The 144,179-nt window shown below is 43.7% G+C and overlaps 2 protein-coding genes across 3 annotated transcripts; both read left to right on the forward strand.

Annotated features, from left to right (window-relative positions):
• Positions 1-7,263: 7,263 nt before the first annotated feature.
• Positions 7,264-55,632, forward strand: C3 (complement C3). Of its 2 annotated transcripts, XM_066617712.1 has the most exons (41): positions 7,276-7,346; positions 11,784-11,976; positions 12,316-12,478; positions 13,328-13,398; positions 15,433-15,518; positions 16,493-16,575; positions 16,762-16,852; positions 17,683-17,785; positions 17,873-17,993; positions 18,869-18,984; positions 19,153-19,299; positions 20,269-20,481; positions 21,155-21,349; positions 23,027-23,188; positions 23,303-23,429; positions 24,539-24,610; positions 25,372-25,572; positions 26,527-26,638; positions 27,050-27,135; positions 27,500-27,639; positions 29,960-30,172; positions 34,532-34,595; positions 34,976-35,062; positions 35,412-35,615; positions 37,049-37,124; positions 38,582-38,747; positions 41,085-41,180; positions 42,978-43,128; positions 44,169-44,332; positions 46,147-46,305; positions 47,684-47,824; positions 49,196-49,204; positions 49,265-49,311; positions 49,548-49,635; positions 50,650-50,739; positions 51,084-51,189; positions 51,595-51,684; positions 52,767-52,853; positions 53,212-53,295; positions 54,358-54,493; positions 55,374-55,632. In XM_066617712.1, exons 1-41 carry the CDS (start codon positions 7,276-7,278, stop codon positions 55,513-55,515), a joined length of 4,953 nt encoding a protein of 1,650 aa, XP_066473809.1. In that variant the 3' UTR covers positions 55,516-55,632. The 2 variants fall into 2 exon arrangements, with proteins under 2 accessions (XP_066473810.1, XP_066473809.1); XM_066617713.1 differs by lacking the exon at positions 49,196-49,204 and having other exon boundaries at positions 7,264-7,346; positions 47,684-47,834; positions 49,257-49,311.
• A 3,899-nt stretch (positions 55,633-59,531) lies between these two features.
• Positions 59,532-73,230, forward strand: TNFSF14 (TNF superfamily member 14). The gene is given in 5 exon segments (XM_066613356.1): positions 59,532-59,557; positions 59,559-59,868; positions 62,526-62,562; positions 71,004-71,045; positions 72,797-73,230. Coding segments are annotated over 5 exon segments (849 nt in total).
• Positions 73,231-144,179: the final 70,949 nt, after the last annotated feature.

The raw sequence follows: 144,179 nt of genomic DNA on the forward strand, positions 1-144,179 counted from the left end.
CCTTTCGCTCTGTCACCCCAAGCATCTGCAGATGGCATGATATCGACTGAGACAGGAAAACCAACAAGAAAGAATTGGAGAATACAAAGTTAAGCGCTCCTATTCATAAATGCTTCTATGACTGTTTGTGTGTGTGAGAAAGAAAGAGAGAAAGAACCTCTTTTCCCACGGTGATGCAGTGACTGTGTCAAGAAGAAGAAGCACAAGAAGTACAAGAAGTACAAGAAGAGAAGCAATTGTACTAAGGGGAAACTCCTTGTTCTTCCCTGCTGGTTGCTAGCCAAAGGGAGTGGAGTTTTAGATTATTACAAAATACCAGAGAAGAAACCTTTGATGTCTGGATAGAGCAATAAAGCAAGAGGAAAAAGTGCGCCTTGGAGAGACCAGGAGTTAAACTTCTTGGGCAATGGTTCTCAAACTGGTGGGTTCTGATCCACCCGCTTGTGTAAAGCTTCCTCGGGCAGCTACATGATCCCCAGGATTGTGTCGCTAAGAGTGGTGAAGGAGGGGTGCTTTTAGGAGGTTCAGGAGATGTGGCGAGCCACGCACAGCCCTCCTGCAGGGCTCTCCGATGCTTACAACATTCAAACAAAGCAATCAAAAAGCACTTCCTATTTCCAGGAACCAGGTGTTTTTCAATGTTACGTGGGTTTTCCCATATCTCCTGGACCTCGTGCTGGCCGTCTGTGAGTAAAAGCACCACACCTTAACTATTCTTAGTGACACGATCCTGGGGATCATGTTGCTGCCCTCCCCTACGAAGACTTACTTAGGGAGTAAATCTCCTAAATGTTCTCTTCTAGGGAATCAGATAATGCGTATTATTACCCATATATAAGTGAGATATGTAATTGTATATCGTAGCTGTGAGCAACTTAACATGGACACATCATCATGTAATTAGGAGGTGCAATGTGTAATTAGTAGGGCAGGAGGTATGGTCTGGAGCAGGGGTGTCCAAACTTTTTGGCAAGAGGACCATATCATCTCTCTGTGTTGGGGGCTGGGGAAAAAAAGAATTAATTTGCATTTAAAATTTGAATAAATTTACATAAGTTTATATTAATTAATATACTAGAGGTGGAACATATGAATGAATGAAGGTCTTGCAATAGCTCAAGGCCTATAAAAGGCATCACACAAGGCAAGGCCAGCCTTTTCTTTGCTGCCAATACTGCATCACAGATGTGAATCAGCAAGTAGTGGAGGGAGTCCTCATCAACGCAGCTAACCTGAGACCTCAGCTAACATGAGAGGTCAAACAGCATGAGGTCAAACAGCATGAGGTCCGTCATGCTGAGAGCAGTTGCATTGGGCCAGTGCGGGCTCCAGCAAATTCCTAGAGGGCCAGAGGCACATTGGGGTGTCCCTGAGGGCCACACTGGGAGTCCTTGAGGCCCGCAAGTGACCCTAGGTCTGGAAGTTGGGCACTCCTGGTCTGGAAGTTGAGCTGTCACCCTGTCTGAAAAGCTAGAATGATGGGATATTGGATGGGCGACCAGAAGCCACTGGCAAACTGTGAGCAATAGCAGAGGAGTCAGCTGGCAAGAAGGGATAACACCTTGAGAACCAGCTTAGGACATGATTTACAGTTGCCTGTGGAAGCTTGGAAAATGCAAGAGCTGTGTAACCAGAACCACAAGTGCATTATGAATGGAAACAGAAGACTTTGTAGAAACCCCATTTGAAAAAAATGGGGTTTATGGTCAGTCTGCCTATGTAAGTCACCTTGAGTCTATTAAAAAGGTGCTATAATCAATAAATAATAACAAAATAAACAATCACACATAGGGAAGATAAGGAAACAGGTACATGTGGCCCACCTGTACACAATGGAGGTTTGCATGAGATATGATTGATTACACATGTAGCGATGTGCATATGAGTAGCCCTGACATATGTGTAATCTATCCAGCATGCAAGCACATACTTCAGTAACATGATGTTACTTGGACAGCTTTCCTGCTTATAAAAAGTTCCAGGTGGTTTCCCCTAAATCGCAGTACTGTTGCTCGAATGTTCCTTTTAAAGGTTATTTTCGTTGCAAATTGTAGGAACCTGTTGTGCAGTGTTCCCTTTTCTCTCTCCAGCTCTAAACGAAAGCACAGGCCCTTTTAGCCATCAAAGGTCACTCTCTATCAATGAGCATTGCTTATCAGGATGCCAGTCACTATTGGCCATGAATATACTGAAAAAATATAAGCAATATTTTTTTCCCCATTACAGGAAGGGTCAGGAAGGAGAGGTGAATGCTCCCAGGCCATGAACCAGTTCCAGGAATGCTGCAGAGGGAGAGAGTTTACTGCAAACTTGTGCAAGCTACCCAAACAATGCCAGGGCCAGAGAAGTCTGCAGGCAGACCTTTCTGACCTTTCACAGGCCTGTGTTCCCATTTAGGGGACCAATCTTTAAAAATTGATCTGGATTTATTCACTGCTATGTTTAGGCCATCTGTGTACACAGATAGTTATCAGTCTGGTAGAGTTAAAATAAAAAAGGATTAGAAGTTGAAACAGCAGCACTTTGTGATATTGTACACGTGCAACACATGTGAACACGTGCAAAAATGTTGAACAGGGCTCATTGCTGACACTACATAACAAAGAAAAATAAATAAGGGAGAAGTGGGTAGGACAAGGTGGCAGAAAGGAGAGATGGGATTCAGTTGCATAGCTAGAGGAGGGTTACATCACTTAGTTTTTGCAGGCACCTGAATATGCTGTGCAAGTGGTCCCTACCCTTTGGAGCCATTCCAGGCAGTGAGAGCAAAATGGAGGCATCGCCTCTGTTCTCACCACCCACAATGGCTCTGAAGAGTCAACTGCATGGCATGTTCAGGCACCTGCAAATGGATTTGAAATGAAAGAGAGCTGGGACATTTATTGTCATTATTATTATTTCTCCTGACAAGCTGCTGGTTCTTTAGCTCGACTTGGCATTAATTATTAATTGGGCCCCACAAAGGGGCCCAGGACATCATAATATATTTGCAAATAATGTGTACTGAAATAATGTGTACAGTGGTTTTTTGGTTTTGACCTATAGTAAATTAGTTCATATGCTTTAATGTTCTGACGACGACGACGACGATGATGATGATGATGATGATGATGATGATGATGAAGTGGATTGTTATTAATTATAAACAATAATTATTATAATGCAGATCATATGCTTTCTTACTGTCTCTTTCTTGTGGTTTCCACAAGTATAGGACTGGGTTTACATGGATTTATTTACAGGGACCATGTGGAAGAAGGAGCTCATTCATTCAGGTAGTCCCTTAAAATGAAACTAGAAGCCCCACAGTTCCATGCTTGAGGAAACTGTAGGGATCATGCTAAGGAGATTTTAAATAAATAAATAAATAAATAAATAAATAAATAAATAATGCAGAGGCAGCAGTGGCAGACCCATAAGGTGGCATTCTTGGTTGTGCTGAACATGAGTCTACCTCATCCCTATCACCTCATTCAGGATTCAGGCGGGGAGCGTGCGGGGGGTGGAGGGAGGCAGGTCCGTGGAGCTCTGCTGCACAGGATCCAAGGTGTTTGTGGAGGATCCAAGACATTTGTGGAGGGCTCAGCGCCCTACACAAACGTCTTTATTTTACGTTGCTGGTCTGCTTACCTTACCCAGGAGAAGGGGACGAAAGTCCCTTTGTCCCGAGGCGCCTCCCGCGGTAGCCCAGGGCACACAGGATCTGGCACAGAGAATGGCTGCCGCCAGATCCTGCGTTCTTGAGCTCTCTTGTAATACTTTGGATCTTTCTATCTCTCACCACCCCAACACCCTGTAGTCATAGATCACTTCTCACTCCCAGAATTATGACACTTCTGTTCGGTAAGCCTTGCTGAATGTTTGGTCCAGAGTAAACATATAGGCATGTTGCAATTGATTGAATGTCTTTGGGACTCGTCCAGGCTTTATTTCTAGTGAAATGCCATTGCCAGGAAAACACACCTGTTACTGGAAACCAGCTGATAATCAGGAAATACTGATTAACCCTTGATATTCAGGAGTTGATGTAATTTGTAGACTGTTCTTTGACTGACATCCCTTTGCATTTTAGCTTTAAGGTTTATAACCCTTAGTGGGTTACCCATCCCACTTGTAACTTTTGCTGATGTGCTGGTGCCAGGCTCTTTTGGTTTCTAGGGTAGGTCCAGGAGCTGTCTCCCCCCCCCCATGGTATATTGCTCCAGGACTGACCCATCCACAAACCAGACCAACTGAAACCATAGCCTCAAGCAGCAGATTGGGAGGGGGGTGCCCATCTCTGTCCACCTACTTGCCTCTACTAGTTCTAAGCCCTTGATTGGAAGAGGGAAATGGTAATGTGGAGGGAAGGAAAGCATTGAGCATTGGAGAGCATTGGAGAGTTTGGAGGAGCAGAGGCCCTTATCCATTATTGGATAAGGGGGCAGCATTTGGCATGCCATATCGCAGGAGGTGTTGGCATTATCTCAGGGTCAGCCCTGGAGCAATATACCATGGGGGGGGGGGAGAGACAACTCCTGGACCTACCCTAGAAACCAAAAGAGCCTGGCACCAGCACATCAGCAAAAGTTGGGCCCTTCCCCTCCTCTCATGGCTCACCTCACTAAGAGCCAAGCACAGCAGCAGCAGTAGTCAGCATTCCTCTCCCATTGGCCAATACCTTTTTCCCAAAGGCCTCTGCTGTGGACAGTGAGCAAAGGAATTGCTGAGTGAATTGCCTATAAATTCAGTATAAGAAAATATGGTTGAATTCCAACTCTATATACAAGTTGTGAGGCAGCTGCCAAAAAATGCAGAGGTGGAGCTGGAGGAGAAGAAGGGGTCAGTCCAGCCACAGCAATCCTATTCCCTGATCACACTCCCTGATCACACACTATTTGGAAGAGGATCATCACCTCCCTCCATCTCCTGTACTCCTCCACGTGTTTGCCATCCAGGCAAAGAAGAAAGATTCAACTTGCTCAACAAAACATCATCCTATTTGAATAGATGACCCTGAATATGTGAGATAATGCCATCTTTACACAGAGTGATGTCCTAGAACAGTGGTTCTCAAACCTTTTTGGCGTTGGAGCCTTTTTTACTCCTCATATTGGAGAGCCCCGGAGTTCTAAGGAGCCTCCAAGGCCGGTCCTAGAAAAATTGCCTCTTTTTCTTACTAATGGTGTAGGAACAATTGGAATGAACCTCTTTTCTAAGTCCTGGTGGTAGGAGTGGATTGTGGGAGTAAATTGTGAGGCAGATTGTGGGAGTAGATTGGGAGCTGTGTCCCAGGCCTGGCTGAGCACACTCTGCCATCAGGGCCAGCCCATGTCCTCCTAGATTTTTCTCTGTAAACTGCTTTGTGAACGTTTCATTTAAAAGTGGTATATAAATAATAATAATAATAATAATAATAATAATAATAATAATAATAATAATGCCTGAAGTGGGGCTAGGCTATGCCAATCATTACATCTGCTATGCCTCTCCCTGCCCGCTGGATCTGAAAAAGAAGAAAAGAATGGAGGACTTGTGGAAGAGATTAATGGACTAGAGAGTCAGAGATGCTCTAGCCTGGGGTGTCAAAGTCATTTCACATCGTGAGCATTCATTGTTCTTGCTGAGGGACCAGGACATAATTAATCAGGAAGTGATATCATGACACAGATGATGGCCAGGAATTGTCACTTTGTTCTCACATAGTTTAGCTGCAAATCCTTAGCTCCTTAGCTTGCTCCTTGCTCCTTAGCTACAAATGACAGAAGAGAAAACGTGCAAATCTTGGTCATATTTTCAAGATATGGGAGAGCCTAATTATCTTGCAGACTACCCTTTCAGTCATGCTGCTTCTGCATCTCTCCATAGCTCAGTGGTGCTCTGCAAAGTAATGTCTCAGTAGAAGTAGTGCTGCTGAAAGGGAAGCCAGCATGATAACTGGGCTCTCCCACTGTGTTGGCAGCCTCTCTCAACCTTCTTGGTCTGCTCTTTCCCCCATAGTTTTCCTTGCTTTCTATGGCCTTCCACCCCCCCCCCCAAGGCTTGGCACAGAAGTGGTCCTGCTGAAGTGGTTCTCCCACTGGCCGAAGTGGCAGTGCTGGGAGAGCTCAATTATGGACCAGATAAAGGGCTTCTGCAAGGCCATATCTGACCCATGGGCCTTATGTTTGACACACCTAGTCTAGCCCACAAGACTTTTCTCCTCCACGCAAATCCAGGAATTGTCAAGTGGAAAAATGACGCAGGTAGGTGAGTGGGTGGAGGTGAGCACCCTTGCCTGAGGCAACTATCTCAGAGCCCAGTCCTGTGGTCTCCCTGCTGTGGACCACAGTCGTTCTGGGGCTCACAGCCGGGCTCCCACCAGTGCTGGCCCAATGCCGGCGGTCTCCCAATGACTGGCGGTCTCCCAGTGCTGGCCTAACAGCTTGGTGGTCTCCCGGACCGCTGGGCTGCAGAACGGGAGGTGGGGGCGTGGACAGGAGTGTGGGGGAGGTGTTCTGGGGAGGGGAGACGCAAGCGGCAGTGGGTGATAGGCATGTCAGGGGGGCGGGCGGTAGGCATGTCAGGGAGGAGAGAGTTGGATCCACAGAGCTGTGCTCCACAGGATCCAAGGTGCTCGTGCAGGGCTTGCGGCAGGGCTACACAAGCACCTTTTTTTAGCGCTCACCTTTGGTCTGCGCTAAAGGGAGTAGCGCCATTGCGGGGCTGCTTCCCTTACTCAGGGGAAGGGGACAAATGTCCCCTTCTCCAGAGGAGCCTCTTGTGGCAGGAGGTGCAGGATTCTGTGGCAGCCCTCCATGGAGTTGCTGAGCTTTGGTGCTGCAGGCAGTTCAGGACTGGGCTGTCAGTCAGCCTCATGGACAAGCCAGCACTGTCTCCTATGGTATGTATGCGTAGGTAAGGAGGCAGCTTACCTCCTTGTGCATCCTTTAGGGCAGCTTGTGCATCCTTTAGGTTCATGTTTTCAATTGGCACACCTCTCAAGTAAGGCAGATAAAACAGACCCAGATAATGTGATATGTGCAGATTGCACCACTGCTTAGCATTGATTATCAGGAGCAGACTAAGAAAAAAAACAAAAAATAAAAAAAAACTGCTTACTTGCTGCTTTAGAAAGAGAAATAAATCCTTGTGGTTTTGTACAGCATTGTTGGTTCTGCTAAAATGCCCAGGTTGCTCAAACTCCTCCCTATTTACTGATTAAACTCTGAGCTATTGCAAAAGGGCTTGGTTTAGTGGAGGCTCACAGGATAAATACTGGAGTCCCAGTTGTCCCACCTGGCCCTCTGGATCATCATGGAGGGGACTGCTCTCTACCTGGTGGCTGCCCTTCTGATTTGCTTTTCAGCTTCTTCTCAAAGCCAGCTGTAAGTACAAGACACTTTTTAGAAGGGTCACACCTGATCTTAGAACAGGGACATTCTCTGCTCACAAGCAACATTTGCTGCCTTCTCTTCTCTGATGTACTAAATATATCTTTCAACTATGCTCTTTAGAAATTGTTTTGGGCTGCTTCAACTGTAATTAATATTCCCAGAGACAAAAACATTTGGATGCCTGGGACAGAACATCCAAATGTCCACAAGGTGGTAAATTATTGTAATATATATTATTATATATATACAATAATATATTATTGTCATATAATAAACTTACAATTGGCTGCTCTTTGAAATTACTCTTCCGCCCGAAGCGGGTCACCTCACCCTGCTTAATGATGGATTTACAACTTCTCCATGATCTCCAACATCTCCAAGTAAGACTTTATACAAAAAAGGGTCGAAAGCAAGAGCAGACCAAGGGGGCCTTCTATCATTCTGCCAGCCTCTGGAAAGCTTTCAAGCAGCCCATGAAGGTAGCAGCCCGCACCAGTATCTGACTTTCTTTGACCAATCAAAAACTCTTTTGTCGCATTGAATCTTCTGAGATAAAAATCCAATTGTGAAATGTTAAAAAACTGTGAACCAATCTTAAATGTGACATGGATTCATGCTTGAAGAGCTATGCAGAAGTCTCTGTCTTTCTCCTCACAATTGCCTTTTCTTCTAAATCCTCAGTTACAGGCACTGTCATCTGTATAACAAACCTAAAAGAGTTTCATACCAGTTTCACTGTCATGGTTTCCCCCAAAGAATCTTGGGAATTATGATCTAATGAGGGTTCTGCAGATTCTCTGTCTGAGATCCCAAGCTCTCTGTCTGAGATCCCCACACACAAAGAATGACAGTTCCCAAGGACCACTGGGGAAAGGGAATGATTGTTAAATTTGTATAAGTCCATAGTGTACTAGACAATTATCTTTCAGTTCTGCTGATTTCAGTACTCTCTGTCCTGGAATCCCTGTTCCTGTCTTTACATGTTTTGATTTTTTAAAAGTCAGTAGAAAAAAGCTTTTTAAAAGGATAAATGGTGGAAGTTTCAATCAGGCTAGAAGGCGGAGAGTTAAAGCCCGCCCCCCCCATCCTTCCCCATGGCTTGGGCCACTTCACATGGCCCCCTCCCACTCTTGTTAAGAAAAGTGGGGGAACCAATTTCAAGGTCAAACACATGGTCAAACACATGCACATCTAGTTTGGCTCTTAGCACAACTTCGTTTCTTTGTGTGCTTGAATGCCTCTTTGTGGTGATTGTACTATCAGGTGCAAAAGTCTCACTTCAGCAATTTTCTACGAGTTAAAGTGGGATCGTCAAAAAGGACAAAACTTTTCTCAAGAATCTGCGGTTGAACTAGAATGCATCTAGTTTTGACGTGCATTTTTAAGATAGGGCTGGAAACAGGCTGAACAGCTTGGCAGCCTCCTAGCTCCTTTCCCTGTTCCCCGTGTCCAAACATTCCCAGCAGATTCGGTCATAACATAGAGAATGCAACCTGGCCCTTTCTGATTACAACAGCTAAAGTAAATTAAGACAACATTAATAAATACAGATAGTAAGGTTTGCTGGTTCCACCTGTCATGGCTGCTTACTCTACTTCTTTCCTTCTTGCCACACTGTGTCTAGGCTCTGTAACAGTAAGTGTCCAGTTTGATGTGTCACAGATCTTGTCAATCACAGACCTTGTCCTGGCAGGGCTCAAGTTTACAACTGGGGGTGTGTGGAAAACAACTGCGGGGGGTGCGGAAATGGGCACCACAGGATAGTAGTAGTTTAGTAGTTTGCCACTACCATAATTTTGAGGCTAATCATACTACCTTAAATTAAAAAAAAATCTTTTTCATTTAAAAATGGCACATGGGATACATACGCAGCACCAAAAGCATGGCAGGGAAAACTACTTAAAGCCTCCTAATTCTCTGCTTCAGTTTTGTCACATTTCACAGCCCCCCCCCACTAGCTATTTATCCAGGGATTTATATGCAACTTTTTTGTCTGCTTCAAGGCTCCTTAGGCAGCAACCATATTTAAAAGTAATACTGCAAGGAAATATGAAAATATACAACTAAAAACAAATGCCAATCTAAAAAAAACAAAAACACAAAAGTTTTATGTTCTGATGATGATGTTATAAACGAGGGCCTTCCAGTGTCTTGATTCTATGACAGAAAAGGCCCTAACACAGAATCTGAATCCTAAAATCAGGGCAAGCTGTGCAATTAAACTCTTGTTTAGTTAAACTCTTGTTTAATTAGATCCTTAACTTTACCTTCTAGAACTACCTTTTCAATCTCTTGAAGACCCACTGTTTCAAAGGACAATGTATTGTGACCCATGCACCTCCTTTAGCTTGCTGCCTCAGCTCAGGAGAGCCCTTCCTTGCATCTGCTCTCAGCCCCAGTGTTCTATTTTGCCCCCAAAAGAGGAGGGCAGAGAGGAGGGGGAGGGGGGAAGAGGAGGAAAGCCTTTTCTTTTGAACTCATGCAATGAAAAATACAGCAGGTGAGAGGCAAGCACAAGAAAAACTTGAAAAGAACCAGGCATTTGCATCTTTCTTTCTTGCAAGAGGAGGAGAGACCCACTCATACAAGAGGGTGCTTAATTTTGGGGGGTGGGGAGGTTGCCTCCCCACCAGAGTCCTTCAAAAAGCGCCCATCGTCATGTGAGGTGCCCAAGCATCCACTACCCACGCATGGAGCACACCCCCCCCCTCTCTCACACACACCCCCTCTCTCTCACACACACCCTACTCCATGGGGTGATCACACGCTGCAATGCACACCCAATGTTCAGGCTCCTGCAAAGGCAGCTTCTTCACAGGCCCGGCTGGTCCCCTCCTTGCCTCCAGCAAAGCCTTTCTCCCCTTCCCTAAAGAAGGGAAGAAGCTGAGAGCTGTGCAGAGGGGAGCTCTACCTCCGTCCTTCACTACCTCCCTTCCTCACTCTTCTAGCAGCCCAAACCTTGTGCTGAGAGCAAAGCTCTGCAAGACAGAGCGGAGAGCCCCAGGTTGTCTGTCTTGCACCTCCAGCAAGTAGGTAGCCCAAAGGGCAGCAGCTGCCTCAGGCTGTCTTCCTTCGCTGGTCTCAGGGTCAGCATCTCCTGACAGTGGACTGTTTTTGCTTTTCCCATTAAGAAATGCTGGAAATTCTGGCCTACCAGAATTCAGGTCTTGCCCCACAGTTTGATAAACAGTCCCTCCCTTCCATCTTTCCAGGCCTTAATGATTTCACCCATACTTTTCCCTGCACATTCCCCTGTCTCAGTGGTTCCCAAACTGAGAACTGTGGCTCCCTGGGGAGCTGTAGAAACCAGTTAGGGAATCTTTGTAGTTGGCGGAATCATTGCAGAAACACCTGCCACCCGATACAATGCATACAAATACATATCTAATGAGGAGAGTATCTCTAGTGTAGCCCTAATGCAACCAAAGGCCCAGTAGGTCAAGGGAACTGCCAGTCAAAAAAGGTTGGGAATCAGTGGCCTATCCCCATAGCTCAGTGTTCAAAAACACTCCACTTTGCACTCTGCTTTATTAAGCCAATTGTGTTCAGTAAGACTTAGGCTATAATCCGATTTTACTCACTGGAAACAAACACCTCTAACCATAGCTAATAGTTCAACCAGCTCCATAATATAATTAGACAACTTTAATTTTTTTTACACTATGACAACTGCTGCAGCCAGTGTACTAACTTGAAGTACAACTTGAAACTTGATGAGACTTCAGCAAAGTGGAATCATTGGTAACTCAGGCTGTGAATGTAGAGTGTAGAATGTTTCTATTTTTTTCTGGTATGGGTATGGGCCAGAGAGACACAGAAAACAGAACCTGTGATACCCAGATACCATAAGGTCCCTCCCTTTCAACTCTGCTTTAGCATTAATTTGGGATTATACTTGGCAGTGTTCAACATAGCACGTTCATATATCAGCTCAAATCACATGCACATAAACATCACATGCAAATAAAAGAGGGGAAGGTAAAATAAAATGCATTGTGAACTTTTCTTTGAATACATTGGAATAAATGCTAGTGTTCATGTTGCATAGGATTTAAGTCAAATGCCCTTGTTCATTAAATGCCCTTGTAAATTTTTAGTCCTTCTTCAGTTCACAGTATGGGTATCACAATGTCCCAGCCTGTGGGCCCTGGTCTCTGCCCCCTTAAGGGGTGGGGGCAGCAAAGCGGCAGCAACGTGATCTGGGCCAAGCCCCTGTAGTCCCCTGAGCTGGGGATCCTGGGTATCGTGCGGCTGTCTTCCCCCACCCCCGCTGCCTTGCTCTGCCCCCACAAGGACTTAAGAGCAGTTCAAACTCTGGACTTCTGGACTTTACCAAAGCAAGAGAGCCAGATGATGATGAGAGCCACATATGATGTGGCTGGCATATAAATCCAACAAATAAAGCACATGAATTTTTCTCATTTGCAGGTACTCCCTCATCACCCCTGATATACTGAGGGTAGAGAGTGAAGAGCAGGTTGTGGTTGAGGCTCATGGACTTAATGTTGCAACCGAGGTCACCATCAGTGTCCAAGACTTCCCACAGAGGAAGAACACTTTGTACTTGGTCAAAACTAACCTAAACCCTCAAAATAAAATGATGGCAGTCACTTCCATCAAGGTGAGTGTTAATGATGATTGTAGATGGTCCCAGTACGTGAGTGCAAAAATCATTTAGTCATTCTGAAACAGCATCTGAAAACAAAAACATGGTGGGGTAGGGGTAGAAAGAGGGAGAGAGAGCAAAATGTGAATGTGGCCAAGCCAGGAAAATGACAACTTAAGCCTGTCTACTCAGAAGTAAGCCCAACTGTGTTCAATTTGGGTTTACTCTCAGGAAACTATGTATCAGTCCTGGGGGCTGTCACCTCCTGAAGTATGCTGTAATTTCCATGCCACTATTTGTTACGCTAGTGGAAGCCAAGATAAATTAGTTATCGTCCATGCTCTTTCCATGTAGATTCCTGCAAAAGACTTGAAGAAGGATTCCAAGCAAAACCAGTATGTGTATGTCCAGGCTAGCTGTACACAATTCTCACTAGAGAAAATGGTTCTCGTCTCCTTTCACAGTGGCTACATCTTCATCCAGACAGATAAAACCATCTACACACCTGGAAGTGCAGGTAAAGCCACCTGCTTGGATTTTTCTCTGGGACCCCATTGAGCATGTGGAGTAAAGAGCTTGGGATTTATCCTTGACACCTCTATTTTTAGTCTTGTTCAAATGCCTCTCTGGGGTGAGATAACAATCACTTCCAGAAATTAAAATTGATTTGATAGAGGGATGTAGACACAGTCAGCCATAATGATATTATTGCCTTCAACTATCCTCAGAGTGACTGAATACTTTCAAGTTCAGATCCTGATAAAAAACAAAATAGATACTGTGCCTTGTAATAGTTGGTCACAGATCTGACTAGAGGGGAGGCAACTTGCATTTAATCTTGAGTGGTGCCCAGAACTTGATGAAAATTGTAGAAATTGTTGAATGTAAGAAACAGATCTATTTCACAGGATGTCCAACACAATGACATTTAATTTCCAAAGTCGAAATGGAGAATTGAGAAGTCAAATCTCTCCAGGATCTTAGATATGATTTAACTAAATACAACATGCACCACATACTAGGTGTTCTTAACAGGTTCCAGCAGATGGCAGCAAGCTTAACAGAGCTAAGGAGGCTCCTGGTGTAGGTTAACATTGATTGGCTTTAGTTTCTGGACAAAAGAAAAGATCCTTTCTCTGCTGGTTGTCTACTGCTTTCAGATATGAAGAGAATAAGGATGTTCTGAAACATGAGCTTGCCTGATCAAATTCTGTCTGTGTGCTGTTTGAAGTTAACGTCAATCAAAGAGGACAGCAGACACGTTTTTCTAAGTTGAAAGTTTCTGTCGATCGTTACAGGACGCCAGCACCTATCACTTTAACTCAAATTTTCTTACAAATAAATGATGCTCTTTTTCCCCCATCAGTGCGCTACCGTATCTTTGCTGTGGGTCATCACTTGGAGCCTTTGGATAAAACTGTGATTGTCGAATTTGAGGTGAGAGCTGTGGCAGCCAATGCTTGGTTAGTGAAATGACAAGGATAGATGTAGCCGAGGGCCCAATCCTATCCAATTTTCTAGTGCCAGTGCTGCTGTGCCAATGGAGTATGCACTGCTTCCTGTGCGGAGGTAATCACAGAGGCCTCCCCAAGGCCTGGGGACAATTGTTCCTTACCTTGAGGTGCTGGAAAGTTACCTTACCTTACTGGTGCTGGAAAGTTGGACCATGGACCTGTGATGATAGGTCCTTGGGGAGAAGGAATAATATCATTATTATATACCACTTTTCAACAAAAGTAGTTCACAATGCAGCTTAAATAGCTCAATAATAAATAAATGGTTCCCTGTCCCAAATCAGCTCATAATCTAACAAAAGAAAACATGGAAGAGAACACACCAGCAACTGGAAAAGACACCATCTGGAGATGGACAATTGCTAAATATAAATATAAGAGGACACTACTTTAAAAGATGCCTCTTTTCCCGTTAGCTTCTTTTCTTGCAGGCAGGGCAAGGAATTTTATCAGGGGGGTACAGTTTCTTTTGGGCCCCTTTCCAAAGGGGGGTGAAACAGAGCGGGGGCAGTGGTGGTGGTCGGCAGAACAGAGGCAAAACAGAGGAAAATGGCACCAGTCAGAATAGTCTTTGGAGCGCAGGTCTCCCCGTCTTCCCACTGCAGCTTGGGTTTACCTGCCTGCCCAACTTTGGCAGCTAGATACAGTAATACAGAAAACCAAAAACCAAAGTCTAAAATCTTTTAGATATAGAAAATCATTGCAGACTTAATAGTATCTATACATTAGTATCAATACAATACAATAGTACAGTATTGTACTGTACTGTACTTAATAGTATCAATTGTATCTATACAGTACATTAGTATCAATACAATAGTATTGTACTGTACTGTATTGCACAGTATTGTACTCACACTGGAATGGGCAATGTTCTGTGCATCAAAAGAAGCTGCTGACTTCTGCAGCAGCTGTGTCACTTACAATATATTGTAAGCAAATCCACAAGCCAGACTATCAGGTCAGTTTCCTTCCTATATGCATTCCTTCCTTCCTGTATGCATTCCTAGGCCTGGTGTGTATGGCTTGTCACGCATGTGCCCATAATAATGCCCCCAGCATCCCGTGTGGGCAGTGAGTCTGGGTGAGATTTGAAAATGTAAGGCTCCTTCGACTGCCTTTCTGACCCTGGGCCCAGATACAAATTACCCCCTTTACCCTGCCTACCCAGGGCTCCTGGGCCCTGCTTACAGGTGTCGTTCCCATATGCACAATTTAAAGCCTTGTGCCAGTCATACAGAGAAAGCTGTGTCAACCAATCCCACTCCTTAAGCTGCATCCCAGGATTTAAACCCTTCTTCCAAGACCTTGCAATGCAGAAGTAACTGGGGTAGGGTAAGGCTGGATGTTTGTTTTCTAGCTTACTGACATACAAGTATTCAATGGCTCTCAATTTATTATTCTTAGGTTCATGTAAGGATTGCATACACTGCAGTTCCAGTCCTCTGCAAAGAGTCCAAGGTGTTATAAAGGCAGTGCTATCATGTTTACATACAACTCTGTTACTTCATTATTCTGTAGGCTTTTCTAAATGCACATGGCTGACCTAGAGCCAAGTCTAAGATTTAGAGCCCAATCTTTTGCATGTCTACTCAGAAGAGAGCCATTGAGTTAACTGATATAGTATTATCCCTGGTAACCATGAATAGGATTGTTAGCCCAAATTAACTAGGATTGGCAAATGTCATGTTCAGCCAGAACTGATCTCACCTGATCTCTCGCTGATTTCATCCTGTCTAGGTTCTCAAGTTAAGCAAACTGAAAGGTGTTCATAATAGGAAACTATAGACACCTCCAGAACAAGTGGAAACCAGATCAGAAGGGATTTGAGCAATTTTATCCACAGTGCCCTGCAAGCTTGCTGCAGTGGACCTCTCAACATACTGAATAGTTTCCAGTCTTTCAACACCCAATAAAAACTTGTGAATGTGCTTTTTTTCTTTCTCTCTCTTTCTAGACCCCAGAAGGTGTTGTGGTCAGCCAGAATTCCATGCCTGCGAATGCACCAAACATCAGACCTTATAATCTGCCTGAGATTGTCAGGTAATTTACATGACAATGATACCTAATGATATCAGACGGCAAATCTTTTAAAAGCAGTCAATGTGTATGGGGTTCTCCATCCTACTACTGGTTTCCTACTACTCTCCATCCTACTCATCCTACTACCTGATTAAGGTAGGAGCATCCCAGGTTCCCACAAATTTATGGGCTACATTTGTATCTCTCTGCTTCTCTAACAGCCCAAGCCTATCCTATGCTGTAATGGGTGGGCCAGCAGACCTGCCGCATATCCAGAGTGGGTTTGGGGCTATCTGTCGCTCAGCCTGGGGCAATTTGCATTCATTCCCCATTGTGGGTCTACTTGAATCACCACCACCTAAAGAGGTGGCACAGATCTGAACATCCCAGTGCTATTCCCAGGCTGCCCATTGGCCTTTCTGCTGCCTGCCCTCTCCCCATGCTGGCTTGCCCCCTTTCTCCCCTCCCCCCTGCTCTCCCCAAGCCTCCATGCCGCCTGACTCTGCCAGCACGCACTTACTCCTGTGTGTTGCTGCAGAACCCATCCTGGCCTCCTCTTCTCACAGTGATGAAAAAAATGCTTTATGGCACTTTCGCTATACCTCTGAGCCAGTGCATGGCTTGGGCCCAGTTAGGCTTATTAGGCCCAGTTGGGCCCTAAGGGTGCAATCAGTGGCATAGCTAAGGGAGGCATCAAGCTTTAGGGGGCATCAGTGGCATCAAGCTTTAGGGGGCAACATGCTGAGCTTGACTAGTGACCAAAATTGTGAAAATCTTGGTATGTGTTTTTTTTTGCAATATTACTATCATGTTATATATCAGTGGAAAGGTAATTTAATGCAGAATGCTTTGCAACAAAACCGCACTGGAATATCTCTTGGTGTGTTGGCCCCAATATCTTTGGGCCCCATGCTGGGATTCATGTCTTGGGATTCATGTTGATTGCACATTTATTGTCATGAGCTGATTGATTTTCCTTCATTTTCCTTCTCTAGCCTGGGAACCTGGAAAATTGTGGCCAAGTATCAAGACTCCCCACAGAAGACTTTCACCACGCAATTTGATGTCAAGGAATATGGTAGGAATTACCAATAACTCCTTCCTCAGCACCATTCTTAGCTTCTCCCAGACCATCTCCCTTTCATTTCCTAACTGTATGTCACTTTTGTCTATCTGTGCTTTGCAAATGATGCCAACACTGGCGTTAACTATCATAGAAGCTTGCTATTCTTAAATTTGCCATGGATATTTTCTCTAATTCCAGTGTTGCCCAGCTTTGAAGTTATAATAGAACCATCAGAGAAGTTTTTTTACGTGGAGGATGACCAGGATTTCAGCGTGTCTATCACTGCACGGTGGGTATTCAGCTATAGGAAGGTCAAGGAGAGTTAATTTGACAACTTTTATCATTTGTATGAAATAAGTGTCCTGTATCTAGAAAAATATAATTAGAAACCTGATCCGTGCTGTCATCACAAAGAACACGTAACTTGTGATTACTTTTCAGAGGCTGAGATTCATCTTGGGTTCTGAGCATCAGGGTATGCTTTTAGCCAATTGGGATAATTTCGCCTAATTGGGCTGCCTTCCCACCTACTGCTGCTTCCAATTGGGTCACTTCAGAAGGAGCTCTTGCCCAGTGCTGCTTCCAGTTCACCTGAAATTGGTGCCATTGGTAGCAGTAAGCGCACCTCACTATTTCCCTGCCCTCACATGTCCTAGCACACATCTAGCACACGTCCTCTACACATCTCACTCCGGAGCAGGCTGCTGCAGATGGGGGCAGCAATGGATGTGAGTCAGCTGTGGGCTCAGTGTGCATTCCTCCCTCCCTCCAAATGACCTCCCAGGTGCCTATTCTGCACAAACACTAAAGGTACTGGAGTTCTATCCAGTTGCACAGATGTTTTTTCTTGGTTGGACTCCATTCAAGACATAAAAAATTAGTAGTAATATAATTCTTATATTAGATGTGATCTGAACTGGGAGAAAAGTGTCTGAAGCAATGGAGCCTCAGAGAGGTCAGGTGAGACAGAGAACAAGAGAGCAGCTTCTCACTCGCCCATGTGCCCAGTATATATTAAAGATATCAAATACGACCTCTAAGCTCCTGCTTTGTTTGAATAAACATGGCAGATGCCATCATGTCTAGTTTAGCCCTTGTAATTTCACTTTGGTATTTCAGGTTTCTCTATGGCAAGAAACTAGATGGGGTGGCCTTTGTTCTCTTTGGAGTAAAAATGGATGATGAGAAAAAGAGTATTCCAGATTCACTCACAAGGATTTTGGTAAGATGATCCAGGTATATATGTATGAACACTTGTGTATATTTGTGCATAAACACATCAGTTTGGTATCCTCCATTTCTTTTTCAGGTTGAAGATGGAGAAGGGGAAGCTATCCTAACAAGAGCCATGCTACGAAAGACATTTCCCAACCTTCAAGAACTTGTGGGTCACTCTCTCTATATCTCTGTGACAGTGATGACAGATTCTGGTAAGTAATTCAGATAAAATAACAAGCAGCCAATACAGTTGCCTAGTTCTGCATACATTACTGCTGCAAAACTTTTTGTTTTTCCAGCATTGAACTGGGGACAACTGGCATAGAACTGGCAACAGGGGACATCAGGACCAAATCCTGCTTTATGAGGGATGATGCCTGCAAAGGGCAAAAAAGTTGTACAGAAAGCGATGTCTCTGGCAACAGAACCTGCAGGCAGGGTACATTAAATTGGGATTAAATTACTGATCCACCGTCACTCACTCCAAACAAATAGCTTTTAATAGCTCTACAGAAGAATGCATCCCAAAGCTCTTGACAGATTCCCTGCATACTTATTCCTGGTAGTAAGACTTCATTGTGTAGGATTCCATTATTAGCCTGTAGAATTTTCTTACAGCCATAGATTTATCAGAAAAAAACTTCACACGATTATGATTCACGGACTATGGTATGTGAGAATATACTAAGCATTCCATTACTGGCTCTGCCATCCCATCAGGTCAGATCCTTCTCTCATAGCTAATTGATGAAGTTACCTGTAATCAGCACATATAGCAACCCTATGTTTATTCGGAAGCAAATCCTACTGTGTTCAGTGGGGCTTACGTCTTGGGTGCATTGCATTGCATCGGTTCTTTCTTCAAATATCTGCCTGTCTATTTGTAATAAGGTTAGACATTTTTCCTTTTTTAAAAGTAAAACTGGATTCACAAGAAAGGTTTCTGAGGAGAGGCTATTTGAAAACTATTTGTGTACTAGAATTGCTGAATTTGGAACAAATGGTTATAAATAGTTCAGGGAATTTCACCCTCTCTTCTCACTCCACTCAGTTTAATATTCTAGCACCCTCTTTCTTCCCTTTCCAGGCAGCGACATGGTGCTGACTGAGCGAAGTGGCATTGCCTTTGTGACCTCTCCCTATCAGATCCATTTCACGAGAACCCCCAAGTACTTCAAGCCTGGGATGCCCTATGAATTGATGGTAATAATCAATAGAACCTCTTTCCCTCTGTCATGGCTCATTCTCAGGCCCATTTATGATATGAACCCAGTAAATCACAGTGGAATCTTTTGTTCCACTGATGTTGCAAACAGATTGGGAGCAAAGGCTGTTGTCCGCATCCATTCTAATCCTTCTGAATTGCTTCAGGTATATGTCACCAACCCAGATGGCTCCCCAGCTGCTCATGTCCCTGTGGTGTCAGAACCAATCCAGGCTACTTCATCAACTCAGAATGACGGAACTGCCAAGTTGATCCTGAATACGCCCTCAGACAGTGACACTCTTAGAATCACAGTGAGTCACTCTAGGATAGCACTATTTTCTATTTTGATGTGGCTGACTTGTGAATGTTTAAGATCCACAGCTCTGTTAGAGTGCTTTATCATTTGCAAATAGAAGGTCCCAGTTTCAGTCCCCAGAATTTCTAGGTTAAAGGAGATCTTAAGGGGCGGCACTGGGAACACCTGTGTTACTGACACCCCTGGAGAGTAATTTGACACCCATTCAGAGTATACAACCTCTAGATGGAGCTAGATGGAGCGGTACACTGACTCAGTCTTGGGTAGCTTCATATTAAGGCTTCAGGCAGATGCACAACCAGAAGTTTTTGCACGCTAATTTTAATTACCAATACATTCTATTCCAGGTTTCTTTAGATAGGCAATTCACCAGTACTTGCACCCGTGCACAACTATACTTTGGCTATTATGCTGTTCATTACTGCTGTTAATACAGGATGCTGTTTTCTATGTCAGTTCCAAACATATGTTCCTGTGCTTAAATCCATCCATAATGTGAATCTTGGGCTTGAACAACTTCAGCCGAACTCTACCAGAAAGAGGGAACACATTGCCTTCCTTGAATCCAAAGAAGACCCACCATCTTTACTCACTTATGCACTGATGGAAGATGCAGGCATTGATGCAGGCATACAGAATACGGCCAGTGTTTGTGTGAAGCATGGTGGCTGGGGATGTAGTATATTAATAAACCTCTATTTTCTCACTCGTGCAATTCCTTATCTTTGAGGGAGGATGCACCCAAGGCCTGTGAATTCTCATTTGACAATGAGGTTCTCATTTTAGGTCAAATAAAAAGGAGCCTCATGAGAATAGTCAGTTCTCACATGTTGGACATACTGACATGTTCTCACATGTTAGACAAATGTCTCTCTCCTTTTAAAATTAGTGCTCAGTGTGGAGTTCTTGCTTAGTCACATGTGTTGAATATATATATACCTCTGGATTCATATGCCTTCTCTAGGTGAAAACCAACTATAACAGACTCTCAGAGAATCGCCAGGCCAAAAACAACATGGTGGCTACAGCCTACACAACCCAAGATGCATCTAAGAACTATCTCCATTTAGCTGTCACAGCGACAGAGCTCAAGGCTGGAGATAATTTACCAATCAATTTCCATGCAAAGAGCAACAACCAAGCTGTGCTGGACCAGATCAGTTACTTCACCTACATAGTAAGTGCCGTTGACTAGAACAAGCTGGAAATCTAAGGGACAAGTTTCTAGTTGATCTCCTGCTCTTCCCTTGCCCCCAGAACCACCCTCCCCCTGCCCCAGAATGCCTCCCTCCCATCTCGTCCCTCACCATCCCAGAGCCTTGCCATCAGCTGAGCTTGGCTGACATGGCTCCTCAGAAGATTCGGTATGGCCTCTTCGGACTGGCACACATCCCTACACAGGCTCAGCCGACTCTCGAGAAGGTGCAGACATTTGCAACCCTCCTGGGCCAGCGCAATGGACTTACGCCAGCCCAAGGGTGTCTCAGGATTGCACCCTTAATTGTGCATAAATAAATAGCATATGTTGAGAGCATTTATTTTTTGAGCATTTTATTGCTTTGTAGTAATTATGGCAATTTTATCAACCTAACTAATCCTTAAAAAAATAAAATTGAGTGCCTTTTGACATGCGTATCTGGTATCTAGGACCATTTAATTGTTTAAACTTTAAAGTTATAGTCATACAGTATAAAGAACTAGTGAGGTTGCTTGAGTGTACTTGAGTGTACTTGAGAAATTTAAGGAATGAGGGTAAAGAGAACAGTCATAAAAAGATGGTTCTTTCTCATGTGTGAAGCCTGCATTGGTCAAGCAATCCATTTTAATCTATGTCTCTTGCTCACCATCAGATCATGACTAAAGGGAAGATATTCAAGGCTGGGAGGCAGCTCAGGGCAGCTGGGCAGAATCTGGTGACCATGTCTCTGCCAATCACCCCAGATCTCATTCCTTCTTTCCGAATTTTGGCTTATTACCAAGTAGGAAACAATGAGATTGTGGCTGACTCTGTCTGGGTGGATGTGAAGGATACCTGCATGGGAAAGGTACGTCATTTCTGCAGCAAGGCATCCCTTCCCAAAGCTAAAGCATGCATACATTCAAAATCTGGCAAGCTTACCAAAAAAATGAGACTTTGCACCCACAAATTAGTTTCAGTTCTGATTAGAAAATATCTAGCGTTACCAAGCAAATCATTCCCAAATGTCTGGCTGGCTCATCAGGCAGGTAGGCAGAAAAATATCATATGGGTATGCCATTTGGTAAATGTGCTCTTAAAGGGCACATTAAATTATCTTAAATTATCTTACTAAGAGTTAAATACTCTTAAATTGTCCCAGAGTCTTTGCTTAGGCCTGGCAAAAATGACCCTGCTTGCTTTTTAGAAATATGTTGGGGATGCCTTTCCAAACCAGTACTAGTTTGTGTACACATTTGTGAGAAATCCTCAGGTCTCAACCTCCCATTGGTCCTGAAATGTTATCTGAGTGGGGGAACAAATGTTTCCTGTGCACATGTCCTCACTGTACTGCAAATGTTGGAAGATGTGTTTGAGTTGCAGCTGTTCTGTAGTAAGTGTAGCCAGTTTCTTTGTGAGACTAATGTTCTATTAAACATTACAGTCCATCCCTAACCAACCTTCCAGCACTGATGCAGCCACAATTACCCTGAGGAGGCCTCTGCTACTGCCCTCTCACCTCAGGATGCAGCATGCACCTCAGTAGTATGGCTGCATCAATACTAGAATGTTGGTTATCTTTGGTTGTTAGTGCAAACCTAGGCATGTGTACTCAAAAGTAAGCCTTCAATGGGTAAGCTTCAAACTTCCAGGTAAGTCAGTAAGATTGCAGCCTAAGATTTATTTTGGTTGTTTTTTAAGGAAAAGGGCCCAGTCCTATCCAACTTTCCAGCACTGGTGCAGCCCAAGGTAGGGGAACACATGCTCCCATACTTTGTGGAGGCCTCAGTAACTGCCCCTCCACTACAGGATGCAGCACACACCCCACTGGTGCAGCTGCACCAGTACTGGACAGTTGGATAGGATTGGCCCCACAGTCAGTTTACTAATACAACGTCAGCTACGCACACAGGGCAGGCTGTTGTGAAGGATTATTTATTTATTTTTTTTTCACAAAGAGCTCTCCAAAGAGCTCAGGGCAGTGTACACTGCTACTTCCCTCCTTTTGTCCTCACAACAACCCTGTGAGGTAGGTAAGGCTGAGAGAAAGTGGTCACCCAGGAAGCTTCCAAGGTTGCCCAGGAAGCTTTGTGGCTGAGGCAATGGCTGAAACGTGGCTTCCAGGTCTAATTCCCAGACCACTACACCACCCTGGCTCTCAGATTACGGAAGGTCTGGAAGAATTGTTAGCTGGAAAGGGCAATGATGTTGCAAGAACAGGTTTCACAAACATGTGTCCCTGCTTTTATCTGTCCCTGCTTTTAGCTGGAAGATAAAGAAGAACTGAACATGTTTGAATTTGAATGTTTATTTTAAAAATTATTTTTAAAAAATGTTTATTTTAAATAAGGTTTATTTTAAACCTGTTTCTGGAATACCTGTGTCCCCAGCTGCATAATGTAGTTTCAGACTGCTCAGCTTTAAGGAAACCTACAGAAGACTTGCAAATCGTCTTTAATTAAAACACAACAGTCCTTCTCCATGATGACAGTCAGCCAGACACATTCCCTGACCTGAACCTGCTTGTTTGCCTTTGTTTCAACAGCTGCTTGTGAAAGGAGCAACTGAGGCAGACAATCGCATTCATGAACCAGGAACTCAAATGAAAATCAAGTTGGAAGGGGATGCAAAGGCTCGAGTTGGACTTGTGGCTGTGGACAAAGGAGTCTATGTCCTAAACAAGAAGCACAAGTTTACCCAGACTAAGGTAAGGCAGAAGTTGGGGTAGGACTTAAAAGATTTGGGGTACCCAGAACTGAGATTTTTACCACTTGGAGCATGTTCACACTTTTTACTGATGTTTTTGTTTATTCCATGGCAGATATGGGACACTGTGGAAAAGAATGACATTGGGTGCACAGCTGGCAGTGGCAGAGACAACTTGGGTGTATTTACAGATGCTGGACTGTCTCTGAAGACTAATAAAATTTCCACACCCCAAAGATCAGGTATCACTGTGTTTTTCGTGTTTCTGAGACCACAAAGGAGTTTGTGTGAGAAATACCCTTCTGGACCCAGCCATTTTGTTGCCCAAGTGCATGATCTCAAACATCAGATCACTGCATGATCTGAAACATGTGCACCAGGCTCCCATGTAGAAGAAGTTGGGCATAATTCCTGAGGTGTGCATCCTCCACAATGTGATGGTGGATAGCAATGCTATAGCAAATCCCTGCCAGCAAAAAAACGTTGGAACAGATTTTGGAACCAAGAATTGCATGGAGGAAGGGTTGAGCACTGAGCACTTGTCGCACCTGCTACCACTTCTCTGATCCAAATTACTATCTGTCATCCTCCTAAATAGGTAACAGATTGCTGGGGCACAGCCGGGTGCCCCATACCTGCCTGCTGCCTCCATTACCTTACTCACTGCACCCTTAACTGGAGAGTGGCTGCCCTCTCTTACCTTGTGGTGGTGGTTCTGCTGCCACTGCTTTGCCCCTCCAGATCTTCCTTTCCTTGCTTTGTCCTTTTCAAAAGGCAGATGGAGGCAGTGAATGGAAGGTTAGAATGGTCAGCTAGAGAGGAGATGATGTAGTTGTCCACTCTTTTCTTCCACATGTCCTTCTCCACCGCATTATGGAAATGCGCATTAAATGAAAAGACAAAGCGGGGAGGAGTTCAATCTGGTAAAGCAATGGCAGCAGCTGTGGTGGACATACAAGGGAAAGAAAGTGGGGTGATCATAGTAGGTCTTCAGTGTGTTCTGTGAGGAGCAAGTGGAGAATCAGTGATGAGGATATCAGAGGGGATGGTGGTAAATGGATATGAAGGAATAGTAGCAACATGTCACCTCCTCAGGCACTAAGGGGGCCTTGAGCTGGGAATGTCTTGCTGTTTATGCTGCTTTTGCTTAGAAATAGTGGCCAGAGTTCATACTGCAATGTGGTTAGCTTTTACACCGCAAGGCTGTGTTCGCTTTGCATGGGAATACCATGCAGTTTGGTGAGAATTATTTCTAAGAAAACATGCACTGTTTTTAAAATTGACCTGCACAGTTTGATCTTTTTTAAAATTAGGGAAATAACTATTTCTGGCTACTTCCTTTTCCCATCAGATCTAAAGTGTCCTCGGTCTACAAGACGCAGACGCAATTCCGTACAACTTATTGAGTCTAAGGCAAACCAAGGTATGTAACCACCAGTAACAAGGGAGCAAACACCAGTTTGCAAACACCAGTTTGCTCCAGTGATGAAAATGTTTTGAACCAATGTCAATAAATTGTCCAAAAATGTGCATGGAGTTTGAAAAATACTGTACTTGCTCTACATTACTTTTGGGTGCAAATATTGCAGAAGTAGATCACAGGGGTACTTGTTTGTGGCTTCCTCTGTGGAGGAATATATCTCTCTCTGTAAATTTACTCTCCTCGCCTCCTAATCCTGCTCTCTTAAGAATCATGTCAATGACCAGCAGAAGAAGAACAATCTCCTTAATTCTCCTTAATTTGTAGAGCGTTCCATCACCAAGGGCAAGCATCTCCTGTACACATATCTGGAGAGGACCCATAGCACAATGGTATGCTATGGTATATATATGTGTTGCTCACAGAGCTCAATCTTCTGTTTCAAAAGATTTCAGGTCATGGTAAAGATCTTTCCTTGGATAAATTATCACAATTTTATCCTTATTTGTTTTAACTAACTTTAGTTAGAATATACTGCTGTTGCTTGAGTGCATAGGAATTGCAGAATTGGGCTTTGTCCTAAAATTGTAGTGTAGCAGAAGCTTTAGAGCTATTCTCTTGTGCTCCTCCCCCCTCCCCCTTGTGCCCCTCCCCCCCGCACATAAGCCTGTGGCTCACAGAAGCGCCTTTTCCTCTAAGCTATGATTTATCATTATACCTGACATGGGGAAAAGTCAATGTTTCATGAGGCTTTCATGTTACAGCTGCCAAATATCAAAATCGGACTCTACGGAAGTGCTGTGAAGATGGAATGCTTGACAACCCCATGGGGTACAGCTGTGAAAAGCGCACAGAATACGTTGTAGAAACAATTGCCTGCAAGGAAGCATTCCTTGAATGCTGTCGCTACATTAGAAGCATTCGGGATGAGAGACAACGAGAAGATGAGCTGATCCTGGCAAGAAGCAAGTAGAGGGTTTTGTTAAGATTGCTCCAAGTTTGAGGTGGGAGATACTGGAGGCAGATGGGAGTCTTTACTGATTTGCCTATCAGAATGTCATGAAGCATTGCAAACCCTTTCTAATGCAAACCCTCTATTTGTAATGTCCCCATTTCTGTGCTGAAAGAATTGTAGCTAGAAGAGGACTACCAACAAAAAAGATGGAGGCTTTTGAATACTTACAGAACTCCAGAGATTTGCAGAAGTTAGGAACTTTCAAAAACAAAACACCCAAAGGGGGCAGGAAAAGAACCCCAATAGCAGTGGACCTCCCCAGCCCCATGCCTGGGGCAAAGGTTCACGATGGTGCCCCCCGTGGGCTATCACCACCTCCCCACAAATATCTGCCCTCCCACTCACCAGAGCCTCATGGAGCAACCTCCGCCCATGTCAGGGAAGCACCTGGGACCTTATGGTCCCATCGGACCTTATGGTAGGTCCGCAACTGAACCCCAAACTCTTTGCTTCCTTGGGTGTCAGGTAGCCCAAGCCTACCTAAATTCCCACATTGTAAAGCAACAGCACCAGTGTGGCTACTGTTGTATCACACAGGGGATTTTTAGCTGCTGGGGACATGGGGATTTTTAGCTCCTGGGACCCTAGGAGGGTTAAAGGGACCCTAGACCTGTGATAAGCCCCAGTAATCGCTGTGGAGCAACTCAGACCTGCACCAGTGCAATGAGGTGTGATATTTGCCCCCCCTTAGAGCCCTATCAGGTATATGGCTTCCAAGTATTAGTCACCACCTAAGACGAAAGCACTAACAACATGGGGAGATGGTGGCCTGCTAGTTTTTTCCTAGGCTCCAAATGTAATTTAACAGAGAAAATCCTAGAGGTCAAGCTTTGGGTCAGTTTTCCCATCCTTTGATGAGACATCATGGTAATTGCAGCTAAGCCTCTGTCTCTTGACTTCCCAGGTGACTTTGAGGATGACTTCTTGTCAGATGAAGAAATCGTCTCCAGAACTGAGTTTCCAGAGAGTTGGTTGTGGCAAACAGAGGTGCTGCCTGCAGCTCCCAATGATCAAGGGTACAAGGTTTTCACACCTTCGGGAATCAGTGTCTGCTCTGCAAACATAAACTAGTTGGACGGTTATTCCCACTCCCAGTGATTAGGGTTCTGAAACAGGGAATTATCTGTACCCTCACTAAATTACAATTCCCACACTTCTCTGGGGGAGACTGGTACAATTAAACTGGTATTGAAATGTGTAGATTCAACTTTCTGTCAAAGGGAAAGACTCCCATGACACAAAAGGAAAAAAGGATCCTGAGTAGTCTCCAGGGCTTACCCTTCACTCTCCATGTCCTGTAGTTGTCCATGGGGGGGAGAAGAACATCTGCATCCCATTTCCAGCAGATGTAGTATTGTCACTTCTTGTTCTGGCCTAACAGCTGTATCCAGCCTTGTTATGACATAGCATCTTTTCCTTTGTGCCAGAATCTCATCCAAGACAGTGTCTCTTTTCCTGAAGGATTCCATCACGACCTGGGAAGTTCTGGCTGTGAGCATTTCAGACACAAAAGGTGAAAAATGAGGGCATAGGGGTGGTAGAGGGCATAGGGGTGTGGCACTGGGGAAATGATGCCGGGCCACAACCTGCCTTGTATAACCTTAGGATGTTATATCCTTAGGATATTGGGTATTCTGAGAATATAGCATCCTTTAGACCAGTAGCTCCAATACTGTGGGTTGTGCCCTCTAAGTGCCCTCATGAGCAGATTTTTAGTGGGTTGCAAAAAAGTTGCTGGCTGTGGCATTCTGGGGTGCTGACCAGCTGACATAGGTGACAAATGGTGCTAAAAAGATTGGGAAGAACTTTTGACCAAAAGGATACTAGATGCACAACAGATCCTGATTCCAAACTTCCTTTCTTGTTGATCCTGGCAGGGATCTGTGTTGCCGACCCTTATGAGATAACTGTAATGAAGGATTTCTTCATTGATCTGCGGTTACCATACTCAGTAGTGAGGAATGAACAGGTGGAAATTCGGGCTATTCTTTACAATTATAGGGATAAACCTATCAGGGTAAGTATTAGGACTTCAACTGATGGAATTTGGAATTGAGAACATTTTTGAACTTCTCATGTTACAAACCCTATTGTATGCTGGCGCACAATTCTTAGGGAATACATTGTGGCTTACATTCTGAGGCTGGTCCAGGTTTATCATTGAATACACCTCCAGACTGCTTTTGTCAGGATTGGAAGGTAACCAAGGACAGCCACATAACAATATATGTTAGAAAGAATAGGATATTTTCATTTACAAAAGCAAGAAAACACAATTGGTAGAATAAAGCCAATAAATAAAGAATAAAGAATAAAGAATAATAGAATAAAGCCAATAAATAATGTGATGGAATAGAAATAATTTTACTTATCACCTGCTGGCTGCCCCCTCCCCCAGCATGGATGCATCAGGTGTATCAGGTGAGGTATGGGAACTTTATCCCCAGATAAAAGGGGTGCATCCTGTGGGTTTTTGAGCCATTTTATAAATAAAGTAAATAGTGAATAATAGGAATACATGCCTACCCTTGTGGGCTGCTGTGATGAATACTGCATGTCATAATTCCACATGACATAATTTAGCATTCTTGGATCTTCACACCCATTATCATCCTTTCTTTTCAATGTCCCTCTAAGGTAGGCCAGTATTATTATCCCTATGTAACAGAGAGGGCCGGAGGCTATGTGGTATACCCAAGACCACCCACTGAGTTTATGCCAGTGGCAAAATTTAAATGAAGGTCTTCCTGATGCACAGAACATTCCTTGAGTATGCTGAAGTATTACCATATGCTTAGTTCTCATGCATGCCTTCTGGGAAGAAACTTTCTGATGAAACAGGAAGAGATCAGATGCTGAGATAAATAGGCCCATGCAAACATAAAACCACAAACCCACACACACTCTGTCTGAAGCAACAAAGGAGGGATCCGTCTTTAGCTTTTGTGAGTACATGTTTATCATAGGATTTAGAAACCACTTTTCATTGCAATTGAGGCTTTGCAGAACACCCTGAATTGGAACAAAATGCAAAAGGGAGCTGTAAGCTTGAGGAACCAGCCCCTTGGGGTGCACATTGTGCATGCCCTATTGACATGAGCAGGAGCTGTGCAAGTGCAAAGGAGTACTTTTTGCACAGCCCCTGGGGCTTGTGCAGAAGAACCAACTAGTTGGTGCTCCTGGTGGTTATTTGACTAGGGAGATGTTGAATAGAAATGGCTCTTGAAAGCAAGATAATCTTTGGGGCTGCGCAGCCCAATCCTGAGCTGCCTGGCACCAAAATGGCTGCTGCTGCTGCAGCATCCAGTGGCAGTTCCTTGAGGGCAGGGAGGAGGCCCCATGATGAGGCTACTCGACTCTGCACTGGCTATTTAGCTGTTGCAAAAGAAAGCAACCCCATGTTGGGCCAGGAGACCTGATGTTCCCACGCCGCCCTCCCCCGCACTCCCCTCTCCATGAAATGCCTCCCTTGCTCCCACTCACCGTTTCCTGCCTGGTGCTCACATGTGGCTCTGGGCAGTGTGCGACAGGCCTCCAGCTGGCACTAACTCAGTGAGAGCTCATGTTGAGCTGGCGCCAGCGCCAGCAGAGGACAGGTGCTGGCCTGATAGGATTGAGCCTTAAAACAGTAATTTGGAATGTTCTTCAGTGGGCTGGATACAGAAAAACATCCATAAAACCCATAAATCATCCATAAAACATCTGAGGACCATAAAAATATTCCAGCCCTCCTAATCCACTCAGACTTTCCTTTGGTCTCCTTGACCAAATGATGATAAAATCAGGCTGAGGAGATATAACTGAAAAGACTATTGGTCCTCAAATCAAATTGAAATGGGGCTGAGCGATTAACAGTCTAGCTTCATTTTAGCTTTGTGATTCTCAGGTGAGGGCAATTGCCAAGCGTTACTGTGCAAGCTTGGCTCTGTGCAGTTTTGTACTTGAAGGCAAGCAGGCTTTTGGTCAATTAACTATTGTTCTTCCTGTCAATCAGATGATTTTAATGTTGGGCTACCTGTTGGATAGAGCTTGTCAATCAATATGCAATATGCTTGTCCTTCAATATGCAAGTGCAGTGAACTGCTGAAGTTTTACAATCTGAAAAAATGTTTGAGAAACAAATGAATATCTTTGTATAGATGCCATTTTAATAGTGTACTTGTTGTAATATGACTCAGTGTGACGCTGAGTTCACACTGCAAGTGAAACGCCCATTATGATTATGGACCCAGTTAACCTGAAGGATGCAGATCTGCAATAGAAAAGGTCACTCTCGTCCTCACTTGCACATTGCCAAGGTAGCAAGATGAATTACTTCCTCCTCTCTTCTTCCTCAGGTGCGGGTGGAACTGATACACAATCCAGCTTTCTGCAGTGCCTCCACTGCTAAGCAAAGATACCGACAAGACCTCCTCATTAAAAGCATGTCTTCCATCGCAGTGTCACTTGTCATTGTTCCACTGGAGCTGGGATTGCATGACATTGAGGTTAAAGCTGCTGTACGGGGTCAATTTGTGGCTGACGGTGTAAAGAAGAAGTTGAAGGTCGTGGTAAGTAATGTGTCTTGATCCTCCAATGGGTCGTGGAGGAAGCATGGCTGGAGTCTTACAAACTTCTACAGGTCCAGTCTTGTTATACACAAATGAAAGTGCTGATTCCTGGATAAGGGGAAAAATGCACCCCTTCAAAATCAGTTTAAAAAACTGAACAGTCCTTTAACAATAGCCTCCTTATGAGAGGGATTTAGGGAAGCTGTATGACAATCCATCAGTCCTTTACTCTCCAGGCCACCCCTCCTTCCCCTGACCAAGAAAGAAAGGTGATCACTTTGCATTGGTGAAGGGAGGGGCTTTGTAAGGCTTGGAGGAGGACTGATTGATGTATTGTCTTCTTGATCTTATCTTACATCACAAAGGTCAGCAAGGTTGTTTTTAAATCACAGGAGCAAAAAAACTGTTTTTTAAATTGATTTGCTATATTGCATATCCATGTGAGTTCTGGGAATGGATCCCATGTGAATCATGAGGCTCAACATGTATTATGTATGGAGTGCTCCCACCTGTTTCCTGAGTCTGATGTACTATAGTTCAACTGTGGTAGAACATACCTTTGCACATTCCAATGAGATTGTCCACTAAGCTAGTGGTTCTCACACTGGACCCATTTTTAGAATGAGAACCTGTCAGGTCCCACCAGACTGGACCCACCACCTGTCAGGACCCACCAGATGTTATGACTGGAAGTGACATCATCAAGCAGGAAAATTTTTCACAATCCTAGGCTGCAATCCCAGGAGCAAGTCTCAATGGCTATCATTCTTAAAAGAATATACATAGTAGCAAGTCTCTAACATTTCCCCCAATGCACTCATATACCAGGGTTGTATATATAAATCTAATTTAGTAAAAATGAAATGAATTGAATATATTGAAACACACCTAAAATTGGCTAGTGACCCACCTAGTGGGTTTGAGAAACACTGCATCCACCCACTGTTTGAGAAACACTTGCACTAAGCAATCTGCCCTATATCGCCTTTTGAAACATCAAGCTCCTTCTATTGTCAGAAATCCTTATAGCAGATTTTCTTATAGTACTTATAATATAGTACAGATCCTTATAGTACTGGGTCTGACCAGGCAGAGTTATGCTAATGACCCTCCATCCATGGGGCAAGATGATGAGGTTGCAATAGCGGATTTGGGGTGCCTTGAGTCTTCCACTGCTGCCTCCCAAGTTTGTTGTTGATGTGGTCTGCACAGATCCACTTTACAGCAGCCAACAGTGGGAGACAAATGTATGTATTGTAGGCTGGGTGTATGTTGTAGGTCACTTGCACTTTTTGAAATGGCTGGTTTTTGTATCAAAACCTATGAAATTTCAATGAATGCCCTTCAGCCAGAACATATGAGCTCCTTCGCTTATTGCAGTGGTTCCCAACCTGTGGTCTGGGGACCACAGGGGGACTGTGACAACCTGAGAAGTGGTCTGCAAGATCTCAGGGGGAAAAAAGATTATCACCTTTGATCACTTCCAGTCTTTTGCCAAGTGAGCGCTTCCCTACAGACCACTGAAGCTGTGGGTATATGTGGTCCATTCTCCTCCCTTTCTAGCCCGGTGCTAGCTGGAAGCTGCGGGAAGTGCAGCTGCGGGAAGGTCCATTCTCCCCATGGACCACCAAAGAGGGCAGTAAATGGATCACCCGAAACTGTCATTTCCAGTGTCTCCCTGAGCATGCCCCCATGGGCTATTGAATTTTTTTTTGAGAGAGAGGTAGGAATGGAAGGAGGCATGTGGTCCACACCGATTTCACTGTTTGCCTCAGCAAGCTCCTAAAGGTTGGGAACCACTAGCTTATCTAGTAGGTTCAAGCTGCCACTGTTACCAAAAGGGCTGTTTTGTTTAGGGGAATGCCCTTACCTTAGGGTCGTAGGCTGGATAACAAGACAACATAATGCAGAAAAATTCCCTTTTGCTTAAAGAGGAGACTTAGAGAAAGATAACTTTTAATAAAAGATTTTATTAAATCTTATTACAAAAGCACAAAGGTAACACATGGAGAAATGATGTGCATGTTTTCTTTGTCCTAATACTTGAATCCAGTGTACCTAGCTTTCATGGTGGTTGTGTCATGGTGGTGCATCCAAGGAAATTAGAAAAATGAAAGGTTGTAGAAAAGGATTTTAGGGATCCCTGATCTGCTAACCCCAGCTGCTAACAAAAGATGGGGAGAGAAGGGGGGGAAGGAGATCCAGGAGCAAGATAGTTAACTGTCCTGTAGAGTAGTTGGAGGGGGGAGAGTCCTGTGAAGAGGATCCTCTGATGTGTTGGTCCTTGGAGAGCGAAAGAGCATGTGAGAGGAAGCCCTCAGACAGTACTGAGCCCTCAGCAGACAGTACTGAGCTGGATGGTAGCTTTACTACCACACAGCAGGGTGCTTGGAGTATGTAAAGCATTTAAATTTATCAGCAAATTTATCAGCAAAATTTAGTGGGGTCTATGGCTGGGTTCCTAGATGGGGGAACTTAAACAATACAGTGAATCAGCAACCCAAGAAGGCAGTTCAAGTTTGCAAACCGTACTTAAACAGTGATTGGGTTAAAACAATACAATGAATACAGTAATGTAGGAGACACTAACAATGATTTAAGAGCCAGACTTCCTCCCATAATTTGTGACCATGGGGTGGTGGTGGTGGTTGTGTAACCATTAGCTTGTGACCAGAGTTTTGGAAATGTGTGCTGGGAGTTCAGCCTGCATGTAACATATACAGATATAGAGAAAATCACAACTAAATGGCAAAGGGGGACTTTCATGTAACATCACTGGTTTTTAGTGTCTGCAGTCTTTCATTTCACCACATGAGGGCATGCCTGTATAATCTTTATTCAAGGAAGATTTTATAACATCTCAAGTAGGGGTTTGCAAGGAAAATGCAATACAGCAGAGATTCTCAAACCTTTTAGCACAGGGACCACTCTGTAGAATGACAATCTGTCAGACCGACCAGAAGTGACATCATCAAGCGGGAAAATTTTTAGCAACATGCAACAAAATAAAATCAAGTAGGTAAATTAAAAGTTTATAATAAGGATATGTTTAAAAAATTATTTAAAATGAAGTACCCTCCTAACCCTCCCAAGCAGTTGCTGATCTGTTTAAAAAAAAAAACCCCAAACATACCAAAGGCTGCAATCTCCACAACCCAAGACCCACGTAAAACGTAATACATAGTAGGTAGCCTATTAAGAGTACTGATCTATAACATTTCTGATCTATAACAGTACTGATGGTTGTATGTATGGTTTAACATATTAAAAATAAAATACACATGAAAATGAATGTGGACCCACCTGGGGACAGTTAAGCACAAGCAGGTTATTTGTTTAGCTATCAATTTTGTTTTGATGGTGTGTGTGAAAACTGTTGTTAACCAACCTTAGCCCTTGGGAAGGGAGGAGGTAGAAAGGTTCCAGGACAACATACTGGATTGTGCCCGTTTTAATTTCCCACTTTGGTCATCAAAGTGTCTCAAACTATTTATTAGAAGAAAACATGTTTACCAACAAAAGGAGCTATAGCTTAATAATGGAGCATCTACTTTGTTTTTAGAAATTTCCCCACTTCAGTCCCTAGAATCTGCAGATAGGAATGGGAAAGACCCCTGTTTGAATTCTGGGCCTTTGTTGGCCCTTTGTTGATCAGATTATTATTACAGTATTATTATTAAGAAATGTATATTTATTAAGATAACTGGCTTATATAGTACATGAGATTTTCCCAAATTATCAATTGAGAGATGTTCTCACTATTCTGTTCTCTCTATTCTGAAGCCATCAGAATTTAGTAAGGTGATGTCAGGGGATGACCTGAGCAGGTGTGCTGGGGTTAAGGAGCAAAAGAAACAGCTTGGGACAAGACAACAGGAGAAAAAGACAGACTGAGCTTTGGATGACCTGAATGGAGAAGCTCTGGTCTAGGGATCTGATGTTGTTTTTTGCAGAGTACATCAGCACTGTTTTTTGCTGAGCATCAGCTCAACATGCTCATTTGTAAATAAATACATGTGGTATTTGCAATCTCCAGCAATCTCTCCTCCAAAGAAGCCACGTCCCTAAAATGTCTTCCTTCAGGACTCACTAACAATGTGTTTGTCCTGTTTGAGTGCCACAGGGAGACAAATATGCTCTTTTGGTGGGCTCTGTCACTTTGCTATATGTAGTGTGACACCAAGTCTGGCCTAGCTGTTGCATGAGCTGAAACATCTGTTTATACATAGTATTCAAACATAACTATGTGCCTAACCCACATTAGATGTCTTAGTATTGCCGTTTTGAGTCTTTTCTCCCATGTTAAATCTTGTTTGCCATGAGTCTCTGATGATGAATGGCTCCTTTTTTCCTTATCAGCCTGAAGGAATGACAAGAAAGCTTGTTAAAGTCCTTACACTAGATCCGGAAACACAAGGAGAAAGTGAGTAACAGTTCTTCTCTGCTTCCCATTCTATTTCTTGATTCCTGTGAAGGCTTCTCTATTGCTCACCCCTTTCATGTTCTTTGCTTTATATGTTTAACACCAATATTATTATTTTGGCTCAGAAATTTCAGGTCGAAATTTTTTTTCAAGGGGAGGTTGTTGTATACATAAATAAATGACATGTAGGCGGCTGAATGAGGCACCACTGGAAACCAAACATAAAATGCAGAAACCCATGAGCATTTGGTCAATGTGCCTTATGTCTTGAATGTAATTTGGTGAGCTTTGGTCAATGTGCCTAATGTCTTGAATGGAAGTCTGGGCAACAGGGAGTTTTCTGTCTCTTGTGATTTTCCTTCTTACCCCACCTTTTTCAGATGGCGTACAGGAAGTGCCAGTCAAAGCCAGTGTTTTAGATGACATGGTTCCTGGCACAGAAAGTGAGACCCAAATTAGTGTACAAGGTGAGAACCACTTTCTTACTTGTAAAATACAGAAATTTACTATAATTAGAAAGAATGAAAAAGCTCTTCAGCTCAGTTGCTGCTGCAATCCGTGAGCACACATTGCTAGGGCCACCATCAGGGTACACTTCCTGAGTGGATATAAAATACAGCAAAGATTCCCCAATGGATCACAGTGCATGCATAATTAGCACCTAGAACCTATGCAGCTAATTGGAGTAGCTCCTGATGGTGCCCCAAAGGAAGGAGAGGGCTAACATTAGCGGAGCAAAGGTAATACTACAAAGAGCTCTTGATGCTCTTGAGCTCAAGACCAATTCCCAACTACCACTATCTTTCCACACGTTAGGAAATCCTGTGGCTCAGCTTATTGAAAACAGCATTGATGGGACCAAGCTGAATCATCTCATCATAACTCCTTCTGGCTGTGGGGAGCAGAACATGATTACCATGACACCCTCAGTTATTGCCACCCACTATCTTGACAACACTGGGCAGTGGGAGAAGATTGGAGTGGAACGCAGAAGCGAGGCAGTCAAGCAGATCTTGCAAGGTAAATCAAAGCTACCTCTCAGTTTTATCTCCCTGCCACCAGATATTGCAAAGGTCTGACAATCGTTTCTTCATCCCAGGCCCAAGTTGCTAAAAACCCCATGAATTACTACAGATATTGGTGTATACATTGCTAAGGGTTCTACTATTTGGTGATCTACAAATCTGTACGATAATGCTCTTATCAGGAATAGCTAAAAGGCGTAGCTAAGAGGGTGCAGGGAGTAGCAGTCACACCAGGCAATAAGCTTTAGGGAGGTAACAAGCTGAGTTTGACACTAGTGGCTAAAAATGTGAAAATCTCATTATGTATGAATAATACCATCATGTTATATATTACTGGAAAGGGAATTTAATTCAGAGTGCAATGAAACAAACCACATCAGAATAGCTGTCTTCTATCAAAAGTTACAGTTAAAGTTCATTCACAAAATGAAGACACAACTTTTGTCCTAAAGGAATAAAAAGTGGATTTTCTTAATTCAAAACTGACATGAGACTGATCATTCTGAACCAATAAGGTAATGTCAAGGAGGCAGGTTCCCCCCCCCCATGTGCACTTTTAAAAAAGCTTAGGTGTGATGTCATGTCATCACTTCTGGGGCATCATTTTGAGCTCCACATATGTTCATTAGCTACGCCACTAGGAGAATGTACACCTCAGTTTTGTTGATCTGAAGAACAGAAGCACCCACAAGGAAATGAACTATTTCGTCTGAGTTAGAACCTTTCTAGATGAATCTTTGTCTGGGAATCGCTAGAGTCTGATCAAGGGGAGTGACACCTAGTGATTCAGAGCACTTCTCCTTTCTCTCTGCTTGACACCTGATCAACCTGATAGTGACACCTGATCAAGGGGAGTGACACCTAGTGATTCAGAGACCTTTCTCTCTGCTTTCCGGACATACTGGGACAGCAACTGAATGGTGGTAGTGGGGGGGACTACAGGACATAAGAAGAGCCCTGCTGGATCAGGTGATTAGATTAATTAAGCTAGCACTTGGTCCATTGCCACCACTCTAAACTAAAAGAGACCAAAAATTTTTTTTTGGGGGGGGGGGGCGGAAATTTGAGAAAAACCATCCCTCCCAGGAAAGCACAGAACTCTCTGGTTGTTTAAAATATATTTTGAGTAGCACCCACATGCAATCAGATGTGACAATTCACATGTGAACATGAGAACTAAGCAGGCAGTATATAACCAGTTTATTAAAAACCTAAATAGGGGTTTGTGAGTTGGTGAGTGTGCAAAACAGTTGGTTGTGCAAAAGAAAAGCAGCACAGATTAGGTGGGGCAACCAAAGGAGGGTGAGAAAGGCTTCCTTCTGTGCAGGATAAGTGAGGTCAGTTCTGCCTCTTTGTGGAGGCATGCTTTGTAGTGGCATAAACAACTGGATTGGGGATTCACAGCTCTCTCTATCCTCCTCCCAACAGGTTACACACAGCAAATGGTTTACAAGAAAGCAGACAACTCCTATGCTGCATGGAAAGACCGCCCAGCTAGCACTTGGTAAGTACAGTACATCCCTCTTGTTTCCCTTGACTTTCAGTATATTTTCATTCTCCTGCTCACACTAAACTCTCTTTTCCTAACACCTCTCTTTTCCTCTTCTTGCTCAACCTTCTCCAAAATGACCTCCTCTGCTTCTGTGCCCCTTCCCCCTCACTGCTCCCTACGCTTGAAACTCTTTCCCACCTGGCAACCACTAGACTCCTTTAGTTTCTGTGTTCACCCTTGTCAAAAACTACTCAATTGATATTCTTCCTGTTTGCTTCTGTCCTCCTGCAATAAGAAGGATAATAATCTTTATTTCCACTTCTAAAGTCTATTCACTAGACCTGCGGTTTTCAAGCTCTCTGGGAGTTGCAGTAAGTCCTTGCAGGGGAGGGGAGGCAAGGAGAAGGCAGCGCTATCCTGGGGATCATGTTGCTAAGGCACAGGATGTACTCACCAGTCCCTGCAGCAGCCTTCCCAGGGTGCGGGGAGCCCTGCATGAGCATCTGTAGTCCTCTAAAAGTGAAAGTGATCAGGCTGAGGGCCAGAAGTGGTCATTAGGCGGGAAGTGATGTCATTACACACATTGATCAGACATAAGCACCTTCTTCTCATTTAGGAATGAAAGAAAATATGCAAATATGATTATAGTTCAAGATATGGGACAGCCCAGTTATCATGTGGACTGCCCTTTCAGTAGAGACAGCTCAGTAGCTGAGATCACAAGGGCCAAATAAAAAACTTCCATGGGCCGCATCTGGTCCCAGGGCCTTATGTTTGACACCCCTGCTCTAACAGGTGGTTAGGCTTATAAATAGCAGCTTCTATGTCATGACATCCCCTAAAACAGCATTTCCCAAATTTTTCACTAGTGGGTTGCAACACAATTTGCATAGCCCAATGCTTAATGTTATGATCAATTTTGTGCCACAAAGTGAATCTGGGAGCCCCTTGGATGCCACTTCCAGTTAGCACCGGCCTGCAACCCACTCCATTGACCTCTAGTTTACTTCTAGTTTGCTTCCATGACTTCCAATCCATTCCTTGAAGCATTCTCCCACCCATGGCATCCATTGGAGTGGGTCATGAAAGTGATCTGAAAGTGGCCCCTGGGGGCTCCCAGAAATGCTTTGCGGCACAACATTGATCATTGGGTTATGACCCACCATGGAGGAAGAGGTGGTTGTGGTAGTTAAAAGATTGGGAACTACGCTAAAGAATCCTTGGAACTGTAGGTTGGTGACTGTGCTTCCTCCACACTTCCTCCACATCCTGCAGCATAGTATTTCAATCCCCAGGGGAGAGTTGAATCACTATTACTGCTGAACTACTTGACATGTATAGAAATATCTTTAACCAGTTGTCAGCTAATGTAAACAAAAAGTGTTTATGACACTTTAGCATCAAATGTAGTTTGAATCTAACATTAAGTGCTTTGAGGTTGTTTGGCTGACACACAATACTACTTGCAGGCTAACAGCATATATTGCAAAGGTCTTTGCTATGGCTTCCAATGTCGTACAAAATGGTATTAACCACCAGATCCTCTGCGGAAGTGTGAAATGGTTGATTCTGGAGAGGCAACAACCAGATGGAATGTTCCGTGAAAATGCCCCTGTGATTCATGGAGAAATGGTGGTATGCTTTCTTTCTGTTTTTAATGTGACTTCTTTTGCATGAACCCAAGGATGTTCTACTTCCTGATTTATAGCAACACAGCACAGGACAAGGTGGAATAGCACAAGAACAGGTGGAAGTGACAGATCATACCATCTCATACAACAGATGAGAAATTACCATTGTTCATAAAAAGCAGATGAAAAAGGAGAGTCAACCAGTGGAAATGTGAAGTATTGGAGTATTGAAGTATTGGTAGGAGACAATGACACGTTTAAAGTGGAGTAAAGTCATCATGACAATGGGATTGAAAGTTGAGATTAGACTAGGCAAGGGATCTGCACTGGGAAGGAACCAACATGGGTTAGTCCAAGTTTCTCAAGCTTGAAGGGGCACAGCTACATAGTAGGGGCAATGATGATGTAGCTGATGTGTGTTGCTGAATCCAAATAACCTATAACCTTTGGAGAGTTAACTTTCTCATCTGAGTTAACAAGGATTAAGTTAACTGTCTTTGTCCTGGTTGCTAGATTCTAGCAAATTTGCAAGGATCAGTATGGTGCCTATCTTATCCACAAACTTGGTACCAGTTTTTTTTTTGGGGGGGGGGGGAATGAGAAACCCTCTCCTAAGCTTTCCCTTGGAGTGAGGTGCCACTGAACCTCATATGGATTGGTATAGCACCCTCCAGTAACTAAACCTAATACATAATTAAGTGCACAATCCTGTCCTACGCTGGAACAGGCAAGCCAAGAAACTTTTCCCCCTGTCCCTGGGTTCTTGGCTATCCTTTCCCTATCCTTGGCTCCTATGGGGCCCCTCGGACTTGCGCCATCTCCTGATGTGGTGCAAGTCCGAGGAGAGCCAAGTGGCTTCAAGCCACTCCAAACTCCCTGGGAAAGGGGATTGGGATCCAGCATAAGTGCTGGATCCCGCCCACCCGCCTGCCCGCTCACCCGCTTGCCCACAGGGCTGCTCATTGCTACCCTCTCCTTGCCCTGGGACGCCTTGATCCCGCCTCCTCCCCACCCACCCCAGAGCCTTGCATTTCAAGGCCGGCTGCCTCTGTTGGCACAGAGGCTTGTGTCAGCCTCCTCCAAGCCTCTGTGCCCAAGGAGCTGCAAATGTGCATTATGGCACATTTGTGAATAAGGCACATTTGTGACCTTCCTCGGCTGGCGCAAGGGACTTGCCCCTGCCCATGTGCAGCTCAGGATTGCACTGCACTTGCATATTCTTTGTTTATCCCCATTATTAGATTTATTTAAAATCTTATTAGATTTAGCTAAATTCTTAATAGATTTATTTAAAATCTTCTCTATTTTGATTTTATTTATTGTAAGCCCCTCAGGGCAGGGGCTTATTCTCTCATTCTTTGTAAATGAATTCACTGCACTCATTCTGCACTGTATATGCAGATGGCAAATTATTAAAATAATTTTTTTTTACCAAGTGGCTACATGCTCAGAGCTCAATTTTGCTAGGCTGCCATAAGTCCCTTATGAGGACTGTAGGGCATGTTTGCACTGCCTGCAGAGTCAGCTGGGCAGGCACACAGAGTCAGTTGGCACAACCAAGGAGGCCAGATACAGTATCCATGCCAACACAGATGGGTAAGTTTGTGCTGCCAGTGGGCCACTGGCGCAGGGTTTGGGAAGTGTGGGGGAGGGCATTCTGGAGTGGAGAAGAGCGGGTTGGTGGGTGGAGCAGGTTCGGGGGGGGGGGCTGGTGCCAGGAACTTAATCCAGATCCTAACACCTCTCCCAGGTGACCAGGATTGGCTGCTCGATTCTATGCCACCTCTTTTGGTGGTGCAAATTCTCTTCAAGTGTGCCTCTTTAGGTGGCACAGATCTGAGTAACCCCATTTTTGCCTGCTGCTGTGTTATTTGGGGTAAGGGGAATTAATTCCCTTTGCCCCAAGCTGCACCACAGCCAGCCCCAGCCCCACTCTGGATGTAGCACTGGCCTGCCTGTCAGCCTACCCGTTCCAGGGCAGGTTAGAATTTGCCTATTAAACTTGTTAAGCCAGTTAAACCAGGAGCAGTCCTTAGAAACAGTGGAAAAACTTTGAGGGAATTTGCATGGACAGATTACAACCAGTTTACTCACTGAAAACCAACATCGTATTTGCTGGCAATATAGCTGTTGGACTGTCCTTAAGCAGCAGAAGGTTGCTATGCCCCCAAAACATTTATTTTTAAAGCTACTGGTTAGCTTTTTCAAGCATTCTCAATTTTCTAAGTTTTTCAATTTTCTGATATGCTCTGCCACCTCTTTTGCAGTATCTGAGCTATGACAGTGTTTTGGGATCATTTTTTTAAAAACTGTTTTTCCCCCTCCTTTTGCTTACTTCTAGGGAGGCTATAGGGGTGCAGAACCAGATGTGTCATTAACAGCCTTTGTTCTAATTGCACTGCTGGAGTCCAAACCAATTTGCAAAGACCAAGTCAACGTAAGTATCTCTATGAGGCAATATCTCTTACAACACAATCCCACTCCCAACTCTTTTGCTATTTTTTCCTTGTTGATCGAGCTGTATCTCCAAACTCTCCCTTTGGAAAGGCAGACCGGCCTGAAATCAAAGAGTAAACCCCATGTTGCACACTACTCTTGTGCAGCCATTCCATGAGGTTCTTGTAGTGAAATGAAAGCCAGTGCTGGACTTCTAGTAGACTCTTGACAGGCCTAAGATGCAGTCTTTGTTTTGGAACAGTGGTTCTCAAAAAAAAGCCCAGAACACACTTTTTAAAGAATGACAAATATAATGAGTGGGTCCCAACCCTCATTTTGAGAAACACTGTTGTGGAGGACTAGAGTGTGACTGAAATGAAACCTATGGATGCATAACTCTTTTGTTACCTTTGCCTTCCCCATTCTTCTGCTTCTTTTCATAAGCACCTTATCTGGCTCAGGGCTATACTTGTGCAGAAGCAGGTTTCCATGAGCAATGCAGAAACAAAGTCTACTGAGTGCATGATTCTGCAACCCAGTGCTGTGCATGTCTGTTTGGTCTAGTAAACAAAGCAGAACTTCTATCATCTGGGAAAGAGTAGTTCTCCTTTCCCATCAAATAGCTGATCATTTGTATTCTAGTTTCTTTTACTGGATTACTTGCTTGCGTGCCCAGCTGCTATCCATGCCCAGTGCTGGATCAGGACCATTGATTAAATTTAGATTTTAAACTTCCTGGAGCAAGAGTTTATTCAAAAAAGCATCTTCCTTTGAGATACAGGAAGCTGGATTAGATGGGCCTATGGCCTGATCCAGTAGGGCTGTTCTTATGTTCAAATAAATATAATGCCAGTTCTCAACATTCTAATAATTCCTTTGTTAGGTTGGTTGTTGAATAATAGCTTTAGGGTAACTGGTTGATATTTCAGTCAGTGGGAACTAGTGAATGGAGATGGTCTTCCAATCACTGGGAATCTTTTTGTAGGGGGGAATCTTCCTTTTGTCACTGTTGGAAAGGTGCCTGGAGGAGCTCAGCATTCATTCACTCATTCATTCATTCCACCTTTATTGGCATAAACAACAAGAAACAACAAAAAAACATTCAGGGTAGCCACCAATCATAGATCAGGCAAATACGTACAAAGGAACTTACACTGCGACAGTACCTTAAATATATTTTGCTACATTTGAGTGCTGCTGTACTCATTTCTCCCGTCTAACAAGTACCAGACCAAGTCTGTATCTGAACCATGAAAGCTTTCCAGGAATGGATATAGAAACTGTTGGTGTAAATCGATATAGGTACAATACAAAAGTACTCTTTTGTACTCAAGGACTCTTTTGAGGTTAGGTCGCAAGAACATGACTGGGTTATTCCAATGGGTTATTAAATCTTGCAGCTCAGCGTCAGCTAAGGGAGGGGTGGGGCAAGGCATGGCCTGAATGGGAAGGAGTTTATGGCTTGAATGGGAAAAGACAGCAGATAAATAGGGAGCACAGAGTTTCTAGTTAGTTGGAACTAGAGGTGCAGCCAGAAGTGACTGGACAATTTGCATTCTGGAAATCTCCTGCTGGCTGTTTCCTTCCACTCTGCTGTATTAGTATATAGTATTGATGAATAGACCAAATCACTGGCACTCTTTCATTGAAACAGTCAAACTTCTGAAACTTCTCCCTTGCTCAGCAGTGGGGATCATATATCTCTCTTGGTGTTGATTTTAAATAAAGTGCATCATTTCTAAAAGTTTTTCCCCAAATACTTGTAACATGTAGATACTTTGTTTTGTTTTCTTTCCAGAGTTTAGAGAGCAGCATAACCAAAGCCAGTGACTATTTAGCCAAGAAATATGAGACACTGGAAAGGCGCTACACAGTGGCCATCACAGCCTATGCATTGGCACTAGCAGGAAAGCTGAATGATGACACTGTGCTCATGGGAAAATCAACAGGTACATTTATTGCAGTGCACTGAACCGAAGAGAACTATTGTTAGGCTCTGGAGGACAGGCAGTTTGTGTAAGGAACATTTCTGTAAGGAACAGAAATGGACACGTTCTTGTTCACGTGGGGGCAGCCAGCTGGGTTGGAGTTTGGGTGCAATATCACCTGCAGGACTCTGGGGGGCAGTGTGTTGACCAGACCACACCTCTCACCTGCACTCTGTGTTGGTGCAAATTGTGCAACCCTTTGTGCAATTGCTCTTTTTGCTATATCTCCAAAACTCCCTTTTCCAAGTTTATGCACACTGTTTTTGATTTGGCTGATGTGGGTGTGGTTATCTTATGCAAAGTTGAACTTGGTCCCCAAGCTTTTTGGATTATCTCATGGGATTTTGGAACACACCCCAGCTTTTCTCAGGATCAGCAGTTGTCAGTACCAGTCAGGCTAACTGCCCTGGATGAATTGGAAATGCTTGTGGAACAGGCCAAAGGATCCTGGGGTGCATTCTAACTGCACACACCCTCTTTTCTCACTTTCCTGTGCTGTTGATATCATATCAGCAAATATCATATCAGCACGGGGTTGAGGTGGGAAATAGAAGGAAAACATCTAGCCCCTACATAAGGTGCCCCATGACTAGATGTCACTGGTGAGATCTGTATAATTTCATCTAGACATCTGAAGGAGACAGTGACCTCCTTTCTTTTTCTTTTCTCAGCCACAAAGAATACATGTGTGCAAGTGAGGCCCAAGACCAACAACTCACTTCCACTGTTGTGTATAATCAAACATATAGACTGGTCAGCAGTGTTGTAATGCTTCCCAATAGCTGTTGGAATGTTCATTAACATGCCATGGCTTTCACAGCAGCTCAGCTAATGGATGGAATGTAGGGAGAGAAATTTTGTACACATCTGTCAAGTGACGATCAATTTTTAGTTTATTATACGTAATCACATATTGGTTTCTTAATGGCACAAAGTGGTGTTATAGAATAATTATCCATGAGATATGTTTAGTCAAGATCTGTTTCTCTGCTGCTATTTAGATAATAATCGGTGGGAAGAATTCAATGCTCGCACCTATAACCTTGAAGGCACATCTTATGCACTGCTGGCTTTGCTGAAAATGAAGAAGTTTACTCATGTAGGTAAAATTGTCAGATGGCTAACGGAGCAGAAATACTATGGAGGGACGTATGGCCATACTCAGGTGAGCTTTTGCCTTACTGCTCTTTGATTGAAGATTTGAGTTGGTGGCTTCAGAAGAGGAATTGCTCAAATTAAACAGTAACTTGTACACACAACAGTAGCTTATACTGTAGGCCAAGTCTGAGGTGTAGGCTGTTTCTGGACTGTTACACTTCAGATTGCATTCTCACATAATTAAATGCTTTCTTATAGACAAAAAAATGATTTGAATGCAGAACACTAGCTTGTCAAATGATGGCCTCTAGCATAGGTGTCTCTTTGACATCCTTTGTATGTAGATGGAATATTTATGGAAAAGTATTCCATCATGTGCGCCACTACCTGCAATCTGAAATGATGCAGCCCAGACATTGGCTAACCACAGGAGAATTAGTGTAATCCTAAATGCTCTGTGTGCTGACCACTGTGCTGGTGTGCACTAGTTGTAAATGTGCTGTAAAGTGACAGAAGATAGGGTGCTGGCAGGAAGGCCTGTGCTGTCCTGCCAGCACCAGTGCAAGCAGGAATGTGTGCCAGAGATAAGCAGCATGTGGTGGGGGAAGGGGGTATAACACTGTATCTTGCTGTTACTGGGATAAAGGCAGGGTAGAAATTATTTAAATAAATACATAAATAAATAGAATGTTGGGTAAGGGACCTCCCCCGTAGTGCAATGGTCTTCTGATTCAGGGCCTTTGGGAACCACTGTTAACATTTTTAGAAGCTGTGGGACATCCTGTGCATAATGGTCTTGCATTGCATCTCATTTAGCCTCACCTTCTAGACTTATGCATATGAATTTTACATGCTTACTGCAGGAAAAACGGGTCTGATGGGTGACAGATCAGGAGAGAGTTCTTGGGGTGGAGGTGGACAGGTGGATGAAAGTGTCGACCCAATGTGCGGCGGCAGTGAAGAAGGCCAATTCTATGCTTGGGATCATTAGGAAAGGTATTGAGAACAAAACGGCTAATATAATGCCGTTGTACAAATCTATGGTAAGGCCACACCTGGAGTATTGTGTCCAGTTCTGGTTGCCGCATCTCAAAAAAGACATAGTGGAAATGGAAAAGGTGCACAAGAGAGCGACTAAGATGATGATAAGGTGCTGGGGCACCTTCCTTATGAGGAAAGGCTATGGCGTTTGGGCCTCTTCAGCCTAGAAAAGAGACGCATGAGGGGGGACATGATTGAGACATACAAAATTATGCAGGGGATGGACAGAGTGGATAGGGAGATGCTCTTTACACTCTCACATAACACCAGAACCAGGGGACATCCACTAAAATTGAGTGTTGGGAGAGTTAGAACAGACAAAAGAAAATATTTCTTTACTCAGTGTGTGGTTGGTGTGTGGAACTCCGTGCCACAGGATGTGGTGATGTCGTCTAGCCTGGACGCCTTTAAAAGGGGATTGGACAAGTTTCTGGAGGAAAAATCCATTACGTACAAGCCATGATGTGTATGCGCAACCTCCTAATTTTAGAAATGGGTTATGTCAGAATGCCAGATGCAAGGGAGGGCACCAGGATGAGGTCTCTTGTTATCTGGTGTGCTCCCTGGGGCATTTGGTGGGCTGCTGTGAGATACAGGAAGCTGGACTAGATGGGCCTATGGCCTGATCCAGTGGGGCTGTTCTTATGTTCTTATGAGTGCCATGCTGATATATATGCACTGTATATGCATTCTAGTTACTATGGAGTTCTTCTCAGTGCGCTCCACATCCCTGGTAAACTTTATCATCAGATCCTCAGTTCTTCTGTGGATAGGAAGCATGCTACCTGCATGCCCCTGCTAGGTGTTCTAAAACCTTCTGTTTTCCTTTTGTCACGCCAGTCAACCGTTATGGTATACCAGTCTCTTGCCCAGTATAGTATGGACATCCCTTCCCATCAGGAGTTAGCCTTGGATGTCTCTATTCTGTTGCCAGAACGGGAAGCACCATTTAATGTCAGAATTAATTTTGAAAATGCCCTTCTAGCCAAATCAACAGAGGTATGTATTTCTTTGAACAATTTTTGCATTAATTTTGTTTTACTTTCAAGCTTATTCTGGCAAGTAGTGAGAGTGGGTAACACTGTTGACTGCTCCATGAAAATCCCAGTACAAAATATCATTGAAAGCCTAAATAGTTTGCTAGGACCTGCCACAGCAAGTCACTCTGAAGCTACTGGTTGTCATATAGCTAACCTCCATTCAGTAACCTCCTTCTACCTATCCCCCTCAGAGGCTTGAATTTTTTTTCTTATGTCCTCCCCAGCTCCCAAGTATCTGGGTTCAAATTGCACTTCATCCTGGCTTGTAATGCAAATACTCCAAAATGTTAATTATTGCACAAGCTATCATCTGCAATGGGCTTTGCCTCTCCACGCTATCATTTTGCAATGTGTTCCACCTCCCCAAATCACCATTCCTTGGTGATTCCCAAGGCTGTCAAAAAAGAAGTAGAAAGGAGCTTCTGGAAGCCTAAAGTCTGCCCATTTGCACATTATCTTTGTCTCACCTATTCAAAAGAGGCTTTCCTGTACGTCTTCCTATCTGATGAGTTATGAGGAGGAAGCTAAACTGTGGGGCAGACAGTCTAGGAGCACTTCTTGGTGTTCTCAAGACTTGGCAAATGGAGGATAGGCTCGAGAAAGCGATGTCATGTCCACACCAAATGCTCAAGGGGGCCTCAGCATGCTGAAATCCCCATGTGCTCCTTTGGTGCTTCTGCTTTACCACACATGCAGTTAGGAGTGGGCTGTTTCAGTAACAGATTTCATTCATTACGATTTGGGGTTTTCCTTTACATTGAAGGTACATCTGCCCATTAGATATGTCCAAAATTATGACAGATAAGCGTAACTAGGGCCTTGATCCTATCTGGAGCTTATGGTGGTGGATCTCATGATGGTGGCAGGGGTGGATCGGGGGAGATTTGGGGCAAGGAGCAGACTGGGCAGGGGGTGGTTTGAGGGTGGGAGGGGAAGGAACTCCTCAGCAGCCATGCATGCCAAGTTCCTATCCCCTTTTCTCGGCCCAACATGCCTCCAGTTCTCCTCAGACTTATGTGACCACTCCCAGGCCATCTGCTTGCTCTCTGCCATAGCATACAGCATGTATTCCAACAGCAGCTTTGCCTACTATGGACGGGTGGGGGATAAGATTGGGTTGTAAGAGCAACAGAAGCTGTGCAAGAGAGCTCTGTAGTACCAGTTCACTTCACTGGGGAAGACTTTGGAAGAGTGTCCACAAAAAGGAGGTGAATGAGTATTTTCTGTTGTTCTTGAGAGTCATATAGAACCCATGCAGCTTTAGTGTCATCTAACCATGCATGCAAGATTTGAAAATATTGCAATTCATGAGCATGCTAACACTGGTTATTTTGCAGACCAAGCTCAATCAAGATTTCAATGTAAGAGCATCAGGCCAGGGAAAAGGAACTATGACTGTGGTGACTGTGTATAATGCAAAGATACAGGAGGTGGCAGCTCAGTGCAACAATTTTGACCTGCAGGTGTCTGTTGAACCAGTCCAGCTACGTAAGTCTGCGTGATGGGCTTAGATTTGCTGTGAATGTATATGTATGCAGGGCAGGTGTTCTTGACAATGTTCATTTCAAATACATTCTTAAATAATATGGACTGTGGCAGGCCATATTCATGACCAGTCCAGTCCTGGTCTATAAGAAAATACAAGAAAAAAAATAAAATAAAAATAAAATTCAAGAAAAAAAAATACAGGTTTATTTTTGCAAAGGTTCAGTTCTCAGAACTCATGTAGATGGCAAAAATCATGTTAAAGTAAATCAATTTAAGAAGTAAATGGCCCTTTCATTAGGCAATCAGCCTTGCTGACCTTTGTGATGTAAAGACAGCGTCATTATGCAGACTATCCATCAATCAGTCTCTCTCCAGGCGAGAGAGTGAAAGGCTTCACTGAGCCAGCAACCCCTCCCTTCACCCAGAGCACAGCACTAAGAAAGAATGCAAAGTGATTATCATACTTTCATATGCTCAGGGAGGAGGGAGGGGTGGCTTACCTTGGAGTGAAGCTGTTCTAAATGCTTGGAGAGAGAATGTTTGATGGATTGTCAGCTAACTGCCCTTTTCGCATTAACAATTGTTAAACAAAATTTTTTCTTTAATTTAAAGGACCCTTCTCATTGTGTTGAGTGAAAAATCCATAGAAAATTAGCTTATACCTGTAAAAACATTATTTATTTAAAAGAAAAAAGAATAAACAACGAGAGGAAATAAACAATTTAGGGCACATTACACAGTTTTAATTTATAGAGGCAAAGGTCTTTTAAGGCTTCAGATCTAAGCAATCATTGACCCACCAAGTCTAACACACTTTACAAGCAATGCATTCCAGCCCACCAGGGGCCAATAAATATCCTGAGATTGGGAAAATAGAAATTGCCCTTTTTCTGGGCAATGGAGAGGATGGATGAAACTTTTCTCATATTCTCATAGAATGATTTAGGGCCCAATTCTGTGGTCAACCTGTACTACCAAAACTTGCTTTCCAGTAGCAAGTAGTAGTTACTGCAGGTGCCAATATGTTAGCAGTGGGGAGGGGGAGGTTTGGGGGCATTCCAAAGTGGGGAGGGGAGAATGGGAAGCAGGTCAGAGGGAGAGGATCTTGGTGGCAAATGCACACATCAGATTCATATGGGCTATTTATTAGCCCACACCACCCTGTTTCTCTCCACGAACTTATGCCAGTTTTAAAGCTGGCATGGGTCTCAGGAGACCCATAGACCATCAGTAAATTTAATATTTTACATAACTCTGGCAGGCCTTCTGATTGCGCTCCCCCCATTGGATGCAGATGCACCAATGTTGGAGGATAGGATTGGGAAGTTAACATGTTACTCTTCTTCCAAACCCTCTTATAGATTCACACTGTATTGATTGTATACAGACTGATTCTTTTCCCCTTCTTCCAACTATGTGTAGATAATAAGGATGTGAAAGGAGCCTTGGGAGCAGTCAAGATCAAAATCTGTGCCAGGTGAGAATGCTTGACTTATAAAGATAACCCTGACTCATTCCTTGGGGTTCAGATGAACGACAGAAGCTAATCATTGCTTAGTCAATATTATCTAAAGATATATCTAGTTTCAGTGGTTATCATTTGAGGATGATTTGATTCAGATTTGTGGGGCAGTTGAGCATTCCCCATGTCTGTGTTGGTAAGAAGGAACACATCTGAAACCAAAAAGTGTGTTCTTCTGTCCCTGTTTCTAGGTATCTTGGCAATGTTAATGCCACCATGTCAATCATTGATGTGTCCATGCTCACTGGTTTTGCACCAGCTACGGAAGATCTTAACAGGGTAGGTGAGCCCTATTTAATGCTGGAAATGGCTGTTTAAGTTGTCCTTCAAGGGCCAGACAATCACCACAGTCAATGAAAACTTTTGATCATAAGATTTGATGGACAAAAGGATAAACTTAAAATTAGTTTAAACATGGATACCAACAATTCAGTTTGGTGTAGCAAATAAATAGCATCCCCAGCCAGTTCCTTTTGAAGATTTGTTTGCCAAATATGACACCCTTTTCTTATTTAGGATTAAACAAACAATTACTATAGAGTGTAATAAGCAGAGATGGAGAGGACCCTGCCCGGGGTGTCATAAGAGGTTGGTCACTCACTGAGAGCCCATGTTCATTAGAAGGTCCACCTGACCAGGCTGACCCCTGAACTCTCAGTGACAGTGGAAATGCCCAGTGTAGCATCATAGAGAGGGCAGGAGGCACCACTGGGAGACCAGTGCAGGGCCCTGCTCTCAGCAACGTGGTACTGGCACTGCCCTGCTCCATGGACCCAATGAGATAACACGGAGGCAATCTTGTAAATCTGAAAGGAATAGCCACATTATGGAATCATCTCAATATGATGCTATATCATGTTGTTGTGACACACAAAAGCAGTTACCCTTTGACAGAATCCAAATATGCACATTATCTGATGTCCTGAACAACCAATTCTGCTTAGAGATGTGCAAAACCATCTGATAAATTTTGCAAATACAATCAGAACTCTCTTTGCTTCTCTGATCATTTCCAAGAGGTTCAACTCCACAAATTCACCTGAATTTCAGCTAAGATAAAATTTGGTTGCAATGTAGGCATGCATAGAATTTCAGTCATCTTACTGAAATTCCACGTACTGCTTTCAGACTCCTTTAGATGCCTTTCCTAAGAAGGCATCTCCAAAAGTACTTGAAATACTGCTTTCTGTGAAATTCAAAGTTTTGCAGCTCTGCTCCTAAAGGATTGATCGCTTGTGTAATCTGCAAGAGGTGAGGCTAACAATGTCACTTGTTTGATCTTTCTTTGTTTAGCTTTCTAAAGGAGTTGACCGATTTATCTCCAAATTTGAAGTTGACAACCCCATGTCTGAGAGAGGGAATGTTGTCATCTACTTGGACAAGGTAAAGAAATGTGGAGTTGCGTGGCACAGCCAAGTGTGGCTTGAAACCTATATGGCTGGGTCAGAAGTGATATGACACTGGAGTGTATTAAGAGAAGTTTTATATGAGCTGAGGAGGGTGGAAAGTGTATACTGAATTCTCATAAGCTGAAGCTCATCCCCTCCCTGAGACTGAGAAAAGATCCTGAAAGGCTTTCCCCCCCCCCCTGTGTTCTCATCCATCCCTGTTACCGAGCACCTAATTGAATGATAACTTCCTCAAAATCATACAGGGAGTTTTTGAGCAACCATTTCTCCAGTGGAAAGCTAGCATTCCAAGATTTGTCTTCTCTTTTCCCATCTCAGGTCTCTCACACACAGAATGAATGTTTGCAATTCAAAGCTTACCAGTATTTTGAAGTGGGTCTCATTCAACCAGCAGCGGTCAAAGTGTACAGCTATTATAATCTAGGTAATGACAACTTCAGCTTCTCCTGGGAGCTCAAACAAAGTACAAGATCAAATAGCATACTTTGCAAACTTGATTGAGTTCCCAAACCTATTTTTAGTCCCATTTTATGTACGCAAAACTAGAAACTGCAGTGTGGGCAGGGTGGTATGGCCCTTCAAACAAGCTACCCTGCTTGATTCTGAGGGCTGTCCCTCCAGGATCCCTTGCTGGTTTCTTTCCATTGCAGAAGTTCAGGTTGATGTGACACTAATGTTCCTTGGGAGAAATAGGTCACCCACCCATGTGGGTCACCCAACCACAACTCTGTGATTCCTAAGGCCCTCCCTTTGCGATGTCTTCCTAAAGAATTAAACTAGTAAGCTAAAATAGACTGGTTGAAACATCTTTTTTCATTCTTCCTTTCAGATGAGCAGTGCATCAAGTTCTACCATCCAGACAAAGCAAGTGGCCTCCTCAATAAGTTATGTCATGGCGACGTTTGCCGGTGTGCAGAAGGTAAGAAGGGTGAAGAGATGCTGCTTCAGCACTTAAACTGAGATTTGCTTGTGCCTACACGGAGCTTGTGCCACCGTGGAATTTGTGATATCTTGTTCTAAAGGACTTAATCCAGATAACATTTATGATATGTAGACATTTGTGATACGTATATAGGGTTGCTACTTTTCTACCTTTGCAAACTATGGGCAGCCATTCACTTTGTCTTGGCTAATTCAGAACACAGTTCAGTCCTGGGTACCCAGTTGTTCTTTTTATTTATTTTATTTCAGATTTTGAAAACGTTTCTTATTTTATCAAACAAATCTTTGAAAAGATTTCTTATCTTGTAGCTAAGCACAGGGTGCTTCCCTTTGTAGCAGTGGAAATGCCATGCAAAAGAGCAGCAGTAAGAACAGCAGTATTACATATTTATAAAACACCTTATGGCCTAATCCTATCTGCTAATTTATGGCGGAAAAACAGTATGAAGAGCACTTCGCATTAAAAGCCTTCAACGCCGCCAGAATATACAAACCACCTTTACTATGAAAGAAACTAATAATGGCTTGCGAAGAGGCTTTAGCAATAGAACGAGCCATATAGCAATGGCGCGTAGATGCTAAATTATGCGAAAATAAAATGCCCAAATATTTAACTGTTTTAACCTGTTCTATCATTTGACCATTGAATCTCCACTCACTTGGTCTCCAGGACCTACCGACCATAATTTTTGATTTGGCATATTTAATTTGTAGCTTATTGGAGCAGAAAAATTCAATACACTTGCTGATTAAAACGTTTTAGCCCCAGATGAGAGCGAGATAAGATAACTGCATCATCAGCATAGAGTAGAATTGGGACCTGCAAGTCCCTCAATCTGGGGGGATGACCATCAACAGTAGCCAGAGAAGGTGCCAACAGGGTGGTATAGGTAGGTCCGAAGCTGACCTTCCAAGTGCTATCAAGAGTCTGCTTTGACCCTGCCTGACTCAAAACCTGGCAGCCCCAGTATCAGTCTGATACCGCTAGAGATAATGAAGGACTTCCAGGGAGAGTTTTCTTTCTTCTTCATCTGCCCTCTCTGTGCTTTTCTCCCAAAGAAAACTGCTTCTGGTCCAACAATACAAAGGTTCCCTTCGATGTGCAGATACGAATTGCAGAAGCCTGTGATCCACGAGTTGATTATGGTAGGTCTGGTTTAGATTGTTGAATCCTGTAAATGAGAGAGGGGCTGTGGCAGCACTCAGTTAATGGTCAGCACTCAGTGCACAAAATCCACTAGTTTGCGCAGCTGCTTAACACTATTCATTGCAAAGGGTGCAGTGACAAGCTGCTGCCACTCAAAATTCATCCATTCTGTGGGCACTGCATTGCAGCTTTTTGGCATATGAACCATAACAACTCATGTCTTCTAGAATTACATTTGGAACATTGAGCAAGTTTATCAGTGCCAAAATGCAATTGGATTTTCACCACTTGATCAGGAGCTGAGGCTTTCATGGGATAAAGTTACCATCTCATCCAATATTTTTTTCTGTCTTTAAGTGTACAAGACCAAGCTAATTCGAATAGAAGAAGAAAACGGTTATGACAACTACATCATGCAAGTGCTCGAAGTCATTAAAGCAGGTAAAAAATTCTCCCTGAATTCTCCAGCATATTGCTTCAAGGTTGAAAGGTTGAAAGGTGGCCAGCCTTTCAACTTTAGGGTACCTGGACATTTAGCAATTGTGAGGAGGAGGATTTCAGCAGGAGGGAATTTCAGCAGGTGCAGTTTGTCAGATGAGAAGGACAATGTCTATGTTGTCATTTATTGAATTAGTCATTTATCAAATGAGTCTAGTAACTCATTTATTGAGTTACTAATAAAAGTAATTAAAGAAAATATTAAAATTAGGATTGATAAATTTTTACAGCCCAACCTTATGCATGTCTAATGTAAGCACCGTGTTCAATGAGACTTTGAACAGGAAAATGTACATAGGATTAGTTTCCTTTTAACCTATAATTGGATTAAACATAAATAAATCCAAATCTTATTAGAACCTCCAGTAAAGGTGTTTTTTTTTAGTTATTGAAAGACACATATCATTTAAAAATAAAACAAGAGCTGCCATGCATTGCTAGTTGGAAAGGCCATCACTGATATTCCGCAATATTGTACAGGTGTATATGAGCCTATGTACAAGTAGAAGGTGCATTTTTTTCTTGTTGAGCTGTTAGCTTGCCACACACAACAAGCAACACACAACCTTCAAAATCTGGCACCGATATCCTCTTCCACCCTCTTCCCATACTTAAAGTGAGCTTCCTTACTTCTTGTAGTAAGTTGAAGATGAACCATACTTATTATTTTTAAACCTCTTGCAAGCTTGTTAGATTAAATGTTTGTGCAGTTCGCTTAAAAAGCAAAACACTGCCACTCTGTTTTTGAACTTCTGTAAGTTCAAAGACTCCTCAGGTGAGGGTGGAGAAGCAGCTTTGTGATAAAGGCTTTGTGAAAAAGCTTCTTTTGAAGCTACCAGGGGTAAAACATGCATTGTCAAAACAAGCCTACCCTTCAGTTTCCATCCCACTGATTCAACCTCTCCCCCCACCTTTTCAAATGTGGTATTAGTTAACTGATCTGCCAGTTAGCCCAGTCACAGCCTGGATTCAAATGTTCCTTAATGTTTGACCTGATTTCTCCAGGTAGTGACAAGACTGTACAAGACAAAAGCCGCAAGTTTACCAGTCACACAAAATGCAGACAATCTCTGAATCTGAAGCAGAACAAAGACTACCTGGTTTGGGGTGTCAACAATGACATGTGGCCTGCAAAGAACGAGTAGGTGTTCTTTTTCATTTGTTTCTTAGATAGATACTCTGCTTTCCCACCATCAGGTCTTCAAAGCACTTTAGTAAGCTGGAGAATCCTCAGTGGCCACCTCCATAGGTTTCTTGTGTGTGACCTTGTGGTTATCACTAACTTCTTAGGATATACATGGGGCTATGAAATCTCTTAACCACAAAACAAAGCCCCCTTTACACAACATTGGAGTGATGTGGTTGCCACCACCACTGAAGGTACTTCCATATCTCTCTAGAAATGTGAGAGATACTTTCATTGACGTGACTTGGATTTACAGCATAATAATTGCTCCCCACAACAAGCACATGAAATGCTGAAGTGTGAATTGTAAGCATGTTTTCCTAGATACACAGCCCTGACCAATTGCAATTCCTAGTACATGCAAGGTCTATGTATGAAACACATGATGTCCCTAATGTGTCATGTATTTGTTGCAGAAAACGCTGGTGTAAAACCTGTAACCTGGCAGAATTCACAACTGCTGCATGACACATGAAGCAATTTATACTCTAAGTCTCCACTTTAAAATTGCTGCTCTCTCTTTCAGCCCGAAGTTTTGGACATTGTTTCTGCTCCCTAAAGCAGTCTCATTTCTATCTCGATTGTATTTAGGATGGCTTGAACCTACAACTTTTTGGGTTACACCTCCCTGGGTGTTCATTTGGTTCTAAAATACTCTGGCCAAGGTCCATTAGAGGGATCTTTATTCTCTTTCATTTTTTTTTCCATAATCTGATGAGAGGAACTGAGGTCAGTGTACGTAGCCCGTAGCCCGTTCCTCCCTAACACCCGAGGCTAATCAAGTTACTGGTGGAGCTAAGAATCCAAAAGGACTAAACTTATTTTCCCCTTTCAGTATCAACTACCTAATTACCAAGGACACCTGGATTGAAAAATGGCCAAATAACGAAGAATGTGAAGAGGAAGAATTCCAGACCTTGTGCAATGACTTCATTGAGTTCTCCAATTCACTGAGCATCTTGGGCTGCCACCAGTAACTACAGAACCCTTGTCTGCAGCAAACAACTTGCATTAAGAAGTATTTGAGTCATATTTAGAAGGCACTTTCCCTCCTGAAATTCCAGCTTCCTATAACTTTTACTCCGCTTTTCCCCTCTGCCCCCAATTGTTTATACAGTATACAAAATAAAGGACTGATTCTTACGGTGATGCAGTATGAATTATTGACAGAAAACCTTATATTTTAATGCTTTTTCATTTTAAAAACTAAGGACCTCTATTAAGGAGCACTGATTGGTCTGGGAGGATATACCTGCGTAATACTTGATAAGCCAAGTGTCTATGGGCTCAGTCAATACCTGGATAGGAGACCCCTGTAAGCTTCAGTGAGCCTCTCCAAGCATTCAATAGGAAGACTGGGAAGACTGGGAAGCATTCAATAGGAAGACTTGTATAAGTATAATAAATCACAAAAATTTGTGGGGTGCAACTGATGGGCACCCACAACAGGAATTTTCAGAACATGTCATATGTGCAAGGGAAGGTTTTTACTGAGTCATATGTGTGAGGGAAGCTGTGAAAAAGTCTTCCATACTAGAGCGCTCTGTCTCATCACCTAAGATTCTGTAAATGTTACATCAAAGCCTCAAAAACCACACAGCAAAATTATCAAATCTATGAAGGGCTGAAATGGAATTATCCACTTTTGTGATTACTTTGTGCAAGTGCAGAAAGACGCCTCCAGTTTTCAGAGAATGTTGACACATTTTTCTCTGTTGTTTGCCCATGTATTCAGAAAAAAAAAATAAACTTTTAATTTTGGGGGGAGAAGGAAGTGGAATATTAGGGGAAACTGCCTGAAATATCACCAAGGGCTCACACAGAATTACACTAGAAGCAGGCCCCCTCACAATTGTGGTTACAAGTGTGAAAAGTCTTTGTGGAGCGAAGACTAGCATGGGGAGGGGTACAAATTGGGACTATATCATAGGGGAGGTTCTGATCTGAATTGCACACCCCTGACTACTATTCCCCCAGGAGAAAAGCTCATTTTGGCACCAGCTACCAAGCATCCAAATGTCCACAAAGAGAACCCAATTCCTAGGAGGGCTGCATTCCATCTCAATTGCCCTACTAGTTTCCTCACTTAAAACTAATAGCAAACCTTTCTGTGCAAGCACTAGAAAAGAAGCGCGACAAGCAGCCATATGGAATACTGGAGGAGGAGCCATATGGAATACTAAGGGCTCAATCCAGTGCTATGCGCACTGGTATACTGTTTTACTGTGGATCCAGCACTGGAGCTAGTCCAACATGAGCTAGTCCAACTAGGTCAACTCCAGTGTTCTTGTTCGGACTGCTGAGCAGCAGAGAGGTGAGGGGATGGGGGAAAGCGAGAAGCGTTTCGGGGTGGGTGGAGAGCGGGGGAAGGCATGGTGGAACGGGAGGGGGGGGCCAGGACTGGCAGAGCTCAGGATCCAGAGCCCCATCCCAACACAGGACTCCTTGATTCTGTGCCTGCTAAAGAGCCACTGCAGAAGTAAATAACCCCATTGCGGGGCTACAAATGTCCCCTTCCTCCGAAAAGCTGCTGGTGGCTGCCCAGCACGCTCAGAATGCTGTGGCAGTCATTTTGGTGCTGTGGGAGCCCCGTGTGCCGGGTAGCTCAGGGTTGGGCTGCCTGAGAACACAAAGCAGGAAGCTTCCTGCTTCCTTTTAACATTCTGGTTGTTCCCCCCTCCAGTGTTTTCCTGCTTCTCGCATTCCTCTTCTAGCATTCTAGAGCAGGCTGCAAAGGAAGAGTCAGGATAATTGACACCAGAGTAAAGGAAGACAAATAAGTGTGGAGAGGTATGAAGAACCATGGATAAGTGGTCCTATCCAACTTTCTAGCACAATATCCTAATCCTATCCAACTTTCTAGCACCAGTGCAACCGCAATGTAGCCCTGGGGTAAGGGCACAAACGTTCCCAAAACTTAAGGAGACCTCTGTGACTGCACCCCCAACACAGGAAGCAGTGCTTACCCCATAGGCACAGCAGCACCAACAATGGAAATTGGATAGGATTGGGCTGTGAATCCACAGTGGATACTGGGAGATGCCTGTATTGTCATGCTTGGTAGTTAACTCTCCAGTTGATTAAATGTGTGTTGGCAACCTTCAGTCTCGAAATATTTATATAAAATGAGGATAGGCCTCCAGAAATAAAAATATTTAGAAATATTTATTTATTTAGAAATAAAATATTTTAAAAAACACTGGAATTTTAAACCAAGGCTCTTAAAAGTAATCCAAAACATCCGCTGTCCTTTAGAGCTAAATCCTGAATGGTTCTGAATATGATAGAGATAAATGTATCCTCTTAAAGGCTCAATTATATAATTTGCAAACCACAACAAAGTATGAGTCAACCAAAGCAAGTGCTTTCTCCACCAAAGCTCATTTTGGTGAGCATACAAAGCTTTCTCCATACAAAGGCTTGCAAAGATTTGGAACACTGCTTTAACCAAATACAAACAGCACAGGGCCATCAAAAACAGGTGAGTGAGTCGTGTGGGAAAGTCCATTTATTTTGCCCAACATATTCTGATTAAAATCTTCATCAGGTGCATTGTAGAAGGAAGGCACTAGTTCTCCAGAAACTCTGTTCCAAAAATGTTTTTTATGCCTCTGTACTGCACCTAATGAATTGACTAAAGTTCTTGGGTAGAATAAATGGATCCATCTACATTATGTGGGAAAGTGGTGGGAGGAAAGATGGACAATGCCTGTGCCATTGCTGATTTTCTCATTAAGGAACCTGAGGTTTCCCCAGAACCCCACATGGAAACCACTGGACTATAGAAATACACAGCTTATTTCTCTACTGAAACATGCAACACTTTCAAAAGGATCTTGGTAGCATAGGGAGAAAGTGAGAAAGCATTTTCTTGCAGAGACTTCACTTCTGCAACACTTCCTCTGAGTTAAAGATACTTGCAGCACAAGTCTACTCAGAAGTGAGTTCAGTGGGACTTTTTCCCAGGTAAGCGTATATAGGATCACAGCCTTTGTCAGTTTCATTGTTGAAACTATACCACACAATGCTAAACATACTTACATTTGAACACAATTTATTTCTGTAATACATGGGATTACACCATTGCTGACTTCAGCCCCTATTGATACCAGCAACAAGGACGAAATTTAAACAGTCAGGTACAATTAGTCACCACCTAAATGTTCTGTGAGAAAATGGTTAGAAAATTACAGTATTTCCTACAGTGGTTCCTCTTACTAGCCCCCATTTCTTGATGAAGACTTGAAATGCAAAAGGAATACCTGCCGGTTTGATAACATGCTGAATATCCATAGGGATCAGCTCTGTTGCTAGCTAATCAACAAGTTGCAACAGAAACTAAAAGGGAAGACTTCAGTAGCACATGCAAAGGACCGCATGCCTTTTCTGTTGGGTTTTATAGAGAGGTAAAATTTAATCTGTTGCTTTTCCTAGGTTCTACATTTCCACAAAAAGTTTCTGAAAACCATTTTTAACAAGTAAAATGTTCTAAAGAAAGATTCCTCTTGCAGCTTTTTGTTCTTTGACTTTTCTGGGAAACATTCTGCCTCCTCAAGGTCTGAGGTCCTCTCAGGTCTGCCTCCTCTGAGGTCTGAATTCTGTAGACTTACAGAATTAGAAAGGTAACCAATATACCAGATGATTATACCAAACCAACTGTGGCTTGTCAGAACCCCTGACCTACCTGCAGCCAAAAATGTTTCTTTCCATGGGTTTAGTTTCCACTGAGTATGGGGACAGATGAGCAGGTGGAACGCCTGGCTGGAACAAAGACAGGCCTCAGCCCAGCCCCCCACTTGTACCTTTTCTCTTAATAGCAATATGCGTGGGAGTAAAAGGCTCCACTGTTCAAACAGAAAGACATATGCACCCACCCAGGAAAGGACCAAGAGGAGTGGCTTCCCTCAAGGAAGTCCCAGCCCACCAAGGCAAGCCTTATAGACCTAGAGTGTAGAGAGGCCATTTGGGTAAGACTGTGGTTTCCTCCCTAGGGATGTGGGCGTTGCACTCTCATCTAGAAAACTCAGGCTGCAGAAAAGCAACAGGCCTCTTTGCTCAGCAACTCTTTTACTCAGCGCAAGGAGCATCCCCTTTGCAATCCATTGAGGAACCGCATAATGGAAGCAAGGGCAGAATGTCCATCCGTTTTCGTGGTGGATGTGCCACAGCGGGATGTCCCCTTCGTGCCACCTGTGCGGAGAAGTCTGAAGGCATGGTCGTGTGGCCAGCTGATCCTGGGGATTCTGATGCTGCTGACAATGGCTGGTTTAGGCATCCAAGGCTATTTCCTGATCCTCTTCCGCAAGGAACTGGACAAAGCTACAACACAGGTCAAAAGTAGTCCATAAGGGGAGTGGGAAGTGAACCAGACAATGAGAATGAACAAATGCTAGAGATCCTGTCACCACATGTGCATTTCAGGATGGGCAGCTTTTTTCATCTCTATAGCCAGGATATTATGCATGCTTGACTGTTATGTAGTATTGTGGAATGGCATAGGTTTGTGCTACTGAATTCATTTACTTGTGCTCAGCACAGCATGTGTGTCACAAGGGCTGTGGGTACAAATAGATTTTTTAGAATCCTTTTCCACTGGAGGATGGTCTTCAAGATATAAAGTGTTATTTCAAATGGAAATAGAGTTATTTCTTAATTACAGGTATACATAATACGCAGACTTTCCTACAGTTAAGCTGAAGAATTTTAATATAAAAACCAACTGTAGTTTTTATTTAAGATAAGGAAGCTAAACTTAAAAAATAAATCCGCACTCTTCGGTTTATTGTGTGTACCTGGCTGTGAATTGTATAAAGATGTCACCATTTTTCTTGACTCTTTCTTCTTGTGCCTGTCATGTGGAAATAGTGCAAAGTGAAACTTTTCAGGCATGAAGGTGGAGAAGCTACTTTATTTCTGTGTGTCAAGCTGCTGTTACAAGCAAAGCAATAGTGACAAAGGTGGCAACATTTGCTAGCTCTGGATCTTGAGCTCAACCTGGGCAATGCATCTTCATTGGGTTTCCTTCACCTGAGAGAAGTAGGGCATGCAAACAGAGCATTCTCATATGCTGTGTCTAGTCTCCATGAGTGCCTTATTTATACAAGAGAATGGTGAGAAACGGTGGTGCCATGGGGTGGCAAGTTTCAGCAAATGCCAGATTTTGCCACCCTCTGGAGCCAGACTTGGTGGCAACTGGTAGCAATTTTAATTGATTGCAAATGGTGGTTTTCTACTCTCTCTGGATAGATCATTTGATCTATAAAGTGATATGTATTCATATGTTTTCATATATATGTATTCATATGTTATGTTCAGGTAGAACTCCAAGTTCACTCAGCACAATGGGGTATGCACTGCATCTTGTGGTAGGGGGGCAATCACAGAAGTAGGTAAGGGAATGTTTGTTCCCTTTCCTTGGGGTTGCATTGCTGCAGCACCGGCACTGGAAAGTTGGATAGGATTGGACCCTTAGATATTATTTTTATTGGGAAAACGTGTACATATTTTGACAAGATCATTCCAATTGTGTTTGCTGCCATTTCATTATTTGCATTCTAAGGAAATAATGAGGGCACTGAAAGCAAGTTCCTAAATTATTTGATTTTGTCTGTAAATCACATTGTGAACATTTTTGTAGAAAAGTGGTTTATTATTATTATTATTATTGATGATGATGATGATGTATTCTAATGACTGTGCTGCAGACACAAAGGTCATGTCTGAAAAGGTCATGTAAATGTGTCTGAAGTTAGAGAAAAAGACTGTTGCCCCAATGTAAGCTGTCACATTTTGACATTCTAAATTCTCTGGGATCAGCGCAGCACAAATGTGTGGCATGCAAAGAACAAGGAAAGAGATTGGGAATAGAGCCTTAATTATGTTCCCCACATGGAGGCCTCTGATAGAAGACACTCAGAGTTTGCATGTGGACAAATGATGCTAACACAAAGCAGTGAGTGACTGCAAATAACTACACTTGCATGTATCTAGGGAATCTAGGGCGTAATTAATCAGGAAGTTCTGCTGTGTAAGAGCCCAATCCTGTGGTCCGCACCACGCCTCCTCTGTGGTTGCGAAACGGGAAACGGGGGCATGGTTGAGGGGCGTGGGGGGGCGTTCCTGGAGGTGGGGGAGAGGTGGGTCCATGGAGCCGAGCTCCGCAGGATCCAGGGCGCTCAGGCAGGGCTGCTTGCCCTACATGAGCGCCTTCAGTTTAGCGGTGACCAAACAGTCGCCGCTAAGGTGAGTAATCCCGTTGCGGGACTGCTTCCCTTACTCGGGGGAAGGGGACAAACGTCCCCTTTGCCCGAGGAGCCTCCCACAGTAGTGCAGGAGGCTCTGGATCCGGCGGGAGCCCTTTGTGGAGCCGCCAGTTCCTGCAGCTCTGGGAAGCTCAGGATTGGGCTGCCCGTCTCACTGAAATAAATGCACTAAACTACGTGTGTATGTGAGACTTCCATTCACTTTGCAATGAATTATACCTGGTCTTTCAAAAAGCTACGAGACATTCACAGTTTTACTATTACATACTGGTTTTCAAAAAGTAGTTCATAAAGCAGTGTATCTAGCAAATTTAATTTCTGTGGACATTGACAGATTGCCTCCCCACCCTACTTGGCTGTGCCAAACTGTGATAGAATTTTCTACATATACTGTCTCCACTACAGAGAATTCATTAGCGGCACAATCCTACGCATGGCTACTTGGAAGCTGGTCGCACTAAATCCAACCAGGCTTTTTTTCTTTAATAGCCCCCAAATGCCTGTTGAAGAGAAGTAGAGGAGGGAGTGTGGGAGGCAAAGGATTCAGGTTATGTTTCAAACTTGGGTTTGTCTGTCACTAATGTTTGTCTGTCACTAATGTCCTGTGCATTGATGGAAATTGGAATGAATTCTGCAGAAGGATATTTAACATAAAACTGTGGCAGAGCTGAGGCTTTGGGTGTGAATGAGGTGCAGTGGACTGACTTCTGGGTTTCTTTGTTTAGGAAAATGTTGAAGCAACCCATGAGAAACTAATACAAGGTAAGCTTGACTTGCTCACTATCTTCTTCCTAATTTAAGAGATGCAGAATCAACTTAGTGCACAGAGCTAGCTGCAATGGATGAGTCACCAGACTGCACCTCTTTAGATAAACTTTTTGTAGGAGAAATCCATCTGCCACTGCAACCAGATATGCGATGTGAACCCCAAGAGATCCAGGATAGTATAGTGGTTTGGGACCTGGAAGAGCCAGTTTTAACTCCCTGCTCAGCTGTGAAGTTTCCTGTGTGACCTTGGGCCAATTGCGCGCGCGCATGCTCTCTCTCTCTCTCTCTCTCTCTCTCTCTCTCTCTCAGCCTCACCTACCCCACAAGGTTGTTGAGAGTACCCTCAACTGTGCTCAAATCTCTGCGCAGGTGTGAAGCTTACTCAAGCAAGTAACACTTTTTGGCAAGACACTTTTTGGCTAAGTCGAAGCCAAAACATCCTAAATTGGCCTACACCATATCCAGCACAGGTTAGGAGGTGGAAGGAGCTTATGTCCTCTTACCCTTAGAAATGCCCCAGCCACTGCAATGGGGCTATTCGGATCTATGCCAGCGTAACATCCAAGCTGCTCAATGTAATGCTCAGGTGGGATGTTTGGATCTGGCCTAAGTGCTGGAGGCTTGTCTCACCCCCTTCCCAGGCCTGGTCCTCCCTTCCTCCTCCTGCCCCAACTCGCCCTCCCCTGCCCACCTCAACCCCCATGCCGGCCCCCCTCTAGTGGAGCAACCTTACAGGGTCTAGGTTTCATTGAGGCTAGATGTGGCCTCCACAGACAGGTATGTGTCCTTATACAACCCCAACCATCTCTCCTAGAAGTGCAAATGTGCCTTAAGGCATGTTTGCAACAATCCTGGGCCAGTGCAAGAGATTTTCGCTGGCTGACGTGTTTGATTTGTGCTCTAAGATTCCAAACCATCTTGATGTCTGAGCCAGGAATGCTCTAAGATGGCACCATGCTTGCATGCACAATTTTGAGGCATCCTGTAGCAGTGGATGAGAGGATGGTACCAATGTAGAGATGTCTTCTCTGCCCGCTGCCCCAGGCTGCCAGAGAAGGAGGAAATTGATGGTGCCAAAGGCAGATGGATGGGCATTTAGTTGAAGAGGGGGCTTTCAGGCTTCTGAAAGATTCTCACTATTCTTATTGCTTCCAATGTGTTAACAGTTAAGAATGTATATGCATTTGTGCACTCATGGACAAATGATGGACAAATGCCTTGTTGGCTCAGCCAGACCCAGCTTCACCTTGTCCAACTTCTTGGAAGAGGGCTGTCATTGTTCTTTCTGATGTGCTTTTAGTGATAGCCTGTCAAGCAGAAATTCAGCAGACAAAAGTGCAGCTTTTTCCAACACTGAACCTTGAAGCAAGGAATGGCTGATACATCTGCTGAACTTTCTGTATAAGTGGCTCACAAAGGCAGGGAAAGCCCTATTAGGGGATAAAAAAGCTGCCAGCCTTGCCTAGGAAGAGTAAGGGGGATTTCTGGGCAAGGCAGACAAGCCAGGCAGACTTCCTAGGGTACCACAATTCCAGAGACATTTACCTCTGCCTTAAGGAGCCCTGGGTTGTACTTTTTACAGCACAATCCTATGCATGTCTACACAGAAGAAATAAAACCCACTGTTTTCAATTGGTCTAACTCCCAGTTAAGTGTGTACAACTCACATTTATCTAGGAGTAAGTCCTTTTGAGTGCAGTGAAACTTCCAAGTAAACACATATAGGATTTTACAGCAAGTCAGTTGTAGCTCCTCAGCATTCCAGGGATTGTGACAGAGAGCTTTCTGATCTCTACTAGCTTCCCAAAGTACAGATTCCTTCCCTTTGTAAACAAAAGGCGGTAAAGAGAAGAGAGAGATTAAAAATAATGAACACTATCCTACTCAGTTCTTCATCCTCTAATGTGCTATTGTTTTAGCATGTGGAGGGTGGTGGAATAGTTTTGATTCATCCAGGGGAGCAAAAATTAATGCCACCCATTGAGGGATCCTCCTGAGGACGCCCCCACTTTCCCCACCCTGCCCCTTGAGGCTACACTTCCTCTGGTTATAGCCTGCAATATCAATGTTTCTTCTCTGTAGGGCAGGGGTCGGCAACCTTAAACACTCAAAGAGCCATTTGGACCCATTTTCCGGAGGGAAAAAACCTCAGGAGCCACAAAACCCTTTTGACATCTAAAATGAAGATAATACTGCATATATAGTTTTGTGGGTTTTTTTTACCTTTATGCTCTTATAGGTCCCATTTTTATAATGTAGCCCCCTCTTGTAGCTTTTAGTTAGTTTTGTCATACATTCTTGTCCTGTGTTTTCAGGTGCCTGGTCCTCTATGGTGTTTTGCCTGATTCCAAGGCCATTCTCTGCCTGGAGAATTATGCCCACTTTTAGCAAATTAGCCCCCCTTCTCTCCCCCCCCCCAGTTCTACCCTGTAGTCCTGCTGGACCCCACCTCCAGGATAGCTCGCCTGTTCAACCTGCAGAGGTTCTCTCTCCTGCCAGCAGCCTCCCACCACTACAGCAGCCCCTTGGTCTAAGGAGCTTGGTCTAAGGAGCTAAGGTCTAAGCAGGTCTTGGGCACAGCAGCCACACTTCAAGCTCCAGTGTCTCCAGCAGTTAGTCACAAAGTCAGTCAGAGTATCCAGGGCAGAGTCCAAAGTCAATAAGCCAAGTCACAGTCCAAGATCAGATTCCAAAGTAAGTCAGTCAAATCAGTCAGAGTCTCCAAGTCAAAGTCAATAAACTCAGTCTCCTCTCCTACCTCCAATCTGCACTCCTTCTACAACCCACACCCCTTTCCTCAGGTGCCTCTTATATCCCTGAGGGCCATATTGCCTTCAAGTGGCTGCAGCTGTGCAGTACACTCTGCTGGATGCCCAGGCCTTTCCCTTAAAGGGGCCACTGCTGACACCACATGCTACCAGATCTTCCAGGATTCCAATACATATGGAATGTTATTACATCTGCTTATCTTACATGGATACTAAAGAACTCCCCCCACCTTCCAGAGGCACCCTGCTGGAAGGAAAAAAGGACACAGACTCCAGAGGTGGGGAAGAGAAGAAGGGGGGCAGCCACAGGCCAGCTTCTGCCCTGCCTCACTCAGGTTGCAACCCTCTCCACACTATCCTGGGAGTAAGCCCCATTGGCTACAATGGGACTTCTGAGCAGACAAGTTGGTTGCAGTCCTCAGCAGACTCAGGTTGCAGTCCTCTCCACACTTTCCTGGGAGGAAGCCTCACTGACTACTTGTGAGTAGACCTGCATAGGAGGGGGCTGAGGCTGCAGCTCTCCACACCTTCCTGGGAGGAAGCCCCACTGACTACAGTGGGGCTTACTTGTGAGTAGACCTGCACAGGAGGAGGCTGAGGCTACAGCCCTCCACACCTTCCTGGGAGTAGCCCAGGGACTACATAGGGGCTTACTCTTGAACAGACCTGCACGGGCTCCCACTCACCTGTCCTTGCGCTTGGCTTTGAGCAGCCTCCATCCCAGGCACCCTTTCCTGGGAGTAAGCTTCATCTGCTGTAATGGGGCTTACTACTGAGTAGACACACAGGATGTCTCCTCTGCTGTGGAGGAAAAGCCTCTCCTTGCAATGGCTGAGGAGGAGGGCAGCTCAGGATTGGCTGATGGTCAGCCAGTGAAGGGCCCTGAGCCATTCCAACAGAAAAAGCCAGGAGCCTGCTGGATGCTGATTGGCTGATTGGCTGAGCCTGCTGTAGAGTTGGGGAAGGGAAAAACAGGGAGCTTAAGCCTGCAGAGCAGGCAAAATTGAAAAGGGAAACCAATGTGGGGCAGGTGGGGGTGAAGGGAAGCAGCCTGCCCTCCCAGCACAGGTGCCTCCTGTTAACCCCTTTGCCACTTTCACCGTTAGGAGCCGCAGCAGACAGCTGAAAGAGCCGCAGGTTGCCAACCCCTGCTGTAGGGGAATGCTGCATAATCCATTAGTGGAATTAATGACACCCCAGAGAGGTCTGTGTGACACCCACTAGCTTCTGGTGTGTGTGTTTGTGGCAAAATGTGGCAACAAGATGAATGCACATTTAAAAGGCCAGTGGAAATTCTGAAGTCATGTACATCATATGTGCCAGCATAGCGTAGCATGAGAATGAAGGCTACTGAAGCCAAAGTTCATCATTAACACCAGTGGTAATATGATCCTTCTCTTGCCTTGTGCCTCCATGCAGTGGTGTCCTTCACATGAGACAAAGAAGGTGAGGTGGTTCTCTCAGGTGATGGATTTGGGGGTTCCATTAAGAGAAGCAGGAAGGACAGATCTGACTTTGGGGGCCACAGTCCACAGTCCACTGGAAAATTCTTCTGCACAAGCCATATTGAATTGAGCAGAAGCTGTGGAGCAAGTTAGCATTCATGTGCCACTTGCATTCCTAGAGGCCCATGAAGACACAGTTCTTAGTGAGTTGGGTCCATGTGAATTAGCAGAAGGAGGGGGCAGCCTTTGAATTTCCACCTGAGGCACCAGATCTGCCCGGGCTTCAATAACTTGAAACAATAACTGTTTTCCATCGCTGCACCCAGACCTCTCAAGGGCTATCCAGTGCTCTGAAGGTGCTCTAACAAGAAGATGGTGTGCTACTTTACCCAATGTTGGTTGCCTTCTTTAGGATAACAGCTGTTGGTGAATATCCTAGATTTAATGTACAAGACTGGCTATCAGGGATGAGATGTGGTGGCAGGTGAGGCAAGACTGTCCCACTGGAGTTCTTTGAAAAGTGCTGCCAGCACCATGCTCCAGCTAATGTTCAGAGTGTTTGCATGATCACAGCCCTGGTGTTGGCAATGACAGTTTTTGAAGAACCCCAGTGGGGCGACCCTGCCTTACCTGCTGTCAACACACTACATGTTGCTGCTGGATATGACGGTTCTAATTGTATTTGAACCCTTGGTGTGCTTCTGTCTTGGGATGCAACCCTATGCACACTTTCCTGGGAGTAAGTCCGATTGAACACAAGGGAACCTGCTTCTGGGTTGACATGCATAGGATTGCACTGTTCATTCAGCTGTTGAGAAAGGGATCTCATAGATCTCACACCCTCTTGATTCATGATTCTCTTAGTAGCCACTTACAGGCTCTTGTCTACAAATGCCTGGCCTGGTTAATAACAATTTTCAGGACATTGTTCTGGGCTTGGAGACCTTTTGTTTGTAAAGGAGAAAGGTAGGATATAAATCTGTTAAAATATGCACTATTTTAAAACAAAAACAAAATAAACCTTGAGCTGCTTGAGCTGAAACTGGTCACAGAGAAGCCATGCTACCTAAGAAGGTGACAGGAAAGGAGTTAAATATTCTTAAAAGCAATACATTCTCTGTTAAAGACATCCACATTCTGTGATGAGAAAACTGAGGTTTTTGCAGGTATAAGTCTGCAATCTTATACACATTTCCCTGGGGATAAGTCCCACTGAAGACACTGGGTCTTACTTCTGAGCAGCCATGGACAGGCTTGCGCTGTTAGTGCAAAAATGCATCATTTCTCTGACATTGCGAACTACCTAATCCCTAAGATCTCAAACTACCTAAGATCTCAAACTTTTAGCACTGGGACCCACTTTTTAGAATGAGAATGAGACACACCAGAAGTGATTTCATGACCAGAAGTGACATCATTAAGCAGGAAATTTTTTTAATAATCCTAGACTGCAAACCTACCCACATCCAGGAGAAAGTCCCATTTACTATCATTGTTAAAAGCATATACATAGTAGCCTGCAGTAGCATAGCAGGGGGTACCGGGTGGGTGGGGGCAACAACTTGCAGGCAACAGCACCTGTGTGCAACAATTGGGCTGCTGCCGGCAGCCCTGCCAGTACCAGGTACTCCAGAGGGAAGAGGGGCGAAACTGCATGTTGCCCCTCCCTGCAGCTGAGATGGAAGGTAGTCTAGCTCCTCGCTTCCGGCCCTCTCCCCCTCCCGCAGCTGAGATGCTGGCGATGGGCACAGACCTCCTTGGAGTCTTCCTTTCATGCACCTGCCAGCCCTCACTCCCTCCGTGATTTCCACCACCTGTCTTGCTCAACATGCTGGCCCTGGAGCCCTATTTGGCTTAAATAGCAAGAGAGAGCCTTGGGGAGCTGGGCAGAGCAGGTCAGTGCTTGTTTGTGTTTAGAGAGGGAGGAAGAAGTGTGTTGGTGGAGGAGGGGGCTGCTAGATGCTGATCAGGACACTGGGGGTGTGTGTGAGTGTTTGTGTGTGACAGAGAGATCCCCCCATAGGCAGGCATAGCCCCCCCAGAGACCCTTGTGGAGCCCAGCCTGAACTGAGGACTTGTGCAGCGGGACCAGTTGTTTACCACTCCCCCACCCTGCCGCTGCCTATTCTCCTCTACTCCTCACAGTCCTCTCGCTACTTGACTGCCCCCTTATCTCTCCTCCTGGCTGCCTTTCTCTTCTCCTGGCAAGGCTGCAGCAGCCCAATTGTCTCCACAAACTAAGCCAGTAGGGCTTGCTCCTGAGTAGACATGCAAGGAGATTGGGCTCTGAGGCTGCAATCCTCTCCTCACTTTCCTGGGAGTAAGCCCCATTGACTAGACTGGGCTTGCTTCCAAGTAGACAGGCAGAGGATTGGGCTCCAAGGCTGCAATCCTCTCCCCACTTTCCTGGGAGTAAGCCCCATTGACTAGACTGGGCTTGCTTCCAAGTAGACAGGCAGAGGATTGGGCTCCAAGGCTGCAATCTTCTCCCCACTTTCCTGGGAGTAAGCCACATTTAGTACACTGGGCTTGCTCTGAGTTGGCTGACTGTGATAGGAACCTGACATGTGCAGGAACCTGAAGAGGGTAGCAAGGGAGGCACAGCAACCTGTGAGGCAAGTTGCAGCAGCAGGCTTGGCCTCATCATTTATTCACATAATTCCTCAATTCCACTTCCTAAAGGTAAGCTGCTGGCTGTTATGATTGTCTCCAGTCAATCTCCAGTCACTTGTCTCCAGTCAACGTGCAGTCCCCTCCTGCATATCTCAAACTGTGTAAGACTGCAATCCTACCTTACTTCACCTACCAGGGAGTAAGCCCCATTGAACACATTGGGACTTACTTTTGAGTAGACATGAATAGATTATGCTGTAAAAGTGCAATAACTTTTCAACAAGTGTTTGCTATTTTAAAATATTAGCTAAAATTTCTCACTCACTTTAACAAATAAAAAGACCCGACGTAGTTAATTAAATTTGGTGTCATTGCTGGAAGGGGGCTACAGAATTTTTTTTGCACTGGGCAGCAACTTGGTTAGCTATGCCACTGGTAGCCTGTTAAAAGTACAGAACATTTCCCCAATACAGTCACATACCATGGTAGCATCAATATATTAAAAATAATTAATTTCAACAACTTTTAATGGTATAATAAAAGTTATTACGGCATACATAAATAAATGACAGAGATACAAAACAACAAATAAAACAAAACAAAACATAGAAACGAGGCCACAGGAAAATGCTCACCCAAATACACAATTCAGAGCTACCAAACACTGTTAAAGGTAAGGACTTTTGCTAGAAACTTGGCCACTAGAGTCATAATTTCTTGCGAGAAGTCGTGTAAAAGGAACGCAACAAGAAGGTGAGGGGGGCCGGAATAACTTGAAAGAACAGGGCCCAAGATAGAACAGCGAAGTTTACTGAGCGCAGGGCAAACACAAAGATGGGTAACAGAATCAGGCTCAATACCACACCAGTTACAGCGCCTTTGATTGAAGGGAACCAGGGAGTAGTGGCCACTCAACACCACTGAGGGGAAAATATTGAACTGGGCTAACATAAAAGCCCTCCACTCAGAGGATTCACAAGGCGCTGGAAATAGGAATGCCCATTAGCAAAGGCAGGAAAAATTCTGTAATAAGTGGGGGAACATACCCGGTTAAAGTTGGAAAAGAGCCATAAACGTTCGGACTCCCAGAGCTAATTTAGAAATACAGTGCGCAGACCAAGAGGATATTAAAAATAAAATATTGAAATGAACGGGGACCCACCTGAAATTGGTTTGTGACCCAACTAGTGGGTCCCAACCCACAATTTGAGAAACACTGACCTAATCTAGTCTGCAACCTTCTCTTTTTCTATAATTTATTAGGGGTTTGCTATAGGGAAGGGCAAGAAGAGTACTGAAATCCTGGAAATATGATATTTAGCAACTTTTCTGGCTTCTATTATTTAATGGCTTCAGCATTGCCCACTTATTCCAACAAGCTCATCTTTACATCATAAGGGCTAGAAATTTGCTTTAAAAGAAAAAAAAATGCAATCTGAGATTCTCAGGAAAAAGACCCCATGCCACATTTCCTTTTCTTCCACAACAGCATAGACACAGCTTGATAATCTTAGCCTGCCTTCCAAATGAGTTACTTTATGTTGCTTTCAGATGCCTGTGGACAAGAAAACAGCTCACAAAACTTAATTTTTTTCCTTATTTTTAACAGGTCACAGACCTGAAACAGAGAAGCCTGCTGCTCACTTGATAGGTAAGAGAGTACCATTATTTAGCCAAATTCTATGCTTTGTCACTTTTTCCAAGATGTTGAATGCAGTTGGAGCTAGCTGACAATCACCTTGGTGTAGTTATTAATAGCAAGCACCACTGGGGCAAGGGCAGGTTCATGGCTGGTCCATCCATGAGACCAGCTGATGCATCAGTGGCAGGCTGTGAAGGGTCCAAGAGGGTGCAGGATTTGGATTATCTTTCACCCTGAGTCTGCTGCCTTCACCAGTGCCTCCCTCCAACTTGCCACCAATGATCCATGGTACTTCTTGTTTTATTTCCAGGGACAGTGTGTTTCTGCTGTTCCTGTAAATACATCTGGAAGTCCGACACTTCCAGGTCTGACATGGAACATGGTAACGGTTTGTGGGATATTTTTATTTTGTTTGAACTGCAGAGGTGGCAGACCAGAGGTGGCAACAGATGGCATTCCTGGTTTTCGTGCCGCTGGCCACAATGCTGGGAAGAGGGATAGGCCCAAATCCTAACCCACTTTCCAGCACTGGCATAGCTGTGCCAATGGGACATGTGCTGCATCTTGCAGTTGGGGGGCACTCATGGAGGCTCCTCAAAGTAAGGGAATGTTTGTTTCCTTACCTAGGCGCTGCATTGCTCTTATAATATTGGTGCTGGAAAGTGGGTAAGGACTGCACCCTTAGATGTGTCCCAGCCTGGAGAAGGCAATGCATCTCTGATATGGTGTGGGGGGATGTGTGTATGTGATACTGTCATGATGATTGTATGCACAAGTTTTAGAAGTGTCCTATCTCTGAAGCCAGATGCAAGGGAGTGGCAACAGGATACAGGTATCTTGTTGTCTTCATTCCAGCCTGAGGCATCTGGTGGATTATTGTATGATACAGGAAGCTGGACTAGAGGGGCGCTTCTTAACTTGATCCAGCAGGGCTCTTCTTATATTATTTTTAGTTTCAATTCCATGTGAAAGGAGTAGGATATATAAGAAGAGCCCCGCTTGATCAGGCCCATCTAGTCCAGCTTCCTATATCTCGCAGTGGCTGTCTGTGTGCCTCAGATCACACAAGAAACCTGCATCCTGGTGCCACTCCCTTGCATTCTGAGGTATTCATTCATTGCATTCATACCTGACATTCTGAGATAGCCTACTTCTAAAATCAAGAAGTGGCTTATACCCATCATGGCTTGTAACCTGTGAGGGACTTTTCCTCCCAAAATCTGTCCAATCCTCTTTAAAAGGCATCTAGGCCAGACACCATTACCACATCCTGTGGCAAGGCATTCCATAGACTGGAGTTCCAATTATATGAAAGGAGTTCTATAATTATATATGGAATATAATTCCATAATTATAATATAATATATATAATTATATGATAGGAGTTCCATAATTCCAATTATATTATAGGAGTTCCAATTATATGATCGGTAAAAAAAGTTTTCTTTTTTCTGTTCTAACTTTCCCAACAATCATTTTTAGTGGATCTCACCTTGTTCTGGTGTTGTGTGAGAGGGAAGAGAATATCCCTCTATCCACTCTCCTCATCCCCTGCATAATTTTGTATGTCTTAATCATACCTCAGGTACCTTTTTTCTAGAATGAAGAGCCCCAAATGCTGTAGTCTTTCATCTTAAGGGAGGCCCAGTAATAATTTTGGTCGCTCTCTTCTGCATCTTTTCAATTTCCACTATATTTGTGCACCTTTCCTCACCCTGCCCAAACCAATGCTTGACCATGCAGGTTGTTGTGTTTTCAAGGTGCTTCCTTCACTGAGGCCGGGAGTAGCACTTTGCAGTGGGAGCACAGTGGAAGCGTTTCTGGAGGGGGACCCTTTCTCCAGGACATGAGCTACAAGGAGGGCTCCTTGATCTGTAACAAGTCTGGACATTACTACATCTACTCAAAGCTCTGCTTGGGGAATCCCAACTGCTCGGATGTGCAGCCAAAGAGCATGCTGGTCACCCACATCATTTACAAGAGAACTCCTGGGTACCCAAGAGAAAGACCATTGCTGACCAACAGCATCCCCTACTGCAACTGGAAAGGCAATACTTTGTGGTGGCACAACAGCTTCCTAGCTGGGGTGGTGCAGCTAAAGGAGAAAGAGGAAATATATGTCAAGGTGTCAGAGACACAGCTGGTGAGGGTCAGAGATGGGACGAGGTCATATTTTGGCACCTTCATGATCTAAAGAAGTTTTGGGCTGTGAACAGACTTGAGCAATGACAATGTCTTCCTCTTTATACTGCTGAAATGCTATTAGTATACAATGGTATACACTGCTTCAGTACATGGACAACTAGTCAAATATAATGAATGAAAGAGGAGGTCTGCTGTAGGGGGCACTGCCTTTCTTATTCCTTTTTTTGCAGGTGGGAAAGAAGAACTTGGGATATGTTTGCTGTATGGTTGGCACACCAACCAAAGTAGATAATAAAAAAAATAAGAAAATAGTGGGTTTTCCTACGGGGTTGGGTAGCATTGCATTTTTGTTAGTCTTGAAGAGCTATACGAGTGATTATCTGGATGAAATCACATCCTTTTATGTAATGCAAAAATAATCCTAATAATAATTAGAGTGTTACTCATTGTGAATGTTGCCCAACACTGCGCACAACAGTCACACATAATTAAATGTGCCTCTCTTGTCACACCAGCCCTTCCAGGGGCTAGTTTTGTATCTCCAGATTACAGTCTGAAGTGCTGCAAAACTCTTCAAAACCAGTTTGGCTAAAAACAATGGTGGGACGAACATGCTTGCAGATGTCTGAAAAGTTGCAGCCTTGGAGACAGAGATGGATCATTTTTAAATCCGGAATGCAATCTGGAACCTGGCGCAATCCGGAATGCATGTCTATAGCTCCACTAGCACTATGTTGCCCAGTTAAGGAGGTTCTTGTGCTGAAGACCATGACTCATTACTGCAAAGGACAGTAGAGATGAAGCTGGTTTTGAATGACAACTGCACAGCCTTTTGACTAAGTCATGGGGTCTGCAGGCACTGCTTTGCAGTCAACCTTGGAGCCCAGCAAACAATTTGGACTTGGCAGGCACTGCTCCTTTGTGCCCTTATGTCTTATTCATTTTTAGTATTTTCTCCCCCAACACTAGTGTTGTAGAAGGCAGAGCCAGGAGCAGCCTCAGACAAATGCCAGGACCATAGTGTCCCAAAGACTGACCTGTCTCACCCCATCCCACCTACCACTATGCTCCCCCAGTTGTTGCTGGTAGGCACTGCTGCAGCTGAAGCAAAGAGTAGCAGCTAGAGCAGTGGGTGGGCAAGCCATTTGCAGCCCTTGGGGACCCCCAATCTGGTCTGCAGGGAGCCCCTAGTCTGCAATGAGCCTCTGACGTGTTGGAGACTGCTCTGGTCCGTGACTGCCAGTCGCAACCACCAGACGCAAGCTGTGGGCCGAGTTAGAGCAAGTTAGTTAGTCTGCGTGTGTTTTCTGCTTTGCCCTGGGCACTATTTTAACCCCCCCCCCATTGCCTCTGAACAACCTATGTCTCCAAGTGTTTCTGGCTTGGTCTGTATGTTTTCACTGTGCAAGAGGCAAACAGTTCTTAGTTCTCATGTGGTTCTACATGCCCGTATTATGGTTCTAATGCATATTTGAAATAAGCTCAGTAAAATTCATTCATTCATATAAGTTCCATCTCTAATGTACTCATGTATGTAACTTTATGTAAATTTATTCAAATCTGAAGTGTAAATTAATTATTTTTTCCTCCGCTCCCCTCCCACCCCGAAAGATGATGGTGGCCCTCCTACCAAATGTTTGCCTGCTTAGTATATTCTGTCTTCAAGTATAATGTTGAATCAGGGTCTGAGATTGGATGTTAATGTTCTTCAGTAGGAATGGGGAAAACCATCTCTGTTAAGGCAGGGCACACATCCAACACTTTTCCAGCCAAAGAGAAGGGACTAAGACGAGAGAAGCAGCTGAGAACAGACAGGAACAGACTGAATGGAGTAGGGAAGAGAGAGCTGAAGGTACTTTAGAAGTGCAGGACCTTTTTCTGGGGATCAGATGTAACAGATCCACTGCCTGGGAGGAACACTTGCTGCTTGCCTTCACCTAGGTTCTCCTTGTATATTTGTAAATAAAGTGAATATTAAAACATACAGCCTGTCTCCAGTATTCTGTTCTCTGAAGGAAACTCAGCTCCGGTAGAGCTTTTCACCCATTGGAGAAGTTTGGCACATACGACCATCATATGTTAACAGTTTTTGGGATAGGCATGAGATCTGCCTTCAAAAAGGGATACCCCTTTTTGAACTAGAAGATAATTGCTTTCCTGGCTCAGCACAGAATCATATGTTGGTATTTGAGAACTGCTCAGAAGGATTCCCTGACGTGTTCCAGGAAGCAGAGTCCCCAGAAACAGTGCATGCAACACTATGGCTAGTACGGGAACAGTAGTGTGGCTAACACTACTCCCTCCCCTGGGTGAAAGGGGCCATGTGTTCATACCGCTGTTATCTGCCTACCAGTGAAAACCACCACATCCATAGCATCCCCCAATCTGGGATTGAGGCACAGGGTTGCTGTGCCTGGGTGCTGAAAGGTTGCTTTGCAGAACTGCTTCTGTGCTGCAGCTGCTTCTGTGTGCAGAGCTGCTCAGAATGGTTCTGATCCTTGCAGCCGCTACTGGTGCAGGGAGAGCTGCCTGTCTAAGTCAAGAGGCATCACCAATTGAAACTTTAATCCCTGGTGTCATGTTTAAACCATTTATGTTTATGCTTTCTCAATTCTGCAAGATCATAATTTCCCAAGTGATTATGTTGATTATTTTATCTATTACTTGTGTAACATCGTCAGTGTTCACATAGGAGAGGATGAGATCCTGCCATGAGTTCTCAATCTACGAATAGATAGCCTCAAAGGAAACAGCAGAGGGAGGAGAGAGAGATGGAGGCAGGAAGAAGCTGGTGAATATGTGATTCACATTCTGAAAGGAAAGAGATGGTGCTAGCCACTTCATAGAGCTTTTCTTCATAGAGCCACTTAATACAGCTTTTAGGATGGCTTACAAGAGAGAAGGAATCAGAAACAGGCATTGGCAGGAAGGGAGAAAGGACAGAGTTTTCTGAATGAGCAGGAGACTTTGGGGCAAGTGAGGGTGCTCAATGATGGAGCAAACATCTTGGGCAGGCTTGTAATGGGAGGATATGAAAGCTGAGGGAAGGGCAAGGCCTTGGAGGACTTTGAAGGTCAGGACAAGGAGCTTCTGTTTGGATCCAGGAGTGGTTAAGAAGTGAAAGAATTTGAAGATGGACATAACATGTTCAATGCGGCAAGGGAGATGAATAATTTTGGTAGCACAGGGCTGGGTGGAGATGAGGGAATGTTAGTTAGTGGAAAACTGCTGCTCTCTGTCTCAAGGGGAGAGACAATGAGGCCTTGACCTGAAGTAGAGTTTTTGCCATGAGGGCAGAAAGGAAGATTACAATTCTTTCAATTGTAAAGGGATAGTGAAAATGTTGTAAAGAGATGTTGTAAAGAGATGTAAATGTTGTCTTGGAGAGGTGATCTAAGAAGAATGTAAGAAAAACAGTGCTGGATCAGGTTAAGGGCCCATCTAGTCCAGCTTCCTGTATGGTGGTCCACCAGATGCCTCAGAGAAAAATGAAAACAACAAGATACCTGCATCCTGTTGCCACTCCCTTGCCCACCCATTCAGAGGTAGGCTGGCCTAAAACCCAGAGGTTGTCATCTCTTACTGACCTGTAGGAGTGTGCTTTATCTGATGCTCTGTTTGTATATTTGTAAATAGAACAACTGCAAAACATCAGACACCATAAGTCTCCAGATCATGTTGACACAAGTGGTATATTTGTGTCAAAAATGGTACCTAAAATGGTACCTATACCAAAAGTGGTATATTTCAAATTTTCATCTTAAATTTTTCATCTTAAAACTAAGATGTATCTTTTAAAAAGTATCCAGAGCCCATAACAATGCTTTAATCTACATTAAATTACATGCCTTCTTGTCCCCTGCAGCGTTGTTGTGAGTCACTCCAGCACTGTGTGGTGCAACAGAACGAGTCACACAGTTGTGTGGGCAATGCAGGGACACTTCCCTTTTCTTCTTTGCCATATGAGGGCAATGTTTGTTCTTAGCAATGGTGGTTAGCAACCTCTGAGTGGAGACACAACAGTGTAGCATCTCACTCCCAATTCAGACGTGAACAGGATAGGATCAGACCTTCAGCAAGCAGACAAAACAGCCTGGCGGAGCAGCAGATCTGCCATCAAGACTGCAAACAGCCATGGAAGGAAAAACACTGCAGATGAAGGGGAACTGTTCGCACCCAACCAGGTTTTTATGGGTGACACTTTGATGAACTCTAGCTTTTTATTATTTCCAAAACCTGACAAACTTTTTGGCAAGAACAGAAAATGCTTTCCCCCAAATCCAGTTACTTGTCTGTTAAAAGTGACTCTTCCTGCACAGATCCTCTGCTTTTAGAAACAATTGCTTTATTGTTTATTGTTGCAGACAGGAATGAATCTTGCTCAGAGTGAACTGCCTTGTTTAGTTTCTCTGAGCTGTGCAATCAATTCAGATCTCTATGCATCTTACAGCGCAATCCTATGCATGTCTACTCAGAAGTAAGCCCACTTACTTCTGTAAGTCAATGGGACTTACACCCAGGAAAGTGTGCTTAGGATTGCAGCCTTAGAGCCCTCTAAACATTATGGCCTGCAGCATGTTGGATACATCTTTGTGAAGAATACGTGACCGCTGCACTAAGGTCACTCAAGAGGAAATACCAAACTGGGTGGCAGTGATATATAGCCTGAAATGCTATCGTCCCACCAACTTACCTCACTTCTGCTGTGCCTCACACACAGGCTTCCTCTAGGGGCCTGCTAGCAGAACAGAGAGGATTTCCTGTGGCCTGCAACACTTGGCTGGAGCACGCTTCAGAGAGGTCTAAGTGGAAAGCTGCACCAGTTTCTGTAATGTGAGCTGAAGTCATGCACCTAAACATCAGTGACACTGACTAAAATGGTCAAAGACTTCTGCAGACTGAGCATTATTTGGTCTGAAGTAGCTCAGATAAAGAAGAAACAACACAGTATTTGCTAGTATTTGCCTGTTTAGTACAGAAACTAAGTATTGCTAGTATATAAAACTGGTACAAATGCAGAGGTACAAAAGAACTTTGATGCATGCAGTTTGGTCACAGTTCCTTATATGTGAGACTTGTTCCTAGATTGGGGAGCTAATTAAGTCTGTGGCTTCTGGATATAGGACAGGGTTAACACTATGAGCAGATCTGTGGAAAAAACATAGTATTCACTTCTGAGTTGAATTACACAAAGTGTAATATATATAAATATATTATAATTTATTTATTCCAGTATTTATATACATCCTTTCTTGAAGACTCATAGACTTGAGCCACATAGAATGAAGGTGGTTTGGATAGGCAGGCTGACTAGAAACTCCCCCTTTTTTTAACGAGGTTTTTACAACTGTTATTCTAGGAGAATAACATTCCCCATTCATGTCCCATTCCTATTGAATTTGTTCCCTTACCTGTATTACGGCAGCACCAGTGCTGGAAAGTTGGATAGAATTGGGCCCTAGGACTGCATTCAATAAATGCCTGTTTACTTTGAATTAAAAATAGGATTTTGGGAGAGTTCTCCCAAACTTCTCTTAATAATGGTAGTGTTTGCTTTTTTAGCATTCTGCTTCTGCTTTTGTTTCTCCTTTTTGCCACTGCTTCACTTCCATTTTTATCCTTCAAATGAAGGCATATTATTTTTCATGGTTTACTCACGGATGATCCATGGTCCCTAGATAGCACTAGGATGACATCATGGCACTAGATAGTCATTCAGATTTGACTATGTGCCAAGTCACTAAATAACTAAAGGTGAATTACTAAAGGCAAGCAAACTCAAAAGAAATTCAGGAAGCATGAACCTCATGTTAAATGGTCAACCCAATTCTACATAGCTCCCCATGTGGTGCTGTAGGTGCACCAATGGGCATGCACTCCATCCTGAAACTGATGCGAGTTTCAGGCTGCAAAGGCTTCATTGGGTTAAGGCAGCCATTTTCAACCACTGTGCCATGGCACACTGGTGTGCTATAGATGGTCTGCAGGTGTGCCACGGGAGTTTGGGGGAAGATAATTTGTTAGTAGGGCCACTGGGGGATGTGAGCCCTTGCTGTAAGTGTCTTGTCAATGCCCCAAAAACTGATGGTATGCCTTGACAATTTTAGTACCTTGTCAGTGTGCTGTGAGATGAAAAAGGTTGAAAATAACTGGGTTAAGGGAACATTTGTTCCTTTGCCCCAGTGTAAACCCTCACCTTCCCACTGGGACTAAGACCTTCACTGGCTATATAGCTGGTGCATGTTGCAGTGGTCTTGGAAAAGTGGATCAAGGCTGGGATGGGAGATAGGATATCAGCAGGTCTCCTGCCACTAATACCACCCCCTTTCCAATTTTGATCTACCCTTGTCCCCACTTCAATCTCCCACTCCCATTCGCTGCCCCATTCTACCCACTCTGTCCTGTTTCCCTCACCAGGAGTGCTGGGCTCCTTTCATACCTGCTGGCATGTGGATCAGGCCCCTTGCCAGTTGTGGTAATGGCCATGCTGCATTAAATGGCATGTCACAATTTGCAACAGTTTTAAAGGCCCTTATGCTGCCCGAACACTAGGTCTGGCAGTGTAAGGCCCTATTAAGATCGGGCCATGGGGTTTTTTTAATGTAGTTCCTGAACAATCACCAGAATAGCAGGAAATGTTCAATACTGGCAAAAATATCAATGAAATGGCCCCTTCACTTTTGTCTTAACCTTCATTGCTACTCTGGGCAAATGGAGCATCATTCTGATGCTTTGTGGCTATTCTTGCTGTATATAGCTCAGAATATACTTCTTGCAAACCATGACCTATATCTGGGTAAGTCAGCCGCATACTTTGTACTGCAGTGGGCACATTTAAAAACTCCCTTTTGTCTGAAATGCTCATCTTCCAGTACTTTAAGGTGAGAAAAGGACCCACAATGAGATCATTTTGCATGAACATTTCTAGTAAACCTAGATTTGGAGAGATAATGTCTCCATTCTGAGGCTGGGATTATTTCGCAGTGCATTCCCTCCTCAGCTGCTAGTATTGGGCAGGAGGATAACATCCACAAGGTCACCAGTTTGAGGCCACCAGCACCGTGCGACCTTGGAGCAGCTGACAAGCTGAAGCCGAGCAATTCCATCTGCTCTGAGTGTGGGAGGATGGAGGCCAGAATGTGAAGCCAGATCGGAATGAAACACCTTGAATGTAGTCGTTCTTGAAAGAAAGAACCTTCTTTGAAATTGTAAAAATTCCTATTTAATAGGGATTTAATAAAGCCTGCCTATGTAAACCGCCTTGAATAAAGTCTTGAATAAAGACCAAGAAAGGCGATATATAAATACCTGTTATTATATTATTATTATTATTATTTATTATTCCCACCGCACTAATTTATTGCACAAGTCAAAGCAATACAAATCAAGCACACATATAGAACATGCCCACATATACACACATGCAGAAACAGAAAATGTATTCAGATGTAAACATTAAAATGTATTCTGGATTTGCATATAATTTTAAATAGGTTTACAGAAATAGAAATTTTAAAATAGAACCAAAATTTTAAATAGGTTTACAGAAAATATTCTATTAAATTTTTATACTTTACATATTTTAAAAATAAACATGCCTATTCCACTGTTCATTCAAAAATTTCACCCCAGTTCACACTTTAATGTGACTAACAAAACCAGCCAAAAAATAATACAAAGCAATACAAAGTGAAAAGCAACCATTGAGCAATGACTGCACTTGGCAAGCCAAACACAGCTGCAGTGCAACAGGGTTTAGCAATAGCTGGTCAAAGTCTCATAGAGCAGTTTCGATTTCTGAAATTAAAAAAAAGTGTTGAAGGGCCCAATCCTATCCAATCTTGCACTACTGATTCAACCACAATGTAGCCCTGAGATAAGGGAACAAAAGTTTCCTTACCTTGAGGAGGCCTCTGTGGCTTCCTCCTGGATGGTGCAGCCCCTGGACCACTGTCACAGCTGCAGTGTTGCTGGAAAATTGAACAGGATTGGGTCCTAAGAGAGACAGCGGGGAAAAAGGTTATATGGGTTATATGGAACACAGAAGAGTTCGAGAGAGCATTAAAGTGGCTACCTCTGCTATTTCTAGCAGAGAGACTTGCCTCCATACAAGATGGATTTTGGAGCATGACCTTGTTGTCACGTGGTCTCAATGCAGTATCCTTTTATTAAAAAAATCACGTACTAGTAAATTCTCATGTCTCGAGCAGCCTACTTTTCAATACTGGTTTGCAGTCTCCTTGGCATCTTTAAAAGTACATGCAGGAAGCAGCATTGGTGTTTACATGAGAAATGTTGTAAACATACCTACCAAGTTTCACTGTGAATTCTCAGTACTTAAAAGATGTTTTGTCTTACAATGCACCTTCTTAAATCTTTTCCCTGGCCTTCTTGAAAATGGGTGCAGGAGTGAAAGTGCACTTCTGGTTTCAAGACCTCTGGAGGCCTCTATGGGCAGCCTCTCTTTAGGGAAGCCTCTACAGGCCTTAGAAGAGCTTCCGGCGCCTCTGGAGAAGTGGCCTCTGAGGCTTTTGGGGGCTTTTTCTAGAAGGGCACTTCTGATTGTCACCCGAATACCAGAAGTGTCCTTATAGGACCTCAGGATGCAGGCCCGTGGACGCTGCATGTGACCCCCATGGGCCTCAGAACAGCCCTGGATGCAACTGAAATAAGGTTCCGGTTGCATTTGGAGCTTGGTGGACCCCAAATTTCGCATGACTTCGTTTCACGTGAAATTAGGTATTTGCAAGATTTCCAGGAAAGGAACCCTCACGAATAACAAGGATCCACCTGTATCTGCATTTTTGTTTGTTGAAAGGCTTTCAAAAATCAGGACAAAAAACATTAGTTGAGAAAGTACTGTATATGACAGAATCTCTTTGATTCTGGGCCTGGATTACAGGCCTAGATTACAGACTGTAGGTGCGAATGCACATAGAAAATTAGCATATCACAGATAACCATTCTCAGACAATAGTTTTCTATTTGCAAGGACTTTACATGAAACCACAACCGCAGGAGTCATATGAGTGAAACTATTGCCTGAATTAGGGCAGATCTGCTGTCTCTGATAGTATGCTTTCCCCAGAAATATAAATAAAAATAACACCATGTTCATTGCCTGCCACTGCCCCAACCCTCTTCTTCTTTGAGATGGGGGAGGATTAGAGAGCTGATTGAGGCCACTTGGGAGGTGGCAAGCCAGAGGGGGGCAGTGGGCAGAGACAGGCCCCCCCCCTGAGAGGAATTTTATCAAGGGAAAAGTTTGTTTTGGGCCCTTCCCAAAGGCGGAGAGGATGGATGAAGCAGAGCAGGGGGAGGGTGGTGAAAATTGGGGCTGGGAGGGAGCGAAACAGGGTTGCGAGTGTTGACAGCTAGTCTACTGGGCTTCCCAACGCAGAGCCCAGGTCTACCTGACGGTGTTGCATCGGCAGTTAGGTACAATAATGCAGAAAACCAAACACACTCCTAAGGGCGCAATCCTAACCCCTTATGTCATTGCTGGAAAGCACTGACAAAAGGGCAATGCAAGCTCCGAGGCAAGGGAACAAACATTCCCTTACTTTGAGGAGGCCTCCGTGAGTGACACCCAACTGCAGGATGGCATGCTGGAAAGTAATGACATAAGGGTTAGGATTGCGCCCAAATCTCTCTAAAATCTTTTAAAAATAGAAAATAACTGCAGAAAATTAGCACCATCATGTTTAGGCTCAAACTAGAATGGAAAGTGTCCTGTGTATTTCAAAATTTACTTCCGCAGCAGCCGTAATCCCGAAGCTTTGTCCCTTTTCTATACACACCTTCATGGCAAACAGCTCAACAAGCCAAAGAGCTACTCTAGCAGGCCAGTTTCCTCCCAGATTTGACACCATGTTAAGGAGTGTCATGTATGCATTCCTTGGCCCCGTGCATATGTTTTGCAGCAGCAGCCACAGCTATGCACCTGTGGTAGCACCCCCAGCTTCCCATGTGGTCAGCGAGTATGGGTAAGATCAGAAAATGAAGATCACAGGAAATTGCTGGGTCCGTTGTTTGGCTCCTGTACCCCCTTCTTGATCCTGGGCCTGGATACAAATTACCCCTTTTACCCCTCTCTCATGGGCCTGGGCAGAGATGCAGATGCTCATCAGTTTGCAGATCCCCCAACTTGCCACTCAAAATAAACACCATTTTGAACTTCCCCTGAAAGAGAAAAGGAACAAACCTGAAACCTCACCACCTTTTCTTTTCCTAAAGACAGTAGGTGTGTGCTGGTGAGAGGAGACCTGCTGAAAGTCTCTGTTATTCCCACATCCTCTTACTCTTCGCTGTGACTAGAGACTAAATATGTCACCTACTGGTGGAAACCAGAACAACAGAAATGGAAAACCAAATAGAGCAGGTTCCTCCCACAGACATCTGCTCCCCATCAAGTGATTGCTTGATCTGACTAGACATCATGATATTAGACCCCAAATTCAGGGCCCTTGAGAATTACTCTCTGACTGAATTACTCATTGCACATGGTTTCAAAATACATTCTTGATTTGGGTGGAGAGTCCTTTGGCTCAAGTGATTTCCCATAGAAATTAGAGACGACTGAAAATCTCTCATGGCTGGTGTTCTTCCCTATCCAGCAATGAAATTAATTCCAGGACCAATAGGCAGCTTCTTTTGATCTAGAATTTTACATTGCTAGACTTGCCAGGTCTCCAGAAAAGAACATAAGGAAAGTCCCACTGAATTAAGCCAAAGGCCTATTTAGTCCAGCTTCCTGTATCTCACAGTGACTTACCAAGTGCTTCAGGGAGCACACAACAGATATAACCTGTGTCCTGATGCCCTCCCCTGCATGCATCTGGCATTCTGAGGTAACCCACTTCTAAAATCAGGTGGTTGCATGTATGTATCCTGACTTGTAACCTATGATGGACCTTTCCTCCAGAAATTTGTCTAATCCCCTCTTAAAGGCACCTAGGCAAAATACCATCACCACTTCCTGTGGTAAAGGAGTTCCACAGACTAATTACATGCTGGGTAGATAAATATTTTCTTTTGTCTGTCCTAACTCTCCCAACACTAAATTTTAGTGGTTCTGGTGTGGTGTGAGAGGGAAAAGAGCATCTATCCACTCTAGCCATCCCCTGCATAATTTTGTATGTCTCAATCATGTCCCCCCACAGGTGCCTCTTTTCTAGCCTGAAGAGCCTCAAACTCTGTAGCCTTTCCTCATAAGGGAGGTGCCCCAGCCCAGTAATCATTTTAGTCACTCTCTTTTGCACCTTTTCCGTTTCCACTATGTCCTTTTTGATATGCGGTGACCAGAACTGGACACAATACTGCAGGTGTGGCCTTACCAGCAATTTGTACAAGGGCATTATAATAGCCATATTAATATTAAAGGTAATATTAGCCATATTAAAGGTATTAATCTCAATACCTTTTCTAATGATTCTCAGCATGGAATTAGCCTTCTTTACCACCACTGCACATTTGATTGATAACTTTCATTAAGCTGTCTACCAGCACCCCAAGATCTCTCTCCTGATCTGTCACACACAGCTCAGAACCCATTAGCCTATATGGGAAGTTTTGATTCTTTGCACCAAAGTTCATGACTTTACATTTACTTACATTGAAACACATCTGCCATTATGCTGTCCTTTCTCCCAGTTTAGAGCAGTGGTCCTCACATATTTAGCACTGGGACCCACTTTTTAGAATAAAAATCTGTCAGGACCCAATGGAAGTGATGTCATGACCAGAAGTGACATCAACAAGCATTTTTAACAATCCTAGGCTGCAATCTTACCCACACTTACCCAGGAGTAAGTTCCATTTACCCAGGAGTAAGTTCCATTGTTAAAAGAATATACATAGTAGTTTGTTAAAATTACAGATCTTAACATTTCCCCAAATGAAGTCACATACCTTGGTAGCATCAAGTTAGTACATTAAAAATAAAATATTGAAATGAATGGGGACCCACTTGAAATTGGCTCGCAACCCACTCACTAGTCCCGATCTACAGTTTGAGAACCACTGGTTTAGAGTGATCCTTCTGGAGCACTTCACCTGGTCTTCACCACTCAGCAAAGAGATAGAGCGAATAGGGCAGGTGCTAGTGAGCTGCATTTCATTATCTGGTGGGTCACTCGCATACCTATAAAGGCCAGTATTGGTGGAGTGCTGAAGAAGTGAGGGATGGGCTATAGAAGGCAGCAGGGGCCAAGCAGGGCAACATAGAAATGGCCAATGGCCAAAGCCCAGTTGGCCCAGCCAAACAGAGATAATATCTTCAGGAAAATCATCCACAAAGTGATCTTGGCTAAGATTATCTTTCAGTATGAGAAGGTGAGCAGGCAGAGGGGGCTTGGCTGTGCAGAAAGGCAACGAATACACATTATATGGACCTTGGAACAAGACCTTTTGGGCCAGACTAAAGATTAGTGCAGGCTGCCTTTCTGGTCTCATCAACAGTCAGTCAGGTCTCTATAGAAAGTTCCAAATTGGCAGCAGCTCTTCCATGTTTCTTGCTCTGTACCTTCTGGCATATGGAAATATACTGCTCTTGAATATTTAGTTATCTATGGTAATCACTAAAAGCAATGTTAAGGTAGAGTGGCATGTTCAAGAATCTCTTCTTAAAAAGTGGCACATGGTGTTCTGTGGGTTGGCCACCTGTGGTATAGAGGGATGGAGCTTGTGCCCTAAATTTCTTTTTTCAGAATTTTAGAGTCACCCAATTTTGAACACCAGGGGTGCAAGTTCACTGTTTTGTGAATACTGCAGCTTTGTCCATTCAGTGTGAGACCCCCCCCCCCCGCCATTAAAAATTCAAGTTTGGCATACAGGTAAAACTTCACTGATTTTTCACCTGCAGTTTTGTCTCAACACTGTCCCATTTAAATTTGTCCCATTTGTCCCATTTGTCCCATTTAAATTAAAAGAAAAATGTCCCTTTACTCAGCACTTTAAAAATAGCCTCACTTACCATTTTGTATAGCAGCAGGCAAGCTATAATGATTGGACAGCCAATCATTCAGTCAGTTTCAAACAGCTTAGTTTCAGTTCACTCCAAAGCAAGTGACCCCTCGTTTCCCAAAGCAGAAGGGATTATCACCTCCACTTTTCATTCTTTCAAGGTCAAAGGGTTGCTTCGGAGTGAACAGAAACTAAGCTGGTTTAAGCCCCTGGAGAGAGGGAGAGATAGATTGTGTCAGGCCTTTGGCATCCCAGGTCCTGAATTGTTGTAAGTCAGGATGCGGCAGGCTTGATGTCCAGGCCTGGTATGAAATGCAAATAATAATAATAATAATAACTTTATTTCTACCCCAACTTTCTCCCCGAATGGACTCAAGGCGGCTTACAACATATAAAAACAATTTAAAAACAAATAAAAACATATTAACACATACTAAAAACAGCAGTCAGAGTAAAAAAAAATAGGTAAAAAGAGCATAGAGCAGCAGCAAGTCATAAAAGAATCAGGCCTGTAAAAAATATTAAAAGATGTTAAAAAGATGTTAAAAGGCCAAGAACTCAGAAGGCCTGTTTAAACACAAGGGTCTTCAGACCTTGCCGAAAGGTCTCAAGAGAGGGAGCCATTCTTAAGTCAAGGGGGAGTTCTATAGCGTTGGTGCCACTACTGAGAAGGCCCTATTTCTTGCAGCCGCCCCACGTACCTCCCTAGGCGGCGGCACTTGTGAAAAGGCCTTCTCTGATGACCTGAGAGGGCGAGCCGGATTGTACGGGAGCAGGCGATCTCTAAGATACCCTGGTCCAGAGCAGTATAGGGCTTTAAAGGTCAATACCAGCACCTTGAATTGGGCCCAGAAACAAATGGGCAGCCAGTGCAGCCGCTGGAGAAGCGGCCTGACAGAGTCGAACCGCCTACCTCCAGTAACCACACGGGCCGCCGCATTCTTCAAGGGCAGCCCCACATAGAGCGCGTTACAGTAATCTAATCTCGATGTCACCGAGGCATGGATCACCGTGGCCAGGTCTGCACGATCCAAGTACGGCAGCAGCTGGCGCACCAGCCGAAGCTGAGCGAAGGCCCCCCTTGCCACAGCTGCCACCTGGGAATCCAGGAGCAGCTGCGAGTCCAGGTGGACCCCCAAGCTGCGGACCTGCTCCTTCAGAGGGAGTGCAACCCCATTCAGCGCAAGCCGATAGTCCAGCACCTGCATCGAGGATTTCCGAACCAGGAGAGCCTCTGTCTTATCCGGATTTAATTTCAGCTTGTTAGCCCCCATCCAGATCCTCTCTGCCTCCAGACAGCGCTCCAGGTCCTCAACCACCACCCTGGAGTCTGGAGGAAAGTTGAGATAGAGCTGGGTGTCATCAGCATATTGATGGCACCCCACTCCAAACCCCCAGATGACCTCTCCCAGCGGTTTCATGTAGATGTTAAATAGCATGGGGGACAGAATTGAGCCCTGTGGCACCCCGCATCTCAAGGGCCAGGGTGCTGAGCAGGCATCCCCCAGTACCACCATCTGGGACCGATCCTCCAAGTAGGAGCGGAACCACTGCAAAACAGTGCCTCCAGCTCCCAACTCGGCCAATCGGCCCAGAAGGATACCATGGTCGATGGTATTGAAAGCCGCTGAGAGGTCCAGCAGGACCAACAGGGACGCACTCCCCCTGTCCAGTCCCCGGCGTAGGTCATCCACCAAGGCGACCAAGGCGGTTTCCGTCCCAAAGCCCGGCCTGAAGCCAGATTGAAAAGGATCCAGATAATCCGCTTCATCCAAGACCCTCTGGAGTTGGGACGCCACCACCCGCTCAATTACCTTGCCCAGAAACGGGATGTTGGAGACTGGCCGGTAGTTATCCAACACAGTGGAATCCAGGGAGGGCTTCTTCAGGAGGGGGCGAACCACCGCCCGTTTCAAAGCGAGTGGTAACTCGCAAGTGGTTCCTCCATCAAGGAAGAGTTGACCACCCTCCCTGTCCACTCAGCCAGCCCACCCCGGGCAGCTCTTATCAACCAAGCTGGGCAAGGGTCGAGCAGGCAGGCAGATGGCCTCACACTCCAAAGGAGTCTGTCCACATCCTCAGGCTGTACAAGCTGAAAAGAATCCCACAACACAGGACAAGCAGTTGCCAAGGGGACATCGTCACACTGTCAATGTGGCATCCAAGTTGTGACGAATACGATCGATTTTATCTGCAAAATGTTGCGCAAACATGTCACAGCGGCTGACTGTGTATTCCTCCTGGTCTACTGGGGGGGCCTGATGGAGGAGGCCCCGCACCACACGGAACAGCTCTGCCGGATGGTTGTCAGCAGACGCAATGGTAGCAGAGAAGAATGATCTCTTTGCTGCTACCACCGCCACAGAATTGGCTCTGTAATGGGCTCTACTCCGTGTCCGATCGGATTCATCCCGTGTTTTCTGCCACCGTCGCTCTAGACGCCTGCCCTGCCGCTTCATCCTTCGCAGCTCCTCAGTGAACCAAGGAGCCGCTCCGAGTCTGCGACATGGCAGAGGTCGCTCCGGAGCAATAAATAAAGCAACAGCAGCACTGTATATGTATGCTGATACAGGTGGGAACAGCTGCACCTGTTGCAGGTGGGAATCATGTGACTTGGTGAGAGATGAGTGCTGAGTCACATAGGAATGGTGCAATGCACCACTGGACAGCCAATCAGAGTCTGGACAGCCAATCACAAGACTGTCTTGTGACTATGAGGTGGCCCTACTCTGATTGGCTGGCTTCAGTATAATATATATGGGGGAAGCACAGACTCTAGGTGTGGGTTACTGTGGTGGAATTTCTGTGTGTCATGCTGCTGGTTTGTTCTGTGACCTGGCCAGCTAATCGTGACTGTGCCTCTCTGTATCCCTAACTCCTGGACCGTTTGACTGACTACTTCTGCAATAAACAAGCCTGTGTCTGCTCCTTTGGCTCTGTTTGGGATCGCCTGCTTCTTGTGCTGTGTCCCTACACCAGGCTATCCTCCCCTGCTACCCTGACAGATTGATTGCCTGCCCCACTCTCCCACATTACAATAGTAAGCAAAATGCTATTTATAAACCACAGAGTAAATAGATTTCATATAACACAAATTTTTGGCATCCGTGGGGGTTATGGGAATGGAACACATAGACATACACATAGACGAACAGGCCTTGCTGAGGGAGAATCAGCATGGCTTCTGTAAGTCTTGCCTCACGAACCTTATAGAATTATTTGAAAAGTTCAACAGGCATGTGGATGTGGGAGAACCGCATAATATCTGGACTTTCAGAAGGCATTCAACATGGTCCCTCACCAAAGGCTACTAAAAAACTCCACAGTCAGCGGAATTAGAGGACAGGTCCTCTCATGGAGGACAAGTGATAGAGAACTAGGATGTGGTGATGGCATCTGGCCTGGATGCCTTTAAAAGGGGATTGGACAAGTTTCTGGAGGAAAAATCCATTATGGTTTACAAGCCATGATGGGTATGTGCAACCTCCTGATTTTAGAAATGGGCTATGTCAGAAGGCCAGATGCAAGGGAGGGCACCAGGCTGCAGGTCTCTTGTTATCAGGTGTGCTCCCTGGGGCATTTGGTGGGGCCTGTGAGATACAGGAAGCTGTGAGACTGTGTATCCCTGTGAGTTACAGGAAGCTGGGCCTATGGCCTGATCCAGTGGGGCTGTTCTTATGTTCTTAGGATCCAGATGCTTCTGGCCAAATTCCTTGATGTGGCCAGCTGTAAGAACTTGGGATCTCCGTAAAGCAGAAATTGTCAATGATGTGATTTTTGGTTATGATCATAAGCATTTCAGCACCCTAAGGTGTACCTCCCACAATTAGCACATATCAGCATTTAGGCCTGTTCTTTCTTGTTGTAGCCAATAATGCTACAATTCTATAGACTTTCTTGGGAGTAAGCCCTATTGACAATGGGACCTACAAGTACTTCTGAGTAGATAGGCATAGAACTGTTGTGAATCCTCTTTTGTGCCATTGTAATGTACCAAAGCAAGCCAAAGCAACATTCTTTGGCAGCTGAAATGCATGTCGCTGTGACGTCTGACCCCTCTAAGTCCCAAAAGTGTGAAAATGCACCATTTTTTAGAAATATAGAAATTTTATTTCTATTCTAGAATTTTATTATTATTATTATTATATTTTCACAGTCAGGTAGGTGTTATTGACTATGCGAGAATCTCATCATCATTGATGATGCGAGAATCTCATCATCATAATAAAAGCACCAGTGTGGTCAGAAAGAAGAAAGAAGTTGGTAACACAACTGTGCCTGCAATGCATTGCACTAAGCATGCAAGGATCTCTACTCCACAGTGTAAACACAGAATGATGACCATGATGATGATATTTTCACAAAGTCAGGTAGGTGTTATTGACTGTTTTATCCCAGACATCAAGTCCTTCCCAAGGACCTGAGATGCCTGGTTTTTATCCTATAAATACTGTTGCAAAATGTAAACTGTTCCCAGTAATGCTGCTTTTTGCAGTTGATTGATGGTAATTTCTGTGGCCCCTGTGCTGTTCAGGTGGTCTTCAAGGTATTTTGGAATAGCACTGAGAGTGCCAATCACCACTGGGATTACTTTGGCCTTCTTCCGCCACAGCCTTTAAATTTCTATTTATAAATCTTCTGTTATTTTTTCCAACTCTTTTTCTTCTACTCTGTTATCTCCTGGTATTGCTATATCAATGATTTTGACTTGTTTTTCTTTCTTCTTGACTACAGTTATATTAAGGCAAGGCGGCCTTTAACCCTAGACCTGGATATCCCAATAGAGTATAAGCAGAGTACCAAGAATTAGTTTAACACTATAACACTGTGCATATGCACAATGGAGGAGAGAGAGCTGCTTGATTTGAAACAAATGCTTGAACAGCTTGAAAAACCACACTGCTATAGCATAATAAGTTTTAACTGCCTGATTTTATTAAAGCATAAAGGCATTTCCAGCTTTAAAAAAAAAAAGTATTGTTAGAAGTTGTTAGTTTCACAGAAGTGAGAATAAGGGAGTAACCAAGGCAACCAGAGAGATAACTGTTTCCTTCTTGGCAGGAGCACATTACCAGGCCAGGTGCTCCTTGTTGATTTGTTCACTTGTTCAGGGTTCACTTGTTGATTCTTCCAAAGTTTTCAAAGGAAGGAAAAATAAATATAAATATATAGTCTTTGCTTTTAAAGTGTAACCAACATATATGGAATATAAATATATTAGTAGTTATTAGGAAGGGTTTAAAGGACTAAATGTCAATAAATAGTTCTGCCAAATTAAGGTCACACCCATGTTTAAGGATTTGTGTGCTCTCTTTAGTGAGGATAGTATGAAAGATTAGATTGATAAATGTGAGTAGGGTTCAGTGTTGTATAGAATACAGTGAACCCTACTGGTTTTGGAAACTTTTGGAAATTGTGTAATTTTGGCAAAGTTTTAAGATGAAACCCTAACTGTGTGTAAATGGTTTTGCTCACGTTGCCCACCTATTCTCCATCTTGTATGTAAATGGTATTTTATCTATGTCCTATTAAAAATGAGCCCCATTTATGATGTCATACTTTCAGTGAATGAGAATTCTAGATTTTCAGACAAAAGATTGTGTGGTATAAAGGTTAAGGACCACCGTTCAGATGGTGTCCATGCTCTGGACATGAGTCCCGTGGACCAATTGTATACAATTCAATAAAACCCTGTGAACCTTCATCCCTGAGTACCGAAGTCATTCTGAGTGGCTGTTTGGCCTTGCAACAATATCTGGTGAATTCTGAGATGTTTGTCTGTCTGTAGTCAGAAATCCCATAATATTGGCATCTTCATTTTCAATTACTTTTTCAATTTTGTGGTCCCACCAGTTTCTGGCTGCAAGTAGCTTGTATTTTGTTGTTGTTCCAGAGCAGACAGCAGCTACAGGAACCCTGATCGAGATAAGGATTATGTGTGCAAAGGCCCCTCCCCATTGGGGTCCCAATCAAAATCACTCCTCTGAATGCTGTTTGAAAAATCAAATGCATAGAGACCCCAGTCTCTATACAATAGGCATATTGTCTATTTGGTCACAGAGTAAAAACATAAGAAGTTCGCTGTATGAGCCACAAGGTCACTCTTGTCCAGCATCCTGCATTTCAGATAGGCAGGCATGTGCCCAGGAGGCCCCCAAGCAGAGCTTGAAGGCAAGAGCCCTTTCTAGTTGCCCTATGTACACAACTTTCCACTTTGAATTGACAGTGTAAATGCAGGCCCATGTGATAGTTTGCAGTAAGTTAACAAGAAATCAGTTGTTTCTAGGTGCAGTTTTGCAGCCTGGCACTGGAGGGACTCTTAGCTGCGCACAAGCCGTACAGTTTTGGAACAGATACATCTGTCTGGGGTTAAGAATCTTCTCAAAGTGGATTTCCCTTAAAGTGGCCAGCTTACACTGTAGGATAAGTAGGTAAGATGGTAAGATGTAGGTAAGATGGTGGAATGCCTCATCAAAGAAAGGATCTCAAAACACATAGATGAACAGGCCTTGCTGAGGGAGAATCTGCATGGCTTCTGTAAGGGTAAGTCTTGCCTCATGAACCTTATAGAATTCTTTGAAAAGGTCAACAGGCATGTGGATGCGGGAGAACCCGTGGACATTATATATCTAGACTTTCAGAAGGCGTTCAACATGGTCCCTCACCAAAGTCTACTGAAAAAACTCCAAAAGGACAGGTCCTCTCATGGATTGAGAACTGGTTGGAGGCCAGGAAGCAGAGAGTGGGTGTCAACGGGCAATTTTCACAATGGAGAGAGGTGAAAAGCGGTGTGCCCCAAGGATCTGTCCTGGGACTGGTGCTTTTCAACCTCTTCATAAATGACCTGGAGACAGGGGTGAGCAGTGAGGTGGCTAAGTTTGCAGACGACACCAAACTTTTCCAAGTGGTGAAGACCAGAAGTGATTGTGAGGAGCTCCAGAAGGATCTCTCCAGATGGGCAGAATGGGCAACAAAATGGCAGATGTGCTTCAGTGTCAGTAAGTGTAAGGTCATGCACATTAGGGCAAAAAATCAAAACTTTAGATATAAGCTGATGAGTTCTGAGCTGTCTGTGACAGATCAGGAAAGAGATCTTGGGGTGGTGGTGGACAGGTAGATGAAAGTGTCGACCCAATGTGCGGTGGCAGTAAAGAAGGCCAATTCTATGCTTGGGATCATTAGGAAAGGTATTGAGAATAAAACGGCTAATATTATAATGCCGTTGTACAAAATTGATGGTAAGGCCACACCTGGAGTGGGGCTGTTCTTATGTTCTTATGTTCTTATGATATTCTGTCATCAATGTGGACTACACAGATATGTGAAAAGAACCACTTTCCATTTCTTGACGTATTGTAAGATGTCAATTGCCAGTGTGTAATGGAAGATCAGAAGATCATCAGGTGGATGATGTGTTGTTGACAGCGATTCCATGTTTTGACAGCTGGTTGACAGCTCTGGGAATCAATCAAGACCAATGGGACTCCTGATGGACACCTGAGCTTCATTTGACCTTGATGGGACTTTGAATGGACATAGACTGAAGAGATGGCTCAGCTGAGCCTAATTTGTGCTTAATAAGGTAGCTCACAGCTGAGCTGCATTTTGGATTACTTTTATCCAAGGATAAAAGGCAGCTTCAGAAGGACCAAAGGCTACCCCTGACCCAGAGGGAGGCACTACCTGACCCAGAGGAGACCTTGGACCTGTTAAATTTCACTGTAATCATACAAAAAAAAACCCAAAAAGACATGCATTCAAACACAGATTGAGAGAGGGTAACCAAATTTGCCCCATATGCCATGAAATGCAAGCAATGTAGTGGCCCCACAGTTTGTACTGGAAATTTTTTTTCCCTTCTGGGAATTTTTCCCCTTCTGGCTCTTCACATGCACTTTTTAAATTTAGTAACAAATTTCTATCCCATTACTTTTCCCTTCGCTGAGGGAGCTGCTGAAAGCAACTTACAAAAACACAAATGAAAACCATATATGACGGCTATCTAAGGTCTCACTCTATGCATCTGAAGAAGTTGGCAACATAAATCCCAAACAGCACCATCCTATGCCCTTTTATTATTCAGAAGTCAACCCCTGAGTTTTCAACAGAACTTCTCCTATCCTATAACTGTGTATAAGATTGCGGCATTAGTCTTTAAGGTGCCACTGGGCAAGTAAGTTTGTTTACTGAAGTGACTAGTATTACAACAACTCTGGAAAATGTACATCAATATCTAGCACTATTTGCATTATGTTCTAATGTTTGTTGAATCCAGATCATTACAATTAAATGCTATGAAACTCATATGAATTTTTTTTCCTTTACTCACAATGTTTTTTCCATTTATCTATAAAGGACCCAATCAAAAATAATAATTTGTGAAACAAAAATAATCTGTGAAACAAAAATAATAATTTGAAACCACATTGCATCTTGGAAAAGAAAAACCTCAAGGCTTTTCTTTTCCTAAAGTCAGTGGGTGTTCACTAGTAAGACGGGTTGAAAGTCTCTGGTCTCCCCACATCCTCTTATTCTTCTATACTGTGACCGGAGACTAAATACAGTATTACCTACTAATGGAAACTGGAAGAGCAGAAATGGAGAGTCAAATCAAGCTCACCCCTTCCATATGCAAATGAACCCTACTAGTCATAGCTGGCCTGGCTAGACTTTGGGATATTAATCCTAAAATTAACAGAACTGCTCTCTGACATATTGTAGATGATTCTGAAGTACATCCATTACTTGGACAGGGACCCAGTCAGGTCTCCTCTGGCTTAACTGACAGAAACTAAGAGCAGGGCCTCTGAGAGCTGGCACTGGGCCCAGGGTTGGACCACCTTTCCTAAATTTTCCTACAAGCCAGATGTTACTTTGCCTGGCCTCCCTGGAATCCTGCTCTCCTCCCCAGTGCCAGCCTTAGGAGCCACAGGACGCAATGGAAAACATTTTTGTGGGGAGGGGGCTACTCACCAGGATGAGCTGTGGCAGTGAGGCACCCAGCAGCTGCTTCCAGGGGGCCAATTTCAAGCTAAATGGACATGGGGGAGGCCATTGAGCAGCAATGCTCCACTTGCTACACTCTCCTCATGATGCTTTGGCATGGAAGAATTCATGCCAGAGTGTCAGATACAGAGCGAGGTGCAGCTGCAGTTGCCATAGCAGCTGTGGGCACACCATGCACTGCCCCAGTGTGGGGTTCTTCCAGGTGTGGGGCCCAATTTGGCCAAATTGCCCTAAGGTCAGATCTGCTCCTCTTCAGGCCTGTCTAAGAGATGAAATAACTGAACTTCTAGTGCTGGTTCTTCCCCACTTGTAGGGAAGCATCTCCTGAATCACTAGGCAACCATTCGGGAACCCATTCTGTTTTTCTAAACTGGTCTTGTTCCTTGTTCAGTCTTCCTTCCCAATTAGAACCAGAAAATCCTGTTGACTGTTCTAGCCATACAGCCATTTAGAAGTCAGCATACTACAGTCCTCATATGTCACGAATGAAGTCTATCATCCACTGACTGACAACCCCTGCTGGGAAACAGATCAGTGGGGGGGAGGGAGTGTCGTATACTCCCAGGGTTTTGGGGGTGCTCAGAGTTCTTTGTTCTCGAAACCTAGAGCCCTCAAGGACCCCTGATCAGTAGTACTGCCACCACCCTGTATGTGGCAGTGTTTCAGTCCAGGGACATGAAGACTCTCTAGGCTTAATTCTATCCCTTGCAGGCACTGAGCACTTTCTTTAATTAAAGCCTCAGTCCTCAAGTTACTAGTCCTCAATGAGTATTTGGTAGCTTGCTGAACAGCTAGGCAGGATTCTGAACCTTTGTCCCCAACAGACAATGAAACAACTTAGTAAAAGGATTTTTACTTTATTAAATACATAGAGTTACATAAAGTTACAAAAGGCAGCAAATGCTAGAGGCATAAAACATCTAGCAAACATATCAGCATTAAAATAACAAAACTAACTGGCTATATTATTCCCTAACTCTCACCTGGGTCAGCTTTCTTTTGTAGATCTTTCAGCTTCTTTCAGCTTTCAGCATGTGACCTATGAGGCCACACGGCCCTGGTGGACTAAGCTCTCACCATCAAGGAAGGTCAGCAACACTGAAGCAGTCAAATGATGAGATTAAGGGCCCAAGCCCTGGTCTACTCAGAAGTAAGTCCTATTTTGTTCAATGGGGCTTACTCTCAGGAAAGTGTGGTTAGGATTGCAGCCTAAATTGTAAAATGCAAATTAATAATTCAAATACAAAATGTAACTCATATACCTAACACATCAGCTGTGACCATGTGACCAGACAGAAGGTTCTGTTTTGACTGGCACAGGGAAGGAAAATGGCAAAGTTTGTGTTCCAGTGGGATAAGCAGAGGCCAAAGGACAACATGTGTGCCTTTAGGAAAGTGGTTGGGTTGATGGTGAATTATGATATGTTACAACAATGCCTTCCATTGGAACAACCTTCCAAGCATCATTGCTAGCTGCAGCAACGTATAGGAAACAATAGCCTTTTTCGCTTGAGAGAAAATGCTGAATAACAGCTCAACAGTCTTTTGGTTTTTTTTTCTCAAAATGGTCCCCCAACAGGGATGTGGTTTTCTCAGCTTTAGTATGTTGCATTGACTTCCTTTGCAATTGTTTGTGAGCAGACTGGTGATAGCAGCACAGAGCAGACCAAAGCATCAATTTCCACTAAATGGATGGAAGGATCAGCTGAATCATTCCACTGCCTCTTTGCAAACTTGCAGCTGCAGAGGGCCAAGCTCATTATAATATCACTTACAAGCTGCTACTTGTTGAACAACAAGAGAATCTTCATGCAAAGATGAATCATTATTAGGTGGTGTACAAATTCAGGCTGGGATCTTCTAGTAGCAACCTCAAGTTGCAGTGATTGACAAGACAAATCATCAGAAAGCATTTCCCCCACTCTCTCCCAAAATCTAATTATATTATGGAAATTATGTCCCCCAGGACATCTTGGAAATGAGAATACACCAGGCGACAGCAGTGATTAGACAGAGGCTGCTTGACATTGAAATACAGGGGGATATCGGTCGAATACCCAGTCTTCTGGCAGCTGAAAGTGGGGTAGCCCAATCCTAACCCGGGCTGGAACATGCAGGCCAAGTGGCCTGCCGTGCATACAGTGTGGGGTTGGGCTGCCTTTGGCTCAGCCGGGGCAAGGGGAATCAGTTCTCCTTACCCTGGGTAACACAGCACAGCTCCCAATGGGGCTACTTGGATCTGTGCAACCTAAAGACATGGCGCAGATCCTAGCAGCCTGGTGCTGCACCAGATTCTCCAGGGGTGGTGTTAGGATCTGGCCCAAGTGCCAGATCCTGGCTTCAGCCCCCTGCCTGATCCCAGGCCACCCACTAGCCTGCCCACCGACTGCCTTCCCTGGAATGCCCTTGTTCCGCCCTACCCCACCCTCCCCAAAGCCCTGTGCCAGCCAGACTTGGCCTGTGTGAACTGTGTGCTGGTCAGAGTTGGCCTCCGGAGGCCAGCACATGTCTGTGTGCCAGTTTCCTGACTCCTGAGGTGGCGTGAAAGTGCTTTGTGGCACCTTTGCAACACCTCTGGGCCAGCACTAGGGAATTGCGCTGGCCCAAGTGCACATTAAGATTGTGCCCTTAGATAAGTTGTTGCCCTGGCCGCCTGTCCTTCTGTGCTGCAGCACCCTGGGCACAGGAGGGCATTTACTTTAGCTTGATGGAGAGCAGTTCCCTCTGCTGTGGCAAATGGGTGTTATAAAAATACACTCATGAACGAGAGGGTCTGCCCCTGTGAAAACAGGGAGGGAGAGGCCATCGAACATAGAACACTGCTTGTTCTAGGATGAAATTTGATCAAGGTCCATCCTTCCCCTGATTAGTGACTTTTTGATCTTTCTGATTTAAATATTTCCAAGGCGCTCCTGACCTTTCAGACCACTTTTATGAGTGCAAGTTTTTTTCATGGCTGCTTGCAAAATCCACTGTGAAGTTCTATGCACTGAACAATATTTTTAGTAATCTTCCTTTTCTTTCTTTCTAGATCTCTAGTATAAAAGTGTAATGCTTAATTTTTTGAAATAATATACTGTGTAATGTGTGTGGAATGTTGTGTTTTGTGGACATGCTAGTCCAGAGATGTCAAATGCATGCAGAGGGCCAAAGCATGCAAAGGCACCACCATTCATGGTGCCTGCTGAGTGCTGGAAATGACATCATTAAGCAAGAAGTGATGTCATTAAGCAGATGATGGACAGAAATAAGCACTTTCTTGTCACACAGAAACTCATTAGCTGCAAATGACAGAAGAGAAATGTGCAAATCTTGTTCATATTTTCAAGAAAGAGCCCAATTATCATGCTGTGAGAGCCCAATTATAACAGGGGCTGGATAAATTGCTTCTGGAGGCCACATCTGACCTGAAGGCCTTATGTTTGACACAAGTGCTAGTCTATGACTGTACTAACAATAAACTGAACTAAGAGCGGATGGTAGGAAAATTGTGTGGTCAGCATTTAGTGAGGAAAAAGAGGTTTCAGATTCAGAACTGTCTGCAAACCTGATGATTTTCAAAGCGTAGTTGGCAAAACTGATTTGATGTATTCTTTATTGGACTTGATTTTAAAAATCTCTCTCCTGCCTTTCCATCTCCTGACAAGTTGCCCAAGTAGCATACAACAAGAACAAAATAAAAACAAACCCAATTAGAAGAATAAGATGCAAGAACCAGCAGGTTATTTCAAAAGTGAAGTCTTAGCCCCACACTAGATCAGGCAGAATTAAAAGATCTTTTTGCATCAAAATACCAGAATGGAAAGTGTCAGGTAGATCATCTGAGGCAGGAGTTCCATAGCCTGTTTCTCTGGAGCAGAGAAAGTCATGTCACTGCTACAGTTGTACCTTTGATGGTGGTGGGATACAAAGCAGAGCTTCCTCTGCTGATCAGTATATGGTACAGGCAATACCATATTTAAGAAGACAGACTTTTTGGTCTCTTGGTCCCAAGCCATTTAGAAAAATTTGGTCATATGATAGTTGCATCATTTGTTTAGATGCATCATTATGCATTAGATTTACAATAGATATCAGTTATTTTCACTTCCTGAAGCAAAAGATTACATTCTCTTCCCTTGAGAAGAGGGCTGCTAACCAGTGAAGGGTTTGTTATAGTACCCCTAAATAAAAACAACAACAAAAAAGCTATTCAGTCAGACAGCCAGCAGCAGGGTGGGGGCTATCCAGTGTTCTGCATTGAGTGCCACATGTATGATTATTTGCCTATGGGGCATAAGTCATGGGTCATGGGTGTGTCCTCGGTGCAAGGAGCTCCAGGGTCTCAGGGAACGCATCTGCTGGCGAAGCAGAGGCAGGCAGAGAAGGACCGTGGGGAGACTTCCGGGGATGATCAGGCTTCGTCCCAACCTCAGGCATGCAGCTCCTCAGCTGCCCGGGTGGGAAGTCTCAGGGCTGGAGGACGTCATCCTGGAGAGGAGGGAAAAATTCCCTGGGGGGGACCCCTTCTCCAGGGGACGGGCCCATATCCGAACGCACTCAGGATACTCCTTGGCGGGAGGGGCTTCTGGTAGTGGAGGATTCAATTATTAGAAACATAGAGAAGGGGGTTTGGACTGCATGGTGACTTGTCTGCCTGGTGCGAAGGTTGCAGACATCACTTCTCGTCTAGACAAGCTGGTAGACAGTGCTGGGGAAGAGGTAGCGGTTGTAAGAACATAAGAACAGCCCCACTGGATCAGGCCATAGGCCCATCTAGTCCAGCTTCCTGTATCTCACAGCGGGCCCACCAAATGCCCCAGGGAGCACACCAGATAACAAGAGACCTCATCCTGGTGCCCTCCCCTACATCTGGCATTCTGACTTAACCCATTTCTAAAATCAGGAGGTTGCGCATACACATCATGGCTTGTACCCCATAATGGCTTGTACCTCCAGAAACTCGTCCAATCCCCTTTTAAAGGCGTCTAGGCTAGACGCCAGCACCACATCCTGTGGCAAGGAGTTACACAGGCCACACGCTGCGTAAAGACATTTTCTTTTGTCTGTCCTAACCCACCCAACACTCAATTTTAGTGGATGTCCCCTGGTTCTGGTATTATGTGAGAGTGTAAAGAGCATCTCCCTATCCACTCTGTCCATTCCCTGCATAATTTTGTATGTCTCAATCATGTCCCCCCTCAAGCGTCTCTTTTCTAGGCTGAAGAGGCCCAAACGCCGTAGCCTTTCCTCATAAGGAAGGTGCCCCAGCCTAATCATCTTAGTCGCTCTCTTTTGCACTATGTCTTTTTTGAGATGCGGTGACCAGGACACAATACTCCAGGTGTGGCCTTACCATAGATTTGTACAATGGCTTTATAATATTAGCCGTTTTGTTCTCAATACCTTTCCTAATGATCCCAAGCATAGAAATGGCCTACTTCACTGCCACCGCACATTGGGTCAACACTTTCATCGACTTGTCCACCACCACCCCAAGATCTCTCTCCTGATCTGTCACAGACAGCTCAGAACCCATCAGCCTATATCTAAAGTTTTGATTTTTTGCCCCAATGTGCATGACCTCGGGCAGATACCGCTGCCCGAACGGCCCCTCCTAACTGAGGAGTTAAGTCAGATAGAGGTTAAAAGAGAAGATGTTTTTGAATATAGGGTAAAGGAGTGGAAAAAAACTGACTGCGGTATCAGCACGTATTGTCATCTGAATTTCATTTTTTTTCATTGTCATGTTAATAATTTCAGGAATATATACCATCAAATTTGCTAAACTTTATTAAAATGTTGGGAAGAGAGCCAAAGGTCGTTCAGCCTCATCTCAGCCAGAGCAGGAGCCTTTATGACTTGCTGCTGTATGAGCCCACCTCCCCTTTCCAGCCCTGTCCCCATCCTGTCATAACGCACACGACTTCAGTGTCCAAGTTACCACACAATCAAGTTGCCAGCTGAGCTCAGGCTGGCTCCACCTGAAAAGCTGCAGCTCATGTGGTCCCTCATTGTGAGGGTGCCTTAGGATTAGATTGCCCCTCCCTGGCAGGCAAGTACACTGTTGGACAATACTATGTTGGACAACCACCTCTTTCTTCATACAAGTCCATAGACCAATGGTTCTCAAACATTTTTGCACTGGGGCCCACTTTTTAGAACAACAGTTTGTTGGGACTCATTGGAAGTGACGTCATGGCCGGAAAGTGACCTCTTCAGTTTAAGCTTCAAACCTAAGCCACGTTCAGCTAAAAGTCCCATTATACAGATACAGTGCTGTTATTTTGCAGAGTTTGGAATTCAAACATTTCAGCTTGGAAAAGCAGAATCCAGACACTGATCCTTCTCCAACCACACAGCCCTCCCCCCATTCCATCTTCTCACCTTTTCAGGACAAATCACCATGCCTCTCTCCCACTGGGAGCCTGCCCTGCCCAGTATCTCTGTACCCTGTATTTTTAGCTCTGTATTTTCAATGGTGGCTGATCTCGGTACTATACAACCCACCTGAAACTGGCTTATGATCAATCTAGTGTAGGGGTCTCCAAACCCCGGCCTGGGGGCCAGATGCGGCCCACAGCGAGCCTCTATCCGGCATGCGGCCAGGCTCTTGTCCCCTGAAAGCCTCTGGCCCTCTTGGCCAAACATGATTGGAGCTGTGCTCTGGTTGCATCTGGAGGGTGTTCTAAGGGCCAGAGAGGTTGAATTAATGAGCCCATTCACTCATTTATTCACTCATCTAAGTTCCATCTCTAATTTATTTATATAAATTTTGTATTGAAATTTTTTTTCTGGCCTCTTTTCAATTTTGTATTGAAATTTTTTTTCTCCATCCATGCCAGATATTTGATGCTGCCCTCTGGTCAAAAAGTTTGGAGACCCCTAATCTAGTGGATCCCAACCCATACTTTGAGAAATGCTGCTATAGACCATAGAAGTGAGAAAGAGGAAGGGAACCCAGACATCAATAGCACTCAAAGAACACTCTCTCTTCCCACACTCATCCCCCTGCCACACAAAAATGTCACCAGGTCAGGGGAAAAGGGAAATGAATCCTAATCCTAGCTCTCATCCAGGCCCCACACACAACTCCCCACCTCCAAAGCTAATCCTGTTCCTCCTTTCACAGAAAATGAAAAGATGGACAAATATTGGTGGTCTGCTTGCCCTTCCTGAAGTGCCCAACCCAAAGGGAACACTACCCTTTGGTGTCACATTGCTCTGAACTGCCCTTTGGTGTCACATTCCTCTGAAGAAATAGTCTCACCTCCAGAAGTTTGCAAATCCAAGGAGGTGGGGTTGCCTCATCTGAATGGAGATAGATTCACGGCTTTCTTGGGTGGAGGGGGGGGGAGAAACACTAAGTTTCTTCAGGTGCCTGGCTGCTAGCTAGTGTAAAGTGGTCCCTCTTCCTTACCTTCAGAGCCAGCTTTTGCTTTTGCAGTCATGACTGGCTCTGAATGGGAGGAGGGGCTGCTTTACACCAGCAGCCAGGCACCTGAGAAAACTTAAGTGTTTTCCTCCCCCCTCCAGGAACATGAGTGAATGGATCAGCAGCAGCAGCAACAGCAGCTGCTGCTTATTCTCATACTCATTCTCTCCTCTGACCTATCAAGCAATAGGCTGATAGCAGTGTCCTCAGCTAACAACTGTTTGGGGTGGGTCTCACATTGCTCTGCTGACCCCATGATTACTCGCATCCTTCACAAGTAAGTGCTGTCTGTCCTGAGTGCTGTCAATAGATAGTATGGATGGCTACACAATGAAGTAGTCTCAATGGTGGTTTGACCTCTCAAAGCCAGCTGGCTCTCTTTGTTCTTCTCAAGTGGAGATGTCAAGGCCTTTCTGGGCTGCCAGGCAAGTTGGAGCTCTTGGCTGTATTCCCAGTCTTAGTACAGCAAGGCTAAGACTAACCCAAAGAGATGCACAGTTCTTATAAAAATCAGACACTAAATACATTAAAACAGACAGTTTCAGGAAAATTTAAAATTGAATGTAAAAACAAACAAACCATTGTATTAAAAGCTATCTGAACAGGAGACATTTTGACCAAAACAAAAGTGGCTGACAACAGCAACCACCACAAAAATATATACTGTCACAGAACCAAATTTATCTAAATCACAACTTAGCAATAATTTATACTCATCCCATGAAAAGTCCCACCTCTAATCCAAGCTTGGACTGTTGAGAATTCTGAAGATGGGCAGCCCAATCCTGAGCTGCCCGGAGCGCCCAGGCTCAGTGGCACTGACAAGGGCTCCAAATCCTGCACCTCCCATGCTACCGAAGAACAGCTCCATGCTGCTGACCACAGGATTGGACCAGGGCCTGATTTATAGGTCAATAGAAGCAATGTAGAAAAAGTTAGGAGTCTTAAAGTTGGTGTCCATCTTTGTCTTTCTGTTTCTATCTTTTCAGTAGCTAGTTTTCCCCAGGGCGTGGGGCATGGTGGAGTGGGAACAATTAGCTCTAAAGATTGAGCAAAGGTAAACATCAAAGAAAGAAAGTTTGACAATAGCTCTACAATCCCATCCAAGTTTCTCCTCCTACCTCTGGAGGAGCCTTTTAAATGGTTAAGCTGAGTTTACGTATGCCTACTTTTGATAAGACTGATGTAAAGTCTCACCAGGTTCTGAGGTCCATAGGGTAGCTACAATAACTCTGAAAGCTTTGTTATTTATTTGGTTGACACAGCTAAATGCATTAATAATAAATTTGTAAATAACCTTGCTCTTGTCTAGGTTTCACCAAATCAAGTCCAAACATATCTCATGGTACATGAGTCTGATCACAGCTTGAAATACTGATGCCATGGAAGCTATGAAGTCTAATTTGAAAGACCTCAATTTGCATAGGTGCGAAGATGCCCAGCTCTGTCCCAGACAATATTGTGATATTGGGCCCCAGAACTCCTGAAACCCATTCTAAACATCCATGCAAGCCTAAAGACACAATATTAACATTTGTACTCTTATTAAACCATTATGTGATAAATATACTTTCATATATGTAAGAAATATGAAGGTCCATGCACATCAAGAATGTGATTCTGCACAAGCTCCAATTAAATGAATGGAAATTGTGAACTCTTAATTTTTGGTGTATTGTTGAGCGCAAACCAACCCTCTTGGACTAGTAAAAACATGCACAATCTTCTGCATGTTTATTCAGATGTAAGATTCAATGTGTTCAATGGGGCTTACTCCTGGAAAGTGTGAAGAAGATTGCAGTATTAGGGCACTATCCTAAAGTGGCCCGGCCCTGCGTCTGCACCATTCAGGCACCAGGCCCAGTGCCAGCAGATGAAGGATGTACCACTGCCAGGGGTAAGTGTGATCGCCGGATAGTTAGTGTTGGGGAGGGGGCGGGAAGGAGCTGGGGCAGGATCAGTGGAGCACACTGATAAAGCTCTGCTTTATCCTGATTCTCTTAAGTCTGTGATGGCAAAATATATGGTGGAGACATGAGAAGCCCCATTGCGGGACTTGGGGTTCTCCTGAGAAGACCTCCAGCTACTTCTTGGCACTTTGGTGCTGCTGTTCCAACAGGCACTCCGGAATGGGCTGCCTGTCCTTAATTTAGAATGCCCAAAATTTTTCATGCCAAGATTTTTTTTCTTTGCTACACTGTACAGCATGATCCATTCATACAGCTGAGGAACAGATTACTGTATATTGGACAAATAGCAAGATAGGAAGCCATACTTCCTGATGTGCAAGATACGTGTAAATCACTTATACCAAAATAGGTGCGCGTGTGTGCCACTAATTTATTACATACTAGACACCACTCAAAATAAAATACTAAGATTAAATATATCAATACACACTTTTATTATTATAATAAAATCAATACACATTTCTATTATTATAAGTATAAATTAATTTAAATATAAATTAATTTTTTCTTTAAGAGCATTCCAGACAGGAACTTGGCTACTTAAGTAGTGCTAGCAACTTTCTAGGTGTTGCATTTGTGGAGTCTGAGACGAGGAAGCATATCACTTGTGTACTAGGTCTAAATAGTCATATCTTTTTCTTATTTCATGCATCCTAGCAGGGACCTGAGTAGAGGCCTGGATGTTTGGGTCATTGAGCTTAGAGGTAAGGTGGTCTGGAAAAATAAAGCAGGGCAATCTACACAAAGGCAGCAACAATTTGTGAAAAAGATGGGTAAGCAAGTGTTTGGGGAGTATGGGGCAAATGAAAATAGGCGACATCTCATTCTGCTACAAACTGAAATCAAAAGTGGAGACATCCTAGCTAGAGTCCAAAGCACTAGTTCCATGAGTATATTTTTTCCTCAGACAGCAGCCCCCTCCCCAAATATCACATAGCAAACAACTTTTCAATGAGGGGTGTTTCAACAGCAGTTTGAGCAATGTCAGGTGTTCAAGGGGATATAAAATCAATAGATTCCACTGGGTGACCACAAACTTCTTCCATGAGCCTCAGTGGTTCTGTGTATCCTGGCTTTGGGATAAGGCAGTGTTTGTCAATGTTTGTCTCCCACTGTACCACTCTGCATGGTCCACTTATTGAAAGTACCACTGGAAGTAACTGGCGATTATGTCATTGCCATTTACTTCTAGATTGGGAGGCCAGATGCAATGAGACAAACACTGGTAAGAAGTTCATGATGGACAGGGCAGCTTTTCTGAGTACATGAAAGTGTCCTCTGGAGCTCTGCCTGCCGAACCGAGCTTCCTACTGCTGCCTGTTGCATTGCATTAGTGGTCTCGCTGCCAGTGGTGGGGAGGTCTGGGGATCCTGCAAGTACCACCAGACACCACCTTAAGCACCACCAAAGGTACTCATACTATTGGTTGAGAAATGCTGGGATAAGGAATTCTTTTTTCAGCAGATGAAATTGAATTTACTGTATATGCAGCAGAATTCATCCAAGAAAAGAGTATGCTTGCAGAACTAGATCCGACAGGTACAAACTTCAAGAGAAGAGATTCCAATTGGTTGTCAGTAAACAATTCCTGACTGTCAGGGGGTTTTGGCAGTGGAACAGGTTGCAGAGGGAGGTGGTGGATTCTCCCTCACTGGAAATCTTCAAGCAGAGGCTCGACAAGCACCTGCTGGAGATGCTCTAGGATAGGGGTGTCAAATATGTTTAATACAGAGGGCATTCATGATAAGGGCTGGAAGTGATGTCATTAAGCAAGTCATGACCAGTAATAAGCACGTTTTTCTCACTTAGAAACTCATCAGCTGCAAATGACAGAAGACAAAACATGCAAATCTTGATTGTATTCTCAAGATATGCGACAGCCCAATTATTACATGGTCTGCCCTTTTAGCAGAGCACATCAGCACAGCACAACAGCTGGTAGAAGTTGATGGTGATGCTGGTGGTAGTGCTTCTGATAAGGAGCTCCCAAGAGCTGCATCCAACCCTCAGGCCTTATGTTTGACACCCCTGGTCTTGGGAGGATTTCCTGCTACAGGCAAGGGGTTGGACTAGAATCTTTTAGGTCCCGCCCAACTCTATGATCTACCTCATACATACAGTACTTTGTGTTTATGTGGCATACCCTTTGCTTGAATGAAATCTGCTGCATATACATGCAATCTCACCTGCTGAATACAACAGATATAGAGATAACATGTAACAGTAGAAGGGATTTCAAAAAAACTTAACACTCTCAGAGACTGGATTTAAGATACCCAAACCATCCCTGACAAATCAGTGGGTCCCATTTTCCCTCTTGAGTAACCTCATAAATTGACTGACCTGCAGTGCAATATAGTCCTGATGCATCCCCATCATCCACATTAGCCTAGTTCCTATACAGATTCAAAGTACTGCAGTGAAATACATGAACAGATAATAAATAGAAAATTTCACATGGAAGTTCTGGTCCGATTTCAACCAAGGCACTAGTCTGCATGGTCCTGCAAGCAGCTACAGTTGTGACTCTTGGAAAGGAGAAATCTTCTCAAGCACAGTGTGAATGAAGTAAGCCATGATTCATAAGCTTCACTCAACAGAGTGTCTTCAGAAGAGAAGTAATTGTTTTTCAGTTACTTGCAACTTAGAATATCCAGGGATCTCAGAGACTTCAAAAATGATATTACGGCTTTTAAGTTGCCAGCCACTGGATTCCACTGAGCTACTGTTTGTGCTTGCTGTTAGTGTCACATGGAGCGAGTCGTTCACTTTCAGTGGAAATAAGATAGCCATGGATGCCGAAAGGATTCCATTCGATCTGGGATACAGGTGTAAGCCGAGGGACAGAATGGGGTCAGAATTGTGGGGAGTCTTGTGATGAATGATGAGGTTGACATTTCCCTGCTCTGCACAATTCTCAAGATTGCACTGAATGACCATCTGAGCATAGATGTGATACACACCTTCAGACTTAATCTTTAGCATGCCAGAAACATTGTCGTACTCAAATTCTTGGCTAAAGATGACTCCTCCAAAAGTATCACTGGTGACCCACTTCATAGTTCTGTTCCTTAATATTGCTGCAGAAACATGAAAAATCAAGTGTGACCATCAATTACTGCTTTTAACAACTTTTATAATTTTATATTTATTAGAAGGTATTCGAAGTAGGTTCTCTAGGAACCTAAAAGGGTCACACCAAGGACAAACTTTACACTGAAAGGTGCACCCTTGCAATGTCATTAAGGATATTGCCACTCTCAGATCACACAAAATGAACAGAGGATTGTTCATCTTATAATCATCTTACAGAGGATTGTTCATCAACAATCATCTTACAGAGGATTGTTCCAGGGTAAGTGTGTCTGGTCCGGGCTCTCCCAACAGAGATTTCTTCACATTTATACTGCAAAAACTGTGGTCTAATCATAAACTTTATATGAAAAAGCCAGCTCACTACATTCTGTCACACTCTACAAAGAGAACCCAAGGTGCAGCAATTAAGATATGAACTGACTTCTTATGCTTTTCCTGGTACTTAACCCTGGCAGTGTTCTCAAGTGTACCCTTTTAATTTCTTTTATATAAAGAAATAGCTACCATTCATTCCTATGGTGGAAAACCAAAATACTTTCACTAGGTACTTTCACAAGCCCAAGCCTATCCCTGACCCTGGGTGACTTGAATCTCATGTAAAAGGAGCCTGCATAGAGATACAACAGTGCAAAGCCGCACTGTCACTCCCAGGAATCTTTCTGGGTTTCACCTAACAATATCCTACAGGGAAGACTTTTTTTCCCCATGACAGCATTATCATAGCAATGTCTCAGCCAGCAGCCCTGTTTCTAGAAATACTACCAAATTCTTGCAAGCAAGCCATATTTGCAGAGGGCCAAACCACATACTACAGGCACATGAGTGCACAGCTCTTGTAACTGCTCTAAAATGTGGTGGTTTCTTAAAAACTTTGTTGGGCTGCAAATTTTAGTGAAGATAAGGGGCTGCTTGAGTGAAGGAATGGTAAAAATGCAGGGCTGCTTTCATATCAACCATTTTCCTTCCCACCCCCTTAAAAGCACAGACATGCATTCCACATCAAACAGCTTTTCCACTGTTGTTTCTTTTCCCTGGAGATAGAAAGGCAGCTACTAGGGGAGGGCTGAGCAAAGAGCCAGAGGGAAAAGGGTTGGATAGCCTGTCCCTGCTGCTCTTCCATCCTAGGCATCCAGTTTTTAAAAATGATAAATGGGAGGCTCTTACAGGCCTCTGCATGGTTGTTAGACTTAACAATCTAACTTACCACTTCCCCACCACCACCAAAAAAACACAACACTGATGGCTCCACTGGACAGACCCATCAGTGACCACTTGTAGGTCCTAATCCATCAGTTAAATCGGTTAGTTGGTGCTGCAACCGCATGAGAAAAATGCTCATGGAGTTTCAGATACACCAATCAATTGCATGTGTGCATCTCAAGGACTGCAAAGAAGATGCAGCAGCTGCACCTGATGGGGTGACACAAGGGGTCTCAGGGCCCACTCCTATTCAACTTTTTAGCACCAGTGCAGCTGAAATGCAGACCTGAGGCAGGGAACAAATGTTCCCTTACCTTGTGGAGGCCTCCAGGACGAAGTGCACACCCTATTGGCACGGCTACACTAGGGCTGGAAAGCTGGATACAATTTGGCCCTCAGACTGTGTGGATCCCTATCCACACTTCCCTATCCACACTTCCTTGGGAGTAAGCCCCATTGACTATGATGTGACTTACTTCAAAGTAGACATGCACAGAATTGGGTTCTCAGACTGCAATCCTATCCTCACTTACCCAGGAGTAACTTTCATTGACGATGATGGGACTTACTTCTGAGTAGACATGCATAGAATTGAGCTCACAAAGTCCTCCGAAATCACTGGGTCGGGGCTGGGGCAAGCACGTGCCTTCCACCCAGGGCCAGCTGGTCATGGATTTGCTCCTGGCATTATGCCCAACCCCACCGCCTCCCGCCCATGGGGAGGGACGCCCAAAAGAAGTACAAGGTATGCTCAGACTTACCGGACCCGTTATAGCGAACGCGTGCACAAGCCTGCAAGAGGAAAGACCAGCGTTAGAGGATCCCCCGCAAGAGTGAAGGGGAGGGACGGGGCGCAGGAGCCCGGAGCCCAGCCAGCACCCCCCGCCCCCGGCTCCCCTGCCCTCGCAGTACCGGAGTCCTGAGGAGCTGCGCCGGGCTCGCGGGGGGCTCCTGCCGGCTCATCAGAATTAGGGTCAGCCCCGCCAGCGAGACCAGCAGGGCGCAAACCCCCAACACCAGCGCGCAGCGCGCAGCAGCGGCACAGCAGCCGCTTCGGCGCTTGGGCACCCTCTCCGCCTCCATCGCGCAAACTTTCGCCCCGGCAGAAACGCCTGCAGCTCTTAAGAGCCTGGCCTGTCCAGCCGCCCTCGCCACGCCCCGTGATGATCGGGGGTGCCCCAGCACGTCACGGCTGGAAAGCGCTGCTTGCGCGGCAAGAGGTGATCTCCCTGCCAGCCACTTCCCTCCCCCAAGTGACTGTTCTGGACGCTGCTTCCCGCGCAGCGCTCCGGGGCTGCCATCCTGTGCACACTTTCCTGGGAGTAAGCCCCATTGAACTCAGTGGGATTTACTTCTGAGTAGACCTGCAGAGGCTTGAACTGAGGCCAAGCCTCTACATGTCTCCTCAGAAGTAAGTCACATTATAGTCACTAGGGCTTACTCCTAGGTAAGTGTGGATAGGATTGTAGCCAGGGGGCACAAGTAAGTCCTACTTTGTTCAGTGGGGCTTACTCTCAGGAAAGTGTGGTTAGGATTGCAGCCAGGGTCAGTTCTTTGGCTTCACACCCTTCTTTGGCTTCTCTTTGGTTAAATGAGAGGTGGTGGCAGGGCCTCTGAGAGGAATTTTATCAGGGGGTACAAAGTTTCTTTTGGGCCCCTTCCCAAAGAGGGAGAGGGTGAAACAGAGTGGGGGTGGCAGTGGGGGTGGGCAGAAAGGGGACAAAACAGGCAGGGGGAAAGTGGCAACAGTTGGAATAGTCTTTGGCTACTAGATCTACCAGTCTTTCCAATACAGAGCTCAGGTCTACCTGCCTGCCTGGTGTTGGCAGCTAGATGCAGTAATACAGAAAACCAAACACTCCCAAGTCTCTCTAAAATCTTTTAAATATAGAAAATCATTGCAGGAGATTGTATTCAGGCTCACACTAGAATTCAGAGTGTCATATGTACACCAAAACTGACTTCTGCAGCAGCTGCAGTCCCACATCTAAGTTGCTGAGCTCTCTACTCTCCGTCATGGTAACCAGATCCACAAGCCAGCAGCTACTGTAGCAGGTTAGTTTCCTCCCAGATGTGACACTGTATGCATTCCTGGGCCTTATGGCAGTAGTTGCTGCCATGTGCCCATGGTAATGTGCCCAGCATTCTGCATGGGCAGTAAGTCTGGGTGAGATTGAAAAATTTAAGATCCCAGGAAATTTCTGGGCCCCCTCCTTTGGCTCCTGGGCCCCCTTTCTGATCCTGGGCCTGGGTACAAATTACTCCCTTTACCCCCCCTCTCCTAGGCCCTGGGTGCTGGTACTAGTGTGGGTATTTGGGCAGGGTGGGAAGGGTCACAACTCTGAACTGTCAAGGCAGTGGTCCCCCCCCTCAGTACTGCAGGGCTGTAGCTAGAGGGGGGCCAGGGTGGGTATTGCCCATCCAGAGTCAGCAGTTTGCCCACCCTCGCATTTATGGGCCTTTGATGTTTCTCCATACTTATCCTCTAATTTGGCACATCAGTATATATACCCAACATAATTGTCCACCCTGAAAAAATAGTTACCCACCCACCCCTAGAATCCTGGCTAAGGGCCTGCAGTATTGATGTGGTTTTGTTCTTTGCTTTGCTTTTTTTAAGTCACTGGCTCTACTGAGGCAACCCACCTTAGGTGAGATTGAAACTCACTAATAGGTGAGCATTTGACTAATGGGAGTGTTTGACCACTTGGAGGACCTTAGACCAGTGTTTCTCAACATTTCCCCCCCCCCCCCGTACCACTTTGCATGGTCCACCTATTGGTCCACCACCATGGTCCACCACTGGAACTAACTGGTAATGATGTCATCACCAGTTACTTCCAAATTGGGGGGGGGGGGCAGACACGACAAAATGTAGCTGAGGCTGCCAAGAGGCTGAGGGCAGATGGGAGGGCTTTTTTGAGTGTGCAAAAAGCACAAGCTGGAGCTCTGCCTGTTGAAGCAAGCCTCCTACCACTGCTTGTCGTGTTGGATTACTGGTCTCAATGCCAAGTGGTGGCGTCTGGGCATCCCACACAGACCACCAGACACCACCTCAAATACCACTGGTTGTACAAGTACAAGGTTGGTGCAGTTGTGCCAGTGGGCTGTGCACTGCATCCTGTGGTTGAGAGGCAGTCATTGGGGCCTTCTCAAGGTATGGGAACATGTGTTCCCATAGGGCTGCATTACAGTAGGGCTGCATTGTAGCTACACCAGAGCTCAAAGGTTAGATAGGATTGGACCCATAGACCACCAGGCGGAAAAATTAAGTCACCTTGACTGAGCATCTTTTGCCGGAAACAGGGCGCTGCTGGCTCACAGTGTGAAGCTTCATATGGCAGTTCCCAACCCAGTTCTCACAGTGCCAGCTTCATATGGCAGTTCCCAACCCAGCCTTCAGCCATGATGTGGGCTACTGGAGCAGAATACTGGGCCAGGATGGACTCCTACGCAAGCCCCATTAGTAGAGCAGCTGGGCACATTCCTTTGTTTACATCTGTGTGTTTGGAGAAGACTTCTTCTGGATCTCCAAGAGGAAGGTCATAGGTATGAAAGTCACAGGGCCAGACACCTGGCCATGAAGCAAATAATGGTGTTGAAAACAGCAGGTGTTTCTGGTGCATTGCATACCTGCTTCTGGTACATTACACATGCATCAGTGCCTGTATTTTCATATTTTAAAGCAATTCTGTTTATTTTAGGGGCCATAAATGAGTGGAAGATGAGAGATGCAAAAGGAGTAGCACTTCTGCAGAGAAATGAAGGTGGAAGGAATGAAACTGATTCTCACAATTGGATTATATACCAAAGCTATGCCTTTGTAAACCTGTAAGCACTGAAAGAGGTCATGAGCATGTTTTTCCTGCTGCCACTGTGTGACAGGATACAGCTGAACAACTACAGAAGCTTGCAGACAGTTATTCTGAAGTACACACGACCACCTTGGAAAGTACAGTGTTCAGGTCCAAGTATAGCTTTCAAGTCCAGCCAGACTACCCACACTGTAGTGATAAGTTGTAGAGTGTGTAACAGCCACTAACAGCCCAATCCTATGCATGTCTACTCAAAAGTAAGTCCCATTAGTGTCAATGGGGCTTACTCCCAGGAAACTGTGGATAGGATTGGGCTGCTATTCAGCTACTGGCTGATGATGGTAACTCTGCTTCAGGTGGTCCAGCACATTCTAAAAGTTCTACAGTGCTGCCTACGAACAGTTGAATATTCTGTAATGACTGGGAGGAATCCTCCAAAGTGTCGTCTGGGGTACTTTGCCTTCTGCAATCAAGGAAATTAAAGCAGACCATGTAGCTTCAAGCTTCCATCAGTAACGATACTATAACTAACTGCTATAGTTATACTGTAACTAACTAACTAACTAAAATCAGTAACTATACATCAGTAACTATACCATCAAGCACAGGAGTTGGTGTTTGGATAGGCTCCATGCCATATCTTTCAGTTCTTTCAGTCAGCCTCTTCATTCAGAACAACCAGATTTCTGGCCACAAGGTGGTAGAGCTTACAGATAGTTTATGGAATGTATCTGAATGTATCTCGTATTTCAGCTTTGACTGATTTGCAAGGAACCAGGACAAACTTGAAAACATTTGAGATTCAGGACCTCACATTCAGAAATTTCCCCATAGAAGGGCTAAACTAGATGTTACAATAATTATGTCAGTACACATGTGCCCTGAATAATAGAAAGAGTTAGAAGGAACTAGCAAGATAATTGAGTCTAACTCCCAGCCATTGCAGGCAAATCCACAAGTACAACATCCCTGATAAGCTGATAAGCTGTCCAGCCTCGGCTTAAAGTCTGCTATGACATAAAGTCTACCACTTTCACCAATAGTCTGCCACTTTCCGAGGCAGACCATTCCATTGCTCAACAGTTCTTGCCATCAGGTGGTTCTTCTCTTCCTAACATTTAATCAAAATCTCCCTTGTAATTTAGACCCATTTTAAACCTGGTTCTACCCTCTGGAGCAACCAAGAATAAATCTGCTCCATTTTTCACATGGCAGCCTCCCAGGTATTTGTAGATGATTATTGTCTTAGATGATTAGATGTAGATGATTATTGTCACCTCTTAATTGTCTCTTCTCCAGATTAATCATGCCAAACTCCTTCAATCTTTTCTCATGGCATGTCGTCTCCAGCTGCCTCACCTTTCTAGTTGCCCTCCTCTGTATCTGAGGTGTGTATGTAACTGTGTTTCCCCTGCGGGCTGGGGATAAGAGGCGACTTGTCGTAAGAGGCGACTAAACAGCCACCGGGTAGATGGGACTCGTTAGCCTGGGAAGGCAGCTCATCTGAGAGAAGGAAAACTCTGATCCCAAACCTCCACTGCCTTGTGGCTACATCCAGTTATGGAAAAGGCTTCAGGAGTCAACCTCGAGGCAAAATCCGGAGCCGGAGTCCCTGAGGCAGTTCATGGCTGAACACGGTCACGTTCTGGCAACTCCTGCGACGCCGCTTGAACCAACCGTATTGGCCTCTGCCTTTCCATTGGACCATTTCAGCGACGTGGAGAGGGGGGATTTGCTGCATGGCTAACAGCCTATCCTCCATACCTGCTTTACCCAGGCTTCGCGCACTGGAGAGAACACTCTGTTCCAGAACCACCATTCAGAGCGTGACACCATAGTCTTCCGAGACTGAAGGATGCCAACACACTATGTAACTGTGTGTAAGTGTGTTAGCATGTGTTTCTATTTAGTTCCCTATTCTCATGTGTAGTCTATTCTCTCCATGTTTTTCTTGACTGACTTACTGCTGATTTGAGCTTTTGTCCCATCAGTATTAGTGAAACTGCATACCTGTATCCACTGCATACCTTCCACATTTTATACTCTGGTTTGTCCTTCCTACCACATTGCCTGATGCACATCACCTGTTGTTGGTGCTCCCTGTCTTCATGCGGGCAGGATGCCTGATAGCAAACATGACAAAATATAGGCCTAACACAGGGCACCAAGCAGAGACTCTGAGCATGTGCAGACTGATTCTGACTTTGACATGCAGCTGAGGGGATGGTGAGCCTTGTTTGCTGATGCACAGCCCAATCCTACCCACTCTTTCCTGGGATTAAGCCCCATTGACTCTAATGGGACTTACTTCTGAGTGTCCACATAGGATGCATAGGATTGGGTGGTAGTCTTCTAATTCAACATTTACACACCAAACTTTCTTTTGAAGTTTCTTTATTATATAAGAGCAACTTTCAGGTCAGCAAAAACACTTCAAAGGGCAGCATGAAACTTCTGAATCAGCATTTATCAAGAGGCTTGAATTGAAACAATCATTTCCTGTCACATTGGCAAGGGTTGGAAGATTTTGTTATCGCCAATTCTTCTGTTCTGAATGTTCATTTGCTGAATGGTCATCTGAATGGTCATTACACAGGGCACAATCCTGTGTAAGCACCTGTGCACCTCAGTGCAGTTCTGAGGTAAGGTAACAAACATTCCCTTACTTTGAGGAGGCCTCCGTGAGTGACACCAACTGCAGGATGGTCGGGGGTCCCTGACAGTTAGTGACACCAACTGCAGGATGGTCGGGGGTCCCTGACAGTTAGATTCTCAAGTCAGTGCGTAAGGCAAAAATTGCTTATAGTAAAAAATTACTATAGTCAATCTGTATCTTTAAACACTATGAGAAGGAATACAGACCAACTGAAGGAGCAGCAGATTCACATCTCCTATCTCATGCTTGCTCTGGGGCACATGGTCACTGAGTGGAATGGTGGGTGGAATTGCCTGCCTGCACTATTTACCATAGATGGTTATTTTTCTCTTTCTCATCCCCCCTTTTTTGGCCAAGCATGTATAGTTGAATTCACAGAAGTTAAATGTACATAATGATGCAACTCCACTGTAAGTCATACTCTACTTCTGTCATATTACTTCACTGTTTACAATTTTTTTTCCTTTATTCCCATGTTTTAGAATAATGTAACTGAAAATCTAATGATGTGCACTGCAGTCCACAAAAACTTGCGCTACAACAAATGTAGTCAGTTTTTAAACTGCTAAAAGCCTTTTTGTTGTAAAGGACAATGTATCATTTAACACACAGTGAAGAGTTTTTTAAGCCAGCCTATTTCACTTCTGGCAAACCATCAGTTTGACTGCTACTCATCCTCCTCATAACCTCTGTCATCTGTTATGTTACCATCTTCAGTCTTATGTTATTCATTGAAGTGAATGAATAAGTATTATTCTGGCTATATTAGATAGATACTGGCTATATTATATAGTCAGTATTATTCTGGCTATAGTGAAGCCACATTCTACAAGGAAACGGAAAAAAACCTGGAATGTTAATTCCCTGCAATGTTCACTGTATGTACATCATCTCTGAAACTAAGATTGACTTTCAGCTCCATCTGTGGCGGTTGTTGCTGATTCAGCATCAAGGGACTGGGTGATATGATAATCGACTTTTCTGGAGGAACTGGTGACATGAAGGGGGGAAAAAATCTCTCCTTTCCTTCTCTGTGCACAGAGCACCTCAACTCCAGACTGTTTGAGCAAGGACTGTTCAGTTGCTTTCTTTCTAGTAGTGCTTTCTTAGCCATAATTTCAAAGTCTTTGAGGATGTAAATGTAATCTCCTTGTAGTTTTGGATTAAAAATAGATGACAGTACTTCCCCACCTCAGGCTCTCCTCAGCTGTTAAGATTTTTAGCACCATTCCTCAATGGTGTACCTGGGGGGCTCAGTGCCCAGGACAACCCCGTTTTCCGCCCCCACGCCCCCACCCCTTTTCAACCTCCCCACCTGTGACCCAGAAGTAATTGCAGTGACATCATCGTCACCACAATGACTTCTGTGCGACTACCTACTCCATTCCCCCTTTGGAATAAAGGGGGAACGAAGGAGGCAGCCGAGGCCCCGATGGAGCCTTCCGCGCCACTTGTAAGTGGTGTGGACTCAATTGGAGTGGTTTGGGGCTGCTGGAAGCCCACCTGTCTGGGACACTGCTTCCAGCAGCCCCAAACTGCTCCAAAGGAGAACTCCGCGCCGCTTACAAGTGGCGCAGAAGCCACCATTGGGGCCCGGGAAGCCTAGAGACTGCCCTCTCGCTTATGGAGGCCTCTCTGAGGAAGCGAGAGGGCAGGGGCGCCTGAGCTACAGCATCAGTGCCGATGCTCTAGGCCGCCCTCTTGCCTTCGGAGGCCTCTCCGAGGAAGCGAGAGGGCAGGGGTGCCTGGGCCAGAGCGTCAGCGTGACAGGAATTGCGCTGACGCTCTAGGGCGCCCCTGCCCTCTTCTATAAAAGAGGAGGTCAGGGGGGCGGCCGAGTCCAGCACTGAGTCGCTGCCGGAGAGGTGGGCGGGCGGTGGTAGGACGCTTGAGGAGGCGCCTCAGGTACGCTAGTGCCATTAGTTGTCCCGTAGCCACGTCCTCTCATATAATGACAGCATCTAAAACACACTTACTACTGCTTTTATTAATTAGAAACTTGCAACAGCCAGCTATTTGCAACATCATGCAGGGATCACTTTAATCCCATCCATCATCATTTCACTGCAGAAGTGATATTCTTTCTGTGCTTCCACTCATTTATGACAACTAAAATAAAATAAATTGCACTAAAATATGACTATGAAATGACATTTTTTATTCTTAAATAAATATTGAATGTGTCTTGTAGAGGTCAATAGTCTTTAATTTGGCACTAAATAAGATAGGGTGCAATCCTAACCAATCACCAAGATAAGGGCAATGCAACTCCGAGGTAAGGGAACAAGCATTGCCTTACCTTGAGGAGGCCTCTGTGATTGCCCTCCAGCTGCAGGATGCAGCACATGCCCACTGGCACAGCAATGCCAGTGCTGGGAAGTTGGTTAGGACTGTGCTCATATACATACAAACATTTGAAAATATGAATGTTAAGCAAATTAGAACCCAATCCTATTGGGCCACTGCAGCACTGAAAGCTGAGTACTGCACCATGCACCATCTGATCAAGGAAAAACCCTGATGCCGGAAAGTCAGTGGGGGGTGAGCAATGGGAGCTAGAGGGTGGAGACTGGGATGGGGAGGGTGTGTGTCCAGGCTGGGAAGGGGGCATTATTGGAGTTATTATTCAATTATTCAATAATTATTATTATTGAAAGGAGTATCCTATCCTCCTTTCCAACCTCAGTCTGCCTTCCCAGGCCCACTTGGACTTGCATCAGCAAAATTGCTGGCGCAGGTCTGAATAGACTCTTTGTGCTGGACTGAAAAACACAACAGGCAACTTGTGAAAACAAGTGCTTTTTGAGGGAAAGAAGTAACAAAAAGGGAAAAGCATATTGGCCCCAAAAACAGGCACTTGCATTTAGAATTCAAACAAGAAATCCTAACATGACTAGTTAGCCATGAAGCCTGCCTAGAAAAGTTCTAATTTTGATACAGTTTTCACATTAACCTCCAGGGTGTGCTGGAGACACCCTCAGCAATTGATCAGTAACCTTTATCAGCATTAATCATCACTGAAGACACATCAAAATTAAAACCAGGTTGCTCCTTTGTTCCATGAATTTGACCTGTTACTCAGAGGTGGAAAAATCCTTGGAGATCCTTTGACCATTCTTTGGAAACTTGTGTTCAGAGAGCTATAAATAGATTGTTATTAATTGATTATTAATTTATATTAATATGTGATTAAAATAATGTCTTATCCAAGGCTCAGTAAGAACCAACTTTAAGAAAAATAATGTTGCTTATCTGTTGCGGAACACATTGTTCTGTACTACTCAGACCTTGCCTTTGCTTCTCTGAATCCAGCTGCTGGGCCCCTATCCAACATCTTCCTGTTGCATCAGACAGGCGTAAAGATCACAGTAATACATATTCTCATGCTTGTGGTTTGATTTGGGATCTCTGTCATTCTCTGTATAAGTCTTAAGGGTGTCTGCTTCATACAAATGACTGGAACATACAATGCTAAAACTACATTGCAGGATTATTTTTAGCCCCTCTCTCCTTCCCCTCCCAACTCCCTTCCCCCCAACTGCAATATGGGGATAATGACACTGGACTGCTGGCTCATTCTTGCAAGCCATTCTCTTTTAACCTCACACTCTCCCCATCCCTGCAATATGAAACTACAGTCAGTTCTCTTTATATGCGAATTCTCGATCTGCAAATTTGCTTGTGTGCGAGGGGCAGAATTGCTACCTTCTCTCTTTATCTGTGCCCCTATTCTCATTATCTGCTATGCATAGACCTTCTGGGGGCTGCAAGGACCTTCAGAATGTCACCTGTGACCAGCATAGACCCCTTTAAAATGGTTGGTGGAACCTTCTGCTGGTCATTTTAAAGGGGTCATTTTAAAGCCTCCGGAAGGTGCCTGCGGCATTCAAAGATCTTTTGACACTTCCTACTGCACTCTACTAACTTCTTGAGGGTCTCTGCTGGGTTTTTCTGATGGGATGGAGGGTACCCCTCCTCCCTCGTAACCCCTGTACCTAACCCCATTGATCCCATAGAATCCCATAGTATCAATGGTTCATTATCTGCAAATTCACTATTTGCAAGGGTTTCCAGGAAACTAATCCTATGAGAACTGACTATAGTCTCTGTAAGCATAACACTCTGCCCGACCTGAACTATACCCAATCAATTTAACAATTAAAATAGTTGTCTTCTCCTAATGCAGGAAGAATTTGAAGGGAACTATTTCAAAATACCGTAGATCACTATTTTATTATGGTAATCTGTCCTCAGAAGTTGAAGTTTCTGCCATCAAAGTAAGTTGTTTCCTGCTCTGAGATCTAAAAGGTACCTACAGTGTTCTTTAGGGACAAAGGTTACCAGTTTACACAGTGTTGTAATTATAAAACACAGGGTACAAGGTACTTGTACTTGTACAGAGTACTAAGTACAAGTACTTAGTATACACAGTCACCATGTTAAAAAGGCTGCTATTGGCTGAGATGCTACCAAACGCTTGCATTCACATTGCTGATTGGCTTATCTATCTCCAACAAGGATCTGTTGGTGGCAATTGTGAGCCCATTGTAAAGTGAATAGTACTGAATATCAGGGGTGGGTACTCGTCAGGTGATTTGAACTGGAGTTGTGAAAATGTGTGTTTTTCACCGACTTGTTGACTCACGAGTCACATGCGTGGAAGACTCAGAAAAACACTGGCCCCTGACTCAGCACTTGTCCCCACTCATGCAGACTCAAGTCTGTCTGTGTCTGGGTGTGCTTGCTTACTGTTTTCATGCCATGAAAAACTTTGTGGGGCCATCATTCAGACCGGGTGAGCAGCAGGGAAGTTCCAGCCCAATTTTTTCCACAGAGCCGCGGCTGGCTTTTTAAAGGGGGAAACTCTACTCAAGTTCTATTGAGTCACAAAGGGGCGACTCAGCAACTAGGAAAGTACCCCCCCTCTTGATTTGTTTTCGAGTTGAGTCCCAGGGGAATGGTGACTCTAGACTCAACTTGAGTCAAGCACCGCTGGCTTTCCCATCTCTGCTGTAATAATAATAAAAATAACAATAGGTATTTATATACCGCCTTTCTGGTCATCGAATTAGGCAGGCATTTCTAAATCCCTCAAGGGGATATTTACAATCATAGAGGTTCTCTCTTTCAAGAACCAACAACATTTCAGAATGGATCTTCCTTATTTGGTCTAACTTCTGGCCTCCAGTTCTCCCACGTAGGCTGACAAGCAGCTCCATCTCTCACATGGAGGGCAGCCAAGATATTTCTTGCTCACACCAAGAGCAGGTGGAATCACTCAGCTCCGCTTGTCAGCTGCTTCAAGGTCTCGCCATTCAGGGAGCTGCTGGCGTCCTCGAATTGACGACCTTCTGATGTTATCTTTGGGCTAACAGAGGTTCTACCCTCTAGACTAGACCTCCTGCCCACTGTATACTGAATATACAAGTATACTGTATACTTTGTTTGCAGTTTCACTCTGCTGCACGCCAGGGAGTGGTTGGTGTCACAGGCAGCACCCTGATAGCTGGCGTGTGATCTTGATGCTGGGAAGGCTGGAGCGTCTGGTGAGAATCAGGTCGAGCCAGTGCTTTGATCTTGGGTGTCTCCAAGAGACTCTATGTTGGGGCTTCGTGTTGAAGAACATGTTGCTGATACAGAGACCGTGATGACAGCAAAACTCTAGCAGGCGTTGGCCATTTTCATTCATCTTCCCAGTGCCAAACTGACCTAAGCAAGTGGGCCAGGAACTGTTATCAGCACCAACTCTAGCACTGAAATCACCGAGGATGAACAATGGCTCTTTTACATGGATCTTCTTGATAGTGATGGCAAGGTCATCATAGAATTTGTCTTTGGCTTCTGCTGGAGATGACAGAGTCGGTGCATAAGCACTGATGAGAGTGACAGGTCCTGCTGATGACTGGAGCTGCAGGGACAAAATTCTTTCACTTCCCACAGTAGGTGGGAAGCAGGGTATTTCTGACCGCAAAGCCAATGCCATTTTCCCTGGTTTTGTTTGGTGGTTTTCCCTGCCAGAAAAATGAGAAATTTCTCTTCTTGACAGATCCGGAATCTGGCAGCCTCATCTCTTGAAGGGCGACGATGCCCATCTGCAGTCTGCTCAGCTCCATGTCAATGACAGTTGTTTTTCGTGCATCATCTATTTCTTGCAGGTCATCAGAGAAGCCAGGTGTCATTGTCCTTACGTTCCAGGTGCCCAGCTTTAGGGCAGGAGTTTTCTGTTTTCTATTGCATGTTGCAGAGTTGTCGATCCGCTTGTCGGTTTTCACCCTAAACCCCACGCACCCCGTGAGGTTAACGGACCATGGCGTTAACAGACTGCAAATAAAGTGACTGTACCACACGAAAAAGGAAGGAAGACCTCGCATTGATACCAGCAAGACCCGGGATCAGAGAAAAGTGGAGGAATTTGCACAAGCGCTTCCAGGTCTGGCCAATGCAAACGCATCCAACAGATGGGAACATTTCAAGAATGCCATTTACAACAACGCCTTGTCCATATTTGGCAAGAAAACCAACGGCAGACTGGTTTGAAGCCCACTCTGAGTTTCTCTGTGGTCTCCTGACACAGTTAGGAGACTGAACTAGTCTCTAGCCAACCCTTCTCCTGAACGCTCTAATTTCTGTGTTTAGGGATTTGTTGTTTTGTTTTTGTAGGGAGAAGTGTTGGTACATGTGCGTTTTTGGACATGGCAGGAGTTTTTGGATAAATAGTCCAAAAATTCTACTGTAAAAACACCATACTTTTTGTTTGTTTGCTCATGTGAAGTTTTGTTCATGTTTTGTTTAGGAGGAATGTTATCAGGAGGTGCAAAGTTTATTTTGGCCCCTTTGGGAAGGGGAGGGGGCAGCAATTGGGGCAGCTGGGGTAAGTGGATCAGGCCCAGGAGGGAGCAGGATTGGCAGCCTTTGGCACCCGGGTCTCCTTCTTTGGCATCTGGGCCCCCTTTTTTTGACTCTGAACCCAGGTACAATGTACCCCCTGCACCTCTCTGCCATGGTTCCTGTTCAGGAATTCAGGAGTTTGCTCAGGTTTGCTCATGAATTTTCTCAGGTTTATGCAGGAGTATTGGACTCATAGTCCAAAAATACTACAGTATGACTCCAACACAGATTATCACAGTTAGAGTTAGGTCTTTAACACAGAGAAACCCAAGGTATGTTGAAAACATTCAGATGCTGTAGCTGTTCTTCTTGACCTTCTTCCTCCCAAACAGATGGGTGACAAAGAATTTGCAGTTGAACCAGTTCATTGGACTGTGAACCACACATGATTCCCCAAGCAGGAAATTTGTATGACCTCCCCCCCCACCATATTTAATCCCCAGATCAGTGGTTCTCATACATTTAGCACCGGGACCCACTTTTTAGAATGAGAAGCTGTCACGACCCACCAGAACTGATGTCATGACCAGAAGTGACATCATCAAGCAGGAAAATTTTTAACAATCCTAGGCTGTGATCCTACCCACACTTACCCAGGAGTAAATTCCATTGACTATCATCGTTAAAAGGATTTACATAGTAGCTCGTTAAAAGTACAGATCTGTAACATTTCCCCAAATGTAGTCACATACCATGGGAGTCTAATAGATTAAAAATAAGATATTGAAATGAATGGGAACCCACCTGAAATTGGCTCACAGCCCACCTGGCGGGTCCCGACTCACAGTTTGAGAAACACTGCCCTAGATGAAACCTGGTTAACACCCACGGGTGCTTAATGTCTAGGAAATAAGAGGTACTGGGGCACAAGTGTGCCTGGAAACAGTAACCCATAATCTGGAAGTTGTTTCTCCTAATCATATTCCACAGGGGAGAGACTCTCCCTATTTATTCAGGAGCAGGGCCAGCATCCATTAGGCATAGTAAGCACATTGTCTAGCACCCATGATACTTTTGGGGGCCCACAGAAATGCTTAAATTTTTATTTAAATCAGACGAAAAAATGAAACTTTTAGGGCCATGAAAATCTATTAAATTTTGCCTAAAACAGAAAAAAGTTACAGTATTTAAAGTTATATCAAAATAATTTAATATTGATATTATTATGGTGGGGGGCCACAAAAGTCATAATGCAGCCCTGCTTGGGGTATGGAAAGTTGAGGGGTATTTTCCTCTTCCTTTGCTGGGTATTCCAGGGCTGGCACTGAAAACAGATGTTGGGGCTTCATCCTGGTAAGAGTTACCTGCAAAGGTGTGTAAGGGCCAAAAGACATGTGACATGGTGCCAGTGGGAATTTTTATTCTTTATCAAATAGTGTTTGCAGAGGGAGTCCAATCTGGATTGTCCCTCCTCCAGGATGCTAATTTTGAAAGTCAAGTTAAATCTACTAGTATGAATATTATGAGTGGCTTGATAATCAAGATAATCTCCGTCTTTTGTGTCAAGATAATCTCCGTCTTTTGAAAACACACACACATGCGCATGCGTGTGTGTCATATTTGGAAGAGGCTGTTGGAAGTGGAGAAGCTGAAGACAGGTAAAATATTAAACAGACTTGTTCTCATCCCACCCCACACTTGAAGATATCAGGGCTCTCTGTCACAGGTTCCCATCACCCCTCCTCCTGCAGTGAGAAGCCAGGCCAGCAGTTGCATCACCAGCTGCTTCCCTCCCTCACCCCAGCTTTTTGGAAATCAGATTAGTATTCCAAAGGCTATTAGTATTACAACATTTCAAAGGCTTCTTTCCATGGTTCCACACACATTTAGGCTGCAATCCTGCCCTCATCGAATACTGTGGGGCAGTGGCAATCCTTCTCCGGTGTCAGCTACTGCCCTCCCCAGTCGCATCCCCTGCCTTCCTTCTGGAGGCCTATGGAGGTGCCTCCCCAACCCTCTGAACATCTTGTAAGGCCCTCGGGGGGCCGAAAAAATCACTTTCTGTTTCATGGAGGAAACCCGGTTATGTTTTATGCCCTTAGAAGGCATTCTGAAGGTCGGGGAAGCCTCTGGGGGCCCTCAGTGGGTGGCCTTCAGATCGGTGCACTGGCTGACTAAGTGCCACCAAGGTGCCACAGGGAGTGGAGGGTGGTGTGACACCCCAAGCCCCTTGCCCCCCTCAGGGATGCCACAGCAGTTGGGCTTACTTGTGAGTAGACATGCACTGTAACTCAATATGGTTATTCTTAGAATAACCACTTCACTTTCAGAGAAGTGAGCATCATATGTTCCACCTACATCTGATGTAACAAAGAGATTCTCTATTTTTGACACCAGTTGTGATAATGATGAATATGTATATACCACTTTAAAAAAAAGTTCCTGATATACCACTGTATTTCTTTAGATGCCTTTACAAAAAATGTGCAGTGCGCGCAGACACATACACACACTCATGGTCTTCCATTTCAGCTCCCTCCCTTGCGTCTCTAGAAGTGAAATCACTACCGGGGGGGGGGGGGAACAGATGCATTGTGACTCCAGTGCCTATGTGTGTCAATGTCTGCATATAGACACAAAATGTCAATGGCTCCCCATCACCCCCATTCACTCATTCTGTCATGAATCAGACCATTGAGTCATCTAGCTCAGCATTGTTTCTGCTCCAGTGCTTGTCAATTAACATTTCCCAGTACTTGGTCCTATTGATGGTAGTCCTATTGCCACAGTAACCATGTGACACTGCCCAGCCTGGCCAGACCCTGCTGGAAGTGGAGATGGCTGGAGCAGTGGTGCACCAGTGGGCAAGAGGTGGTTGTTCAGCCCTTCAAAAGAGGCAGTGTTTGAGGAAGCCGGCTGCAGAGGGAAGCCCCAGCTGAGGGGCAAGCTGCCCACTCCTAGCCACAGCTGTTGTCCCTGGTACCTGCATAAAAAGGGGGGAGGTGAAAAGCCCTGTCAAAAGCTTTCTAGTCCCGTTCCCAGTCTTACTAGGAGATGTCAGTGATTGAAATTGAGACCTTCTGCACACACAACAGGTGTTCTACCACTGAATTCCAGCTCCATCCATTGTATCTCTTTACTCAGATAGCAAATTTGTCTGAATCACTATTGAATTCATAACATTACATACATTACATTCAATACATTATAACTATATTAAATATAAATTAATAAATCTAGTAAATATTGTTAGCTCAATGTTATTAAAGTTATTAAACCCACTTCCTTGGCAGTAATTGCCACTGCAAGTGGCAAGTAAATAAGTTTTGAGTCATGCTATAAATGTTATAATAAGCAAACTGAAATCTTTTTTAAAATGGGGACGAGCCTGTGGCCAGTTTACTCAGTTTACTCCTGCTTCTGAAACCAGACTACTGTAAACTTGATTCAGCAAGCAGAGAAGAACCATCATCATTCATTCAGCATGTTTAGATACAGCTTTTCAACACAAAGTGTAGTTCACAAAGTGGTTTAATAACAAAATACATCAATGAATGGTTAATATGTAACTGAATGGGGGGCGTCTCACATGTTGACGCTTGATGTAGGGATAGGGATGTTAGAAGCACACAAGAATACTCCATCTTTGTCTGTGAAATGCTGGAAATTATGGCCATGATATCATCATTAACAGTATTTATTAACAGTATTTATATACCGCTTTTCAACTATCCTTGTTGAGGCTGAGGACCAGCAGCTTGCAAAAGGCCACTATGTGAGTTTGTGACAAACAATATTAGACCTAAGCCAGTCTTCCTGGTTTTTCAGTAGCCTATTTCAGATCAGTTTTGCTAAACAAACCATTCCCAGCAACATCATTACCACATATAGCAGGAACATAAAAAGCCCACCAGACTGCCAGTCCATTGAGTGCAGTACAGTATGGTCTAAAATGCCTGGCAGAGGCTCTCCATAGCGCCAGGCAGAGGTCTTTCCCAACCCCAGTTGGAGATGTCAGGAACAGAAATACAGTTTTAATAGGGAAACGGCCCATGCTGCCCTGCTAGAATGTCCTCTTGGGTCTAGAATCAGTTCTGTATGCAAGAACATAAATTGCCTTTCAGACTTCCTTTTCTGAAGCAAGAGAATACAATGGAAATTTTCTGCTTCAGGGTTAATATGACTTCCCCCCAGGTCTAGGGAACCCAGCAGCTGCAGCACCAAAACCACAACAGGTTACATGTGCTTTTCCTCTCAGCTAGGTTCAGCACTGGAAAAGCAAAAGTGTTTGGGACTTTTTGTTTAGAGAAAAAAAATGACTAAGAGTAGGGTGGGGAAGGGAAAAATTATAGATATAGTTTAGGAACCTATAGTATATGATACTATATGATATGATTAGTTTAGGAACCTTTATTGGCATAACTTTAAATGTATGAATGATGTAGAAAAAGTGGATAAACTGTCCTTTAAAACAGGGAAACGGATTGGCAGGATATTCAGGATAGGAGAAAGTACTTCTTCAAACTTCTTCAACTTCATCAAGAACTTGTGAAACATATTGCACAAGATATGGTGACCTGGAGTGTATTCATAGTGGAGCAGCAGGGGAGCAAACTTCTGGGACTTGTAGAGTGGAAGTGGTGATATCACCAGTAGAGGAGCCAGAGGATGCCTTTGAAATTTTTTTCAAAGGACCATAGCCAAGAAGAAGCATCAGGATAAGCCAGAAAACTGCAAAATTTGCTTAGCAGCATATGTTAATATCTAGGCTGTTGTCATTTGCAAGCAGAATGTAGCCTATGTGGTATAGATTGTGTTGTGTAGAATGTAGATTGTGTAGCAAGCTACAATCCTATTCAAATGTATCATGTGGGACTTAGGTTTGACTAAATATACATAGACTAGTACTTAGAGGTTGCAAACCTATATACCTGACAGTAAGCTCCATTGAACACAGTGGGATTTACTTCTAACATGTTGCACCATGAGATAATTTTAAACTGCATTTTCAATTTTTATATATTTTTTAAACTATTGTGTTTGGGATGAAATAAACTAGATCTTTAGAAAACAGCAGGGGGAGTGTCTGCTAGCCCAGCAACTAGGATCCCCCAACAGTTCAGTAGTGGGGAGGGGTTGCTTCACCCTCCTCCTCCACTTGTCTCCTGGCTCCCTCCCCGGGCTCGCCCAGGGGAGTATACGAAGAGCAGACCACAGGTAGCCTGTCCAGAGACCTCTCATCCCTGGCCCCTCTGGGTGCTCCCCTTCTTGGACTGTCTATGCCCATCCTCATCCCTGGCTTTCCCTGGCCCAACCCTGTGATTAAAGGGCCAGCATAACCCCAGAGCAGGGTAACCAGATACAATGGAGGACAGAGTGCTTATACCTTTAGCCATTGTATAGAAGAGGGAATTTTGGCAGGTGCAGCTTTTCAAACCCTTCCATGTTTGGCACCTGCCAAAATTCCCTCTTAAAGGTTAAAAGTACAGGCACTCTGTTCTTCATTGTATCTGGTCACCCAGCTCCAGAGATCCTCATCCTGTGAGGAGCAGCCAACTCTGTGTCTTGATGGCCCCAGGGGATGGTGGAGGACTAGATGCATTGGCCATATGGTCCTGGTGGCTAGTCCTTTGCCAGGAATTTGATGGGGCAGCTGGAGTCCTCAAGACTTTTCCTGAATGGAAAAATATATAGATACAGAGGCAAATAGCTGTAGAGAGTGTGTTTTTTCAGTGGGAAAATGGTGCTGAGGAAATCATTATGCCTTCTCCCTTATGTGTTTCCCCCTAATCTAGATTGGGAGGTTTACAGTGCACTTGTTGGTTGGTTGATTGGTTTTTTTAAAGATATTGGGATCAGGTTACAAGGCTGCTGCAATTTGACAATTGTTGCTGATTTACAATATATATTGTAAACATTTCATTATAAAGAAATAGGAAGTTCCAAACACAGAATTCCCATGTCATGCTGATTTTGACCCTATGCTTATTTTGATGAACCAAACAAATCAGAAGTTGAAGCAATGCAAGTAATGGTCACCTCAGGAAAACTATTTCCGCAAGTCTGCAGTACTGCAGTACTGATGAAAAAGATGCATTAGAAAAGCCTCCCTGATAACACTTGAATAATTTGGCAGGGGAAACACCAGACAGGCAGACGGGAAAATCCCAGTAGCTCTTGGAGATGGGAAATTCATAATCAGCTCAGTTTCTCTGTTGTCACCCACTTTCCCTTCACTGGCTGGAAAGTGCAGTGTGCACATGGCTTTACAGAAATTATCCTGAAACCCAGGCAGTGCTTATCAGCATCATCTCTCTGATAGGAGAATCACACCTACTGTAGCTGTTGCCATACATCTCTACAGGCTCCTGTACAGTACTTGGTAAGTCCCTTTGGTTTCTGTGGGGTGACTGAAAATCCCTTGTTTAAATTATGTGGCCTGCAGTGGCAGGTCTGGAGAAAAGGGGCAGATCCTTCATAAGCAGAGCTTCTGTTTTGAGGCAATTGGAGCAGGTCAGTGTTGAAAGTGGAGGTTTAGGGAGCTCATCTGACTACTGTAAGATGGAAACTCCAGCCTCGTGACAAAGAGGGCTGCTGCCTTCCATGAAACTGGCCAAGGATGTTGTCTTGCTTTCTGGTTCCTGCTTTCTGATTGCTGCTGATGTGAGATTGCCTGCTCTGCATTCATTTATAAAGCTTTGTGTCTACATACACAAAGAAGGATAAAAAATAGTTTTTTAATGCATCAACAAATTAAAAGTGGGTGATGGCAATCCTGTAACCTGGTACCAATATCTTTTTTCCCCTTTCACCATTTTCCGACTGAAAATCACACTCCCCAAAGCTATTTTCCCCAGCTGAATAACTGAAGTTTTTCCAAGCACAAAGAAGTTTCAGGTAGATTTTTAACAGTGTGTGTGGTGGGGAGGGGAAGAAATACTGCACCCACTTATGGATTAATAAAGGCTACAGTGCAATAAAAATTATTAGTGATTATTTTATAGAAGGTCATAGTTGAATAAAACTGACTGTGGTCTTATAGATAGACCCTTGTCAAGATAGTCTAGATACTCTAGAATAGGGGTCTCCAAACTTTATGGCCAGAGGGCTGCATAATCTGCATATCTGGTGTGGTGTTCAGGGCCGGAAAAAAAATTTCAATAAATAAATTAGAGATGGAACGTAGATGAGTGAATAAATGAATGAATTGGCTCATTCACTCTCTGGCCCTCAGAATACCCTCCAGACACAATCAGAGCACAATTCTGGTCATGTTCAGTTGAGTGGGCTTTCAGGGGACTAGAAGTTGGTCGCAGGCCAGATAGAGGCTTGCCACGGGCCACAACTGGCCCCCGGGTCGGGGTTTGGAGACCCTTGCTCTAAAACAAAATCAACAGAGGGGGAGACAGAAAGGTTTTTTTTCTTTGGAATGTATTGCCTTGATGGTAAATGTAAAAGATTTGAAGATAGGTTAACTACTAAGGTAGAACAAACAAGGAAATTCAAGCAAAATTGAATGATATTGATCAGAAAGCTGGAAAATTATAAATAAGTCTAATATATTAGATCACATTAAAAATTATAGAAACCTTTCAAAATGAACAAAAGGTAATTGCGAATAATGTGAACGAAGTTAAAATGGATAAAAATCCAAGCAGGGCATGATCTTTTGCTAATACATCTAAAATGTAGTTAGAAGAGCAAATGAAGGAATTGGATAACAAAAAAGTGATTGCATAAAAATGTGTGAAATTAAAGAGAAGACCGGTGAGATGATATTCTGTCCTTCCTTAAGGATTATTTTCAGTTCTGCTACTGGGACTCAGTCTAATGAGGTCATAATAAAAAATGCTTATACTGTAGATTTAACTAGTCCTTTGCAAGGAGGCAAAACTTTCACTCATAAGAGCTGGTAGTTAAAACAAAATTTTGCAATTGCAAAACTGGAAGTGGGTTGAGATCACATTTTTTCAAAGTTCTGAGGTACAGGGCAGGTTCCGCAGTGCTCCCTGTACCGTTAGGAGGCCAGTGCAAACATAGGGTGAGTAAGGAAAAGCCCCTCTGTCCCTGGTGGTGGTGTGATCCTGGGCATCATGTTGCCACCCCTTAAGGGGGCAGAGATAGTGCTTCTCAGGCTGATGGGTTGCAACCCACCAGTTTGAGAACCACTGATGTATAGGATTGCAGCCTTAGAATCTGAGGCAGCCTTTCTCTGAATGCCAAATGCAAGGGAGTGGCAATAGAATACAGCAGAGTTCCCTAAAGTTTTTTGCCTGCAACCCCAACTACAGTGTTTTTCTTAGTCTGACAAACTATGGAGTCGATACATGTTAATGATAATAATAAAATGCTCCAGAGTGCTCAGTGATGCATCATCTTTGCTGACTCCAGAGTTTCCAGAAAGAAACTGTGTATGTGTGTTGGGGGGAGGACAACTGCACTTTCAGCTGTACTGCAGTGAAGTTTACAGTTTCCCAAGACCCTCCACATGACCCTCATTTGGGCACATTCAGAAATTACTGTTGGATTGAAGAGGAAAACAGTCCAACCAATGATACAGCTGCAGTAAGTAAGTGCAGCTGTCATATGCACAGTTATTTGAGAGTAAATCGCATTGAACATGGGCAGGAGGTCTGGCCCAGTTGGTAGAGCTGCTGCCTTGTATGCCTGAAGATCTGAGGCTGACAGTTTGAAACAACCAGAAGTACCCAAGAACTGATGACATGCTGATGTAATAATGAGCTGACCCTAGGTGGCAGAGAAGATTGCCATCAAGTGGAGCATGGGAGGTGAATCCTAATAAGTTCCTAATAAGAATAAGTTACAGATCAAAAGTGTACTGAAAGTCATTACAGTATTTGAGGGTTGAGCAGGAATTCAAAGTTTTCATTCATTGCAGGAGAACTTGAACAAGGAGAACTCCCTGCCAGATTGTATCCTTTAACAAATTTTTGCTTGGTCCACAGGTGTACAGATGTTACTTATGTTACTTATGCAATGTTGGGCAGAAATGGCTTAAATTGTTTTTATTTCCTGATTATGTACTGGCCCTGATTTATTTTTTTTAATTTATTTTTAGTTGACAAACACACATATAACATACATTTAGGAGTGCTAAATACCATATACTCATTAATCACACCATATACTCCTAATCTACTACTCATCTACTTCTACCTCTTATTAATATATCATTTATTTATATAATACATACTAAATTTCCCTAATGCCCTATACTATATTTTTCTAAATTTTCAATTTCTATCTAACATAGACTTACTTCAATTACTCATTAATATTAAAACAAAATAATCTAATTACCGAAATATAACAACATATAAATTCTTCCATCTACTTCTAACTCTTCTACTCATTTATATATTTCTTATATCAAATATAATAAATTCCTAATTCCCCATAATATATTTTCTAAATATTCACTTTCCTTCATCTCAACTAGTTCAATTACTCATTAATATCAAATAATAATAATCTAATTTCCAAACTATAATAAAACCAGCAATCTCTTCGTATGTTCTCCAATCTAATTCTCCAATCTGATTGCATTTTTTTTAACATAATAACCACCTATAAAACAATTCATCCACACGCTATTTCCAGCTATTTTTTCTCATTCTAATTCATATGTATCAATTTCGTATGTATTTGTTTATATATAAACAAATACATCTTCCCTTACCCACCTTATGTATCTCAACCATTTCTTTTTTATCTCGGTTTTCTTATCTTCCCATGTCTTATCCTGTTTCAATATTGATACTATGTCCGATTGTATCCATTCATATAGATACCAATTCCATTTTTCCACAGTCCATTTTGATGCATCTTTCCGCCCGTATACTATAACTGCATGGATAGCTAGCTTTGAATAGATCCTGATTTTTTTATTATTATTATTTCCCAAAACTCCCATAAATAACATTTTCCCAGAGAGCTCCAACTTAATGTTACATAATTCCTCCACCTTTTCAAATATAAATTGCCAAAAATCAATTACCTTAGAACATTCCCACCAAAGATGGGCCTTTACCCTCCTACAGTGCCAACAATTTGAATTCCTTCCCTTAATCATAAAAGCCAGTTGGGCAGGTGTCCTCTACCACTTCAATATTAATTTCATCAATTCTCTAAATTTTTCCATTCTAATCTCCAATATTCCTTTCATTAATCTATCTCCTGTACTGACATTCCCACCTCTCTTTCCCATTTAGATTGTATTAACCTAATCTTTATCTTTATTCATTAAATTGTATAGCTTTTTTGCCATACCCTTTTTATTATCTTCTTTAAGACTATATATTTTTTCAAATTGAGTATCCTCTTCATTTAAAACTCTGCAATATCTTTGTTTTAAAATATTATATGAAGCCAAAATCCTTAACCAGTATTCTCCTCCCACTTTCTCCAAAAGTTCTTGTATAGGAGTCAATATCCCCTGAGGATTGTATAAATCCTTCACTCTAAAACAGGGGTGCCCAAACCACTTGCCCAAACCACTTGCGGCCCTCAAGGCCTCTCAATGGGGCCCTCAGGGAGCCCCCAGTCTCCAATGAGCCTCTGGAGCTTTGTTGGAGCCCACACCGGCCCGATGCAACTGCTCTCAGCGTGAGGGCGACTGTTTGACCTCTCACGTTAGCTGTGGGATGAGGGCTCCCTCCACTACTTGTAGTTTCACGTCTGTGATGCAGTAGCAGCAGCAAAGGAAAGGCCAGCCTTGCTTTGTGCAAGGCCTTTTATAGGCCTTGAGCTATTGCAAGACTTTCATTCATTCATATAAGTTCATCTTTAATATATTCATTTATGTAAACTTATGTAAATTTATTCAAATTTTAAATGTAAATTAATTCTTTTTTCCTCCGGCCCCCGACACTGTCTCTCTGGCACTATGTGGCCCTCCTGCCAAAAACTTTGGACACCCCTGCTCTAAAATAACCCTTTTCCTTTAACTTCTCCCAAAAAATTTTTTTAACGTTTTTAAATTTCTCACTTAAAAATTCAAGTGGGGTCCATTTAGAGAATTTTGGCATCCAGATGGGTTGCATTTTCCCCTAAACTTTTAATGCTGACTGTCTTGGGCCTATTGTAATTTTAATTTCCTTTTTCACTTTCTGTGTAAATATTCCCAAATTACCTCCTCCTCTATTTATTGTATCTTCCCATCTCACCCATTTATCCAAATTTTTCACATTTATTTCCAACAACATCTTTATTTGGAAAGCTTTATAGTAGCTTTCCAAATGTGGCATTCCCCATCCTAAATCTTCCTGTGGTGAATATATAACCTTCCTTAAAATTCTAGCTTTCTTCTTTCCAAACACCAAATTTTTTATTTCTTGATCCCATATACCTAATTGGTTCCTGGGAATCCACTCTGGAAGCACTTGAAATAGATATAGCATCTTAGATAAAATAAACATTTTAATTGTCCTTAAAATACAATACAATACAATACAATACAATACCCTTCTTTAAAATACTTAAAGATCTATTATTCCATTGATTTGATTTTTTTTGTACCTTCCTCCATGTTGTTTTATAATTTGCCTCAACCAAGTTTTTGGAATTCTTTGTTATTATTATTTCTAAATATTTAGTTCTCTTAACTCCTTATTTCATCCCTGTTAACTTTGCTATTTCTTCTTGTTCCTTTAACTCTATTTTCCTAAACATTATTTCTGATTTCTCAATATTTACCTCTAACCCAGAGTATGATTTAAAACCATCTAAAATTATCATTAGTTCTCTCAACGCTTCCAGAGGATTCCCAAGAACCAAAAGTATATCATCTGCATATAAATTTAATTTAATTTCCTCCTTCCCTACCTTATATCCTTCTATTCTAATATTATTCCTGATTCAATCAGCTAAGGGCTCCATTGCTAAAACAAACAACATAAAGGGCATCCCTGTCTAACTCCTCTCTGAATTCATATTTCCTTAGTATGACCATCATTAACTTTAATGATCTGTCTTTGTCTTCCTTATAGATTTATTTTAAAGCATTCCAAAAAAAAAAAAAAACATTCAAAACCAACTTTACTTAATACTTGAAATAAATACCCATGATCTAATATATCAAATGCCTTATATACATCTAATTTCAAGAAGGCAAACTTTCCATCAATACTTCCATGATATAAAGTATTAATAACATTCCTTATAGGGTGTCCAATGTATCTTCCCTTTACAAAACCATATTGATCCTCTCCTATTAACCTTGGGAGCAGTCTCTCAAGTCTATTTGCTTTTGCAAAAATTTTATAGTCCTGATTTGCCAGGCTAATAGGTCTATAAGAATTAGGATCCACTGGGTCCTAATTTGTTTCAAAATTACCATAATTTCAGTGTTCCTCCAAGAATCTGGGGCTTTCCCTCCCCTCAACATCTTATTAAACAAACTTTGTAGTTCTGGAGCTATTAAGTTTCCAACCATTCTGCCATCAATCCATAGTAAAAAAAAACCCTTTACTGACTATAAAAAACTATAAAAACCCTTTATTGACTACAACTAGCCGAAAAAAAACCCTTCTTGAGGAGTTGGGTAGGGATTCAAAATCCCCCCTCTTTTCGTTCCTTGAAAAGAGATTCTGCCTTCCCCCTTCTCACCCCCCTCTATATTTCAATTCTTTCAACCAACACAGACATAAGAAAAAAATTATTTTAAAACATTATATTACACTTTGGAAGATAGCTTCTTTCTTATTCCTTATTCCTATTCCTTATTCAAATTTATATAATAATCCTCAGTCCTCTTTCTCTTCTCCTTTTTCCTCTTCTTTGGCTTCTTGAAGAGTATTATCTACTTTAAGTCTACGAAGTAACTTCTCAGCTTCAGATGGATTCCTAGCTTTCAAGAGTTTACCATCTTTAAAATCAAAATAACTGTTGGATATCCTCAGGAAAATAGAATACCATTATATAATTTCTGAGCAAATGGTCTCTTCTTTCTTGAAGAGTTTCTGGTGATAAGTTTCTAGTTACTCTCTGACCCTGATATTGTAAATCTTTGTCTTTCCTGAGTCTTCTCCAAACATAGCTCTGTATTTTCTCCCTTGAAAAAAGCTTTTATAATATCACTTGGGCTATTACCAGCATTTGGTTTTGGTTTCAAGCTCCGATGAGCAAGATCTTCTTCGTTTATAGTTATTCCTAATTTTCTAAAAAATTCAATTAAAGTTTTTTAAGATCTTTAGCCATAATATACTCCGTTACTCCTGATAGCCTCAAATTTCTTTGTCATTGATAATAAAGCAACTCTTTTTTTAAATAGTTGTATTTCTTTCTCATTATTTTCACTTTTTTTTTACAGCATTATCTGAAGCTGTTCTAGCTATTTTTATGTCTTCCGATGATTATTCGAATTTGCTTTGTAACTCCTTGAAGTCTTGCCTAATATTTTTTTCCATATTAGTTATCATTAAGTTACCAGAACCAGGGGACATCCACTAAAATTGAGTGTTGGGCGGGTTAGGACAGACAAAAGAAAATATTTCTTTACTCAGCGTGTGGTCGGTCTGTGGAACTCCTTGCCACAGGATGTGGTGCTGGCGTCTAGCCTAGACGCCTTTAAAAGGGGATTGGACAAGTTTCTGGAGGAAAAATCCATTATGGGGTACAAGCCATGATGTGTATGCGCAACCTCCTGATTTTAGAAATGGGTTATGTCAGAATGCCAGATGCAGGGGAGGGCACCAGGATGAGGTCTCTTGTTATCTGGTGTGCTCCCTGGGGCATTTGGTGGGCTGCTGTGAGATACAGGAAGCTGGACTAGATGGGCCTATGGCCTGATCCAGTGGGGCTGTTCTTATGTTCTTATGTAGTTCAGTCAATTCTTTCATCTCACGCTTTGTTGCCATTTTGCTTGGTTATTTTGCTTCCTTATTTTGTATTCTTGAAAAGTTAGTTGGCAACCTTCAGTCTCGAAAGACTATGGTATCGCGCTCTGAAAGGTGGTTCTGGAACAGCGTCTAGTGTGGCTGAAAAGGCCGATTCGGGAGTGACAACCCCTTCCACACTGGGAGCAAGTGCAGTCTGTCCCTGGTCTGTCTCCCTGGTTATGGGCCTTCCTTCTTTGCCTCTTTGCCTCAGTCTGTTGGCCAAGTGTCTCTTCAAACTGGGAAAGGCCATGCTGCACAGCCTGCCTCCAAGCGGGCCGCTGAGAGGCCAAGGTTTCCCACCTGTTGAGGTCCACTCCTAAGGCCTTCAGATCCCTCTTGCAGATATCCTTGCAGCTGTGGTCTACCTGTAGGGTGCTTTCCTTGCACAAGTTCTCCATAGAGGAGATCCTTTGGGATCCTTTAAAGAAGCTTTAAATATCTTAGAACACTCACCAAATCTTAAGAGCTGCTTCTTCAAGCTTTATCCTCCCTAAATTCATTCCTTTCAAGCTTATCTTCCAGTTGTCTCGGTTGTAAATAAGTTTTAATTAAATTGTTTCCTGGAGGGCTGCATGAAAGGCGTCTAGCCTCGTTGGTGCATGAGCAGAATCTCATCTGTTTTTTAAGTAGATTTAAACCAGTTATTAACTAAATAAAATCCTCCAATTTTCTTTAACCCTCAAGTTTCTTTTTCTTTCTTTCTTTCCATTTTTTCTCCTGTAATATCTTTAATAATTTATCTCTATAACAGAATCCAATAGATTCACACTTTCTTGTATAAGGTATGTTCATTCTTCCAATTAACTGGGATATGTTTTCTTCTTGTTCCAACAAATTTTGTACTTTGTGCACCCATATTGCTCTGTCCATCTTCTCTATCTTGATCTTCATCAACGTCCCCTCTAGATCCTGTTAATTTTCCACTCTTCTAATTTCTGTATCCACTCTTCTGATGGTGATTTCATCCCTCACCATCTTTTTCGCTTTCTCATTCCTCATTCTTCTACTTGTTTCTTCACATCTTCCAATTGCTCCTTGCACACATCTATCTGTTGAGGGAGAGTCTTTAAACTGGCTCAGAGAAACCTAACCGTTTGAGACAGTAATGGGGGAGGTGCAGTGATCTGCAATTAAGCTGCTGGCTCCATGCTAAGATATCATATGAAGGAAAAAAGCGTGAAGTGTAAAGTTTAAGTTGAAATTCAAGATAAGTACGTGCCAATGTTATCCCCGGTTCTGATTGACTGATTTGGCTAAAAGCCCTGGATACGTGGGAGGCATTAATGAGAACTTTTTAAGGATGTTGAAAGTGCTTTTTATTTTGTAATGGAATAACCTGATACTGAAGGGCTTCAATCAAAGTTGATTACAAAGTCTAACCCCTTACCATAAACAATATGTTAAAGCAGTGTTTCTCAAACCATGGGTCAGGACCCACTAGGTGGGTCACAAGCCAATTTCAGATGGGAAATGAATGAAATATTCATTTCACTATTTTATTTTTAATATATTAGGCTTGATGCTACCAAGGTATGTGACTGCATGTTACAGACCTGTACTTTTAACAAGCTACTTTGTATATTCTTATGTAAACTTATGTAAATTTATTCAAATTTTAAATGTAAATTAATTCTTTTTTCCTCCGGCCCCCGACACTGTCTCTCTGGCACTATGTGGCCCTCCTGCCAAAAACTTTGGACACCCCTGCTCTAAAATAACCCTTTTCCTTTAACTTCTCCCAAAAAATTTTTTTAACGTTTTTAAATTTCTCACTTAAAAATTCAAGTGGGGTCCATTTAGAGAATTTTGGCATCCAGATGGGTTGCATTTTCCCCTAAACTTTTAATGCTGACTGTCTTGGGCCTATTGTAATTTTAATTTCCTTTTTCACTTTCTGTGTAAATATTCCCAAATTACCTCCTCCTCTATTTATTGTATCTTCCCATCTCACCCATTTATCCAAATTTTTCACATTTATTTCCAACAACATCTTTATTTGGAAAGCTTTATAGTAGCTTTCCAAATGTGGCATTCCCCATCCTAAATCTTCCTGTGGTGAATATATAACCTTCCTTAAAATTCTAGCTTTCTTCTTTCCAAACACCAAATTTTTTATTTCTTGATCCCATATACCTAATTGGTTCCTGGGAATCCACTCTGGAAGCACTTGAAATAGATATAGCATCTTAGATAAAATAAACATTTTAATTGTCCTTAAAATACAATACAATACAATACAATACAATACCCTTCTTTAAAATACTTAAAGATCTATTATTCCATTGATTTGATTTTTTTTGTACCTTCCTCCATGTTGTTTTATAATTTGCCTCAACCAAGTTTTTGGAATTCTTTGTTATTATTATTTCTAAATATTTAGTTCTCTTAACTCCTTATTTCATCCCTGTTAACTTTGCTATTTCTTCTTGTTCCTTTAACTCTATTTTCCTAAACATTATTTCTGATTTCTCAATATTTACCTCTAACCCAGAGTATGATTTAAAACCATCTAAAATTATCATTAGTTCTCTCAACGCTTCCAGAGGATTCCCAAGAACCAAAAGTATATCATCTGCATATAAATTTAATTTAATTTCCTCCTTCCCTACCTTATATCCTTCTATTCTAATATTATTCCTGATTCAATCAGCTAAGGGCTCCATTGCTAAAACAAACAACATAAAGGGCATCCCTGTCTAACTCCTCTCTGAATTCATATTTCCTTAGTATGACCATCATTAACTTTAATGATCTGTCTTTGTCTTCCTTATAGATTTATTTTAAAGCATTCCAAAAAAAAAAAAAAACATTCAAAACCAACTTTACTTAATACTTGAAATAAATACCCATGATCTAATATATCAAATGCCTTATATACATCTAATTTCAAGAAGGCAAACTTTCCATCAATACTTCCATGATATAAAGTATTAATAACATTCCTTATAGGGTGTCCAATGTATCTTCCCTTTACAAAACCATATTGATCCTCTCCTATTAACCTTGGGAGCAGTCTCTCAAGTCTATTTGCTTTTGCAAAAATTTTATAGTCCTGATTTGCCAGGCTAATAGGTCTATAAGAATTAGGATCCACTGGGTCCTAATTTGTTTCAAAATTACCATAATTTCAGTGTTCCTCCAAGAATCTGGGGCTTTCCCTCCCCTCAACATCTTATTAAACAAACTTTGTAGTTCTGGAGCTATTAAGTTTCCAACCATTCTGCCATCAATCCATAGTAAAAAAAAACCCTTTACTGACTATAAAAAACTATAAAAACCCTTTATTGACTACAACTAGCCGAAAAAAAACCCTTCTTGAGGAGTTGGGTAGGGATTCAAAATCCCCCCTCTTTTCGTTCCTTGAAAAGAGATTCTGCCTTCCCCCTTCTCACCCCCCTCTATATTTCAATTCTTTCAACCAACACAGACATAAGAAAAAAATTATTTTAAAACATTATATTACACTTTGGAAGATAGCTTCTTTCTTATTCCTTATTCCTATTCCTTATTCAAATTTATATAATAATCCTCAGTCCTCTTTCTCTTCTCCTTTTTCCTCTTCTTTGGCTTCTTGAAGAGTATTATCTACTTTAAGTCTACGAAGTAACTTCTCAGCTTCAGATGGATTCCTAGCTTTCAAGAGTTTACCATCTTTAAAATCAAAATAACTGTTGGATATCCTCAGGAAAATAGAATACCATTATATAATTTCTGAGCAAATGGTCTCTTCTTTCTTGAAGAGTTTCTGGTGATAAGTTTCTAGTTACTCTCTGACCCTGATATTGTAAATCTTTGTCTTTCCTGAGTCTTCTCCAAACATAGCTCTGTATTTTCTCCCTTGAAAAAAGCTTTTATAATATCACTTGGGCTATTACCAGCATTTGGTTTTGGTTTCAAGCTCCGATGAGCAAGATCTTCTTCGTTTATAGTTATTCCTAATTTTCTAAAAAATTCAATTAAAGTTTTTTAAGATCTTTAGCCATAATATACTCCGTTACTCCTGATAGCCTCAAATTTCTTTGTCATTGATAATAAAGCAACTCTTTTTTTAAATAGTTGTATTTCTTTCTCATTATTTTCACTTTTTTTTTACAGCATTATCTGAAGCTGTTCTAGCTATTTTTATGTCTTCCGATGATTATTCGAATTTGCTTTGTAACTCCTTGAAGTCTTGCCTAATATTTTTTTCCATATTAGTTATCATTAAGTTACCAGAACCAGGGGACATCCACTAAAATTGAGTGTTGGGCGGGTTAGGACAGACAAAAGAAAATATTTCTTTACTCAGCGTGTGGTCGGTCTGTGGAACTCCTTGCCACAGGATGTGGTGCTGGCGTCTAGCCTAGACGCCTTTAAAAGGGGATTGGACAAGTTTCTGGAGGAAAAATCCATTATGGGGTACAAGCCATGATGTGTATGCGCAACCTCCTGATTTTAGAAATGGGTTATGTCAGAATGCCAGATGCAGGGGAGGGCACCAGGATGAGGTCTCTTGTTATCTGGTGTGCTCCCTGGGGCATTTGGTGGGCTGCTGTGAGATACAGGAAGCTGGACTAGATGGGCCTATGGCCTGATCCAGTGGGGCTGTTCTTATGTTCTTATGTAGTTCAGTCAATTCTTTCATCTCACGCTTTGTTGCCATTTTGCTTGGTTATTTTGCTTCCTTATTTTGTATTCTTGAAAAGTTAGTTGGCAACCTTCAGTCTCGAAAGACTATGGTATCGCGCTCTGAAAGGTGGTTCTGGAACAGCGTCTAGTGTGGCTGAAAAGGCCGATTCGGGAGTGACAACCCCTTCCACACTGGGAGCAAGTGCAGTCTGTCCCTGGTCTGTCTCCCTGGTTATGGGCCTTCCTTCTTTGCCTCTTTGCCTCAGTCTGTTGGCCAAGTGTCTCTTCAAACTGGGAAAGGCCATGCTGCACAGCCTGCCTCCAAGCGGGCCGCTGAGAGGCCAAGGTTTCCCACCTGTTGAGGTCCACTCCTAAGGCCTTCAGATCCCTCTTGCAGATATCCTTGCAGCTGTGGTCTACCTGTAGGGTGCTTTCCTTGCACAAGTTCTCCATAGAGGAGATCCTTTGGGATCCTTTAAAGAAGCTTTAAATATCTTAGAACACTCACCAAATCTTAAGAGCTGCTTCTTCAAGCTTTATCCTCCCTAAATTCATTCCTTTCAAGCTTATCTTCCAGTTGTCTCGGTTGTAAATAAGTTTTAATTAAATTGTTTCCTGGAGGGCTGCATGAAAGGCGTCTAGCCTCGTTGGTGCATGAGCAGAATCTCATCTGTTTTTTAAGTAGATTTAAACCAGTTATTAACTAAATAAAATCCTCCAATTTTCTTTAACCCTCAAGTTTCTTTTTCTTTCTTTCTTTCCATTTTTTCTCCTGTAATATCTTTAATAATTTATCTCTATAACAGAATCCAATAGATTCACACTTTCTTGTATAAGGTATGTTCATTCTTCCAATTAACTGGGATATGTTTTCTTCTTGTTCCAACAAATTTTGTACTTTGTGCACCCATATTGCTCTGTCCATCTTCTCTATCTTGATCTTCATCAACGTCCCCTCTAGATCCTGTTAATTTTCCACTCTTCTAATTTCTGTATCCACTCTTCTGATGGTGATTTCATCCCTCACCATCTTTTTCGCTTTCTCATTCCTCATTCTTCTACTTGTTTCTTCACATCTTCCAATTGCTCCTTGCACACATCTATCTGTTGAGGGAGAGTCTTTAAACTGGCTCAGAGAAACCTAACCGTTTGAGACAGTAATGGGGGAGGTGCAGTGATCTGCAATTAAGCTGCTGGCTCCATGCTAAGATATCATATGAAGGAAAAAAGCGTGAAGTGTAAAGTTTAAGTTGAAATTCAAGATAAGTACGTGCCAATGTTATCCCCGGTTCTGATTGACTGATTTGGCTAAAAGCCCTGGATACGTGGGAGGCATTAATGAGAACTTTTTAAGGATGTTGAAAGTGCTTTTTATTTTGTAATGGAATAACCTGATACTGAAGGGCTTCAATCAAAGTTGATTACAAAGTCTAACCCCTTACCATAAACAATATGTTAAAGCAGTGTTTCTCAAACCATGGGTCAGGACCCACTAGGTGGGTCACAAGCCAATTTCAGATGGGAAATGAATGAAATATTCATTTCACTATTTTATTTTTAATATATTAGGCTTGATGCTACCAAGGTATGTGACTGCATGTTACAGACCTGTACTTTTAACAAGCTACTTTGTATATTCTTTTAGGGTATTGGCAACCTTCAGTCTCGAAAGACTATGGTATCGCGCTCTGAAAGGTGGTTCTGGCAGAGTGACAATCCCTTCCACACTGGGAGCAAGTGCAGTCTGTCCCTGGTCTGTCTCCCTGGCTATGGGCCTTCCTTCTTTGCCTCTTTGCCTCAGACTGTTGGCAAAGTGTCTCTTCAAACTGGGAAAGGCCATGCTGCACAGCCTGCCTCTAAGCAGGCCGCTCAGAGGCCAGGGTATCCCACTTGTTGAGGTCCATTCCTAAGGCCTTCAGATCCCTCTTGCAGATGTCCTTGTATCGCAGCTGTGGTCTACCTGTAGGGCGCTTTCCTTGCACGAGTTCTCCATAGAGGAGATCCTTTGGGTTCCTCCCATCATCCATTCTCACATGACCAAGCCAACGCAGGCGTCTCTGTTTCAGCAGTGCATACATGCTAGGGATTCCAGCACGTTCCAGGACTGTGTTGTTTGGAACTTTGTCCTGCCAGGTGATGCCGAGAATGCGTCGGAGGCAGCGCATGTGGAAAGCGTTCAGTTTCCTTTCCTGTTGTGAGCAGAGAGTCCATGACTCACTGCAGTACAGAAGTGTACTCAGGACGCAAGCTCTGTAGACCTGGATCTTGGTATGTTCCGTCAGCTTCTTGTTGGACCAGACTCTCTTTGTGAGTCTGGAAAATGTGGTAGCTGCTTTACTGATGCGTTTGTTTAGCTCGGTATCGAGAGAAAGAGTGTCAGAGATCGTTGAGCCAAGGTACACAAAGTCATGGACAACCTCCAGTTCATGCGCAGAGATTATAATGCAGGGAGGTGAGTCCACATCCTGAACCATGACCTGTGTTTTCTTAAGGCTGATTGTCAGTCCAAAATCTTGGCAGGCCTTGTTAAAACGATCCATGAGCTGCTGGAGATCTTTGGCAGAGTGGGTTGTGACAGCTGCATCGTCGGCAAAGAGGAAGTCACGCAGACATTTCATCTGGACTTTGGACTTTGCTCTCAGTCTGGAGAGGTTGAAGAGCTTTCCATCTGATCTGGTCCGGAGATTGATGCCTTCTGTGGCAGTTCCAAAGGCCTGCTTCAGCAGGACAGCGAAGAAAATCCCAAACAAGGTTGGTGCAAGAACACAGCCCTGCTTCACGCCGCTTCGGATGTCAAAGGGGTCTGATGTGGAGCCATCAAAGACAACAGTGCCCTTCATGTCCTTGTGGAAGGATCTGATGATCCTTCTTTTGATCCTTCCTTATATTCTTTTAACAATGTTAGTAAATGGGTGTGGGTAGGATTGCAGCCTAGGATTGTTAAAAAATTTTCTGCTTGATGATGTCACTTCTGGTCATGACATCACTTCCGGTGGGCCCTGAGAGATTCTCATTCTAAAAAGTGGGTCCCAGTGCTAAATGTGTGAGAACCACTGCGGTAGATGTTAAGAGGATCTCATGGCTTACTGACATGACATCATGTTGAAAAAAAGACCACCAGGTATTGGTGGTCCTGGGCCTCAGCAAGGATCATGCTTCAGGCATTGGGGTTCAAGGATGGAGGGGAGATGTATGGTTCTAAACAGGTAGGGTTTGAGTTTCAGAGCAGTAAACAAGAATTTTAGGGACTAGAGAGGTGAAGTCCAAAAAAGACGGGTCAGGACACAATGCAGCAGCAGAGGAGGCTAAGGGGTGTGTAGCCAAAGCCAAATCAGGGGTCAAAAACCAAGGCAGAGAAAACGAGCAGGAGCTTAGATAGTGTCCTCTCAAAGCTAGATACAAGTTGCTCAGACTAAGTTCTGAAGCCAGGTGGGCTGGGATTGGTCCTTGGAGTCAGCTGAGTCTTGGAGCCTTCATGGTGCCTTCAAAGCTCAGAGTACCATGTTTGCTCTAGAAACAGAACTCTGATAATGCAAATTGTAAA

Source organism: Tiliqua scincoides, chromosome 2, assembly GCF_035046505.1.
Source record: "Tiliqua scincoides isolate rTilSci1 chromosome 2, rTilSci1.hap2, whole genome shotgun sequence".
Classification (NCBI taxonomy): Eukaryota; Metazoa; Chordata; class Lepidosauria; order Squamata; family Scincidae; genus Tiliqua; species Tiliqua scincoides.

Bases quoted from the DNA above. Each gene is read 5' to 3' on its own strand.
- C3 (XM_066617713.1), top strand. From the start codon at position 7,276: ATGGAGGGGACTGCTCTCTACCTGGTGGCTGCCCTTCTGATTTGCTTT. The intron at 21,350-23,026 runs GTACGTCATTTC...TTGTTTCAACAG, and splicing joins AGGATACCTGCATGGGAAAG to CTGCTTGTGAAAGGAGCAAC. The intron at 51,685-52,766 runs GTAAGAAGGGTG...TTTCTCCCAAAG, and splicing joins CGTTTGCCGGTGTGCAGAAG to AAAACTGCTTCTGGTCCAAC.